The 144,179-nt window shown below is 40.4% G+C and overlaps 1 protein-coding gene across 1 annotated transcript; it reads right to left on the minus strand.

The window, feature by feature from the left end:
* Nucleotides 1-2,216: 2,216 nt before the first annotated feature.
* Nucleotides 2,217-111,490, minus strand: SLC36A4 (solute carrier family 36 member 4). The gene is made up of 11 exons (XM_063329118.1): nt 111,247-111,490; nt 98,083-98,206; nt 97,192-97,282; nt 95,929-96,017; nt 94,530-94,625; nt 93,253-93,337; nt 83,722-83,949; nt 82,409-82,507; nt 66,152-66,321; nt 62,809-62,978; nt 2,217-6,332 (listed from the first exon to the last, which is right to left on the minus strand). The coding sequence occupies exons 1-11, from the start codon at nt 111,368-111,370 to the stop codon at nt 6,025-6,027; spliced, it is 1,584 nt and encodes a 527-aa protein (XP_063185188.1). The 5' UTR covers nt 111,371-111,490; the 3' UTR covers nt 2,217-6,024.
* Between the last annotated feature and the right edge of the window lie 32,689 nt (nt 111,491-144,179).

The following is a 144,179-nucleotide window of genomic DNA, read 5'->3' on the forward strand; positions in this document are numbered from 1 at the left end:
ATTAGCTTAAGAGAAACCTGTGCTTTTCTGGAGTAACACCTGCAGATGGCACAAGGTACTATGTTCAGACAAATTAATGCCCTCCCCCTCCCACCCCATAGTGGTTAAATGACTCTAAGCTCCATTACCTGTGCTGCCCAGGGACTCAGTCTGGCTGCCAAGCAGACACACGCACTGCCCTTTGAGATGCCCCAGTGTATCTTGCCTTGTCTCCTGCTGATCAGGAAGGGCTCAGGTCTCTTGCCATATCTACAAGCCACAGATGGATGTCTAGATGCTCTCAGGCATCTCAAATGGCACCAATACCAACATTGATCCAACTTACTTGAGCCCTCGATCCTTTCTAAAAGTTCATACTGATATTTTCTAAGACCATGACTCAGGTACCTAACCACAGCTGTCTACTGCTGTTTGACATGCCCTTTGGTATCTAAGACATCCATAATTACAGAATAGGTCAATATGACGCAGGATCCACAGGAGGCCCAAGCCTTTCTTGGACAACAGCAAGTGAATGCCATGCAAGATATCCCACAGTGACTGAAGTGACAAGACCTGCTTATGTGTGGGCAACATACCTTATGTCTGAATATTTGCGTTGATACTTAAGTCCAGTTCAACAGCCGTGCACTGTTTTGTCCATATGCATCAAGCCCATTGCGAGATCAGGGACTGGGACTGGAACTGGAGAGAGGTGAAAATCATTAAATGACCTTACTCGTTTCTAGAATCATAGAACGTGTTGGGTTGGAAGGGACCTCTAAAGGTCATCTAGTCCAACCCCCCTGCAGTAAGCGGGGACATCTTCAACTAGATCAGGTTGCTCAGAGCCTCGTCCAGCCTGGCCTGTTCCTGGTTCATTCTGCTTCCTTCACGCGCTACCAAATCTCTCACAGAGGCTTTTCGCAGCTTGGAAATTAATTTCCCTCCCACAAACTACAATTTACAAGTATTCATTTTCAGCTTAATAAATATGAGTGTTTGAAAAAGGAAAACTACATTCTTGCATTCATTTTGTGTTTTACACTCGTGTAATAGCAGTTTTGTCTTGCGGACATCTAAGATACGCAAAATAATCTAAAATGTGAAGCGTTGGCTATAAGGTGCATTTCTGTCTAACCTTTTAGAAATGACTTCTTCTCCACATATTACAGGAGAATAATGGAATTTAGTGTTCCCGATAGCTGGCCACCTAGGGCCATTTTTTAAAAGAAATAAACAGATTTAAGGCACTCATAAAATTCAGGAACTGAAAACTCAGATTAAAAGGATGTGGACTTTCAGAAGAAGTGCTGCTGAAGGTCAACTTGTAAAAGTACGTGCCCCTAACAGATAGATCCAGGGGGGAACTGGGCCACGCGTGTGCTTTTGCTCGTTTTTTAGGGAGATAAGGACTCAAATTCTTCTTGACTTACAGGAGACTGAAATCCATCTTTCCCGTCTAACAGCTCCAGGCTCTCTGCTGGTGTTAGAGGACTTTCAGACCATTCTAGGTTTCTTATTTATAAAACTGTTTTTTTTGGTGGATCACTCTTAAGGACATTTGTATATTGCTGCTGCCTAAATTGTATTTTTGCAGGCCACTCCATAACGGGCTGGGTGTTTCTGGATGCCTCACCGAGCACACCTTCAAAGGGCCTCGTATTAAAATGGGGAATACAAGGACTTTCACAAAATTGGTATCCGAGAATTGGTGAGAACACGAAAGGTTACGCTGCCACTTTTGTTTCCAACTAGTGATTTAAAATTTAGATAGAAAGTACAGAACTTTCATATCAATTTCAATATCAATTTCTTCCATACCTCATTATCCAGCACTCCATACTCAAAGGTAAGGCCAAGTCCATACCAAGTTAGTAAGGGCTTGTCCAATTTGTTGCAGTTTTCCAAATGGGAACTGGAATTTCAGTGGGAACTCCTGGCTGCCTTTGTACATTTAGAAATAAACTCGTTTACTAAACAGATGCAGAAGCCTAACTTTAAGCGGGCCCTCATGAAAAACCTTGTGGTGGAGGTGGGATTCTTCAGGAGTGCCTACGTGACTTTGAAATGAGATTTATCATCAAGGAAAAGTCAGCTCTTGAGCTGTCTGACAGTCTCAAGTCACTCACCTGCCATTCCTTGGATAACTTCAAAGGTAAATTCTGCACTAAGACAGCTATTTCTTCCAGCGATGCAGTAGTGGTGACAGGCAGGAAAACAGTGAGTTCGCAGGATAACATTATGGTAGTCTTTATTGATACACAAGATTTAAGTTACAGAACATTAGGCAAACCCACCCTCTTACTTGCCCGATATTTGAGGATGAACAGTTACAGCCAAGAAAATGATCCAGTTATTTATAGTGCCGCTAATGATTAAATTACATTAGAATTGTTAACAATATTATATTGTAAAATATAAGTGCATGTACAGTATATAAATACAATAGCTTTCTGTCCCTTGTCAGGAACATAAGCCAAACACATACGTTTTTCAGTTTAATTTTGCTTGTGCTAAAGTACATTTCCATCTTAAATACATATTAATGTAAACCATACCTATTAAATCTCTCAGGTTCACTCCCTGCATCTTAACTTGCAATTTATATTACAGTACTTCAAAAGCTGAATGATCACTCTTATTATTCAGAAGAGGTTTCTGTCAGAATTTCCTGTCTTTTAAATCTTTGGCAATGTTTCACAGGAACACTCTTATTACTCAGACTTAGTAGTTTTTCACTACATGACATTTTAGTCTTATCCAAAGCAAGATGCTCTGCTTCCTGGCTCTTTCTATTTGAAAGAGCAGGCCACACAAATGCACTGTATGAGTGTTAAAATAAAGAAAAATCCTACACTGTAGGAGAAAACAGACATTGTGCAAAATACATTAATAAACATCTTAAAGATTCAAAAGATACAACATCGTTAGAGATGGCAACACTGGCCCACTGCACAAACACACTACTTCCTACCTCGTCAGACAGTGGCGGTACATTGGTCTGAAAATCGTCTCCTCGACAGGCTGCCCCCCGTCGGACAGGGCAGTAAGACACGTAAGGGTCCGTATTTGGGCCAGGTTACCCAAAGTTTGATGGCTAAGATGAGATTCCTCAAACCTATCAAGCTTCTAAACAAAGTGCCTGCCTTTCAAAATGATGTGCTGCGTTCACCTGGGTACCAAGGCCACCTATTTAGGTTCTTGGAACCCAACTTCATTGACAGTACCATGTCAGTATTCACCTGCACCGGCCAAAAATCCCCACCAAACTCTGACCTGGTCAAGCCCTTCTGCACCCTGGCAGAAGCACCTTCTCAGAGGCGCTCACTAGGACACAACTGATGCAGAACAGATGATACAAATGGGCTCGACGGCCCTTTGTTCTCCAAACACACATGGGTAGGAAGATGCAAAACTAACATAAAAACCAACTTTCATTTCAATCCTATCGGTCCTACTAAAAGTGTTCCATGTAGAAATATTTAATGTCAAGTAAAACATGCTGCACAGAAATATATTCTATCAGAGTGTAGTGTATGGTTTAGGTAAACAACAGATTTGCTATAGAACAGATGGAAACACTTAAAACCTTTTAAAACAGCTTAAAGACTAAAAAAACCCTTTAAGACAAAAAGCTGAAGTTACCTTTTGCCTCTGCTAACTACCTGTGTTTGCTCCGCTCTGGCACCTTCAGACGCCAGGTTAATTCTATGGTATCACACCCACAGAGACTCGTCCCTTTAAAGTGCCTGCCAAGTATTTAACTTTGTCCACACAAAAATGAAAATAAGAGCGTTGCTCAGAACTATTGCTTGAACAAATACATGCAGTTTGTACTACGTGCTATAACAAATCCCTATCAAAAATGCCCTCATCAACGTGGAGATGAAAGTGCTCAAACACAGTCACCACATGGTAGATGACTGGGGAAATATTCTGAAGAGAAAATATAAATATCGATATATCTAGCGGTATATTACTCTAGCACTGTAATGCCAAATGGTAGATTACCAAATGGTAGATTTCTGAGGAATATACTAAAGGCAAGCAAAATACTACGTATACATCTATCTTAACACAAGATTGTACTTCATATACTTCTATCTTAATTTGTATGAATACAGTAGAGAAGTTTTGGTGTACCATATTTCTTGGGGGAATGTTATAATTGAAAATATTTCTTAGAAAAAGGAGTTTCTTCATAACAGGAATGAGTATGATAAATACAGTCCTGGCATCGTACAAAATATAGAGTGCTTTTAGAAAACAAGACTAAAAATATAGCTTTAGCATTTGGAGTGAAAGTCCTCTGTGAAATGTGAGCCAGAGAGTCATATATGAACCCTGAAAATCAGGATTCCGGCTGGGGACTCAACGCGCTGAACAAAACTCATTTCTACCCAATTACCAACTTAGCATCAACTTGTTCTTTTTTGATTCCAAAATGGACAGAAGAAGCAAAAAAATTCAGTAAAGGGCATGTTAGATCCTATTTAAGGCAGAACATAAGAATGCAAAAATAATTATTATATGTTCCGATAGAAAAATAGATAGGCAGTCTACAGACTTCTAGTAATAGGTTAAAAAAAATACAGTATTTCATACATTTGTATAGTTGAAATCAGGGATAAAGAAATGGCGTAAAAAAAGAGTCAGGACAGCAGTTACCAAAATGTACAAAAATAAGCTACTTCTCATTTGTGGTGTTAAATGTTTTTGCATCATTAAAGAAAGCAATATTGCTCTGATAAACAACATCCTGTAACTTTGGATTCAAAATCCAAAAGGGATATATATTTGCTTTCTAAAAAAATATCTCTTCGCATGTATACCCTACGTCTCACATAAGCTGTACCTCCCTACAAAGCACCAGTAGTTGAAAGCAAGTCCTGAGACAACCCACACCTTCAGACGACCTGCAGGCTGGTGGTGCGCTCCAGGGAGAAAGAGCTTCAAAGCAGATACCCCCAGTGCTCCCCAGCTCACAGTGCTGTGGAATCACAAATTCCTTCACAAATAACCCACAGCTTATACAGAAATTAACATCGGGAATCTTTCAGCTGCTCCGTGGCTCCACTGAGCATCTCAGCTGCCATTTCGCTGGAGCAGGGGTCTGGCCACGCTGAACAGCTCATGGTGCAAGAACTTATAGCGAAGATGGCAAGAACACCCCTAAACGGCTGTCTTTCGGTCTAATAAAAGATCCAGCCTTTACCTCTAAATCTTACACCCTTGTCCACTCTTCAGCCTAAATGTTAAGATAGTTGGCATAAAAAAAAAATGCCTTTATGCTTACTGTCGTGTAACCAACCACCAGCAGTGGTCGGCTATGCTAACCAGGGTGGGCTTGGTCCTCCCAATCGCTTGAAAACTCCCCTTGGAGCCAATGTAAAAAGACTGAACAAGAGTCACAGTCATTCTGCATAACGCACTCCAATTCCAGACATAGTGACTCCCAGGAACCAGAGCCAGGCAACAGCAACTACCCGAAAACTTCTCCACGACAAACATCTAAGTCCCCAGAACGGAAATGAGAAACACAGCTGCTCTTCTCTAAAACTATAGTGTCTCTGGTTCACTGGGGTGCAATTCACCCCGTCAGAGACAGCCAAGAGAAGGTCCGTGCATCACTGAGCTCCCACTCCAACCCTTACAACAGAGCCGGAGTGAAAACGGGAGTGCCTAGACTTGGTGCCTAGATAGTATGAATGGATTGACTTCCACCTTTTCTGAGGAGGAAGGCATCTTGACTTCCTTATAAAAACTCTTCTTTTTTACTTGCAAATAACCTAAAATCATATTTCCTTCCTATATTTATGAATATATTTTAAATCCTGACATCAATTCAGTTGATGAGCAGAAGGTGAGAGCAAAGGTCTTAATTCAGGTAGATGGGAAGGAATGAAGGAAAGAACAAAGTGAGAAAGGGCTGCAGGCTATTTTTCAAAAATTCATTTGGAAATGGAACTTCTCCCACATGTAGGTCTGCCATCCATCTAGGATTTCTTGTTAGGGAACAAAACAGTTCACAGTGCCTGGTTATTACTTTAAACCAACCACCAAGTTCGTAGCATTTAAATCCACAGGGATGCTCTCTGTTGCGTTAGCTAGAACTGTGGACACAGGATAAATGATTTCTTCAACCGTCACATACGTCCCTGTTAAAAAACCAACCACTCCAATGACAGCTATGAAAATGTCTTTAAATATCGTCCATAAACTCAAGTTTTCCTTGTAGAAAGTGAGGATTTCAACTAGAGGGGGCAGAATCAGTGCCAGAGTGCTGCTGCTGACGGCCCCGACGAAAGAAATCACCAGGTCTAGGCGAGGGATCAAAACTGCTACAGCACCTAAAAGACAAGAAGAGCAATAGTGGCTTCAGATTCAACATCCTCATGAAAAATGAAACCGTGACAAAGATATAACCTAGTGGCTCATGCTTTTTAAAAAGTTCTAGCATTCACTATGTTTCCAGCTACAAGTGATGTACGATATATAGATTAATGCACATACTCGTGAGTAAGACACATCTTCATGCTCGTGTGAGATACTCAGTTTCAATTCTGACTTTCTGCACAAGCTGGCAGAAATTCAAGCTAAAGTTTTCTTGTACTTACACGGTAAATAAATTTGGCCTGCAAATCATAGACAAATGAGAAATATGAATATTTTACTTTTTTGGTTGTTGTTGGGTTTTTATAAGACGAAAGAATAAAGTTCAGGAAGAGCAGGGGAAGGGGGTGTTGCATGCTGCCCAGGAGACAGTGGGCAAAAATATATTGCTAATAATTACTTTATATTACTAAAAATCTGGAAGTGACATAAAATTATTCAAAATGAACCAAACCCACTGGCCATCTGGCAGTCTGACAATCATTTAAGTCACTTTTACCTGCAAACTTACCTCTCGAAAAATTTTGGTCTATGCAGTTGCATTCAGCGTGTAAAACGCCACTATAATAGTTGCCCAGTTAACGAAATGAGAACTTAACTCTGCCGAGAGCCAAGTCTGAACACGAGGCCTACTAAGCTTTTTAGCACAGCACGGCCAGTCTTACCTGTTAAAACTGTACCTTTCATAGAAACATCCTGTTGGACCAGAACCACTTCTGGTTTTAACCCCTTTGGCTACAAGCCTGGGCAAGGTACCCCGGTATTAACTCAGATACACCAGTTGTCGTGTAACGCTTTTGGTCCCGTATTAGAAACCAGCTTTCAAAGGCCAACTGAGCACAGGCCTCTATAAGATACCCTGTACGTGGTGGAAATGTCTGTCTTTTTCCCCCTTCCATGAATATATCACCTTCTAGATACCAGACACTAGCGTAAACATCCACAGCGTCTGCCTGCTTGCCATTTTCTATCACATCTCACAGAGACAAAGGAAGCAATCAGGAAGAAAGGGGATGGGGAGAACTGTTGAAAAACACAACAGCAAATCAAAACTACCACAGAAAATCTTTTGGTTTTTCCATACCTCCCTTCTTAACTCTTAAGCCGTACTAAAAACATGTTGGCTTTAGAGGAACTCCTCCACCAACCAAATATTATGTAGAGAATGTTTACGGCAATAAACAAATGGTACAAGCAGGAAGGAAACCCTCTCATAACATGTGAGGATGAAAACCAGAAGGTGTGTATCAGCTTTATACTTTCTCAAGATGAGCTTTCTATTTGCAGAGCATCTTTGCTGTGGGCCAAACGCCAGCAGCTGCCTCCAATTTTGACAACTTCAGATTCTGAAAGGCAACATACTCAAATTCTGTCAGGGTTGATGCTCTCCATTGGGAGTACCCAACTTGGGGAAAACTGCATTGGCAAACACACTCCTAATTCACTTGCAGAACACAACAGTTATTTGCTGCCACCAGGAAATAATTTACTATACATTTTAATGAAACCCCTAACTACAGAGATCACACATAAAAAAGAGGCAAGAAGGCAGGAGCCCATGGAGGGATAAAGGATTCTCCAGCCCGTCCTATTTGAAAGAAGCATATCGTGCACAGATCTGCCAAGAAAAATCATTTAACTAGGCCTTGCTTGTCATATCTATAGTTCATTAATGCTTTGTGATTCTACAGAGATATGAGAGGCGCCATGTGGCCAAAGGAAGCTTGGGCAGAGTGTCCTCCAGGAAACCTTGGGAATACCCTGACACTCAAAAATAGATGAGCCGAGTGTTTTTATCCCACTGTTACAATGGACCTACCCAATGCCAAACAGTATATTCCATGACACATAAAGACTGGAAATGTCACACGTTTACATATTTACTAGGATGAAGATGAATGAAGTGCGGAAGGAATTGTGCAGAAGTTAATACAAGTCACCAAGTACCCACCTCTGTGGCTTCTGTGGCCATAACTCCCCTCGAGCCATAAAAGTAGGCACCGTGAGCACCCAAACAGTAAGACGGGTGCTCAGCCCAGCCTGACTGGCAAGCATGCTTCATACCTCCACAGCAATGCACAGGTCATAAGTAACTGAAAAGTGCAACTGAGGCATATTTGCAGTGACTGGTAAAACTCTCAACTAATGACTATGTTGAACGTGTTCTTCTGAAGCAAGAGAGGGCTGCACATCTATTATCTTGCCAGTTTAATAGAGGTAGTGGAGGTAGTGGGTGTATTCATTAAATATAGACTTGCAACTTCTGTAATAGAACTCTTTCAATTCTACACGTGTTCAGAATTCGGAAGGTGCTCATTAATTTATAGTTCATAGTTTTGTTTGAAATGTTTTGCTGTATTACAAGTAATGTAATACTTTTTTTAATTGGAAAAAATAAAGCCCACGGTTTATAATTGCTGCAGGTCACAGAAAAGCAAAATGCTGCGTGTTGGTTTGCATCTCGTAAAAAATCTGTCTGGCTTATACGAATTTGTATGAATCTGTGGATGAAATTTGGAAATGTGTTTCAAGGTTTTAATTAGTGTCTTATTTATCCACTAACAATCCAAGAGAAATACAACTCGTGTTTATCACCTACCAAAAAATGTCCTCAAGAGTTAAGAAACAGATCTGGTTTCCAGGAGAAGTAAACAAGGGGCATTCCTACAGGCAGAGCGCCTGATTTTCCCAGCCCCACATAGGTTTTAAAGTCAAGAAGAAATTATGAATCTTTATCAACAGTCATGAAACTTTATAGTTTGGAAGCTCTGGGAATCCCAACTAAAAAAAAAAAAAAAAGGTCCTACAGTATCAATATGAGATGTTATTTTTTGGCCAACAGCTAAATTGTCTTCAAGCACTAAAGAAAGAGCAAGAGCCATATGAACAAAGCATCCCACAGATGTAATGAGAGATTAATGAGAGTTTACAACATATTACAAGCAATACATACGTTACCAGATCAGCAGCATGGTCCAAACAAATTGTCCCAACAGCAGATTTTATAAATATACATGGTCAGAAAGACTGAGGGCTTCTTAAGCCTGAGAAATGTTGGCTATTACTAGGGAGTGGTAACTTCACCCAGTTGAAGGGCAAAACAGTCTCAAGCGATATACAATCAGTTTTCTTCAGAGGCAGCGACAGTGATGGAGAGGCCCCTGTTCTGCAGGCAGTCAGCAGACCCCAAACGTGCTCTCTGTTTGTACCACTTTTCCAGGACCACATCAGAAAACTGGAGCATTGACGTACCGAAGATGGGTGTCTGACACACATATGACTTTCCAAAAGCACAAAACAAAATTGTATTTTTAACAGCCTGTGATACAGCAAAGAAAGAGTCCCTTCCGGGAAGAACAAAATGCCTACAATTAAATGTTTGCCAAAGAATTCTGGCTGTAGGCAAAATGGCGCTTCAAAACATCAGCCTGAATCCTCCGTCCTATTCTAATATCCCGGTCTGCACTCTCTGTCCATCTTTCCTTACGGCAACAGTGCTCAGCCAGTCAAACTGGCATCTTCCTCTTCCCTTCACCCTCCTGCATTGCTTCCTGGATCCCCTTCCCTAATGCACCACCTTCACATTTCTTCCAGCTCGCTCCTCCTCTTCTGCAACACTGTCCTCCACGCTGCCCAAGGTTTTTTTTTCTTTTACTTCCTAAGAGAATAGAAAACTATTTGTCTGCTACAGACTACCCCAGAAAGCTCAGCACGTTTGGCTGCGAGGAGTTTACATCTGCAGGCTGGACAACTTAGAAAGTCGGGATATCTCCGTCTTCTCAAGTGGTCACTTGACCAGGGAATCCATGTTGCGTTTTCTGCGCAAATGTATTTCCACACTCTGTACATGAGTTATATCTTCTGCTTTGGCTTGAAGGAAGGCAAAACAGTGTGCACTACCTCTCGGACATCCGCTGGACATTGCAGACTTATTTAGAGAACCACAATAAATCATGAATCTCTCTTTTATAGAACAGTAACATACTACATCACGTTTAAAACAATTCACATTCTAAAAATAAATGACAAAATCTAACAGAACTTAGTATTTCAAGAAAAAGTCTAAATAAATAACAAAAAATGCCTTTTCTGAGTTTCACAGTGGAAACTAAACTGTGTTTTGACATGTACGTACAAAAGAATATGAGACCAAGTAGAAACCCGTTACTAATCTGAAGATAAACTAATGCAAATAATCACTTAAGAGCATTTGCAAATTTACAGAGCTTTGCATACCTGTAGAAATAAATCTATGTATTGGTGGAGGCAGTTTTAGAAAAAAGGATTTTAGAGAAAGACCCCGATATTACATAATTGCAAATTAGAAAATTACTTTTTCTGGCCAACAGCGCCAATTAACATAGGGTTTGAGGTGGTGTTTCTTTTAGCTCTTCTTTGAGACATCAAAAGACTGCAAGATACATACAGAAGATAATTTCTTCAGAAATTTAGATTCAGTCTTCACCAAAAATAATTTTCTTAACCCAATTTCTTAAAAAGCGTGCTTTTAAATACCAGCTCAATCTCAAAACCAAAAACAAACAGAAAAAGGAACAGAGTAGGAAATAAGTCGCAGTTACACTACAAGGTGCCAAATTCCACTTTCACACTGGAAAGAGAGAGAGATAACAGCTTGCAGACAGGACAACCACACACATCGTATGGTTTGGCTTTATTCCCTTTGGAATAGAAAACTCTTTCCATCGTTATCTTCCTGCAACATGCAGTATGCACAGACAGAAAATACTTCTCACACTACAACTCACTGTTTATGATTGCTTTGTCCTGTGTTAGTAGGAAAGACTAGACTCATACAGGAGAAGACGGTTTAAATACCCCTACCCTTCACAGTGAGAGGTAATCAAGGACACTGTCCTGACACACAGCAGAGCTCTAGTAACCTGTTCAGGGAACAGGCAGATCCGTCCCTTCCACATCAGTTTCTCACAGATGTGCGAGTAAATTCACTTTTTACAACACTTTGCATCAGAGATTTCAAGGCTGTTTACAAAAGGTTTTATATTTATATTCTTTTTATTCCTCATGCAGAAAGATGCATGAAGAATGAGATCAGACCAAACAGCAATTTAATGGGGGCATTGAATACGGTTTCCTTACCAAACTACCTTAAATACCTACAGCCAGGGCTAAGGACTGGCACATATCACTGATACGAGAGCCCCTCTCCAGGACAGCATTCTCCCCATGCTCCTCTAATAAAATCTCACCCCTCTAGTTGTCTGAGCTTTATACAACCCCCAAATTCAGGCACTGTAATTCATTCAGACTTCAGTTGCCAGGATCTGCACTCATTCCCAACATGAGCCGGCAACGTGTGCTTGCAGCCCAGAAACCAACCGCACCCTGGGCTGCATCAAAAGAAGCGTGGCCAGCAGGTGGAGGGAGGTGATTCTGCCCCTCTGCTCCACTCTGGTGAGACCCCACCTGGAGTACTACGTCCAGCTCTGGGGCCCTCAGCACAAGAAAGACATGGACCTGTTGGAGTGGGTCCAGAGGAGGGCATGAGGATGATCCGAGGGCTGGAGCACCTCTGCCGTGAGGACAGGCTGAGAGAGTTGGGGTCGTTCAGCCTGGAGAAGAGGAGGCTCCGTGGAGACCTTATAGTGGCCTTCCCGTACATAGCCTATAGGAGAGATGGGGAGGGACTCCACAGTAAATTTATTTGAGCTTTGCTACCGATCCTTTATCATACAAATCTTTTTAGACATACTTCAGTGAAATAACGTAAACAACTGCCACATGCAGTTAGATTCAACAAACGAATGTAAAGCATGCAGCAAAATTCATTAATATTGAGCTCAATGGATGATCTTACACCATTACAGTACTGACATGGTTTCCATGGCCAATCACTCTCCTTCAGACATCTGATTCTATGGACCCACCAGAAATGAGTCTGCAATGAGACTTCTGCCCCCTTTGTCTCAGTCTCTTAAAATAAATTGTGACTCTGAGACAGCTGAAGGGCTCCCAGCAGCACAAGCAGAAATTAATGTTCGTTCATCCAAGGATGAGGCTGTTTTAGCAACAGGGAGCAGAGATGAAAGAAAGAGTTGAGAGCAGAGGCTAAGTCTCGGAGAGCCAGACGCGCTGCTTCCCATGCTGCTGGAAGGCCTTATTCCCCTCCCCTCACCATCATCACGCCACGCTCCCCAAGCTTCCTCTTGGAGGCGCTCTGTAGAACAAGCCGTGCTACAGGGAAGGCGGCAGTGATCCACAGCGACTTTGCCACCTCATGCCAAAAGCAAGACCCAGGCAACAAGAAGTTAAAACCATTTTATATCAAAAACAGTTTGTCTTGCCCTCAACTCTTGGAAATAAAAATTTCATGATATACTTTTTCATTACTACATAAAGTGAGCAAAAACTAATGTAATTAAGATAAAATTGAATGTACTTAGCTTTAACCTTAAGATACTATACTTTGTTCCACAAATACTAAACATGTACATAAGAAGGAGAAACGTTGCTAAAGACACCTCTAGGAATAGTTAAAGTTACTTATCTTTTCTTTATTAAAGATGATTAAGATGACAAAAAAATATATCTGCTACTGCGGAATCCTTTCGTCAGAATAGAATCCATCAGGATGTCAAACATCTTAATAGCTGTACCAGATAATTTATCTTCTCTAATTAACATCTAAGGACTAAAAAAAATTATTAAATAACAGATGAAGTTAGATCTCTCTTTTCCCCCAAGTATTAAATAAATTATAGAACAAGGACATTCTGTTCTGGATAACTGTAATAAAACCTTCTGAGCTAAGCGTCTCTAACCTGTCTGGGGTGTTGTATGTGCTGCAGCTTCCATTAGCAGGAACACATCAATTTCCAAAAATCGCCAAACATTAAGATACGTCAGACCAGCTTGCCTAAGGAGGGAACTCAGGACAGAACTCTAACCTAAAAAGGCAGCACAGAGGAGATGGAAGCAGGGACGTGCTACAAAGGAGAAATTTAGAAACATCACATCGACACGTTTTCATGGTCTCAGGAAAGCCAAAGCTCAACTGAAGCCAAGATGTTCAAGGGATGCCAAGGACAATAACAGGAGCTTTTACAACCCCATTGGTAATAAAAAGGCTGAAGGAGGAGAAGGTGAGCCTGCTGCCGAGGGGGGTGTGGGACTGAGTGACAGCACACACAGGAGAGGCTGAGGTACTCGGTGCTGCCTTGGCCTCAGTCAGTCTCCCAGCCCCTGTGATCGGTGAAAGAGCTCAATGAGAACGACCATCAGTGGATGATGACTGAATCAGGCATTGCTTAGAATCCTAGAATAGCTCACGTTAGAAGGGACCTTAAAGATCATCTAGTTCCAACCCCCTGCCATGGGCAGGGGCACCTCCCACTAGACCAGGCTGCTCAGAGCCCCATCCAGCCTGGCCTTGAACTCGAGAGAACTCAAACCATAACAGTCTACAGGGCATAACGGTTTGCATCCAAGAGTGCTGAAGAGGCCAATGGCCTTCTAACACCACTCTACATTGTCTCTGAAAGGTAATGGAGATCTCTGGTGACTGGGGGAAAGTAAATGTCATGAAGAAAAGTCCAAAGAATAATCAGGGAAATATAGGCAAGTCAGCTTCACCTTGGTCCCTGGAAAAATCATGGAGCAAGTCATCTTGGAGCACATTTCTGGGCACAATAAAGAGGAAAGGAGTCTGAGAACAGAAAATGGATTTATCTAGGGTAAATCATGCCTGACCATCCTGACTGCCTTCTCTGATACAATGACTGAACGTACATATGAGAAGAGCGCAGCAGATGTCATTTAACTCAACTTCAGAAAGGTCTTTGACACCATCTTCCACAATATTCTTGTATCTGGATGGAGGGAAAACAGATGGGTAAAAAACTCATGGGGCAAAAGAGCAGTGGTTAAGGGGTTGTACTTCACCTGGAGGCTGGTAATAATCCTAAAGCTACTAGGGAAAGTAAAAGCTTCCTGTAACTGATAAAACATGGAATGATGACCTAAGAGGACATGAATGACATTCTTTAAACCTAGAAAATTATAATGCACTCACTAAAATACTAATTTCTCACAAAAACGTCCCACGTAGCACAAAGTAACAGTGCTGAAAGTGGTCTGACATCACATTTAAGTCCAATTAAATTTAAGTCATTTATTTTTAATCATGATTCAAACCCGGACTTAAATTGGTATTTTAACAGTGACACTTCACAGGGTTTTTTTTATTTCTTAAACAAAATGGCTTAAAGAGATACGTTCTTGCTTACCGGTAACTTCAGATGACACATCATATTCTCTGAATGAGAGCAGTGATAAGTATCTTACAAACTAAATACTTTAGTCCCCAGAGAAATTTTAGCAACTTTCAAATGGGAAGCCTCAACCTTATTTCACACAATGTTAAAAGTTTTTCATAAAACGCAAACGCTTGGATTCTCATGTACTTTCCAAGTATCTAAATTGGCCTGCTTATTTTGGGCTGTGAAAATGCGGAGGTTTTTGGTTAAGACTGGTAACGTGCCTATCGCGTATGGCACTTACTATATTATTACTGACATGCTAATAAATGACTTGTGAGTTTACCGCAACATATCAAAAGTAAATTAAAAAATAATGCCCATAAAAAGACAACAATCACACTGCAGTGGGCTGACCAATGCATTTCCAAAACAATGGTTTGCAACAGCTGGTGTCCCAGGCTGAGTTAGTTAAAGCCTGCTGTGTTGATTGATGATAAAGGAAAACCAAGCTGCCAAGTGCCTTGGCTTCCCAGAGAGAATCACGTGCAGCAGCTAGTTGAGGTTCAGCTCCTTGCGTTGACAGCCTTAGGCAGATTAAGTGCTGAATTATGGCCTGCAGTCCCAATTCATCAAAAAATACAGTCATCTGCAGATGTTTTTAATCTTAATTTGTCGACATTTCACCTCACAAAGTGAAGTTCAGAGAGAGCTGCTTGCTTCGTCATGCAGGAAAACCCGACTGCCAAACGCACAGCTGGCTACGGCTCAGCACGGGGAAATTCCGGCGCAGCCTGTGTCCGAAGCACCGTCCTCTCCCGGAGTCGAGTCGGCTGGGCTCGCTGCAGGCTGGTCACTCTTACGGCACAGGTCACTCTTGGCCAGATATCTGGAAACACCCACTGTACGCTCGCCATGCCCAAGAGAAGGCGTCACCCTCCTTTTACCAGTCATTCTTAATTTTTTACAAGGCAAGTAAATCAATACCCAATATAAACACCTGACTGCCGATCATAAGCCTGTACTGCTATATAAATATCCTTTAGCCATAATTTTCAAAGAACTATCACCTTTTCGACTTGATGGGGGAGGGAAAACAATAAGCAAATGCTTACAGCATCTACACAGGAATAGCGGGACTCAGGGTCAATGCTCTCCTCAAGGAGTTGAGGTTTAAATCCAACTTTGAGTGTCCCAAACACTGAGTTTTTAGTTTTGGCCTACAAAATTACCTTTCAATTCTTTTTTTTTTTTTTTTTCCCTAAACATAATACTGTCAATTGAATCACCCAAAGAAGTTTGCCAAAATTTAATTTTACTCTTGATTCATAAGATTATTCAAGTTATGTTTTGGGTTTTTTTTTTTTTTTTTTAAAGATCCCTGAATTGCCGATTCACTGAAGTTTTGTCAGAGGAATTCTCAGATTTTTTGCAGCATTTTTAAAACACAGCTCCATTTCAACATTTCTAAAGGAAAGAAAACATTTAAAAACCTGTGCGTGTTGTCAAAATACAAACGATATAGCTATAAAAGTCTCATTATAACTTCTGAGAAAGCAGTTTTCTGAAATGAATGTGTTTTCTACCATTCCCCAGTTTAGCAAACAAAGTTACATTTCAAATCAGCTTTTTACTTAAGAACGAAGCAGTGTCCTGCCCTATAGCAGTCAACATAAACCATCACGCAGTCTTCATGTCAAGAAATTTTCTGTTAAAAACAGGCCTTGTAAGAGCCAGTGATTTGATGGATCTGCACCAGATGTAGTCACAGGATATAAGCTGCTCACAAACAGCAGCGCACCAAACAGGCATTTATATGAGAAGGAAAGACAGCAAATGAAGCATAAAGCATCTGGATGGACTACAGACTGAAAAAATAACATTTTTGCAGTCTATCAGGAGACAAGCAGTGCAGCTGGTCTAAAGAAACGGTCAATGAGAGTGATTTTCAACACTGTAAAAGTACCAGAAGAAGACGATCTCTCAAACTGCTTAGAAATCCCCCATCGCTGTAATGCTTTGGGATTGTAGGTCCTGTCATTTTGTGTCTCCACAAGCAAAGGGAAGGCACCGTATCTTTAGAAATAAAGCTTTTAATCTATGCATAGGAAACCTGTTTTTGGCATGTTTCACTCACACGGTCTGTTTAGTAGCTCTGAGCATGTTACTTCCCCTCCCCACCCTCAGCTTAATTATCTGCAAACGGCAACAATAATAGGGAGTTCCTCTGTCAGGCACTTTGGCAGCCACCGATATAAATATGAAAATAATACACTTTGGTATCATTGCATTAGCTGTTACAGCTTTAGTTCTTATGCTGGAACTCTGATATGAAAGAGCATTACTCTTAACTGTCTACGTGTCTACACGACAAATGGTAAAGAAGGAACCGAGCCGGTGTTATGTGATCAGACACCTCTCTTTGCTATCCTCAAATGCTTTGCGTTCTGTTTTAGGGATGGTTTCCTTCCTGTATCAAAATCTACCCTAATCCTTTGGTAATGCTTTAAGTGGACAGTGAAACGATTGTGCGTAAATAGACTTTAGAAAGCCAAACAGAATCCCGCAGGATAAAAGGCAACGCTAAATACCAAGCACAAGATATTACTGTATTATAATTTTTTAACTAGCAGGCATTGCAACCACCACTGCCAACATCCTTGAAAGTATCAGTTCCAGATAAAGCTACAAAAACCTGCCAAGTCGTGGATATGCTTCCAGTTATAGCTCAGCTGAGATGAGTGTGAAGCATGGTGCCGATGGTGTCTATCCCACAGCTCTTTAGATAATCATTATCCAACTTTCCACAGGAAAAAAAAAACAACTTTTTTTTCCCCCTCAACAGTTACTGTTGAGTTAATGTTAAAACTCAATCTCTCTTTCATTCTCAAAAAGAGTGTCTAAGAAAGGTCAGACTTCAGATAAAAGTCATTAAATAAACTTTAATTTAAATAAGCTATTATGTTTTTACTTAGCAGCATAATTAAACAATAAACAATTAAAGATAACAGGATTTTCTTTTTCAGGATATAAACTGCTGTTAACCCAAAGTTCAATGTCAACATAAAAGGACGTGCGAAAGGAGACACAGAACATAGGCACTGGCTGCAGTTTACCTGTTTATGCGTGGGCTCGTGTAAGATACAGCTTTCAGAGAACATTCTCCCTTGAAATTCGGAAAAAATACTGTGGCTCAGTATTGCAGGAGAAAAGGCTTTAAGAGAAAACCCCATCCCCCTGCAGAGCATAAGCCAAGTCCCTGAGAACCACCATGCTTCTCTTTCCATTCGCGCTTCCTACGTGATGATGATACCATGATTTATTTGGCAAGACACATAAACCTGTTTTTACTGCCAGCAATCATATATTAATCTTTTTCTTCCAGCCAAGTGACCTCTCAAATAAAATGTCCTTTTTGGATGACTGTTAATGCTTTTGTCACTTCCTAATGACAAGTAAATATAATTGTTGCATCGCTACTAAGACTTATTTTACTTCTGATAAGCCTAATATTAGCCAGCTTAACTAGATCAATGAATACAGCCAACAAAAATTCTTCCGAGTATGCAATACCGTCTCTATACTTTGAGACAAATAAATTAAATTTATTGGAATATTATTGTGGAAATTATTACATACACTTGCTGTCTCTGGTCTTTGTATTACTAAAAATAGTGTAAATTAATACAAAAAAGTGAATTACAATATGCCTGAAATTAAACAAAACTCATTTTTTACTGTCAAAAATTTGATGCAATGACTTCATCGCTAGTTCTGGATGAGACTATATTTATATCTAATATTCAAATTTAAAGCACTTTTGTTAAACAAAAACAGTCTTGTGGGATAAGCATAGAAAAAAAACTTATACTGTTTTTTGTTCCCAAAATATCGATCTGGATGTTGGAGCACTGCTTTACTATTAACCTAAATTGAGGGAGCAGTCTACTCCTTGCCAAGAGCTTTGTAAATACTGATTTAAGGTGCGATTATAACCGTGGAGTTAGAATATTGATCTGCCCATTGTCAATCTAAGATCCAATTTAGAAAACAAGTGAATCATTAAGAACATAAAATTGCCACAAGTTTTGTCCATTAGAAGAGATGAAACTGCTGTTCACAGATCAGATGGGAAAGAATTTCCCCACATCAGTTTTCCTCTAAAGAAAATGTCATCAAAGAAATGAGAAAAAGGAATTATGAAAATACCCACAGAAGAATGGTAATATCAAAGTGTAACAGGATGGATTAAGAGATTAAGAAAAAGGAAGAAAAATTATAGCAGATGTGGATTTAAGGAAAAGGGGTTTAGGGTAAGGTAGATTGGTATTGACTGTTTCTTTTTGGGATAAACAGAAACTGATGGTTGGATCAATCTTGAATGTAAACAGCATGTCACAGAAAGTCTTATTTTATAGGTCAGGCATGGCTGAACACTGCAGAGCGCTGTGGAGGGCGGTCAACATGGTCAGAAAACACAGTAAGTCAAAATTTTGCTCTCAGTCCCACCCGCAGATATCCACACCACAGTGGTAATGCTCCCTATTTGAGTAAATGAAACCTCAGTGTGTACCCCATGGACTGAATTACCCGGTATTTTTATTGTGTAATGGTACTGAATGACTAAAATATTTTATTTACTTATTTTATAGAATGTATTTTATGTATTTTACAAAACTTATATAATATTGATTATAAAGGCTGTGGACGTTGTCTACCTAGACTTTTGAAAAGCATTTGTCACTGTCTCCCATAGAATTCTCATGGAAAAACTGGCGGCTCATGGCCTGGATGAGCATACGATCTGCTGGATCAAGCACTGGCTGGATGGACGGTCCCAAAGAGTGGTGGTCAATGGAGTTAAATCCAGCTGGCAGCCGGTCACAAGTGGGGGACCTCAGGGCTCGGTGTTGGGACCATTTCTGTTTAACATCTTTATTGATGACCTTGATAAGGACATAGAGTGCATCATCAGCAAGTTTGCAGATGACACCAAGTTAAGTGGGAGTGTTGATCTGCATGAGGACAGGGAGGCTCTACAGAGAGACTTGGATAGATTGGACCGATGGGCCAATGCTAACGGTATGAGCTTCAACAAGGCCAAGTGCTGGGTCCTGCACTTGGGCCACAACAACCCCATGCATCGCTACAGGCTTGGGGCAGTGTGGCTGGAGAGCTGCCTGGCAGAAAAGGACCTGGGGGTTCTAACTGACAAGCGGCTGAACATGAGCCAGCAGTGTGCCCAGGTGGCCAAAAGGGCCAATGCCATCCTGGCTTGTATTAGAAATAGTGTGACCAGCAGGAGGAGGGAGGTGATTGTCCCCCTGTACTCAGCACTGGTGAGGCCACACCTTGAGTATTGTGTCCAGTTCTGGGCACCTCAATATCAGAGAGACATCGAGGTGCTGGAGCGAGTGCAGAGGAGGGCAACGAAGCTGGTGAAGGTCCTGGAGAATAGATCTTATGAGGAGCGATGGAAGGAGATGGGACTGTTTAGTTGGAGGAAGAGGAGGCTGAGGGGAGACCTCATCCTCTCTACAGCTACTTGAAAGGCCATTGTAGAGAGGTTGGTGCTGGTCTCTTCTCACAGGTAATTAGTGATAGAACAAGAGGGAATGGCTTCAAGCTGCAGCAGGGTAGGTTTAGGCTGGACCTTAGGAAAAAATTCTTCACAGAAAGAGTGGTCAGACACTGGAATAGGCTGCCCAGGGAGGTGGTGGAGTCACCATCCCTGAATGTGTTTAAGACTCGTTTAGATGTGGTGTTAGGGGATATGGTGTAAGGGAGAGCTTTGTAGAGCGGAGATGATGGTTGGACTTGATGATCCCAAGGGTCTTTTCCAACCTAAATGATTCTATGATTCTATTCTATGATTCTATAGTTAATCATAAAAATAATACTGAACTTCAGTTACTGTAGGAAAAGCAAAAAGGTATAGCAAAAAAAAAAAAAAGTAGTACCTAATTGCACTGAATGTGGACAGACTAGGCACTCATTCAAGACCGGGTTGCTCTTCCAGGCTTGATCTCAGTGAGGTCTATGAGATCATCTCCCAAAGACCTTAAAAGATCTATTACAAATGAAATAAAGAACAGGTTTTGTGCTAAGGAATGCCTGGATTTTATCCTTCCCTTTTGTTATCACAAAATATCTTATACACTCTCAAGATAAGCGATTCTTTTGGATGAGACAAAGCACTCAAGAATATAGCGTAAAAAGGAAAGTCCTTCAATGAGGAAGAAGAGTAAAGGACAAGGTTTTATCCATCTCTTCCGTTTCTGGCGTGAGTTTAGCAAGTATATCCACATAAGCAGATCATGGAGCCATTCATAAGCACCCTCCTCTTCAGAGTTATTTGCAATATTTCAGTAAGGTGGGGAAAGGAAATCACATAAAAAGAAAACAAACCAGTAATATGAAAATGTAACACTCCAAGGACGTAATTAATTTAAATATGCTATACACTTTTTTGTCTTAGTTTTGCTCTGACATTTTAAAGCTGTATACCTTTATTACGACAAGCCACCTTTAAAGTCCTAACTCTGCAGCAGGCTGGTGAAGTCATTATAACAAAGTCACAGAGGATTTAGTTCTCATACAGTTCTATCTGTACCTCAAGATTTAAAGTTAACTTAACTTTGCTGCCCATTATACATGGTAAGGGCAGAGGAAACAAAACAAAATAAAATTCTAAAAATTGCTAATTTTGACCGAGGGCAGTTCAGAAGACACAACAAGCTGCTAACAGCCAGCGATTCCTCTCCAATCCGTTATAAAACAAGAAAGGCATTTTGAAAGCCTGTTGCGAGGACCAGCTTATCAAGCCACTAATCATGAATAACACTAAGGCATCATTAATATTTTAGCTTTTATGCTTATTTGAAGCACTAGCAAAAGAAAATGCCTGGAGTGACTAATTCCAGCTAGGAATTAATTTTTTAAGAAACAATTTAAAGCAAAGCAATGTTTCACTTTTACTGAAAAGAAAAAGAAGCACTAGGATGCCAGTATACAAACCAGCAGAAAACTTACACTTTGATGGCCCTGAATATTTTCTTTATTGCCAATTGTTTTCGATACACAGTGAAAAGGCTCTTAAACGTTCTGAAGAAATGCTTTTCCTACCCTTATCCTTTGCAATATTCAACAGGCTTACTTGCAATCTGCCTATCATTTCTAGCATCTTGAAAGAAAACCTCTGCACATGTGGCTCTCTGTACCAAGATCTACCTATGCATGCGGAAAAATGTTTTTCCTCGTCCATAAATTAGGAAACAATTTTGAAAATAAAGGGCTTTTCTAACTAGAAGCCTGCATTCAGGACCTCCTGCTAGTTGCAACCATCTTGCTATAAAAGCAACCCAACCTTAGCAGCAGATGTCCTGCTGGGGCTCATTTCGAGAGACTTACAATCAACTTCTGAAATTTTTTAACTCAGTATACATTAAATATGGTATTTCGCTTTTCAAATTTTAAATGCTCTCTCATGCTAACCTAGTAATACAGATGGGAAAGAGCAGTTTTCACCCATTTTCACAGGCGCTCACACAAGCCTGCGGTCAGAGATGCTGACTGCACTTCCCCTGCCATCCCTGGGAAAGCAGAGTTTGCTCTCTACCAGGCAGTGCTGCTAAAGGAACGCCATCACTTTGACGCCGTGCCACTCTTAAATTTCGATAAAATCTTACCTAAACGCCCCTTGTCAGCTGAGCGATGCCCAGAGTGCCACACACGTCACGCATAGAAGTGTCAATTCCCCGCCGAACTCTTGGGCATGGGCAGAGCCCACAGCAGGGAATTCACTGGACCAGTTTGCCTCTACTAGAGCCACAGCTGATTATCTTGCTGGTCTACCGTTAATTAGGAAAAATAGCTACCACTAGAAAATTAAAACAAAAAGACAACTATTTGTAAACCAAAACTGTACCCAGATACGTGTATTTCCTCCCTGCCCAGTAGCCAGTTTTTTCCATGTGCCACATGTGTGGCCAAGACATTAAAACATGTACACATCATTGCTTGAAACATTTTACTAGTCCGTCAGCTCTACTAGTTAGATCACTTTCTTCTACAAGCTTGTTGTGAGGACAGGATATCCAAAGAGAAATGAAATCCCACAGACAATAGCTGGGTTATGGTTCCCTTTTCACCTTGTTTCCTTGTTTGAGTTAGAAACCCATACTCCAAAGCAGAAGTAGCTTCTGTATGTAAGTTTCAAAGACTGATAATAACAGCTCTTAGCTCTTTGCTCCATGTTTTACATATATTCCTGAAGGGAAAAACACTTTCAATATTATTGTCAATAAATTTTCAGTTTTCTTTCCTCATCGAGTTACTTTGCTCCCCAGTCGTATTCATTCCCTCGCTTAGTAGCGATGCTTGACAGGTCTTATTTACAGCATGTATCTGAAAACAACTTTGAATTGTATCTAAATACCTTTCAAAAGTACATTAAGTAATATCATAACTCCCCCTATTAAGTACTTGATAGACTTCATTGTCAATTAAAGGAATTTATTTGAGCAAATACTGCTCAGGTGGTTTTGTTGAATTTTTTGTACCTACCTTTTCCCAAAGTTAAACATTTTAGTTAAGGAGTTCATTTTTACTGAGCCAGCTCCTCAGCAGGAGAGAACAATGTTCAGCACCTTCCAACTTACTAATTAGACAGCACGTCTCTACTGGCCACCTAAACGTCCTGTCTGCAAAGAGGAAAATTAATTACGGGATTCACTGGCTCTCCCATCCCTCTTTTAAGCCGGAGCCACAGGGAAGACCTCTTGACCAAATGTATCACTCCAGGTTGACTGGATGCCACCGAATATATACATACAACTTTGTAAGAAAGGGAAAACAATTTGTGATAAATCCCGACGGAATGAGGGAGAGGTATGAAAGCTGGGCTCCCCTTTCCTTAAGCCACGTTCGTAAGGGGATACTGCAAGAAATACAGATCGACTCAGCAGCACAACAGTCAGACAGGGTAAAGCTGTACGAGATAAGCCAGCCCTAGGCCCAATTCTTATGGCTAAAAATCCTGGGACTTTACCGAGTAACAACTTCAAACTTCATTTTCTGCGATGTGGAGAAATAGAAATAACTGACTAAATAAATAGAAACACCATAAATGTATGTTTTCTTTAACAAGCGAGCTTCAAAAAAGTAGACTTATTTCATTTAGTGCTCTAAAACAGACAAGTCATCCTATGGGTAACAGACTCCCTTATTCTTTTGTTGTAAACCAGCTTTCACAAAGAGACAGGATTTTCTGTTAAAATCTTTTTTCAGTCATAAAGTTAACGACTTCTCAAGAATTTCTGAGATGTAGGCTGTAACCTACCACTGAAAGGACAATGAAACAATGCACTGAGAATTAGTAACAACGCAAAACAAACGCAAACCTAAAGGAGGGCTTCTGCCATGATAAAAGCAATCACTTCAGATGGTTCCTCAAACGCGAAAAGAAAGAGATTACTAAGAATAAGAGATTGCTACTTAAGTTATATTAGCACAATATCTTCAGAATACAGTTTCTTCATTCTTCTGTTAGCTCTTCCTTTCCATTATTATGGTGATTTTATCCTTATTCATGCTAGTTTAATTTTCTTCAGATATTAGACCTTAAAAATCTTCCTCAAAACCACTCCATTAGAAAACCAAAGTCTTCCGTTTTCACCTTTTATTTCCATACCAAAACCAGTTCAGCACAACTCCCTCCTGAGCTATGTGCTTTAGCTCTGCTAAACACTGCAAAAAAAAAAAACAAAACAAAACACATTTTGCCCCAGAACAGTTTTAACCTTTGCTACAATGTTTAAGATCTTGTCTCTAATTAACGACAACCTGTTGTACAATTGCTAACTTATAACTTTGGTAGATTTAAAACAAACAAACAAACAACAAGCTAAAGAAAAAAAAAAAAAACATTCCAAAATCAGTAACCAACAGATCCTCTACAGCTTTCCCCACTTGGACTTTAGAAAACCTAACACGTTTTCTAGAAAAGCGCAAGTTTTCAACTCTAAGCCCCAGCGCACCTGTAACTAGAACAGAAGCCTCAGACCTGGAATGGTGGCCCTAGTTACAGAACATTACACAGGGACGGAGACGTACCTACAGGTGACATGGTGTTGGAGAGCAGCACACCTGAGAAGTACCTACAGGTGACATGGTGTTGGAGAGCAGCACACCTGAGAAGTACCTACAGGTGACATGGTGTTGGAGAGCAGCACACCTGAGAAGTACCTACAGGTTTGGCTGAGCAAGTAACTTGGAAGCAAGCCCCAGTAATGGCAAAGAGGCTACTACACTCACTGGAGATGCGCACAAAATTGTAAGTCAGGACAGAAAAAACTGTTATTTCCACACACAACATAACTAAGACTAGGAAAGGGGGACATGGGCACAAAAGAGTTCTGTAAACTAATCAAATCTGGTACAAACAAACCCAACAGCAAGAAGCCAAGGCAAGATATATCTGGAAAATACTTCATAGTGCAATATTTCCATATTGTCTTCAGTTTAAGACTGCACACTAGTCTAAGAAAAGGCTGCATTATTCCACCTACAATCCTTTGTTTATATCTACAATGTCAAAGGGAAGTAAATAAATTCCAGGTTTTCTTGCAATCTTGTTACTGAATTTACTAAAGTAAAACAAAACATTTTTTTATTCTAACTTTCCTCTTGAAGGAGTTTAATAAATTACATTTTAAAAATGTCTTTGACAAGTCAGCTTAAGTTTTCAAAAGAAAATACATTTTCAGAAAAAAATTTAAAGGAATGTAATAAAAACACATGGTTTAATTTCCTCCCTAGGTAATATGCAACCAAAAGAAGCAGAGAGGAGAAAGCATCTGAGGAGGAGTTGCAGAGGCAGCAAGATGATGCACCCAGAGAGCCTGTCAAGAGAGCTATATCATGCAGTTCTATTGCAGGTTACACAGAATCATGGCATTATTGCCGCTTTCATAGAATCACAGAGTCGCCTAGGTTGGAAGGGACCTTTCAGATCATCTAGTCCAACCATCAACCCAACACTGACAAAAACCATCACTAAACCATATCTCTAAGCACTATGTCTACCCGGCTTTTAAACACCTCCAGGGATGGTGACTCAACCACTTCCCTGGGCAGCCTCTTCCAATGCTTGACAATCCTTTTGGTGAAGAAATTTTTCCTAATATCCAGTCTAACCCTCCCCTGGCACAACTTGAGGCTGTTTCCTCATGTCCTATTGCTTGTTACATGGGAGAAGAGACAAACCGCCACCCCTCTACCTCCTTTCAGGGAGTTGTAGAGCGCGATAAGGTCTCCCCTCAGCCTCCTTTTCTCCAGGCTGAACAACCCCAGCTCCCTCAGCTGCTCCTCATAAGAGAGATGGAAAGAGGTGAAACAATAGAGAAAGTAGCAATTCTCAAGGAAAGAAGATATCAGAGTGATAACGAATGCAATAATAAGGTAAGACACCGTGATGATTAATATTTGGACATCTATAATATCACTATTGCAGGAGTTCACTGTGCTAAATGCCATATAAAAACACTATCAATTTTATTACAGAATGGTTTGGGTTGGAAGGGACCTTAAAGACTGTCTAGTTCCAACCCCCGTGCTGTGGGCAGGGACACCTCCCACTAGACCAGGTTGCTCAAAGCCTCACCCAGCCTGGCCTTGAACACTTCCAGGGAAGGGGCACTGACAACTTCCCTGGGCAACCTGTGCCAGTGCCTCACCACCTTCACAGTAAAGAATTTTTTCCTGATATCCAATCTAAATCTACCCTCTCTCAACTTCAGGCCATTACCCCTCGTCCTATCGCTTCACTCCCTGATAAAGAGTCCCCCCCCCGCCATCCTTCCTGGAGGCCCCCTTCAGGTACTGGAAGGCTGCTATAAGGTCTCCTCGGAGCCTTCTCTTCTCCAGACTGAACAACCCCAACTCTCTCAGCCTGTCCTCACAGCAGAGGTGCTCCAGCCCTCTCATCATCTTCGTGGCCCTCCGCTGGACCCGCTCCAACAGGTCCATGTCCTTCTTGCAGTGAGGACTCCAGAGCTGGACGCAGTACTCCAGGTGGGGTCTCTTATCTTCTCTTATACTCTGTTTCATTCCAGAAAATCTCTCATGCCTTCAGGTGAATGAGGATCTCACTTCTGATTTCAGCACAGTTTTCTTGTAAATAGGTATCAGCAGAGAAACATGGAAAGACTGCAAGGAGGTAATTTTATTTTTAATGCTATCATAGAATAAAATTTATGCAGAATCATTCTGGTTTTTTTTTTTTTACAAGCTGCTTTACACCTATTACAGAGAAGTCCCTGCCCTGCAGAATTTATAATCAAACAAGAAGCTAAATATAAGATGCAGTAGTTGCACATCAGGACAAAAATAGCTGCCTCCTTCAATGCTAAGCATTTTTATGTTTTATTAGACTTGTATTATAGTGTCAGAAATAAAAAGGTAGTCTACTCTACATTATTGTTCAATTGCCCATAAAATCACACAATAAAAATGAAACCTTTCAGAAATGACGTTGAAAGGGATCCAAAACAATTTCATTTCTCCATTTGAGAAAACAAAAATCAATTTAAAGAAAACCTTTTCCTGTATAATAGTTTAAAATGGTATAAAACAGAAACTTCTGGAATTTAGTGGTGTTGCTGGAGACCCATATTTTTAGAGAATATCTACTTCAGTTAAGTATAGAGGAGCAGCCCGAAATGCCTGACAAGCTGTAATCGACACCGTAGCACTGCTTAGTTGTGTCGTAACCACGCAGTACGTGATGTAGCAGCTGCAGAATGGCGACAATCAAACACTATCCAGATAAGCACACTTTACATCAGACGCGTTGGCACCGTAACTCTTTGTAAAAATAGTACAGGAAAACTTGGAAGTTCTGGCCATTATTCAAGTTTTTCTACCGCGTTAAAGGCAGGAAAAAAAAAAATAACCACTATCAATGTAAAGCCCATTTTCTTCTAAAAGTTAATTAAATATTTAGTTACCAGTTTGAGAATTACCTTAGGGATGAGACACATCCTGTCTCTTCTGCTCCCGTTGACTACACTGAATTTCAACTCAAGTAACTCTACAGCTTGTACCCTAAAAGAAGTTTGCCTACACGCAAACGCTGATGCACATAACGCTGTCACTCATGTCCAAGAGAGATTTGCTTCCGCACATTAAGAAATGACATACAATCCGTTTGTTTTCTCTTCAAGCCCATATTCAGAAGTTCTAAAAGCTTTGTAACTGTTTTCATTAAATGCTTTAACCTATGCCAAATGAATACTAAAAATAACGCAAATAAATTTAAACGCCACAGGCCTTCATAATCACTTATGTATGTTATATTCTAGGGACATTCTGGAACTAAATAAATACTTTATGGCACTGGATATTAAATACTCTAAATTTTAACAAGTAATATGTTACCTCACCGTATTCTTGTACAGACCGGACTGTACAATGGCTGGCCTCATTCAGTTCTGCTAACAAAAAAAAAGCAAAGCATGGGATGAAATCCAAAGCAATAAAGTATGACCTTAGAACACATAGCACTTTGCGTTGATAGCCGTTTGAATGGGTAATTTAAATAAAGACATTCAAATACTATGGACTTTTGAAGAAATCGGACTAAAATTACTAGTTCGCAGTTGGCCCGGATACATACTGAACGGCAGAAAAACTAACTGAGATCAATGCAACATGGTTTCCTCCTACAGATTTGCTGTGGCCAAATTTTCAAACTCAGGTCCTCAAAAATAGTCAATATTAAATCTCCCCAGTGTTGTAGCTCTACATTATGGCATCTAAATAAGCACACAGCTTTCCTCACAGCCTGATCACCTGCAGTCGCGTAAGACAAACTAACGAAATAAATCTTACTGGCACACCGCACAAAAATATCAGCTGCGTAAATCCGAACATCAGAGTGTTTTCATACAGCCAATGCTAAATACCACTGAGGCACCTGATTAAATCATAAATTACTTCCTATAGATGAGCTGAAATTTAAAATGACTTACACGTATTAGCACAAGGCTAATTCAAGACAAGTGTCTGAATGACAGCATTTAAGCTAAGTGTCAGACACGGAGCAGCATGACTTGAAGAACAAAAATAAATGACCCGGGCTTGGGAATACCCTAGGGTAGCAACAGAAAAACATTACAAAAAAAAAAAAAAACACAAACCAAACCTGTCTCATAAGCATCTAAACTTTCTCAAATGTAAATGCTTTTAATATTTGAATTTTTTAGATCTGGACTACTTAAGGAGATCAAATTTTAAAGTGTATTTTCCCAATTCTACAGAGTCGAATCTTCGGCTGCCAAGAAATGGACAGGTACATGAAGGAACTTTAAAATCTCATTCAGCATTAACGAAGTCGACACTTGATTGCCAAAGCAGAGGTGGTGAAAATTGGAACAGAGTTTATTGACATGCAGATCAGAAAGAAAAACAGGTGTTGGGAACAATTTGAAAACTGATCTGATTAGTCTGTACTAGGAGAAAAGAAAATGTAGAAATACAGTTAGATTTCGTGGAAGACGGTGTTTCAAAAATTCAATGACTAAGCACCAGCCAAAATTGGACAGGGAGAGAAAAATAAAGCTTGACAAATCTATTTATTTTGGTTCATAAGCCTTTCCTTAAAATGAAATAATACTGCATCTTACTCAAATAGGCTTTTGGGACTTTGATTTGGTTTAAGGTATCAATCCCCTTCAACGAAAGATATTCCAATAAATGTGAAATACTCTATTAGAAGACAAAAATCCTACCTATGTTAGCTGTACCAGGGACAGATGAAGAGACCCTAAACTGTAGGATTTCAAAGTAAAGCAAGGAGTATGTTCTGCACAGCATCCCATTAGGCATCATACTTCTGCAACGGACCCATGGAAATCCTGACCGTTCATCAAACAAAATTAGGATCCGAAGCCCAGGAATGGCGAACTGTGCTTAGAAACAAACTTGCAGATTGAAAAATGCTATCCATGATGCCACAGTCCTTTTCTTGCATCCTGATTCTCTGCTTTCCTCCACGAAGAAAGCCAGGATTACTGCTAACTACGGAGAGGGACTGCGCTTTTGTGTGTCCAGTTTCCTTTCTCCTTTATTAATCCAGCCATCACAAATGGCTGTCAAGGCATTACATGGTGTTTTAAGGTCAATCAAGACAACCCCGTGGTTATATTCCATTTCTGAGGGCAGGTAAACTCTCTTCTGAACTACAATTAAGTACATTTAAGAACTGCTACCACTAAATCCTGCCCCCCAACACATGTTGTCCCACAGGATTTCCAAGTGATCAGCACCAGGAATGCTGACCCTTCCCAGGCCCACCAGATATTTGCAGTAGGTTTTGCCCTCCATGAGAACCTTGAGAACCCAGTACTAAGGGCAACCAGGGATTCTCTGCTGACGTGTCTACCACATTTTCTAATGTCAATGGAAGCTTCCCGCAGAACTCAATTTAGATCAATGTAATGACAATTAATATGCAAACGATACACATCTGTTCCCTCCAGATGTCACAATTCTGGTTTGTGTTTTTTCTTTCAATAGGAGTGTGCTAGATATGAAGCATACTGAATCTACGCCTGGTCATCCTTTTCTTCTACAAAAGCAACCCAAGAAGCGTCTCTGTTTTCAGAAGCCTTTCTATTGGCAAGGACTAGCTTCAATACGCATCACCCGTTTCTCTTTCCTCCCTTTATTTGCTCCTGTCATCTACCAACTCACAAAACTTCACAGAATCGGTTTTCTTTGCTGCTAGAGAAGTAGGAGAAAGTATGAAAGTTATTTTGGTTTGACTTTTTTTTGTGTGCAGAAAAAAAGACCTGGACATGATTTATTCAATATCACAGGTGTCCTTCTTTATCAGATAAAGTAGCTATGCTTAAGAATCATGATTGATTATCAGTAAGACGTTCCTGGGGAAGATTTTCAGCTTTATTTGTTAGTTTAAACCTGAATTCCAGAAATGCAGCAATGATGTGATAGCTTTAATATATGTAACGTGTTTCTTGCTACATAGTCATTTCTAACTTGAGTGCAATGAAACATCTCACACTCTTTAATGACAAGTGTCTTTTCCAACTTGTGCACGACATAGGTGATGCCAATGAAGACCTTCATGACGCTAAAAGAGAAATCACAATACTACGAAATATTAAAATACCATTCAGGAAATAAGTTATTGAAGTAATGCAGAGCGTCTACTTCTCTCAACAGTTTCACAAAATTGCTGAGAAACTCTCCCCAGAGAAATCTACTCCCCTTGATAATCCATTTCTGCTCCTGCAGCTCACAATACAGCCCTGCTCCAGCACACTACTAGACATCTCACCTCTCTGCTTCCCCTTCTTCTTCGTGTTCTTACAAACTGAGCAATCGGATATAAATCATCACCGTACTTAGATTTGTGTTTCAAGTTTTGTTTTCCTAAGTTTTAAACAATGGGCTGTAAATTATTTTAATTCCTTGGCTGAACAAATTGTTTCCTCTACAGAGAGTTCATATATCACGCTTTTTTTTTTTCTTTCCTCTAGACAAATTTACAGTACATAATCACGTGTATTTTCATTAGACCATTACTGTATTTAATCCTAAGAATCATTTCAGACAGATACGCATGAATGTGGCTACAAAACAAATGGTTTAGTACAATGTGACATTTTAGGACAATTTTGTGGTAACTGAGTAATTAACATCATTATGTATTTCAGTTGACGCTATTTTCTGAGAACATTCTAAACTACAAGACCAATAGTATTTTACAAATGCTTTACCTACCATGAGTGGTGTTTCCTAATGTTTGCAAGGTGCTCTACAGACATGATGCATGCATGTGAAGCACCAGTATCAATTTTCCACGTTGGAAATACCTTTGGAAAATAATTTAACCGCATAATTGCAGAAATAGTTACAGAGAACTCCGTGATCTCACTCCAACACACACCACTTGATAAGTGGCTCATCTTGCAAGATGAACTGTCCTCTTGGGGGGAGGTTTCAGGACCATCTGACAAAACCCAGTAATTTTTAAAAGAATTTAAATGGGAAAGAAAATAGCAGAACTGAATCCTCACGCAATGAAAAGTGGACCACATTAAGATCCGGTCACACTGAGAAACAAGCATAAGACGAAAGGAAAGAAGTTTTCACATGCTTGATAGTACATTCCTGTACCGACTTTAACTCGGCAAAATTTTGAACACTGAATCACCCTCAAGACGCACCTACACATACTATCTGCCTCATCATCAGATATTTCAAAAACACAAAATATACCTCTTATATAGAGAAAACAATCTTTGGAATGTTCTGCATGTATTTTTAAAATGAAGTGTTTGTGTATTGTTCTGTCTGCAGTCATGTATTTCACTTTCCTAATTATTATCTGTTTCTTAGACTTTTTGCTGCAACCACTACTTTGGCTGAGTACGTATGAGACCAAAGCCCTCGAAGCAGAAGTGAGCCCTTCTAGGATTTGAAGTTGCATTCATCCCCTCCAAAGGAAGCTGACAGCACTCCAACAGTTCTAATACACACCAAAACAGCAAATTTTGAAAAGTTTTGACGTCTGCAATTTTGAGTCTTTCCTGAACAATAACAGACAACTCATCAGGAAGCTGTAACTTTTTTCTATGGTAAAAAGATTCCCAGTTCACTCTTGCAACACCATTCCCATTGCCTACGTAAACAAGACCTAACGGATTCAGCTCTAGGACAGATTTTTGCCTAGCTAGGTCTCAAGGACACAGGAACCAGCGGTTAAAGATGAAAAAACGCTATGGGAAGGGGAAAGCCCTACCCTCCTCAACAGGATGGGAGAAACAGAAAGAGCAGCCTAGAGCAGACCAGGCGATGGAGCTGCAGGTCCCGTTGAACGGCACAGGAGGGGAACCACCCGGAAACGACAGGCATTTGTAAAACATGATAGACTTGATTCCAAGAGCTGCAGCCACTCTGTGAGAGCTAAGTCCGTTTATCACCTCTGCTGTTCTGTGATTCTACATTTGCTTTCATGTCTTGGAAGATTATTTTATCATTCACCTGTTTAATGGAACTGCTTATATAGAGGTGCTACACATCTCAGTTTTTCCAGATTTCTCCTTTTTTTCCCCCCTCCTTGTGTGAAACAATGCCTGGGAAAGGGGCATAAAATAACATGCACACTGTATACACACACACACACATATGTGTATATATACATGAACGCTTGGAAGATCAGTATTTTCAAAAGCAAAAAAACCCCATCTGTATCAGCTTAGAATAAAAATCATTTGGCCATATGAAGTACATAGAATTGCACGGACAGATTAGAAGAGTACAAGTAATTTAAATGGCAATATTAAACACAAAGTAAGACAGAATAAAGGTTAACTTCATAAAGTCTAAATCAAAGAGCACAAGAAGTACTTGCATTAACTTGTAATATAAGCGATTACCTTTCTCAGTGTGACATTATAGCTAATGAAGGTTTAATGAGCTGTGTTTTCTATAACCTGATTTTTGTATACTTACTTATAAAATAAACTGAGTTAAAGGAATTTAACTTTGGAGATTGGAATCACAGTGTTCACACCACATTAGAGTACTTCAAAAACGTGTATGGTTGTAACATACGTACAATTCTGAAAGGCAGGCACTGTGAATACAAATAATTATTAAAAACATAAAAATCCATATTTTATACTATCCTAGACACCCTGTGTGTAATTATCTCAATACAGAGATTCTTTGTAAATGACCCAAGAGTGTCCCTTTGTCTCTAGAGCCTGAACCATTCAACCAGCAACAGGGGAAAGGGGGATTAACTGCACTGGACGAACATCAAGCAAAGCCAGAGTATTTGTAGTGAGTCATATGTGTGCTAAACGGCACCAATCCTCTACAACTCCAAAGCACCTAATAATTAGGATATCTCTTGAGAGCACTTGGACAAATAAGTAGGTGGCAAGAACATAAGATGGCAACAAAGGAACGTCTATTTTTCCCGGTGTGTATATGCATCACCGGCTCAGTGGCCGTCCCTTACAGAGCAGACAAGGCACATCGAAGACAGTCTAAGTACCACGTTTTACATCCCCACTAGACAAAAACATACACACTAGCTTTGCTATTTCACAGACGGAAGACGCTATTGATGTGGAAGAGGGAAAACAGCAATCACTGTTTGTCCACATTAAAAAAAAACAACGAAAATGAGATTCAGCATTGATGAAGCCTTAAAACTAACATCTGATTTCCAACAATGGAACGTAGTATTCAGTTCTCCCATGAATATATCGTATCCCAACAGAGTACTGCAATATGAGAACATGGGAGAACATTTTACAAGTCAGGAAATGACAAAATGAAGGTTTCTTATCCAAGCAAAGAGAAGATTCTGTTGCTACAAAAAGGTGGTACAGAACTGTGTTGTGAACAAACAAGAAGTATTTAGTCTTTAAAGATCTCTGATACATTTAAAGTAACTTTTTTCAATGGTTTTGCATGCAATTGGTTAGCATCCATTGCAATATTTTAAAATCTAATTTAATTAAATGTGTAAGCTTTTCAATATGATTTTGCTGTTGCAGAAAAAGTCCACAGGCTTTGTAGACACCTAACAGTGCAGGGTCTCTGGACTTATCAGGACCTGTATTAGCCTGAGACGATTTTAGCCTGTGTTAACCGCGAGAGCAATTCTCTAGCCGTCAAACAGTCAAATTGACTTTTACCTAATTTGTTCTAGCTTAGTTCTGTGAATACAACAAATGTTGACAATGCAGCACGCTCATGTGCCAACCGAGTAACTCTACACCGTGTACAGGAATTTCACATTGTTTATAGCTTTTCTGTAATAATTCATTTGGACTATGAGTGTTAGTATCATTATAACTGGACCAATAACAGCTGCATTGTATGTTAATTATACTCATAAAATATTAACTAGACTTAATTAAAAAATCCTTGCATGTGTGTATAATGTGTTCTCTCCTAGCCCATAGCAAAATTCTGAGTGTAAAAACTAAGGAAATTTATGGGTACATTCTAATTGAGACTCGAGACAACTGCATGTATCATTATGTGCTCGGCTATTGTATCACAATAAAGAAGGTATTACTGATCACAGAACTTCAGTCTTAACCAACCGTTTGTTGGTTTTACAAAGCTAAAACACTGACAGCTTCAGAAGAAACTTCAGATAATTTAATTCAGATCAACAGCATTTTGCTGTTTGCACTAGTCCACTTCCACACCTGTACTTAAAATAGCTGTTAAATATTTTTCTTTCTGACATATCATCTCACGTGCACTATGACTCTTGTATTCATAACTATGAATCGCTTTATCTTCTCTAAAATAAGGTTTCATCTTGTCCCATTCCTTCCCAGGAAACTGCTACAGCTCCCAGACTTCTTCTTATGCCTCCAGATCTATAAAAAACGCACATGAAGGCTCAGTCCCAAACCCTTCGTTGAGCTCATTGGTTTGGGATCAGGCCAATAGCTATGAATATTATTTTTGCTAAACAACCGATTAAAATTTTCATTTCTTTATTTTAAGTTTTTTTTTTTTTTACTATCTATTGATAAGCGTCAGCATTTATGGAACAGAAAAACCCTACAATTACGTTATAGTTTCAGCTTTCTCATGCACAAAGTTCACTGGAACGAGACGGAAACTGAAAGATAATTGCAATTCGATCTGTAAGACATAATTACTATCTGATTATACCGTGTTTCAGTATAAATACAGGGTAATTAAAGAAAGCTTAATTCAGACATTGCTGCTGCCAGCACTGTGCAGTGGAGCCCGATTTTGACCGTTTCTTCTGCCTTCACTTCTGTACTGCAAAGGCATTTTCTTTAAAAGAACTCTGTATTTTATACTGAAATATACTTTTCTTTTTTTTTTCCCCAAACAATTGATCTTGTTATCATTTTTTAAAAATATTCACACGTGTCCTGGATTGTAGTAACACCCAACCACTTACAAACTTCAGGAGAGAGCAAAGTCCTGCACTAAAAAGCCGGAGATGCAGACAGCGCTGTTGAGGACCATGAGGTTGGGACTCAAACGAGACTTGTGCCCTGGTCCAGGTGCTCCTCATGGTTTTTGGGTTTTTTTTACAGGTTGGGAGTCACTAACTAGCAGTATATGGAGGGGTATTAGTATAACACTACTACAGCACTTGGCATTTCAGAATAAAAATTGAAAGTCACCATACGTACCCTATGAACAACCTGGAATGGGTGGGACTTACTGGCTCTGATAGCACAAGGCCTGAAAGAAACGTGCAAAATCACAGAAAGTTTGAAGGGGAGGGGGAGGGGGGGAAGGTTCCTTGGACTAATCTCTGCATTATACACTTTGGAAAGGAATTCTAGTACATGAAATCTAATCACATTCCTGCAGTTGAAAAATCAATTCAAATGCCTATAAGGAAAAGCATTGCTTAGTTTTGAATCTTCTGCTGCCTCTTAGAAGCATAAGAAGCTATTGCCTGTATCTGTAAAACAAGTTATTTGAAAAGAGTGACTGATTACAGAAGTTTAACCATTGCTTTATACTACTGTAGAATTTTTATTTCCCCCTTAGGAAAGCTCAGACCCTGACGCCTACATTTTTCAATGAGATATCCAATCACAAAATCTAAGGTCCAAATTTGTACCCAAAAGCATAAGCAGAACATTAAAGTAGAAGGTGCAATTTGTCTCTTAATCTCCAAATACACATAACAGATAATGCAAAAAAGCACCAAAAAACTGGTTTTGTTCAGAAAACAAAAATTTTGCAGATGTAAAGTAAGAAGCTACATCCATCCAAGACAATCAGTTCATGCATCGACCAGCTTAGCACACAAAATAGTAACAGTCATATTAAACTGCTTTAGTCTCTTTGTGTGAAGACCAGTTGATTATGAGGGAAAAGGCGTCGCTGGGATCAGAATGAAACATTTCCAGCACCATCAGCATTCCCCAAGTCCTGGAGGCAGCAGGTCTCCAGGAAAAGAATGAAGGTACCATCTTTCTCCTGCCATTCAACTGCTTGGCCCCGCTTCCCTGCATGGAACCTCTCCTCGTAAAATGTTCCTTCCCTGCCTGAGCTCCATAAATTCCCAAATCCCCGATGGACTGCTTTATGCTTTCTTCTTTTTTTTCCTTCTTCTTCTTCATCTCTCTTCTTCTCACCAAAAGTCAGAGGTCAGGCATGACCTCTACATGACCTACTCTGCAGCTCTCCGCAGCAGTGCTGCAGTCAATACCACCAGCTGCTATTAGAGAGCAAATAAAATTACCAGCATTTTTTCAAAAACTTGCTCCTTTGCATTATAGCTTGCTCCATTACTGCTTTATACTAATTACCAACGTTGTGATCAAAACCGAAGTGTAATCTTCTGAAAAGGCTACGGAAATAGGAAATACTCTATTACCCAGTTTCATTATTTAAAAAAGCTATTGCGTGGTAAGAAACTCAATTCTAAATTATGAGCTGTGGTAAACTACTTCATCATATGTTCTAGATCAATTTAAGGTCAAGCTAATCTACATTTTAATCAACACATTGGTTTTTCACTTTAAGCAACTCCCAAGATTCTGGGGCAACCTTAGAGTTCCAAAAGTAGCTCGCTAGACAATGAAATTATCAACTTCAAAAAGTTCACATTCATCTATAAACAAAAGATTATACACTCAAAACAATTCCTTTGCTCCAAAATTTAAACACTACCCCCTGCACAAAAATACCCCAGTGGAAGACTAAATCAACTCAAAAGGACATCTATCAACACAGAGAATAGCAAAAGAGAGTTAAGTTTAGCTTTGTGAGCTTACAGGCACTAAAGTTGGAAAAAAAGAAATGTTTAGCTACAGAAGCTGAAAATTATGTTCATTTTTATAAATTCTTGTACTCTCAAAATATTTCTGCAAGTAAAACACCTAAAAATATTAAAACAGTCTCTCTCCTTCAAAATTACTTTTATCCATGCTTTTTTATTCTCACACTGTTTTGGTGGCATTTTTTTAGACAATATTGAATTTATATATTAGGAAACTGAAATTAGATATGTGAAACCGGTTACGTGAAACTCCAATTTTCCATGGTTCCATGCAAAGGAAAGCAATGAAAGAAGATTTGAAACTATTGTGCAGTGCAGGACTTTCAAACAAACGAACTTTGTGACCAGAAAATGAGAGGCAAAGGAAACCAATTGGTAATGAAAGACATCTTGAAAGGACATAGAAACACTATTTCTTTCAAGACATCTCAATACATACAACTAACCAGTAGAAATATTTAATAGCCCAGGCAACACTGGAGACCACAGTGCAAGCGTGTCCAAGGAGAGGACAGCAAAAGTATAACAGCTTTTTTAAAAGAGTAGGTGTTTTCATGTGGAAAAAGAACAGTAATAGGAAAATTCTTCCTTATCTTTTCATTTCCTGTAGTGCAGGGAATTGCATCAAAATACAGATGAGACTTTGCTAACGTTAAGTATCCCCATGCGGGAGTTACTCATTCGCAGTCAAAGAACAGTTGAGTGATTCTTGAAGCAATTACTGACACCTCACGTGTATTGTCCAACTCTCTAAAACACCTTATCCTTCTTTGGTTCTATTGTCAGCCACCGGTTTCTATAAAGCCTCTTCAAGGTCCTCGAATTTCAGAGCTACTTGAAGCGTGTACACAAGAAACACGGTATCAGGACTTTCAACGACTCCTGCTTCAACCAAGGAATCACCGCTAACAAAGGGATATATTTTTCTCGTGAGCCTGTCCGCCCGTCAGGAGAGATTTCTGGCATCAGGACTGTGCTATTTGCAGATTTTTTTTTAAAGTAAATTTTACAATTTCACTTTAACCCCACGCACCACCTTTGCAGAAGCTCTGTCACTGGCGTGCAGCTGAACCGCGCTCTGAACTGCGAGGACTGAAGTAGCAGAACATCCCCCTTCTCAAGCCGTTTGCCTCAAAGTACTTTTTGCAACATCTAGACGTACAATAGCTGGGAATGTCACAACAAACTGCCTCTGCTAGCGGAACACAGAGAAATGCCCGCCTTTGGCGAACAACTGTTGGGGAATTAACTGTTGTGTTTCCTTTGCCTGTTCTTGTTGGTTTTCTATTGAGATGAAAGGTCTTTATTGGCAGGGATACATATGTTCTTCTCTGTGCATAAAATATATAGTCCATTCATACATAAATTACTGTTTATAACAGCACGTGCTTTCGCCTTCATCACACTTTCCAGCTTAACATAGCCACCAGCTCTGGCTGCATCTTTCAAAAGGTACAACCCCCTAGTTACTAATATACAATATCAACTTATTTGTGCCACTATTCTACTCTGCTTACACATTTTTCTTTAAGATACCTATCTTTTCCACTACCCATAGTCCAGTATCCATTTATGTTGTACCATTTTTAAGTGCAATGAATTTGTGAAAGGAGAGAGGTATCATAAACTGCCTTGGGTTGAAGAAAGGAAGAGCTACGGGTATTCCTTTAGATGACAACGATGAAACTGCAATTACATGTTAATTTTTTTCATTACTCCAAACATGCGTCAGGTGCCTTTGCTTCCTATTATCTAACTCCAAGGGTTTTTTTTCTTTTAGACATATATAAAAATACATGTGCCATCTAAATTCCTCAGTATAGTATAAAAATATTGGTATCTCAGCAAGCAGTTTTGGTGAAATTTATTACTATAAACATTATAGATATTTTAAGCAGGTTAAGGAAAAGTGGTCTGAAGGTAGGAGAAAGACATTTACTAGAAGAGAAATGCAGACGCCTTCATATTTTTGTGCATGAAATGCTGCTATGCAAGCACACCACCAATTAGGGGAAAAGGTTAACTATAATTTTAGGTATTAGGGGTGCTTTTGATACCAGCTGTTATTTTTGGTGATTAATAGTCTTAGTCGCTACACCATGTTTCGTGGGCTGCATGAGAAACACACAGACGTATCTCTGAATACATGCAACAAACCAAACTACTACATAATTTATTTTGCAATTTTTTTTCTCTCTGATATTATAAGACAAAATTATTTTCATTCTCAGCTTGTGGGACAACTTTATAGCTGTACATAAAACCAGCAGGCAGCCCTATGGCAATGCTAACCCTTTTCAAAATATCCTGTTTCAGAATAGCAAACAGTAATGATATCCTAAATAGAAACTCTTTCGCCTTTTTTCTCTGAAGCATCAAAAGAGATTCAGCATGTTTAGTGTTTGCTAACACAACACACAGAAAATCAGCCTTAGATGAACTATGCAGAATAGAAAAACCATACCGGTTTTTCTAGGATCTTCCATTTGTGAAGTATAGCTATTCCAAGTGACAGAGATGAAGAAATACGTTATTAAAAAGTTAGCCATAACTTCCCTCTGTTCCCTTTTATTTAAGAAACGACCTTAAGTGCCAAGTAGGTACATTATCACGCCTGCCTGCCTAAGGACAGAATTTGTTATTACGTTCCATATCCTGGCAAGTAAAACAGGCAATGCTCAGCATTGTGAATTCATCTCAACTTGCTCCACGAATGCTACGAGACTCACGGCTTTTAGATTCAAAATTGTGGCACCAAGAACCACAGGACGCAGGATCCTTTTGAGAAAACCTGTCATGCCTTTTTTTTTTTTTTTTTAATTATACGCAGTCCTTTGTTAGAAAGAACTTGAAGGCTGATCATCTTTAGTGAGTGGAAAATGCCACCCTGCACTTTGGTACCCAAATCAGTAATAAGGTATTCTTGCTTTATTTTGCTCTCAAGGACTTTGTTCATATTTAATCACAGCAATTACTTCTATTGTGCTTACCCTGTAATTTTATGTTATATAGAATGACAGTTATTTGAGCTAGAGCAATTGCTCACAATAATTTGTGTGTTTATTTTTATTGTTATTCTTGTCATTCCAGCTCTCACGGCAAGAGCAGAGCATCAAAGTTATGCATATACAGACCATTTAATATCTAAGCTGTTCTTTTCCTTGGGGTTCAACCACCTACTAAAGAAAAAAAAATAAAAAACCACCCCGCTATGCAAGGAACAAAAAAAGTAAATTAAAATAATAAGTTATCTTCTTATCCCTCTGATAATGCCAATAAAAATGGTAATAGCAACATGACAAAATAGCTACTGTATTACTTATTTTTGCATTGAACTACTGGATATTTTTTTGGTGAAGGAGCAGCTTTTGAAGACAGATACATTTACCAGCATGTATTAATAAGAAACTGAATCCCACAGAGCTGAACCTGGGCTGAAGTCAGCGAACAGCTGCTGTTCTCTCTCTCACACCAGCACATCCTTGTCAAAATACAGAGGTCAGGGCTGCACGGGTACTTAAAGCTGCGGAAAGCCAAGTTTTATATAGCAGCAAAACGATGCTCTGTGTCTTGTTCTCTGACAAATTCATTGGCCTTTTTGCAGCCAGCGGATACTGAGCTGGTGGTTTCAGAAACCTCTTGACAGTGTCCCCAAGATCCCTTCCCAAGTTTTGATGGGTACTTCTAAGCCCAGCGCTACCGTAAGCACAATTTAAATGACTTTCCCCTTGATGCGTTACCTAACAATTTATCTAAAATTAATTTCACCTGCTAGCTACCTGCAAGCTTCTAATCTTTGCAAGCTCCTTCAACAGTTCCTCGCCATTGGCATGGCATTCTACTATCCACAAGCTCTGACTATCATCTCCATCCTTATTAGACCCGCCCCCCCCCCCTTTTTTTTTTTTTTTTTTTTTTTTTTTTTAAGTACACTGAAATTAGATCGACAGCCTGCTGGTCCTATGGAGCAAGGGCTGCTTCTAATACTAGTTCACCCACAGGTTTGCATTTTAGTACTAAGCTCACTCTCAGGTGAGTAAAGTTAATGGAGAAAAACAGGAATATAGAAAGAAGCTGGTTCATCTCGTGTCGTGGACGAAATCTACACAAATATCAAAAAATAGAATTTAATTCTTCTCACCTAAATCTGCGTGCCTCCAGACAAGCTAGTTGTATAGATTCCATTATATTAGGTAAAGATCTAGACAACATCATAAATTGAATTTCGGGTACAATTCACCTAACTAAATATGAAATTCTCCTTCAGAAGGCAAGACACTACCCCCTTACACTCCACAGACCACATGGATTAACACTTACTTCACGGTAGTGGGAGCTGACACAATTAATGTAGATACAGACACATGTAGATATACACAAGACAAATTGCATTCCCAGATACATAATCTTCCAACAGCTAGAACTGGTTGAGAAGACTTTTGTGCTTTATCACTGAATTTATTATTTATGACAACTGTAGTTGTCAGTTCATTATGACTGAATTAAAGATATTGATACTTAAACCAATGTATGATCTCTGTCACTACAAGCGTGAGGGTACATGTAAATCTAATGAGGCTCGTGAGGATCTAAAGAGACCATTACACATCATTAAGCTTCCTCTTAATTCATAAGAGAACAAGTGTTGCACCTATGCATAAGTCGATAGAGATGCTGCCCGTGACAACGACGTCCCAAACAGAACACAAGAAAAGGACTTGAATGGGAAGGAGGGAGATTGTAGAAATGCAGAGCACTTGCAGGTAACAGCCGATGGTAATAGAATCTGCGCTGAAGCCACATGAAGAGCTGTATTACATCCCGTAAGGCCAAGTATTCTGAGAAATAATATTCTAAATTGAGCACTTATAACGAACAACGTGGTTGACCTTTGTTTTTCCATCTTAACCTTTCACTTTACCTATAGAAATTAAGAAAACAAGTTTGTGTTTATAATGCATTTAAAAACTAGTGGAAAGAACAAAGACTGTGGAAATTACTTAATTTCCAGACTACATTTGAAGGGTAAGTGGATAATGATTTGCAGTTTGTTAATTAAGCACCATCCATTATGCCCTAAATGAGGAAAACATAGATGTGCATACATTTCACATTCAGAGCAACAAAATGGAATTTTAGCTTGAGAGAAGATGAAGTGTCATTTAGAAAAGTGATCCCGTGACCGTGAAACTACATGACAAAGACCACACCTGGAATACAGTGTCCAGTTTTAGGCCGCCTTGGCACAAGACAGACGTTTATATAAACTGGAGCAAGATCTGCAGAAGACCATCAAGGTGGCTGGGGGGCTGGAGTGGCTGCCCTGAGAGGAGAGGCCGGGGGAAGCCAGGCTTGACCATACTGCAGATGAGAAGACCGAGAGGGAACCTAATGGCAGTCTTCCACTACCAAAAACAGAGGTTACTCTGAAGACCAAGCCCAGCTCCTCACTGCGGTCAAGTGTGGAGACAAGCGAAAATGGTTACAAAACAGGGAATTTTCTGACTTGAGACAAGGCCAAAAAAACCAAACGAACTTTGGGGCAGTTAAGAATGGGCACAGGTTGTCTGTAAAGGCTGTGGAATCTCCATCCTTGGAGGCTTTCAAGACCCAACTGGACAAAGCCCCAGGACAATTCAAACACAATGAACCTGATCTGAGTAGCGGGTTGGACTGGATAAACTCCTGAGGCCACTTGCTTCCTAAACCAGGCAATAGAATTTTATGTAAGAGTACCCAGTCAAAATTGTCCACATAACACTCCATTAGTGGCAATCTCATTTATAGCAAAACCACAGGTCGCAACTACACGATTAACTAGATATTCATCGCTTGTGAAGGATTTCCTGTTCATGCTCTGTACCTGCATTTGTGTCTTTACCTGATTCTTCTATCATACCAACTATAAAAAGGGCTGCAGGAAAAAGAATATTGTTAAGGAGCCTTTTTAAAAATTCTTCTTACCTTGTAAGTGCAAAGAAGATGAAGGGTAGAAAACTGCAGAAGTGGCTGACCAAATAAATACTGAGGCTTTGCAGAACTCTGGTTCACCTTCTACTGGAAGAAGAATGCTGCCCATTTTGGAGAGCCTCCCTCTTAGAAAAAGGAAAACAAATCTCCTGGGGAAATGGTCTAGAAACACAGCACCTAAGAAACTGCAAAACTAATAGGAAGGTGAAGTAGTAAATGAGCAGAAAAAGAAAATTAAAGGAAAATTAAGACAAGGCTGTTTTGATGGGCGACACACCATCTGCTACAATAAATCTAGAAAGTATTGTGAGAATCTGGTCAGGCTGTAATATTTAAAAAAAAATTAAAAATCTGCAGAGGCTAGGAAGAACAAGACTTGCTAAAAGGAAGGAAAAAAAAGAAACAGTACTCATGTTATCAGTCACATTACCTGCTTTTACATCCCCAACAATATGTAAGCAAATCATCATGAATGTTTCTGATTAAAGATCTGACAGATAAGTACGACTAGTGCATCAAAAATTCCGTGATTCCGTAATAAAGAATGATTACCTTTTTAAAAAACAAATCACTGTAGAGAAGAACTGCTTTAGTATGGGATACCCTAACCCAAACAGTGTGTGTCACAGGCATCATCATGCCAGTACTAATACATCCCAGAATCTCTAGAATTAAGTTTAAACATTTCCTAACTGGAAACTGCTGCATCTAAAAAGTTTTAGGTCCCATGTTGACCAAGAAAAATAATAAAATTGATCCCTGAACTACTCCTTAGTGACAGGTCAGTGATTGTACCTTCATTGCCAACTACTGAACAGCTTTCCAAAGAAAGTCAATTCCTAAACTTCAGTCATCTAACACTTTATCCTGAAACTGGGGAGGAGAGGAACAAATAAAACTTTACTGTCAGAGCTGTCAATCATTGTGGGAAATGGAAAACTACAGAAAGTAATCCTGACACGTGGGGAATGGGACACAGGATCTAGCCCTAGGACTCCTAGTCTAGAAGGAAAGACTTTGCTTTACCGACTTGGGAACCATGGCAGCTACCTGGGTGATCATGAGGCCAATATTACAACCAAGAGGGATAACATGGTCATAAACATGAAAGAATATAAGTAAAAATAGGTAAGTTATTGCTCTGTACTGAAAATTGTTTCTGTTCTGGCAGATATGAAAAAGACTGTATTTCAAAAAGAGTATTCTTTTATACTCTGCATAAAAAAAAATAAAAATATTATCTTAAACAAGAAGGATTGGAAAACACCTCCTACACTCAGTTTATTTAGTTTACCAAAGCGTACACCAACCATAAATTAATTACAGCCTGCTTCCATTGACATGTGGAACAAAAAATGTGGTAAGAAAGGGTCCTTAAACCTTGCAGACAAAAGATAAACAAGCACAGTAACTAGAAGTTGAAACTTGATAAATGCCACACCGAAAAGGGAAAATTTTTAAAAACACATGTAAAACGGCATGGGTAATAAGCCACTGGAGTCATCTATATAACTGAGACTGATACGCCCGACACTTCAAGCACTTTTCTCCACTTTGAAGCAGACACAACCGGAGTTACACAGGATGGCGGCTCCTTCTGGCAATTAAAAAAAAAAAAGCTATAAAGAGAAACAGCCATTTCTAAGCACTGACTCATGGGAAGGTGCCCAGTAAGACCCAAAACACAATGGGTTCTGGTCCCTTTTCTTCTACTGAACAAATGTTAACGTTAGCAAGCAATTCACAGTTTCTCACAATACCACATTGGACTGTTGTACCCTCAGGAGGCCGGTTCATTTATCACTACTCCACAGTTTATTTGGCACAAAGCTGAATAAGAATTAGATCTAAGATATCCAGCTCAACAGAGCCACAAAAATGAATTATTTTAGTTTTCAGTGATGATACTTTAACCTTTTTTTAAGCTTAGCTAGCTGCCTTTCAATTTCCTTCCAGCTCATTAAATATTATTTTGGATTGAATTTGTTTAAAAAAAATATAAAAAATTACTTCACTGTACAGACAGGTCTTTAATTTAAGCCAGATATCTAAAATGATTAGTCTGTTTTCTCAAGAGTGACAAATCCAGAATATGCGCTTCTGCAATCAAAACTCATTCAGGTCTGAGCTGCATATTAACTCTACCGGACGCTTCCACAAAATATATAACTTCTAGATGACAACCTTGAAACAGGATCAAAATTTTAAATCAAATTCCATATACATTTAGAATGTACCCTTTTATGTTTAACTAACAGTAAAATCTTTTAGCCTAATCTATACGTATAAGCACCAAGTCTTAAAATTAAACTCTTACCATATTCTCAGCGGTGCACTTTGCAGCAAGTATTCGCAATTATTTTGCCTCCACATTCCAGTAAGAAATATAGTCTGTAACTATCAAATAGGGATAATTAAAGGAAACATAAACCGCGTATTTGCAGCTCTCTTAGCCAAACCACTTAGACTTCAGATCTAGAATATATTCTGTGAAGTTGATTACTTGTCACATAATAATAATGGCTCATTCCATGCATTTATATTAATAATCTTCTGGCTCTTTGTTTAATACTACAGATGAATTATGTCAGACAATTAAAGCATAAAATAAAGGGAAAGGCATAGAAATAAAGAAGAAAAAATAAAATAAAGGCAGGAAAGTTACAAAACAAAGGGTTTCTGGTTACTGGATAAACAGTGGATAAACACAGAACAAGAGCTTGAGTGGCTTTTCCAACAGATAACAAAAATAGAGGCAGAGATCTGAAAGGCCAAGGAGTCTGCAGGTAGCAAGATCGTGGGCAGGTACCAGGAGGGTGAAAAAGCAGTTGTTCACAGACACAGAAGAACAGAAATGTGGCATCTGATGTTAATCCAGCAAAGACAGAGGGATCTAGCAAAGGCTGCAAAGGAAGAAGCGTGTCAAGAAGACAGGAATTCTGCTAACCTAGAGCATGGGAGGCAACACTTGGAGCCAGGGAAGCTGGCCATGAGAGATGGCAGTGTGAGACTACGATACAAGAAAACTGGATTTATTCCTAGCAAAGGGGGCAGGCAGACATTTTTGCGATATCAAGAATCATGTGAATAGTAAACACGGGACTGAAAGTTGCCAATGGGAGAACAAAAATCTGAATACCTACTACGCACATATAGTACAGTATATACCTGCTAGTTAAGCTACTGCAGAGCATGACTTTCGCACTGTGTCTGGTTATATTATAATTATTATAATATGCATGTTTTGGTTTGTTGGGTTTTTTGGTTTGGTTTTTTTTTTTTTTTTTTTTTTTGTTTGGTTGTTTTGGTTTTTTTTTAATATCATAGGATAACTGTTAAAAACAGGTCTAGTAACTCCCAGCTGCATAAGATGCACTCCTACTAGAAGGACTGTCAGCAGATTGTGAAGATGGAAGAGTAACGAAAAAGGTAACGACTAGCTCTGTAGATGTAGCCAGCGCTCCTCCATCTGCCACGCTCACAAAAGTGTCTAAAAGGCAAAAAGATGCACAGAGATCCCACTCTTCCCTGTTCTCAGAAACGGCAGCCTCAAGGAAGTGGCCTAGATGCAATATTTCTCTGTTATTGAGGCACAAGCTAAATCTGTTCGGGTACCACGATTCAGAATACGGTATAATCGATCACATAAATAAGAGTTATCCAGAGAACAAACTGGCCCCATCCCCCCCCTCTCTCACACCCTCCTTCCCCCGTAGTGGGCATGAGTCAGATTCTGAAGCCAAATTTACCACGCTAGGGCCTTTGGATACAACGAGTTATTCAACCCTATGAAACATTTCCCACTTTTAAGATGGAAGACTTCTTTTTGTTCAACCGTAAGTTTCTCATTCATTTACTTGATATTGGAATTCATTTCACAAATATTTGCATAAAAGGCAGTATTAGGACTTTGTTGTTGAGTTCGGAAGTGGCTGAAAAGTTTGAAATTAGGCTAACTTTGAGCACAAGGGTGGACTGGGAGACTTTCAAGGGTCCCTTCCAATCTTAAATCCTTCTATTATTTTATAATTTAAAAAGCTACTTATGGAGGTGTACATTGATGAAACAATTGTATACACCTAATTCCTTTGGAAATCTGACTCTGACCAAACTAGTCCTCAGTAGTGGAAATTATGTTTCAAACTTATCACTCAATCTTTGTAGCTAAATCATGTTATTTGATTAGACATACTTCCTTGAAAACCTTTAATTAATTTTTAAACTGTTTCACAGAGCGAAGGCAATAAGCTAAAATACAAATAACTCATTAGAGCTGGTGCAAGTGATTCTACAGGAAGAAATTGCTTAGCATTTTTTCTGTCCTGGATTCTACTTTACAAATACAAAACAAGCTTGGCATTTGGCATATCCTTCTATTTTTGCCTTATTTTTATAAGGTACTAATACGCCTGAACGTAATACCTTGTACTTTAAGTAGAATGCCACTGGCAAGAAGTCTCTTTGTTATCTTGGCATATCATTCACATTGACAAGATCACAAACTCTGAGCTTAAGAAAAAAGAAGGAACTGAAATGATACATTAAGAAGAACTCGAAATGTTGACTCTTAACACTGCAAAAGCTGTTTAGCCTCTCAAAACTGGAACACAAGTATTTACAGACCTAGATATAAAACTTTCTTTTACATATCATAAATGTAATGTTACTGCAAATATCTTGACTGCTTGTCAAGTACTACAAAAGTCCGAAACCAAACTAAGTAAAAAAATAAAAAAATAATAATCCATCAACCAGTTTTTAAGAACATTCTTCCAAGAATGTTTCCTCTGCTGTCCGCAGAACAGACAAACATCCTTCTTTCTGGCATGTCAAAAAGTACTAGACTGATACATAGGAAATGCGTAGTTTCTAAAAGGCCACTACACAATCAACAAAATTCTTAAAAGATATTTAGAAATTAAATGTCTCCACATTTTTTCTAACATTCGGGTAGATACTACCAACAAATATTTCACGTAAACATAATATAACTTCATATATTTTCAGAGCATAGCATTGTCATCATAAAGATTTTTTTATCCAGAAAGCGACTATTTATACAAGCACATAAATTATCTGTTAAGTGTACTGCAGTGGTCCAGTAATGCACATGCACATCACGCTGCTGAAAGGACAGTAAACATCTGGAATAATTCAAGAAAAAAAAAAAAGGTATACTACACTAATTCAACTCTCATTTCAAACAGGTATTTGATTGTATGCAGTAGGTAACATTCATTTGGTATGGAACTTTCACCTGTAAGGAATTATTTTTCTTTAAAAGTTATATATCCATACTGAATCAGATGGAAGAGGTTCTTCAAATTCAGCTCCCTCATATATCTATACTTTCCTTGTACTTGAAAGATCGTAATTTATTAATTACCTGGCCAGTGTCTGCTGAGTATGGAACAGACTACAGGAAAGCAAGACAGAGCTACCGCACAAATCACAAATTTCAGATCTGCGTAATGAATTTGTGTACTCCACTCAACTTTGCTTAGACCAATTACATCATTGTTTCCATAGCAATAAGCTTCAAAGGAAATAAAACAGAGTATAAAAGTACTGACAAGCAATTAAAAGTAAAATAACTGCGTGACACGCACCGCTCGAGATAATAAGAGGTCTTACTCAACAGTCGTACCAGTGGGCTTGGGAGCCCTGGATAATTGATTCTGAATGTCAAAGGTCTCACAATGTCCAAGAGCTACACCCAAAACCGTAATCGGTGCAATTCTTCTAAATGCTTCATACCATACATTTATATAACATGCATTATAAGGTATCTCAGTACTTGCGAGACAACAGAGGGCAACTCTGTCATGAAACGTAAGTTAATTTTTGACTCAAACTGTAGAAATCTCAGTTTGCCATCTTGCATTGACTGTCTTTATGAGCCATGCTCTGTATAAACAACTACACAGCCATGCTACTCTTCTTCATTGAAATAATTTTGTTTCTGTAACTTTTATACATATATATAAAACTTTATAGAACTGGTCTGAAAATAAAAAAAAATATTTGCTAAGAGAATTTTAAAATTGCCTTCTTCCTAAAGAACACAGAAATAGAATTAAACAATATGTACTTTTTTAGTCTTATATCCCAAAGTGCTGCTTCCTCCCTTTTTTCTTTCTGTGGTACACAGTAACAGAACTCATCCCCTACGGTTAGCAATGCCATTATCTGCAGTTACAGAACACACTAGATACCAACTGAAGCACGAAAAACACCTCATGATATTCAGCTGGAGGACAAAGCTTCTGAAGATTTAAAAAACAAACAAAACAAAAAAAAAAAACACCCACATCAAAAGAACAATTTTGGTCTTACTGTGACTCCTTATTGGCCAGAGTGGAGAACAAACATGAAACCCCATCCGTCTGGGAAGGTGAGTAAACATATACAGGTTTTTTTTCCTCAGCTAGTCAGGACGGTGGAGGACAGAAGTCATCACACATCGATGCTGCTCTAATCTGAAAATTCATCTACATCTTTCTTTGCTAGAAAACTGTATTCAATATTAAACTGCAGCTTTTAGCACAACACAGACATAGTTCTGATGTCCTTTTCATTTAAGCACTCTTACTAGAGTAAGTCTCAAACATTGCCCCAAAAAATCAGCCACAACGGTACACAAATTAAGGCACCTCAACCTTAATGCAGAATCGAAGCTTCCAGTATATCTACCAAACAGCACGAAGACAAGACGAGGCAAACTATTAACACTAAGGAACAGCTCCGGTCAGATGTTTGCAGAAGAACATCCTTTGGCACCCCCTCATGCTTTGGGCACCCAATCCACAGCTGGCCTCTGCTCAGTCATCTTGTCAAAAAGGCCCTCTGATACCAGGAGGTAAGACGTTCAGCTGAAAGGCTGCGCAATATATAAAACATCAAAAGGAGTCTGGCACAATTTTCAAGCTTATAATTAAATGGGGACTGCCTGATACTGTATGGTTATCAGTTACATGTGCTTTGTTTAACCACAGAAACGCCTTGCTAATGAGTTACCAGTTTATAAGACAGGAATGTGGCTGAAGATACTTTTTACTGAAGGAAGAACTATAATCTAGATAACCTTACCAGAAAAGCCCACATGAAATAAAAACGTAGTTTAACTTCAAAAGTACCAGACAAAGAATTTGTATTTTGCTGTGTTGCAGAACAGCTTTGATCAATGAGCAATTACCGCAAGTCAAAACACAATACAACCCATCACTTGCTGAACTGAAAAACAGACGAAACAGTTAAACACAGAACATGGGGGTTTGTGCTGATTAGTGAATCCAATCTGCTCTTTTCTGCTTTTCTGATGGAATGCCAGAGCCAGCATGAGAAAAACTATGGGATTACATACCAGGGTCGGATTAAAAAAACAAAACAAAACACACACAAAAAAAAAAACCACAGAAAGAAGAGTAAGATATCCTACATTTGTAAGCAGTAAACTGTTAACTTGACTCATGTATCATAAGGCATATTGTAAAGATATTCCTTTTCCTCCCTCCATCTCCTAAACTGTAGAACTCGGCTCTTCTTCTTGTGCCAGGACAAAAGTCTGGGGGCCACAGTGCAAGTCAGGTCTAGGGAAAGTTACAGGTTAAAAAAAAAAAAAAAAAAAAAAAAAAAAAGAGAAATAAATAACCCCCTCTAAAAAAAGAAGGGGGGGGAAGAAGTTTACAGGAGCAACAAGAAGTGACAAACTAATAAATCCTAAACATGACTTTGAAAACATAAGGGTTAAAAAGTGAATGGGACCTCTCTTGTGCTACAGCTCCCTCAGACTTCCTGCAACCGTAAATCAATGCCGCTCATTATCACTACACCTACACTGTGGGACCTCATCAAGCGAAAGCTTACAGATAAATATTTAACAATATTCAACTCAGATCAATGAAGTAAGCATAGCATGGCACCCTATTACTTTTGGTATTCCCATTAAGACAACATACCTTTTCAATTCTGCGCTGTTGCATATCAAGAGGGAGGAAGGAAGACATATGCCAATCTCCTTTAAATAATGGGGAGATTCTTTAGGTGGTTTTCCATCTGCCTTTTCCTTTACTTCCCCCATAGGAATTTTTTGGATCTTATGGAAATTTCAAGTCTATGAACCACTGGACAGATGTAAAATGCGTAAGGAGTACATACAAAAATAGCTGCTCCACTCAACAAGCATGACAGACAATCACTGGCTCGCGTACGACATTTAAGAAGCCACCCCATAAATAACCTTCTCTTCTAAGCCAGTTCATGCATAGAAATATAATGGGACAAAATAACGGAGAGATACAAAGCCATGAACATATTACAAACAAAAATCACTTTCCACTAGCTAGAGAATACATATTTTTTTGTTATTTGGACAAAGGCTTTTCATATCACCATTTCATTATATTTTCCATATCACCATTTCATTATATTTTCCATCTCTATGCTTACAAATATAACATGGAACAAAAGACAGAAGTAGGCTTGATTAGTTATTAAATTGTTAGGGAAGACAGGACTGAATTGCAGGCAACTGAGCATGACATTCAGCATCACTTCTCAGTCTTTCTGATAAAGATTCACCAAAACAAATGCTAGATATGCCACCTATAGTCCTTCAATAGCCCAAAGGAGGAAAATAGCACTTCTTTGGACCAGTTTAGATATTTACAAATATGTAAAATAGATCACAGAATCATGGAATGTGTTGGGTTGGAAGGGACCTCTAAAGGTCGTCTAGTCCAACCCCGCCGCAGTAAGCAGGGACATCTTCAACTAGATCAGGTTGCTCAGAGCCTCATCCAGCCTGGCCTTGAATGTCTCCAGGGATGGGGCATCCACAGCTTCTCTGGGCAACCTGGGCCAGTGTCTCATCACCCTCATTGTGAAGTTCTTCCTAATGCCTAATCTAAACCTACCCTGCTCTACTTTAAAACCATTGCCCCTTGTCCTGTCGCTACATGCCTGTGGAATAAATACTAAATTGGCTAAAGAATACAGAAGTACAGCATTGTTCACACATTAAGGAAAAGTATAAAATCAAGAGGCTTCTGAGGTAGAAAATAGCCGCAGCTGGCATGAAGGACACAACATCTGTGGTTCCCTGATAAGCTACATGAGGTACGGGACGGGATGCAATTATTCTGTGGCTTTACCTTATGATGTATAGCGGATACAGGAATGGGATGATACCATGAAACAGATAAGCTGCCAATTAGCTGCCCGCTAGATGCTCAGAGCCAACATTTTGTCAAATTTTGATGAAATGCTGTCCTTTGTGCGAACTTTGCTCATTATAATGTCATTATAATACCAAAACACACCTCCATCCCGAAGGCTACCCGCCTCCAAGGTGCGACCACTCCTTCTTGAGTCTGCGCCCTGAATTTCTCGTAAACTATACCTTTAATTGTGAAGCGAGAGAAATTTACACCAATCATGATAAAAGTATGTATGACTAAAGTCACTCAAACTCCACCTTGAAGATAACAAATAGTATAAAAATAGCCCAAGAGAGGGGGGATACCCAGGGAAGACACCATCATAAAGAATTACATCACTGACTTCTGGGATCAGTCGACGGGCTGAGCCTCTCTTCCCCCCCATAGGGACGCCTTTGGGTAAGACTTAGATTATACCAAGTGCTTCCTCGGGAAACTTAGAAATTTCTCTAGAGACTCTCTTTTCTTACATTTAAAGCCAGGCTGTATCGTTTATAACTTTGTCGCGCGTTTTGTATATGTAACAATACTTTCATTTGCACGTGCTTTGCAGACAGTGTATTTATCACCGGCAATCCTAAGAACCTATATATCTGTTGTTTAAATAAACTGCACTTTTTTAAGTAGCTAGCCGTTTTGGTTTCTCACTGAACGCGACCAAAGACTCGAGAGAGGCCGTGCTAGTTCAGGAGCACGACTAGACTGAAGGTGCAGTCCACTATTAGTGTATCCAAATCGTAATAGTTCAATACATATTAAACGCGATTGGACTGATAGTGCTGAATTGGCCATCACTCAGAATTTAAACCCAGCCGCACCTGGCCTCCCACCTCGGTGAGGAGTGTTAGAACGCAAGGGGGTTTATCTTCTGCTAAAACCGCTTTGCCCCTTTTCACGCAACAATGCCTTTGCAAACAGCCCCTCCCCAGCTTTCTTATAGGCCCCCTTTAGGTACTGGAAGGCTGCTACAAGGTGTCCCCAGAGCCTTCTCTTCTCCAGGCTGAACAACCCCAACTCTCTCAAGTCTGTCTTCCTAGGAGAGGTGCTCCAGCCCTTGGATCATCTTCGTGGCCCTCCTCTGGACCCGCTCAGACCTGATCAGATTAATTGTGCCCTTCCAAGTATCTGTTTCTTTCCCTTGCTTACAAGGAGTGCAGCTAGGATGACCACTGGAGGTGCAAGAGGTCCAGAGAAGAGACTTCTGCACGTTGAACTAGATGACTCTTAAGCCACATAGCACTTTGCATCTTACGCCATGCATCACACAAGACCTTCAGAGCACGCACTGCCACGTGGGTTTATGCTGTGCATGGCATTATGGATCTTCAACTTGCACTTCACAATAAGTGTGCTGTAGCATAAGTAACTAAAAATATTTAAAATTAATAAGCATAGCCTTGTAATTTTTATTCACTGTGTTTGCTGAAGGCATGAGCTCGAAAGGAATCGCTGAACTGTTCAAACAGAATGTAATTCTCGTCTTTCTTTGCTCTAATAACACTTAAACTACAAAAACATATATTTAATCTTAGTTTTGAGAATACTTTTCACCAATTACAGAATGCTCTGGTTAATGTATTTAAAGAAGTTATGTCTTATGCATGAATCCACATTTGACACCCAGATATACATATGTAATACCCAGATATGTAATATTATATATTATAATACCTAGTTTCTGTATTACATGTTGGCATCTCAATTTGCTGCACTATTTCTATTACCTTACTCCATTTTCATTGCAGGCCTTGACAATCCCATAGCAAATACACATATCTGGCTTTGGAATCCTTCTAAATACTAAGCGTTTATACCCAGGAAGATCAGCTGGGTTCTTCAAGGAACACCGAATGTCGCAGCCTAGAACTAAACCCGTCTCTCCTGAATAGCAGCAGGATAATTGAGCACATCTGTTACTCCTGCTCATCAAGCCTAGAAGGGCATCAAGAAATCTGCTGTGCTAGAATTTCCTTTAGGGGAAAAAGTAAGTTAAAATTCCTATCTTTTTTCCAAAGGTTGAAGTTATAAATTTAGAAAACACCACATTCATTAATATTTTTTTTTTTACGGCTAATCTGTCCCTGAAAATTGGTAAGATTGATATTCAGGAGATACTGGATAAGGAATAAGCAAAAAGATAGTGCCGTGCTATTGGGTCGGAAAACTCCATGTGGAATTTTATAGGTTAAAATTATATTGATATTGAAACCTGTCAGGTGGAAACTGGTATAAACCGCAGAGAATAAAGTTCATCTCATTTAAAATTACACATTTTCAAGATAAACTTGCACACGGTGCCACCCAACTCTGCCTTAAATGCAATGCACAGACCAGGCTGCTAATTGACTCCTCATCCCAGCGCTGCCATTACTACCCATCCGTCACCAGCTGTCCCAAGGAACCCAGCCAGTATCAGAGCCTGGCACAAAAGTCCGTAAAGCATTAGAGAAAAGGTAGCCTTATAATAAGAAATAAGAAAAATAAACATCAAAATTCATATTTTAAAAAGTGTGAAAAGCAAGCTAGAATAGATTAGATTTTTTTTTAATTTCGCAAAGGAACCTGTAAAAGGAACCACAAATTTAAAAAAAAAAAAAAAAAAGGCTCTGCTATAATCCAATTTTCAATTACAATACCATAATGCTTTTCCACAATAATTCCTGCAGAGTTGTAAAATACATATTTAATGCAAATACTAAACTGTGAGAAGTAATAAGGTCTGTTCACTAGGAAATAATTACTGCCCCGGAATAGGATCAGCTATTGCAGAGTACATAAACGAACTGCTAAACTATTTGTTCTTAAATGTTCTGGGGGTTTTTTTTAATACTAAAACAAATCTCTCTCAAAAAAAAAAAAGCAAATTTTATGACAAAGACATTGCTGTTATTTGAAACTATTTTTAAATTTTCTTATTTCCTATCTTTCAAAATTTTCTGGTTTTCACCTCATTCACAAAGCCCATACTTTTCTTCCTGTCCCATACCTACAGAAATTTTGGAAAACAGCTGCACTTCAAAAATTGAACTTATTCACAGAATCCTAATTAACACCTGAATGGAAGGAGATCCAACCTACACAACAGCAATACAAAAAAAGACCAAAAAAAAAAATAAAATAAAGCAGGACATGTTTTAACTTCTCAGGAATTTACTTTACAACCTGAACTTTCTGTATAAGGTTTTAAAAATATAACAATTTGCAAGTAATGTCTTGTTTGGGTGCATATCAGAGCCACTGTTAAAGAAGATCTGATGTCAGCTGAAACAATGAACCAAAAGCAAGAGCTAAACCAGCTGATTTCATAAGGCTTTACGGAATACTAACATTAGACCGTTCCGCTGGACCCTACAGTTATTTCTGGCAAATTGCTTATTTTGGAAAGAAAATCCCCAACCTGTTATCTCATACAACTTATTTCACAAGAAACACTTTGAGCACCATTCAAATAATCCATAACAACCATTAATCATAATCCATAGATTGGTATCCATATGTTAAAGTCAGGTAAAAAAAAAAGTTTAATACCTGTACTGTGAGAAAAAGATTAGTTATTATATATACGTAACACGTATGCCAACAGCAATGCATAAGATGTGCCATAATTCATAATGGCACATCAGAAGAAAGAAATAAATCATAAACAGGAAATAACCCTGATATTAAGAGACCCATTCTTCTTGCAAAGATACTCGAACAGGCTGGAAGAACCTGGATTTCACCTATCTATTTCTCATGCCTAAGTATCTGCCTAAAAACCACACAATAATGCTTGTTCTCGTCTCTCAACTGAAAAGCACAGCACAGGATCTTCCACTAGGAAGTAAGAATTATGCTCATCAGCACCCATATCCAAGAAAAAAAAAAAATATACAAACGCACACTGAAAAAAAAATAAAAATCAAATGAATTAATTAAATATGACCTTTTAGTCCTTTGACAATTCATAAACAATTATTTGGTGTATAAGCCAAATACGAGGGGCCTGTTACAGACCACACAGATATTCTAAATCCCATCCGGAATTTTTTTAGATCCTAAATTAGCTATTCAATTTATCTGTCATTAATATTACCTTTAAAAAGAACAAAAATTCTCTGTCTCATGACTGAGAAAACCACTTCTAGATAAACGATTATCACTTAATCCTAAAAGCAAAAAAATCCTTAATCCTAAAAGCACGTGCTTAATCCTAAAAGCACGTATTAAGATCTATACAGATCTTAAAATTCCCTCATGTTACCTCTGCTGCAGCTACACTAAGCAAGCATTTTATTGGCACAATGCCACTAAACAGAGTAAGATCTCTCGTAAACATCATGTTATCTTGTGTCTAATTGTTCAGCATCAAGACCTGTTCTTTCCTAAAACCAGGTACAGTTAAAATGGGGAAATATTTAGACAAGCGTAACTGGTAAATTCAACTGAATAACCCATTGATTCACCTGGTAAAATTACTCACTAAGCTCAGGCTAATTTTTTTTTTAATGGAAAGCAGCTCGCTAACAGCTCAGTTCACACTTAGCTGGATCAGCCATTCAATTAAATTTGTTTAATTTCAAGCTAACAATCAAGACAGCTGGTAATTCAACCGATATCTCTGCATCCACGTTCAAACGCAATATTTCTTAATTGTCATTTTAACAGGAGCACTGTGGCTGCAGGAATGCAGCCCTAAATTAAGCTATTAAAAAAATAAAATAAAATCTGTATTTTTTGTGTGGAGGAAAGATACTGTTAAGTCTCAGCTCCAGTTTTCTCCATTATATTTCCTGATGCTCTTCAGCAGCTTCTACCAATTTACCAAAAAAAATTCTTTTACTACTATCTTGAAACTAATAAATCAAAAGCAACTTATTCTTTAAAAACTAAAGTACTGCTTAAATTGTTCTTTTCTATTTTATTCCTTTACTTCTTCATGGATCTGCTGCCACCATTCAGATGAAAACTATTTTCTCAATGCTACTTTTTTTTTTTTTTTTTTTTTTTTTTTTTTTGTAGTTCTTCCAACACCTCCAGCAAGCACAATTTAACTTTAGTGCCCTTCTGGCAGCAGACATGAGTAAGCCTTTGCTAGGGAGTAAGCAAGAAATTTACATTTATATTCTACTAGAAACTTAGATTCTTGCCCCGTCCTAAATTTTTTAGCCACAATTTTCACTGAGAGGCATCCATAGAAGTGTACAGATCTGATGCTATTGAGCATCAATATGACTAATGCTTGGTTCAATGCATCAGTTGAAGCCGATGATCTCCACGTCTCCTCTCAATCTCCGTGTGCTCAGCACATTTTGAAGTTAACACCAGAGAATTAACTGTTTAGGCTCAACAAAACCTCTCCCAACTCCCCCCTTCCAGAATTACGGTGATCTCAGCACCAGGTAAGCAGGGAAGAGCGAAAAACTCTCATGACATAATGGCAACTTATTTCAAGCAATGCACAAAACGGGACTTATTTGGGTAGGCTTTTTTTCTTGTTCTCCCAGACAAACTGGTCTTTTAAAAGATAAAAGTAAAACTTATACTATTCTATGTAAAGATATTGACAAAGCTTTTAACAATTCAGCCAGGATGGTCCAGTTCCTTCAGAAGCAAACTTAAAAGCTTCACTCTCAAACGGTTGATGCCAACGTGCGGCAGCCACAACCCCATCACGTAACAGGCTCAGCTACGGGCCACACCACGGGCACGGTGCCCAACCGTTACCCAAGCAGCCAACACACATCCAAACTATTTGCGTGACGTGTTTTAAAGATACAAAATCAGGCTAAATACTTTTAACTTTATAACAATTCCACCCTGACAAATATTGGAAGATACTGAAGTTATCTGTCATTCAAATACCACAAACACCAACCAAAATCTGTGAGAAAAATAAATGAAAAACTTCAAATACGAACGCACGTGCAACAGTAACAGAACCTACCGAAGCTACAAGGATGCGGTTGTACTGTCTGAGCACCATCAGAGAGAATTTCTGTCTTCTTATGTCTTACAAGGAGTGTCTCTAAATAGAACAATAAGCCGACCCGACCCACCAAAGGACACAGCTGGCGCGCCATCGGGCGGAGGCTGCAAGGCAGGCAGCTGCAGGAGACCCTTAGGCACGTGCCTGCAGGACTGCTGTAGTGATGGGCTTCATCCATAAGGCACGGCACCTCCACGTCTGCTCTCAGCGCTTTCCAAACCCTACGGTGGCTCTCCTCCCATTCCTTCTGTTTGTATGTATCCCTAGTTTCTAACTTCCCCCCCCCCGCCCCCCAGTGATGCTTAGCCCAGCTTTCAATCACAGCTCCCGCCTGCCTTCAACCAAAGCCAGCAAGAAATCCAAGCAACGACGAACTGACGCACATCTCTTGCAGATGAAATGGAAATGTGTTCAATATCACATGAAGCAGAAACTGCCCTTCTCCCTCCTTTTTCTTAAAGTTCGGAAGTATCTGACTTACAGTTTTACCCATGCAATACTAAGATGCTATTTTAACACTAAACTACATTGGAAGAAGGGAGAAAAGCAGTAGGAACAGGGTCTGTCAAGTAATTTCCGCGCACTGTTTCCTTGTTTGGAAGGTATAAACAAGGGGCTATAAACAAAGGAAAAGCACACTTTTGCCAGTCCAGCATTCTCCCAGCAAAAATACACCTTAGTATTTGCTTTTATCATGAATAATACCGTGCCAGAGTCTTGAAAAAACTGCTAAGAACAGATGTGAAATTTCAGACAGCTACTGTGAACATTGTTCTTAAATCTATTTGTAACTTACTTTCCAATATAGTCAAAAACAATCTTTTGAAAGGCTTTAACTACCAATTCTGTCTAGAAGAAGGGTCTAGGTGATCTCACTGCTCCTTGGGAATGGCTCAGGGAGCACAGACTGACCTATTCCCAGGGTGGCAACCAGCCAGCCCAGCCACGCGCTTCCCAACGGCTGGGGATGCTCCTCTCCTGCCCCAGGCTTGAAGGCTCGGCTCGGAATAGTGACATTAGGGGTCAAGTCCCTTTTCCATACCGTGTTTCAGATAAGGTCTCTTGTGTGAAACAACAGCAGAGGAAGCACAACCACGCAAATCTAAAAACACATAATATACTTGTGATCATCCTCCCGCAATGCGAAGTGCCCAAAACCGAGCAAGTAAATAATGAAAAACCAGAAGGAAGGCACAGGTTTTTTTGGATGCGTGTTACATCTCCAGTCATTTATCAAGTTCTTACTTAAAGCAAACCTTACCAGGCAAAAGAACAACAACAAAAACCGTCCAGGGTATGCTTTTTCGCAGCAAAGTTTCTGATATACTGCAACAATAAACCAATGACTTCATTGATTTTTATTTGAGAAATGCGAAAGCCCCCCAAATCAGTAATAACTTTTTTTCCCAGTCTTCTCTTAATAAGCTAATGTGTTATTAGTAACACAGCTGAAGTTTCTTTTTTTAGAGAATTATTTTCAAGCAGGCAGAGTCCCTTTAAGCAGTGCCTGACCTCTGAACGGTCCAGACATTACAACATATTCTGTCACTGATACCAGAACCATTTCTTTTTTAAAACTCAATTTAAAAGGTTTGGGGCTTTTTCATTCTAATAAAGGAACACTCTTCTGAATCATTTTAGGAACCATGGTCTGCACCTTGTGAAAGCAAAGGACTATCAATTCTGGTTTCTAACCGATGCCTCAGTGAAAAATGACAAACAGAAGATGAGTGTAAGGATGGGAGCTTACGTACACAATTGCTGGTGAAAAAGTGTTATAGATACTGCACGCATAGAATTTGTAGGGACTACTTGAAAAAACCCGCCAATGACAACTAGGATAATAAACACAACATATCACACAACAGCCCGGCAAATATCAAACATTTAACAGCAAACTTTTAGTTTTACTTTTCTGTGCTGTGGAGCAAACAATTCAATACCCTCAAACATCCCAGTAACACCTGTAACACCTCAGCAGGTCCATTTTAGAGATCCGCATCACAGATCAGTTTCAATGGCACACGCCAGGTTCAATTTTACTATACAATTTTCTTTAAAAAAGAAATAAAGATATAGCATTCACTTTATATTGAATCATTTTAAAGTATTTATTATGCCTTCAGAAAAGAAAGGCCATTAGCTGCTGTTTTATAATGAGAGAAAAAAAAAATCTGAAAAAAAGTACAATGCCCAACTGCATGAAAACAAGAAGAATAAGAGAGAATACATGTCAACATACCCCTGGGAAAAAGCCACCTACCACAATTCATGGTGGACTACATTCCTCCTATCCCAGTTCCCCCAGCTGGAGTCAATTATACCCAACCGGCAACCGTTACATTCTCAAGTCCTGCTCACAAGGTACCCCACCTCTGATTTGCTCCCATTTCCTTTTACCTTTTGCAGACTCCCAGATTTTAAAGTAAATCCTCTTTCTTTTTCTACTTGCTTTTCTTTGAGATTGCTCCCCAGTTTTGCCTTCCCAGACTACCCAGTAAGTACAAAGCTCAATAATAAAATTGAAAAAAAAACCAAAAAAACCCGAACAGAAACAAACACTTAGGGCTGAATGTCACAGAGTCACGTTTATAATTTCCCATAGTCAAACAGGCACATGTGCTTTCAAACCTATTCACCACAGGCTCTTCTCATCAGGCACATCACTGAAAGCATCTTTTTTGTCTATAAACTCTGGAAACCTTCAGCTGTAAACATCAGTTTGGATCTACAAGAATTTTAGCTTTTCAAGGAATCAAGATACCATTTCCAGGGCAGGTTATAATGGGCACACGAAGGGCAACAGAGAATGAGTGGAAGTTGAGGGCCTCATGACACCAAGATACGTTAAGACTGAAGAGTTTACTGGAGTCATAGGGAGACACTAAAAAGCGTTCTGGAGCTTGAAGCCTTTTGATCTAGATGTTTCTCAGGTATTACAAGAGCTATTCATCTATCCCCAATCTTAAAATCTTAACAGCACCATGAACACTAGAATCTAAAATCTAAAGAAGAATTAGAAAACTAAAATCTTACGCACCACGAAGACTAGAAGCAGAACACAGGCTATATGGTGCTTCAGGAGATCAGCACTTCATTATTCAAGAAAGTTTTTCACATTTTTTTTGTTATTATTTCACATAGCAGATGTATTTTCAGAGCAGCAAGTTTCTAGATCAATAGCATTTCCCCGCGCTTACTGCGGTAATTAAATTGCGCCAACATTAAACTATTTCTCTCAACAACAGGCTTGGCCTTAAGAAGGTCTCAGCAGATGTTCAAGTTCTCTTTGACAACAGACAATTCTTAACTGCCATCTAGTATATTGGCCACTGGTCAGTACTCGCCAAGTCAGCAGAGCCAACAAAAACTCAACTCTACTTTTTCATCAATATTTTCCCCCTAAAAAACAAGGTTCGGGATTTTTTTGTTTGTTTGGCAGTTTTCATTCTTTTTAAGGCAAACAGCTTGTTTCACAGCTCGTACAAATGGCGGAGTCAAGAAGGCTGCTCTGTATTAGAAACAATTTTTTATAACATCTTTGAGAAAAGCTTCTTACGTTATTCAGCACTTTAGATGGGAGCTGTAAAGACAAACCTAAACTTCCTCCTCAGGTCATTATCTTCAGGAATTGGTTCCTAGATGAGTAGGAATAGGAGTAAGCAGCAGTGAGGGCAGATATACAAAACTACTTTGGAGCATTATCACCTAAAAAAAGTGGCCCCCCACGAACACTCTGACTCAGGCATCCGTGTTTGCCAATGCGATTGTATGGCCACAGAGCAGCACACCGTAGGCTTAATCCTCCGACTGACAAAACAGAAAAAAGGATTTCTCCCCGAGCAACATGTACTGTAGATCACACAGAGAAACGCTGACATGAAACAGCAACGTGTGGGTATCACTTAAAAACTTTTATTCTAAAGAAATTATTTTCAAGTTGGCAGCTTTAGTGTGTTATTGGCAAAAGATATGGTTGTCAAATAATTGGTCACACCTACAAAAAAAAAGCGTGGTTAAAATACAAATACAACATTAGATTCACTTGTTCATGAAAGTCAAAACATACTGAGTCACTGAAACAAAATTTCAGGTTTGCTAGCCTCCAGAAAAATAAGTAACACAACACGTATTTAAATAAGCAGGTCCCAACAACGCGTAACAGCACGCTTTTTTTACGGATGTTCTGCACATACTTACAGGTCGAGCAGACTAAAAGTGCTCTCGCCACAAGCTCACAGAGTAACTTCCACTTCTGCTCCACTTTGGAGATGACAGCTGGAATGAGGATCTCTGCAGGGACGTAGTACTGAATCGAATAGGTCACAAAAATCCCAAAGGAGTACAGAATTTTTACAGACTGATACAACCTGTTGAAAACATTTATACACGTTCACGTGAGTTGCAAACTCTTTATGAAAAAAAAACCAGCTTGCTAATGGCGCTAAGGCTATATATATAAAAAGTACTTCCCCCCCCAGCCCTCAGCAAACAAGAAGGTAACATTATCTGTTGCAAGTTCTAACTGCCTAAGAAATTGCAGATAAGCATACTACCAAAATACGGACAAAAAAAAAAAAATAATAAATTTCGGTGTCATGCATTCATAAATGAATAAACTTAAAGAGTTGAGGCGCCATCCCTGGAGGTATTTAAAAGCCGGGTAGACATAGTGCTTAGAGATGTGGTTGAGTGATGGTTGTCGTCAGAGTTAGGCTGATGGTTGGACTTGATGATCTGAAAGGTCCCTTCCAACCTAGACAATTCTGTAATTCTATGATTTTAAGAACAGGTTAAACAACAGGCAGTTATTTGGAAAAAGAAAATCCCAAATTCACATCAAATATAATCTGTACATTGATAAACATTTCGCAGTGGCAGTAAACATTGGCCATTTTAAAGACCGTTAAGGCAAACAGAGCCCCTCCTTGGCTTTGGCCAGGAGGCACCTCGTGATCACAAATAAGTCAGGTAAATTGTGCCTGCATGTTCTCTCCGCTATTTAATGCAATAAAATAGAATTCCTTGATTCTAGCAAGAAGTTGTTGTTAAAGATCAGTAAAAAAAAAAAAAAAAAAAAAAAAAAAAAAAGAGATGAAAACTACTCTTTTCATAGTCAATTTTCAACATTTTAATGTATCATGCTGACCGATGATTTGTGCTCCAAAACATGTTCTAAACTAGAGCCGCAACAAGTCTCTTCTCCAAAAGCTCCGATCTAGCAGAATGCTTTTAGAATACGAGCAGTCCTCTATTTAAAGTAAACCTAGAGACTTAACTGGTCTGGGACCTGTATACGCCTTCTGGTCAATTCACCTGAGAGAACATCAAATAAAACTGAGAAAGCAGCAGAATTTTAATTTTCTTTACCAGGAAAGGCTTATTTTTAAGACAGGGATTGTCCATCTGGAATTAAACACAGAAGACGAGTCTCACTGCTCAGCTCCATTCCAGGCTCTTACGGCATGACCGCTTTCTTATAAAAACTTGTCCCCTCCTTGCGTTTCTCTAGTTCAATCCGGTCACCTACTGGCTTTTTATGGGAGGACCAAATAACAGAATATTATCCTACGGTTGAGTGGCAATTTGTTCTGCTAGCAGAGTGAATTGCACACATTTGCCCACGGGTCCTGGACCAGGCAGACCCACAGACCACACAGTTTGTGTGGTGCTCTGGGGTATTACCCAAGGTGAGACGAAAAGAAAGGACTTTGTTACCTCTACATACGTGCCCTGAGCAGCTCTGAGGTTACTAAACTCATGATGCCAGTTCTCCACCTTACAGAATACCTCTTTCCATCTCTTTTATTAACTTTCCTTGCACTAGGTCTATAAAGCCAGCAGGATAAATATCATATAATCATCACATCTGCACTGTAGCCAAGAGCTATTTGAAAAGTCTTATCTGAACAGCCCTACTTGACAGCAGGGCTGCAGAATATTACAGCAGGACAAAGCTGATCCTGTTGCTTACACGAATGCAGTACGAAGCAATGGAGTGAGCAACTTTACCTTGTATTTCACATTCCTCTCCTTCCTCCTCCTTTAAGAACACTTCTCTTAAGGCACAAAGAAACACAGATCTACCATTTAAAACAACCTTTTCACTCACCTGATCGCATCAACAATGAGCAATACCGTGCAATATTACAAATAGAAGTATTTTTCTTTTCAGATGCATCATATAGACAGAACGGATACAGTAATGTTTGAAGACTTCCAGTTGTTTTTGCTTTTTTTTTTACTCTATGTCTAATGAAAGGACACAATTAAATATATATAATGAGCAATATGCCTCAAAAACCAGAACCGTAGGAGAAAATCCCACGAAACAGGCAAGAAATTGAGGCCCAAATCTCAGTTTTTATAATAGCAGTACAAAAACAAAACAAGCAAAAAAGCAACAACAGACACATGAAAATTCCAGCAACCGAAAAAACCATCATCCTTCAAGATGCATTTTATTACCATTTCATGTATTTATCATTGGAATCAGTCAGGCAGTTAAACAAAACTTTTAAAGAGTATTAAAAACACATAGCTCATACTGACTGCAAGGAATGAAAATGGAAAAAAAGAGTAACACTTGAAAATTAAGAACGCTCTTTAAATGTGTTCTGCTCTTTTTCAAAGAGGAAAAGAAAAAAAAGGGGGACAGCATTCAGTTCAGCAAAGCAGTTTTTGTTTAACAGAATTTGAGATTTCACTACTTCAATATGCTACCACAACAGAGACCGAACAAGGAGATGTAAGCACGTAACATGCAAGACATTACTTGACCAGAATGAAAACGTGAAAATACTTCTCAGCTTTTAGACTTGTGCACTGCTGATATACCAAATTTTAGGCCTATCAGACGTAAAGGTACTAAAATATTAGGAGCTATATTTAAATTAATAGTTACAGTATATATCCATCCATAGATACATACAGAACTAACAATGCACCAGTTGAAATAGTCTTCAGCGCTTTTTCAGCATATGACATGTGGAGCCTTTATAGCATTAAAAAAAAAAAAAGCTGAATAAAAATTATATCGCTGAAACACTGGCAAGCATAAGTTTCATTTTCCTGATAAGAAGCCATTATCTGTAGACTTGCATCTGAGCTATAAATCCATTCCGCTTTGATGTCTTCTATTCCAGTTGTTTGCTTGCTAAACAAAGCGATGCCACTAAAAAAAGGCCACTATATTACCGGGATACCCAAGGTAATAGTAGCTGTTTTCAGAACTGCAATATATCTGGTTGCAAAATGCATTTTACGTCCTTCCATACACCTGGGACTAGCTTCTGCCAGAGATGGAACACTTTACTACAAAGATCATTGATCTGTTTCAATACAAAATTCCTTTTAATATGCAAGAAATTGCTGGCTGGCATCATAGCTCAACTGTAGAAGGCACAGAGACAGTACGTACAATATACTTTTAAAAGAGTTTAAGCACATATGACTTACAAGCATGACAGCACTAAGGCATGGAACAACCTTTACAATGTTTTTGCCATCTAGATTATTGGGTTTAAGTCACACATGGGCTTACCATATATCTTGTGGCAGGTTTAAAGTGATGCTGCCTTTGATTTCATCCCCAAAGCGCAGATACCCCAGAGTGGCTAGTGAGATGTACAAGGTCGTGACTATTCCCATGCCAATGTTCAGCGCCTGCGGGAAACGCGTGGTGTCCTTCATTCTGTTTTCCAATGGCAGTACCTGGAAATAGGGGGAGAACCAATTACATTTTACATCCTGACAGGAAAACTACTTTTCCCTCCCATTTCAAGGCCAATTTCCAGAATTTAGGTGATTTTATTAATAAGTAAGATTATTCTACAATAATGTTTTACAGCCTGGAAGATCACAATGTTTTATGCACCCGATAGAAAAGGTCAATTACTGAAAAGCATCTATCTTGGTTGAAAAAAACCATCAGTGTGGAAATACGAAGCAATATTTATAGGGTAGAAAAACTGACAAGAGAAACTTACGGTGCCCAGATGAAAATACACAGGCAACACGAGTAACGTGAATTTTTGGTAACAGAATTGTCCAAAATCCAATGGTAATTCTTGTATTTTTATTAGGTATATCTGCATTGTCAGTCTGCGTCACAGACAAACCTACCATCCGCATGGCTGACACACAAGCTCATGCCCAGCCGCAGGTCTCCCCAGGCAGAGGGAAGCTTGAGTCCATGACTACCGTAACTCGGACCTGCGCTCTTTTTCATTCTGCGGACAGAGATAGGGCCAGGCACACCAAGCACCGCTTTTCCTAAACGCAGTGTAGGCGCTTTGAGCCTGAACTACAGCCAAGCGACCTGGCTGGGCTTGCCATCGCTTCAGAGTGAAGATGCGGGCATTACAACCATTACTGCATGCAGTTTGCTGGAGAGACTGCCTTTTACATACGGGTACTATACAGTGTACAGAAAAATATACTTAGTATGTTCCAACTTAACTTTTCAGCCACCAACACACAAAATTTACATGCAAGGCAAGAAATCCAAGTAACAAGCTCACGTGCTGCTCTTCCCACCTTGAACTTCATCATCATGACACACCTGAAGGTATGTGGACGCTCCTAGACAAGCACACTTTCCCCATGCCTTTAGAAGAACTGTACACTCATCTCAGATGCTCAATAAGGGATATAGTTCAAGATTAAACCACCTAATTTTGTATGCCTGCATACAATTAAAACGACTAAGCTTCTGGAAGATCGGTAACGAAGAGCTAGTCAATATAGTGAGTGGAATAAAGACCACAGTTCAGCTTATTGTTCACTAGTCACGCAGGCTGTATTTGATTAGCAGTGTATCACTGTAATTAAACAAGCTTGTAGTCCCTGACATTTGACTTATGTCAAATCTAATACAGACAAAACAGTTTCAGTACAACAGAGTTGCCCTGTAAAAGCTACTGTCCATCACACAAAAGCGCTTGTTAAATGACTGAATATTTATTGTTTCCAATGTAACCAATGTAAGTTATGGAAAAAGCATATTTCATCCACTAATTAACAAATAAATTGGTATATTTGAATTGTTGCCGTATTATTTTCTATAGGGCAATCATTCCTTTCCTCTGATCACTCACTGATAGTCACTTCCTGACCTATCGTTGAGTATCATCATTGCCAATCCATCCCACATTGTTATATTTGTCCTACACTAGAAATCCTGAAAAAGTCATTTTATACTTGGGAACAAAGAGATCTCTAAAAAGAAGCATATTTGGAGGCATTTCAAAATTTTTCTTCATCTTCAATTAAAATACATTCTACGTCTTAACTGAGGATCTTCTTTATACAGTTCAGAGCCCCCGCTGCTGATGTTTTAGCTCCAGAAAGCAACCTGAGCTTGCACTGAAATTTAATCTGGTGGAAAATGCAAAGTTTAAAATAGGAAGAGTTTCAAAACTTAAATCAATTTTTAAATGACAGTGCTGAGCAGCAGAAAAAACACAACAGGAGGCATGTGGCTAGAAGTACTACTTTACTGCCACGCTGACAAAATAAGCCCATTCCTTTAAATGACTTAAGCTTCTGTGTCCATACAGGAGCTATCAAGTCATCTTTTTACGTTTCACATCAAAAACTGGCAGGTAGGACAGACGACACTTCAGATTCTTTTGTCCTCAGTTGCAATTAGGTTGTTTTAACATATGTCCTTACCAAGAGCTTTGAAGGATGCAAATGGCAGGCAATTTTTCCCTTCATCTCAGTTTGACTCTCATTCTTGACTTCCTACAAACTTGCTCTCATTCTTCGACATCTCGTTCTTGACTTCCTACAAACAGACACCATTTGGGCCTGGACCAGTAATAAAAACACCCATTCAGTGCGTATCTGTTAATTCTCCGGTGATTATACATGGAATATATTTTCTGCATAAGTTCTGCCATGTTCTACAGCTTCTGGGAATCTTAACAAGCACAAATTGTTACAGTAAGATCTTATTCCAAGCTACATTATCTCTGCAGAGCTTCAATGGCAATTGCTTGCCCAGCTTACAGGTATCAGGAGTCTCTTAGTAAGCTCACTGGCCCAGAGATTTGATTTCCAGAGTCTCCTGCATTCATTTTGTACATTCCTGGCAGAAGGAGGGCAATGAACTAGAGACACATGCCACCACCCATGGGGAAAAAAAAAAAAAAAAAAAAAAAAAAATCCCACGTTTTACCACCACGACACCTGGCAGGAAAGGGATCCTAGAGCCTACCTGCCCCTCTGAAGGATGGCAAAAGCAATCTGTAGGAGACTATTAATGCGGGAAAACATTTCTTGTGGCTTCATAATCACAAGGAGCTCAAGTCAAAGACTATGGAACGGTTCATTATGATGCCTTCTTTCAGACATTAAAAAAAAAAAAAAAAAGGCCCCCCAGGCATAAAAATGCAGAAGAGAAAGAAACTTCCTACTTTTTGGCTACATCTTTGCAATTGAAATAGCAAAACATTACATATGTATGACAAACACTGGCTACAGCCATTCTGAGAGACAGACTTTAAAAGAAAAGAGATGTTTATATGACTGCACCAGATTTGAATAAATAACCGTTATCAGTAATGATATTTTGCACATACATAATGTTTTACATTAAATGCAGAACGGCTTCCAGTCCCTGTCCAGAAAGCAGAACGGGAGGAAGGAGCACGCAGCACCCGGCATTTGGGAGATAAACGAACGGCAGTCAGGAGCCAAAAGACAGTACAGGAGATTTCCTGCTGAGCAGGAAACGTTGTGAGGCAGTGAAAGGACTCAGGTCCAGCTTCCCAAGGACTTGACACCCAGAGAGGATGCGATTCTTCCTCGCTGCCGCACTTGAGAAACTGCACCTGGATGACAGAATAATAGAATGAGTTGGAAGGGACCTTTAAAGGTCATCTAATCCAACGCCCCTGCAACGAGCAGGGACATCTTCAACTACATCAGGTTGCTCAGAGCCCCGTCCAACCCGACCTTGAATGTGTCCAGGGATGAGGCATCTACCACCTCTCTGGGCAACCTGGGCCAGTGATTCACCGTCCTTATTGTAAAAAATACGGATATCATGCCCAGTTTTGGTCATCCAGTACAAGAGAGATACAGACATACGGGGGAAGTCCAGCTGAGGGAGATGAAGGTGGCTAGCAGGCTGGAGCACATGAGAGGCTGAGAGCAGGGTTAACCCAGCCTGAAGAGAAGGCTAGGGCAGGAATCTCCTTGAAGCCTTCAGCTAACCAAAGGAAGAAAGGGCTCGCAGAGGAAATGGAGCCAACTTCTAAGAGGTGCAACTGTCAAAGAATGAGAAGCAACAGTCTCTAGTTGCAACAAGGAGAATTTTCAGTTGGACATGAAGAAAAATAATTTTACCAAGAGACCAGCTAATTGCTGGGACAGGGTACCAAGAGAGATTGTAGAACCTCCATTCGCAGACACTTTCATAGTTCAGTTGGATAGGGTCCCAAGGAAACTAATCTAACTGAAGGCAGACCTTCTTTTGAGCAGCAGTTCGGACTTGACCACCTCCAGAGGTCTTTTCAACTTAATTTTTCTGCAGTTCTGTGGCGGCGCATTGTTACGTCCAGAGAGACGCTATGATTTCTGATAGATCATATGTGAAAAAAATTGAAATAGTGATTATTATGAGAATTCAATCTAGATATCAATACATGAACTGAAGTACTGTGAAATCCATAGAACAGAGAGCAAGTACCATTTACAATTCTTCACAGGCAACCTACAACTATTGTTCTGTTCTATTCTTAGCAGTTGTTTATATTTTATTTTTCAGTTTTTAATCTTGTAACATTTTAACAAGGTTATTTTTACAGGCAGACAAGATTATCATACAACCAGGTGTCTGAAACTTAGTTCATAAAGGAAAACAAAGTATCAGTGATCCACGCTGTGTTCATTGTTCTTGAGTCCAGAGGAAGCATTCAAATAATACTTTTTTTAAAGTTTGTACCTGTGTTGCAATTTTCTATCGTTTGCATTTAAGCCCAGTCAGCCTGAAAACCCATGTTTCTCCAAGAAAACAAAGACTTAACTAAAAAAACCAAAAATAGAAAGCAATTTAAAAACATTATAGAACAATTCTCTTTAAGCATACTAACTCTTGCTTGTTAACTATCCATTAAATCAAGTTTACTCATTAAACTCAATGGTGTCACTTCACACACACTGATGAGAAGGTCAAAGGAAAACATACTAGATATAGGGGGGTGTTCCCGCATCATCAACCTCACTTTAACATTACAACCTTCATTTAGACAGAATTTAAGGGAAATATATGCAAAAAGAAATACAGGACAATAGTACCGTTAGCCAAACACATCAACAGACCCAGATCTTGCAGCATGACGCCCACCCTGAGCTAACGAGCAGCTCTATTGATGTAAGCTGAGAACCCTGATGAGTTACCAACCAATACAGGCTTTTAGTCAGTGTTGGTTTTTACAGCCATGAGAAATTATATTTAAAAATGCTCCTTTCTCCCTGCTTATCCTCGAGTTAGTATCAGGACTAGATCCACCTCCAGACTGAACAGACGAGGATGCTAATGCAGCCTGTCCCGTGTGACTCCGGCTGGGCGAGCACATCCCGTCCCAGCCTCGGCGACGAGCCTTCCCAGGTTCAGGCACTCTCCCCGAGCAGCAGCAGGCGTTCCCAGCCAGTTGTTGCCACTGCAGGAGATGCCTCCCACGGCAGAACTGATCCCCAAAGAAATTATGCCAAAGAACTTGAGCCAGGTTTTATACTGCATTCAGTATCACCTATTCTAGACAAGCTGAAAAGTTCTGTACCCCCCAGGATTAACACGAAGCCAAGTAACAACTAATTACATGTATATTACACAAATGCCCTGCTGTTAAACTCCATCAGGATCCAAAATATCCGTGAAGTGTTCGTAAGGAGACAGAGGCTGACGGGAAGTACGAATTGAGCCAGTGCTTGTTTGACGTTGTGTCACTGTTGGGCAGCCGCTGGATAGATTTCCACTCTGAATTTCTTTCCAGTGCCTGTATAGTCCTCATTGCAACGACTTCAGAAAACATAGCATTTTGACTGAACGCAAAAGAGAGAAGGTTTTTTTTCACAAGTGCTTTTTAGTTTTGGTTTTATTGCTTTCTTTTTGGAACACTGAAGCTGAACATGCTTTCTTGTCCTTTTTTCTGAAGCCAGAAATTAATTTCACTCTTCAATTCTTTTAAACGTTTTTCTTAAAAAGCTAACACCTTACCTAGATGATTGAATAGCTCTGACAAAAAAAACCCCACATCTCTGATTCTCTCTCTGTCTAATACCTGCATCATAACACCTTTTCTCAAAAGGGATGTTGCATCAATTTAGTAGCTCGCACTAAGGCTTCAATGTTGCTCTCCGCTTGGTCAAAAAGCCATTTCTGCTGTAATAGTACCTGGTCCAATACCTCCCACACTCTTCAGACCTACAATCTACCGCCACATCCATACCCACTGCACAACCCAGTGATGGGAAATACTACGGTCAGGAAAAGCATTGGGGAATAATCTCCCGCAGGCAAGGTCACCGGGGGCAGAATGCTGGAGGCGAGAGAACCATGAGATCCATACGATGAGTTAAGTTTCACGGTTTTGAAGATTATTTTTTTCTCCGCTCCCTTCATGCTCTTTCTCCCCCAGTTCACACTAGCCCCCAACCTTAGCCCTAAACACATACAAAATCAGATATTTTAGACAAAACTGACCCATTTCATAATCTCTTATTTTCCACCATTTGTCTCCCTCCTCAACCGAACAAATTCTCCACCTTTTTCTCAGTCACCTGCTTCAATTTTGAGACACTGGCACATGTTGCTACTATTATTTTCCTTGAAGATTAATAGTCAATTCCTTCACTAACTATCAATCTTTGATTTCTTAATTTACAAAACAAGCATAATCCATCTCCCCTTCATCCACAAAATAAACCCCAAAGTGTCCATAATTTACTGGCAAAGAAGCATAAACGAATCTTTGAAATAAAGCTGGCTAATCTAAAATCATCCGTTACGCAAAGTATCTTCCCTTTCATTTCAAGGTGCATGCAGTAGGTATAAACATCCCCCAGTAAAACCACTGTCTCCTCATTCCTTGCCTTGAATATCCGGCTACACTCAGTCTTTCTACAACTAAGCTGCAGGGAACCGCCTAATTCTAATCAGAAGTTTCTACTGTACATTTTATATGACTCGACCAAAAAAACCACAAGAGAATCCAGCCTGCAGATAATCAGATAAACTATGATTTAATTGTCATGGCTACTAAAAACTAATCTTGTAATGGATAACTTAATAGGAGACATGCATAATGTTCAAATACATGGTCATCTTTCCCTTTTTCAGGAAATACCACAAAAATGGCAAGAATGAAACAATCCTCTGTCCCTTACACTCTTAAAATAAGTATTCCCGGCAGAAAAGACAGCTATACAGATGTTTTTATTAGCTTATGGTACAGACAACTCAACAATTTTGGAAAAATCAAACCCAATATATTTATCAACGTTTACTCAGGAAAAAACAGCCATCTATAATCAAGTCCCGCTGCAACAAAATAAAGCTCTGTTCATTCAAAGCAAAAAAGCTGAGGAAGCTGATATCGAAGGTATCCCGGGCTCCTTTGGTTTAGTGAGGATTTGATCTTCTGTCTTTGGGGGTTAGGTGGTAATTTTGCTCCCCACCTGTAGCCTTCAGACTATACGATACCATATTTTAACGTGTCCTCTATAACTTATTCTACTCTCAAAATTTCTACAAGATAACTGATAAAAGAAAATATGAGTTAGAAACACGAGTGTTGCTGGAGAGTATATTTCACTGCAATAAAACATAAAGGTATACTGTATGACCAAGTATTTCTGTACTCTTTCTGGTCCATGAGTTAAAAATTAAGTTTCCCAAAGCTGCAATAATACTTAAACATTTATGCCAGCCAATGATCAAAACTACATCAAATTTAAATCACCTTTAAATAAACAATAGTGATCACAAAGTTCTCACTCATCCGTACCTGCTTCTTGTGGGCAGCAGCCATACAACATGGGAACGTTAATCTATAGCAATGAAAATGGTTTGGAAAAAAGGTCTTTCCAAAAGTCTTTTTGACTTTTATCCAAAATACTCCTCCACCCATATGTTGTTTTAGCTTCTAAAGTGAAATGGGACAAAGTACACACATATTACAGGGTCTTGCAGCCCTGACTTAACATTGATTTAACAGCCCCCCCATTACGGGGCTGAGCAAACTCCATCATTGCAAAAGTGAAAAAGTAAATTATTACAACGTTATCCATTGAGGATCAACGAGTATCATAGGAAATAAACAGGATTATGGATACTACAAAGTTTTACGAATCTAAACACAGAAAAATCTCTATCTCTAAAAACCAACAGGTCCCCAGCACAGAAAGCCCAGTAATATAAAGGAGTTTGAGATTCACTTCTTCCATTTTAACACAACCATCGTCAAAAGAAATAACCATCCTATTAAAAAAAAAAAAAAAAAAAAAAAAAAAAAAAATCAATCTGTCCTAAATAGGAGAAGGAAGGGAAGACACTGATGATTGTATTTGCTTTTTTTAAAAAAACAGAAAGTTTCATACGCTTCCCTTTGACATGACAGCACGGCACCTTGACAGCTCAACTACTCATCGCTGTTTCTGTAAAGCACTCAAAAGCTCAAATACAAGACAAGTTGAAGAATACACAACATATCGCCTTCCCATAATCTTCGTCCTTCAAACGCCTTCCCTGTTATGACACTTTTCCGCCTCTCCTATTTCCTTTAGGATTTTCTTTTTCTGCTGCACTTGACAAATCAATATGATTTTTAAGCCACAATGTTTACTGGAGAGCCGCTACTGATGCTTGTGGAAGTGTTCAACAGTGGATGATTGGGGCTCTTGCAAATCCAGGAGAACATATATTCATATTTTTATTTTTTTTTTATTTAGGAACACCATTCTGCAGTGAGCATTCAAGATTACTGATTTTTAAAAGTCCTTTGACAAAATCATAGCTCTACTAATATCTAGTGTTTTGAACCAATGCCTTCATGTTCCTATTTGTGCAAACGCATATGGATCTTGGGGTCCTAAAGGAAAAAAAAAAAAATCCCAACATTTGACTGTTGCAAGCATCAGGCATCGGACGCTGCCAGCCAAAGGTTATACTTGTGAGTCTTCTGTTTGTGTTAGTAAGATATGCCATAAATATAGGAAGTATTAAGGTTAGAATACGCACAAGAAACTGGTTGGAGGCAAACAAGTGGTTCTCTGGGGTAAAAGGAAGTTTCTCCACACTCAGGATGTGTAGGATATGGGTAAGGAATATTTAACTTGATAAAAGTAATACCAAGTTGCCTGAAATTTTACCAACATTGAGCTGAATATGGCAGATGATAGAGTTTCTGATTAAAAAAAAAAATTTAAAAGGTTCTACCTGCTACATCTAAAAATATTCTTGGTTTCTACACATTTGGCCCATAATCGTTTTTCCTCCTTTCTTACACTGATCATCTCCAGAAGACATCCAAATCAAGCAATCTTGCACAGTAGCTATGACATGCCTCTTGCTGACACAACATTTATAGTCCCCATCGCCCACGTACATTTAGGAGCAGGTCATCTCCCCAATCAGCAAATTGAGTCACCCACGCCCCAGTGTCCAAAGGCAATAATAGCCTCTGAGAATTCCCACCTTTTACATTTTGATGATAAAAGCCTTTGCATCACCTCAAAAGAGCAGCAATGAAATTTATGCACCCCAGTCAAGAATGCCCCAAACAGAATTAGAAGATGTGAAATGTCTGTTTCTGACAAATCCCGTCTGGTCTTGAAGACAACAGAAGAGTGCCTTTGGGTTTCATTATTTATTTTTTTTTTTAAAGGATAGTACTAATCTGGCAAAATAATTTTTGACGATGAGAGGCTTTTATCTCAAACCCACAGACCTAACGAGCTCATCTCATCACTTTCAAAATCCAAATAACGACATTTTAAAATTATAATGCACTTAGTTCTCTCTTTTTTTAAAATCTCTTGGTATTGGTTAGCTGCTGCCTAATATGATTCCTGAGCCTGTTGTCTTTTGGTATACAAACCACCCCACTTTCTACTATGAAGCTGTGATATTCAAGTTCAAAAGCAATTTGAATAGAGGTCTTCGAGTAATAGGGTAAAATATCAGAAGCCTCATTTTCTAAACCTGAAATTAATGCTGCAAAGTAACATTTTTGCTAGACTAATCAGTCTGCAGCACTCAACACAAAAAAAGAAAAAAAACAACATACCCAAGTGTACAAACCGTACTTAACTTAGCATGTTTTTATGTAACAGAGAAGAAAAATTATCTTTCTTCTTTAGATGTTATGAATCTATTTCATCTCCTTCCCCCTGAAGCTTACACTAAAATATCACTTCCATGTTTGGATTTGGTTTTTATACCTCGAACAAGAAAGCCAACCAGACTTTCAAAGCAAAATATTCATTAAGTGTAACTGCTATTGCAGAATCACAGAATGGCCAGGGTTGGAAGGGACCTGTGGAGATGATCCAGTCCAACCCCCTGCCAGAGCAGGGTCACCCAGAGCAGGTGGCACAGGAACGCGTCCAGGAGGGTTTGGAATGTCTCCAGAGATGGAGACTCCACCACCTCTCTGGGCAGCCTGTGCCAGGGCTCTGCCACCCTCAAAGTAAAGAAGTTCCTTCTCATGTTTAGGTGGAACTTCCTATGCTCAAGTTTGTGCCCGTTACCTCTTGTTCTGTTGCCGGGCACCACTGAAAAGATCCTGGCCCCATCCTCCTGACACCCACCCTTTATGCAAAGCTATTGCCTGCACATGGTAATGCTACGGACATATCCAAGCCTGAAGGCTTTGGTTTTACACTTTTCTGAAAAGTATGTTCAAGAGCTTTAACTACATTTTGGGCACACTCAGGAGCACAGTCTGAAGTTACTTTCTAATTCGATAACAAAAATGTCACATGCATTATAAAAACCAGACCTACTCACCTTTGGAATATGAAATAGGCTCTCAAACAGGGTTCTTACAAAGTAACGTTACACATTCTGTGATAGATATAATTAGTCCATGATATCACCTGTAGCTCCTATATTCAAGAAGTAGTGTTGGTACTCTCTTCTCTTCTGTGGCCTGAACACCAGCCCCGTGATTTGCCAGGGAGCATCATCTGGCACAGGGAACCCAGGGCCAGAGAGAAGCTAAAGCCCAGAGCGAAAGAAGGAGCTGCCAATTCTCCCATCCCTAGCAGAGCCATGTACCTAAAAAGGTCCACAGAGAGCCGAATATAGTTTCTCCAGCTCCTAATCAACATATTTTTGCCTTCTGAACAGAAATCCTCACTTAAATCCTCAAAACCAAATGGCTAAAGTGGTCTGTTGTATCCACTTAGGAATACTGCATTTCTGTATCCATGCCACTAGTCAATACGATTTTCACAAGGGCACCTTGATGGTCTTGAAATCTTAACTTACAAGCGCTGAAAAGCCCAAACGACTCTCAACACAATGAATAACCACCAGACTGACAGTACTGAGCCTTCAGTTCCTGTTTGTTAACTGAATATTAAGGGCTCATCGGGTACCCCTGCTGCCAACCCCCCCTCCCGTTAGCACGCAGCCATCGTTACCGCCAGGCTGCCAAGACGGTCACAGTCAGCAGCAGGTACCTTATACCAAGCAGCAGTGACCCCGCTTCCACAGACAACTCAGACGAGGAGCAGAGAAAGGAATAGCACAAGCAACAGATTGCAGCACTGTTTAATCCTGTTACAAGCATCGCTCAGAGCTGAGTGTGCATTAACGTTAATCAGCCCTTTGATGGCACCAGGCTTATTCCTGCTGCAGTAGCTGGAGCAACAACCGAACAACTTGCCTGGCCTTAGCAAAACGACAAAATTGTTCAAATCTGACATCAAATAAGAGTTTAAACTGAACCCGCAGAGAGATACGAACAGCTCAATTCATCACATTAATATCATCAATTCGTCATATTAATAATTTTAGTTTTAATGAAAACATCTCAAAATTTTTATATAACACTGGCCAATGAAACGTTTAACTAGTTCTTAGCATTACAGGAGTACTAGTTTCTAGGTACTGACTTGGTTTATTTGAGATTCGGTGTTTCAATTATAAATAGGCGACCCTTCCTTCTTAGAGTCATTACAGACACAATTCGGTAAAATTAAGGTTCTTAAAGTCTATTTATCTAGGTATCGACTATAGCCAAAGCAACAATACTCCAAATTACTTCTATACTGGTGATTTTCTTATTACACAGGGACAGCTAGTGACTCCTAAAAAAACCAGATTTTAACCAAAACCCACGTCCCTACACTCACAATCTAAGAGAGAAATACGCTCTCTCAAGATCAAGAAGAAAATCGTACTAGGAATCTGCTGAATCACCGCACCTCCCTGACTCACGTTCCCCACAGCAAACATGACTTTAGATTCCTCTGTTTAATTAATATCACTAGTTTTAATGGAGTAACTATAGAACTATGTCATACTCCAAGTGGTGACATGTGCTAAACTAAAAGAGGAAAAAAAAAACCATAAATATATATATATCTTTTAGGAGCAGTGGCATGAAAAAAAATAACAAATCAGTGCTAGAGTATTTCCCCTATTTCTATTATTTGGTTCAAAGAAACCAAACTTTTTCCATATTGAGCATGGTATTATGAACAGCCAATTATTTTCTTTCTACATTAGGCACTCCCCTGTTAATGAAAACAAAGTCAATTACATCTCTTTGAAAACAAAATCCTCCTGACTGCTATGGCTAAGGTGGACTATTTTATACTGTGCCCTACAGATCATTTATTCCTCTACTCAAATTGTTGAACATTAAATATTCCTAGCAGGAAAGTCCATTTTTCACAGAACAATGGTGGCAGAGAAACCACACCAAAGGCATTTTTCATCTCTTGTCGGGTTAAGATGACTTAACAACCTCAAACCACTCAATTTCATTTGCTGTCCCTGTTCATAACATTCAATAATCTGGCAGCTCTCAGATAAGTACAGTGTGAATTACCATAAAGCATGTTTGGAATCAAGGAAAAGGAAAAGTGAGGCCTCATAACTGTTTACGGCCAACTTATTGCATAAAATGAATCAACCATAAACTAAGACCTTAAGGCTTCTGCTTATAATGCAACGTTCAGATAGCTTCACAGTAATAAGTGTTATTTGCAAGGTATTTCAGAATAAAATCTAAAAATCAAGTCTCTAAGAACAAGATCAAGATTAGGTAAATCCATTTTGAGTGCCTTCAACCAGAGAGCAGACTAAGGACCTAAAATCTAATTACAACAGTGCGGTTTTTTTTCCTTACCAGAACAATACAGCCACATGGATATAGGAACGACAGTAATTAAAGCACAGGGTAACGAGTTATCACACATCAGCTATACAACAGCCATTGACTATGCAAGTATTCTTAATTCCTTTGTAACATGAATTAAAACACATCCGCTTACATCTCAACGAAAGGATTTTAAACTAACGTGTTTCACTTCACAGTTGCAGGAGGTCACAAACACACGTAGAGATATATCACAGTTCAGCCTATGATGGTAACTTACTGAGCTGGAATAACTAGTTATCAATTAAATCAATCCGCAAGAACCGTATGAAGTATTAGCCATGTAAAGTGGAAATGTCTGCCCCGCTTTGCTTCGCTCATCTTTTTTGTTTCGTGTTTCAACAACTTTATTTAGTGCTGATTATTCAAACCCATAAAATCATTTTTTTTCTTCAAATCTTCCCTATGGTGGACGCGACTGCAGCATAAGAATGCACAGCAAACACTCTGCGTGGTCAACACATCCCCCAGCAGCAGAGACATACTAACATCATTCTGCACATAAGGAAGAAACATTAAGCTCTAGATTTTCACTTTTACATTAATTTTAATTTGTAAAGGTAGCAACGTTATTTTAATGGTCTTGTGTAACGGCCACACAGAAAGCATATCAAACCGTAACGAACATAAACATTTCATTGGTTTGTAAACACCAGTAACAAATTGAAAAAACTAAGTATACTCTTCAAAGCAAATTATGATCAAGTAAGAAATCGAGACAGCCTCTACAGACATATACGCAATACCTGTGTAATACTAATATCTAATAATATCAAGCAATATTTTTATGTTTTAAAGGTACAATTCCAACGAACCCTACATTATATGCTCTTGAATAAAAGAAGGAAAAAAGTTTGGAGTTCCTGGAGGTGTCATTAGTAACAACCAGGGATTCAGTCAAGCTCAATGCTCTCTGAAGGTCTTTAAAGGTTCACATCAGAAGTCAGTGTAACTACTGCTGATGTAAATTTAAGGAGCTGCCTAATGTGGGATCTAACAGGCCAGTAAATAATTAACATTAAACAATTCCCTACCTATAATGCAATAAGCGACCGATACCAAATGGTAAGCCTTTCCTGAGGCTCCCAGGACTCTCACTTGGGATTTCCTGGCTACAAATACACACCCACGTGCTGCGAGCAACAAATTTAATACAACTGGGGTATGTATCAGACCTACTGTACATGACTTGCATTGACACGCATGCAGTAAGTGCGTCTGTCCCAGACCGACTACAATTTAAGAGCAACAAGCTCAGTACAGCCCAATCTGTCTGATTCACTGACCGTGGTGGGGTTTTTTGCCCAAGACCTGAAGGCATCAGACAATCCCAGACAAATGGCTGATTTCCTATGACAGAACTCCCAGATGACAAAGGAAAGATGTCCAGATACACTCCGATATATGGCAGCTAAACCTCTGCATTGGTCAGTTCACAGTTTGAGAAACAGCTGAGAACAGTTTGAGAAACAAAGATCGGTGGCTGCTAGATCCACATATCCTGTGTGTGAAAACACACTTTTATAACATAAAAGGAGCTAAAGCTTTTGTTATTCGGCTCTTCTGGCAGTAATAATACAGCAGCAGGTTGAAATATTCTGGTTTCATTCAGAGATGAAAATTCCAGGGTGGGGGGGGGCGGGGGGAAGAGATTTGAAATCCCTCCTGTGCTATGTGAACGACAGACAATCATTTCAGATTAACTGCAAGCTGGTTTGGGGTTGGTTTGATTGGGATTTGGAGGATGGGGTTTTTTTAGTGTGTTAGGTTTTTTTAGTTTTAAGTATACAGTACCACTTGCTGAAGCATGTACTTACATTAGTAACAAATAAAGTGCGTATAGTAATTTCCCAGTAGTTTAAAGACATTATGACCTACCATTCCCAGAAGCCTCTTCAGCTATTTTTGTAAAAATGTGCCATGTAGAGCAGAAGTGCTGACTATCTTGTGAGCTCTACTAGTGTGAGATGCAACCAGAAAACCCTTAGAAACAGTAATAACTGAGTAAGAGATTAAGAGAGATCCACTTTTAAAAACTAAATCTTTGGAGTGATAAATCTATTTAATTGAGATCTTTCAGGGAACAATGAGGAACTGAGGTTCAATGTCAGGAGGCCCTGAATCAAAAAAATATTCTGAAATTTCTATCCTTTTTCTTATCCTCTCCATCTCTATCAAATCGCATATATAGACAAGTTTGAAGCAGGAAGAATAATACATTTCTAATAAATCCCTTTATCCTCTATGACCTCAAAGGAAAAGAAGGATCCTGAATACGTTTCCATTTTTACACACTCATCACCTAAAACTAAGCTGATGAATCATTATAATTATACTATCATCATATTATTAGCTGAGTATTATATTATGATGATACCAGTTATTATTATGCTATTGTCTCAATCTATTTGGAACTAAAGGCATTCCTGTGATTTGTGAAGGTGCTAAGTGTCCAAGCAGCAACTGGTACTCACCAACCTCCCCTTTGATGGGGATATTGTGTCCTCAACTTTTGCCTCATTTGACAAGATAAATACACCCTTTTCACATCAACATGGGAGATTTGTGCGGTCCTAGTTTGCGGTAAAACAGAACCAACTTTCTGTTCAGTAATTTTATTTCTTATCTAGGGCTCTTCTAACTCTCTGAAATTAACAGCACGTGGTGTCTAAAGCGGCTTGTTCAGAGCGATAAGGCACTTTGTGCCAAAGAACGGTATGCAGAGAAACTCTCGATTATGCTTATTGCTATAACAGCCAAGGTCAGCTAATTTTGTTATTTGCCCTGTTAGAGGGTCAGAAGCGGAGGGGCATAGAGGGGTCCCACCTGCGGGGAGGCGCGGACAGGACAGGCGACCAAAAACTGACCACCAGGGGTATTCCATCCCATCTGCCCCATGCTCAGTATAAAAGCTGAGGGATCAAAGGGTCAACTCTCTCTTCCTTCAATGGCTGACGTCCAAGGAGGACCCTGTCAGCTCATCTGCCTTTGATCCCAATCTGTGTGTGCCTGACTCCAACTCTGCAACCCAGTTCCCACCCATCACTGAGTCCAGATTGGGCCTTCCCCAGCGCCTGCCGGTGACATCATCCTGGGAGCTTAATACAGTTTTGTACATACTGTATCTATTTCATTATTTTCCTTTTTATTCTGTTCTTAATATTTCATTAAAGTATTTTAGTTTCTTCTAAACTTGTAAATCTCTCTTTATCTCTCCCCCTCCTCACCATGCACAAGAGGCTGGGGGGGAGCATCTGTCACCGGCCGTTGGCCATTTTGGCCAAAACCATGACACATGCTTTTACAAAAACAACTCAATAACGACAGGAGTAAAATACCTGTATCCCATTGTCTAGCACAGATTCGGGTATTTTGAAGAGTCAGTGAGAAGCACTTACCACACCAATTCCTTCAAAAGCAAATATTGCAGTCCCAAAAAACAGCGGGTATTTCTTCCAGCCGACCATGGGAGGCAGTTTTCGAGGATCTACTATATCCTGAAGAAAAGCAAAACAGTGCTACGTAAATGAAGCGCATTAACTGTTCCTACAATTTTGACTGATGTGTTATGCTACAGGAAAGAAAACTCAGTACATGTTGACAGCGGTGTATACATGGCTATTTACAATCCCTGATTTTCCTCCCAGACTTAGTCCTTTACACACATTTATAGCCACTTTCCCACCCACACACAGACACTTACATTTATTCTAGATTCGTATCACTGACACTGGAAGTCTTCACATGTAAAAGTATCACACTGGTGTATGTGAGTGAGCATCAATTAAAACAAAAGGGAAAGCTCACGCTTCAAACTTAATCCGCAAACTTATGCACTGCACAGATATAACGTATAACCATAAGGGGCAGTAAAAGAAAATCTTTTTACTACAAGCTGAGTACCTGCAGAAAATTAATTTTTCTCTATCTATCTCCCCCATTCTCTTCTGTGTAACTTCTCCTGCCTCCTCGCCCAGCCAATCCCTCTCGCTGGCTTTTCTGCCTCCCTCCACATCCTCCGCTTCCCACTCCTTCCACGCACTCATGTGAAAGCTTTCTCAAGCAGTGGCACTCACCACTGATCTACACCACGTGTGCAACAGTGTCTATCACTTAGCACTTTTCAAAAATCATAAGAAAGAAAAACATAAAGGTTTCTAGATGTGATTTTTTTTTCAGCCATCATTTGTTCCATTATGAAATGCATCCAAATATGAAAAATAGCAGCAACCCAGAAAACGCAGCAACTATTCAACTTCTCAGGAGATGGGAGTCTGAAATATGTATTCTTGAAGGGTAAGTCTTAAATTTTTCCTGATTGTACTGGAGAAACACTGGAAATGAACACTGTTGAAACTGTTCTTCCCTTGCAACAAAAAGATTGAACACAGATTAAAACCTTGCAAAACCCATAAAAATTCACATATTCTTCCACTGAAGGACTCCAAGTTGTTAAAATACCTATTTTTATTACCTTAAGTGCAGCAATATTATCCTTTCTTTCAAAAGTAGTGTAAAAGTCTGTTTACAGCATGTCTCAAGTATTAAGGCACCTCCCTATATGAAGATGCATCAATAAAATACAAGATAATTCTGCCTTTCGGAAATTGTCAGTCAGTATGTATATTTATCAGAGACCAACTGCCACATGCAACAAATACAACTTGCCACACTGAAAAAAAAAAAGATAATAAACTTTTTTTACACTTACTCTAACAATATACTGGTAAATGATCACCAGGCTGACAGCCATGGACAGATTGGCAAGCAAAGAAAGAAAGGACAGGCTCTTAAGGTCACGAATAAAGACCAGGAGGATCAGGAATGGCAGGAAACACAGCATGTATATTCGTAAATCGGTGCTCCTTTTCTCAGAGGAACTGCTGGCGGCACTGACATTTATGGGAGCAGTCTTGTTTTCCAAGAATCCTTCATGGACCTATAGGAAAAAAGAAAAAAAAAAATTAAGAAAATGTGTTAAACAGTGGCAGTGCTGAGTCTCTGGTTGTTTATGGGGGAATTTGTCCCTCTGCTTCACCTGCTGAGCGCCAGGCGTTTCAGGCCCCCGGGACTCAGTGCGGAGGGGAAGGCGAGGCACCTCCAGCAAGTGTTTCATCCTTAAGACAAATGATGAAATCGGGACCTCAAACACCTGAAAGCGTTTTTATCCCACCACAAAGGGGAAAACCACACGAGCAGTTTAGATCAGATTCCTTTCAGAAAGGGAGAGTTTGGTAAAACGAATGCAAGCAAGATGGATCTAGGCCTAAATATTAGCATTTGAATTTTCATCAGGAGAGTACGGGGATTAGATGACCAACTCCTATTGTACCGGAGCTCAGTGCCTAATAACCTTAGGCCTTTTCCATCCACATCACAGCAGCATTCATACAAAATAATGCTACAGTATGAACCTACCTGTCTTTATCTTAATTCAAGTTATTCTATTTTTGATTAATTTCACTCTTTTATTAATCAATGTTAACTCAACTTAAAAAAAACATGAAGTCTGAGAGAGCTGAGAGTCCTGTATCCATTAAATTGATATAAATTCATGCCTATAGATAAACAGTAGCACATGATGCGAAAGCGTATTAGGTTTTTTGTATATAACATTATAATAATTGCGTATGGTGCAATTCAGAAGATTGTGTTTCGGATTATTCGTAACTCTCATTGCATCTTTTGGAGAAATGTTAGTGTGTCCATAACTGCAAAAATTTGTTTTGTGGAACCATATTCTGCACTATGTGCAGACCACAATCAAAACACCGAGAGCTGTTGGTTATTCTGCTTTTTGGAAAATGGTAACGGTTCAAATCCATTTGTTTTAAACCTTATCATGCATTTTTCCTAGGAGTGTATCCTTTCATTTTCCCTCCCATTGCATTTGCCATCTTACAAATCAGCATATGACTGTGCGTAATCAGTTCATGCTGCAGAACGCCTGCAGCCCGATGAGCATGAGAGGATACTTAGGCAGTAAAAAAAAAAAAAAAAAAAAAAAAATTAGTTCCTCGTAGCACAGACTTGAACAAAAATGGGAAATCAATATGTAACAAAACAACTGAAGACAATACTCTTGACTCCTAAGTACTGTCAGACAACCACCTACTACAGCCACAGTCTTACACTTAACATAGAACTGAACTCGGAGGAAGACCGTACAACCCCACAATCCCAGCAAGCGTACAAGTGCATACTCAGCCCTCACAGACCCAGCCCCGATCACTTCGGCAGCCTTCCCCTGAACTCATTCCAGTTTGTCAATGACTCCAGTATTGAGGATATCCAAAACACGACAGAGTATTCTAGATGTGGTCTAACAAATGCAAAGTAAAGGATGATAAACGCTGCCCTCGATCTACCAGCAATTCTCCTATTCGTATAACCCAGGATGCTGTTGGTTTCCTTTACTGTCAGGGTGCACTGCTGGCTCGTGATCATGACCACCACCCTCTGAGCTTTACCATACAACCAGCTTTTTTTTCTCCCCAGCTACTTGTCTGTCTCTCCATCCATCCAACCAGACCATAACAGCCTTACTTGGACACAAGGATATTGCCAGTGACAGCATGAAAACCTTTGCCGAAGTCAAGCTGACATCTAGTACCTTCTTACTATGTAAGAACTCAGACTTTTTTTCTTATAGAAGGCAACCGAGTTGGTCAGTCCCTTGGTAAATCCATGCTGGTGGTTCCAGTCACCTTATTCTCTCTTGTGTGCCCAGAAACGTGCTCCAAGAAGACTCCTTTCAAAGGGACTGAAGAGAGGCTGACTGGATTGTAATTCTCTAAATTATTATTCTGGCCTTCTACGAAGATAAGTACATTTGCCTTTCCTTGGTTATCAGGACCTCCCCCGACTCTGTATGGTCTTTCAAAGATTTCAGGTTTCTCCCAGCACTCTCATCTGGTCCCACACTCACTTCTTTCTCTGTCTTCAGAGAACAAGAGCGACAGACTTTGACAATATAGAGCAGGGTAATTCCTACTCTCTACCCATCTTTGTTTGGTGTGGTCACAGCTGTCATTGTATGAAGGTATTTTATAACTCTGCTCATAAAAATGAAGCAAACCTTATTTATTTGTGATAATCTTCACCCTAGTGAGATTTGACCAACCCCAGAGGATTATTCCGCTATAGGTCTTCAGATAAATAAAAAAAGAAAATCAGAGCCCTACATGGAACAGCCCTGTTTCCCAAAGCCGATCCTATGGAGGATTACGGCTTGTATAGAGAAAAAAAAAAAACCAAAAACACATGAAATGGTTACTTCAGTTCCACTTATCCCCTAATAACTGCTGAAAGTGCACACACTTATCCCAGGCAAAGTCTTTTAGAGACCACCTTGCCGTCAGATGAAGAGGTTACTGTGAACTGTAACACTGCAAAGGACAGAAATATTGTGTGGGTGAGGAGGAGGTTTCTGAAATTTACTCTCCACTAGCTGTTAGTTGCGTGCAGCAAGATGTGCAGCCCATGACTTCAAAATTAATATTTAAATTTATTTTAAAAAAAAGAAACTTCAGAAAGTTTCAGTTCAACTGCTGACGGCCAAGCTGGTTTCATTAAGTCCGTTATACACAGGTTTTCACATTACTAAAATACTTTGGGAGCGAATTTTATGTATACACACACATGCATATACCATGTAACTGATATTATGGACACGGTAATACTGATATAAAAGCACAGAAGAAAAGTTTTATTCCCTTTTGTAGGTGTATATATACCTTTAAATCAACTTCATATCGATAAAGCAGCTTTAACAGCATCAGTCAGGGCAGTACCACTTACGGGTTTAGGGAAGGCCACAGCAAATACCCACATCGCAGAGGGGGATTTTGAGACGTGACAGAATAGTGACTCTGCACACTGACACAGAAGGACACCACATAAGATCCAGCAAATATTAATCTTGTGGGAGAGCTAAACAAAAAGGCAAGAGAGACTGATGGGTGGAAGAAAGCTGAGTCGGAAAGTAAAACGCAAAAATTATTCGAAGTAAGGATCATTATTCTCCCTCTTAGAGTGGAGCACCTGGCTGTGGGAAATTTGACAGTAAAAAGCAGCAGAGGAAAGCTCTAATGAAGAAGAGATTATACTGATTTGTTCAGGTACAGGCTAACATTACTATCACTATGAAAATGTTTTACTAGATTACTTAAAAAAAAAATCAGTAACACTTAAAACTGTTCTAACAAGTAACAAAATACAAAGCAGCAGGATGACTTTTTTTTCTTAAAAAAAAAACCAAAAAAACCGCACCAAACACACAACTCTTTCTCATATGCTGTTTAACCCAATGCAAGTTTACTGCTGATTGTGTTAGGACAGACTATGACTCACTATCTGTCCAATGTAGTCTTCTAAATATTAAAATTAATATAATCTCAGATTCCAATTCTGGACAACAATCACTTTCAATCTCCTGCTGCTCCCTGCTAGTGCACCACTGCATATGGTAGTCATGCTGCGCCAGGAACAGCAGACGTTATACCTAACTTTTTCCTAAACAAAGCAACATCATCTGAAATATCATCAGAATATCGGCAAATTTAGACAAATCTTGTATGTCACAGAGCCCAGTGAATCACAGAATCATAGAATTGCCTAGGTTGGAAGGGACCTTTCAGATTATCTAGTCCAACCACCAACCTAACACTGACAAAAACCATCACTAAACCATATCGCTAAGCACCACATCTACATGTCTTTTAAATATGTCCAGGGATGGTGACTAAACCGCTTCCCTGGGCAGACTGTTCCAATGTTTGATAACCCTTTCAGTGAAGAAGTTTTTCCTAATATCCAGTCTAAACTTCCCTGGTGCAACTTGAGGCTGTTTCCTCTTGTCCTATCACTTGTTACCTGGGAGAAGAGACTGACCCCCACCTCGCTACCTCCTTTCAGGCAGTTGTAGAGAGCGATAAGGTCTCCCCTCAGCCTCCTTTTCTCCAGGCTAAACAGATGGAGAATAGCTTTTCTCCAGCTCCCTCAGCTGCTCCTCATAAAACTTATTCTCCAGACCCTTCACCAGCTTTGTTGCCCTTCTCTGGACCGGCTCCAGCACCTCAATGTCTTTTTTGTGGTGAAGGGCCCAAAACTGGACACAGAATTTGAGGTGGGGTCTCACCAGTGCCAAGTACATGGGGATGATCACTTCCCTAGTCCTACACACCACGCTAATTAGAATATTGATCAACTTCCAATTCAAACACACATTATCTGCATTTTGGTCCACAAACACTTCCCTAAATCACATGATGAAATACCATTATGGTTTTAGAAAGGCAGTACACAGCCACCGAAGTCGCTAGGCACAGCGACTATGAAGGCTGGTGATGTCCCCAGTCACAAGGTAACTTCATCAGAAGTCACTTCAGTTATTCAAGCATTAACTTACATGATGGTGTGATGCATGAAACAGCTTTCTTTTTGGGAGCGCCTCGCCAAATGTCTCATTTACATAGTCCAAGCACAGCATCCACCAACTTCAGCTGTATCCATGAAAATCAACCACTTGTGCAAATCTGATTAACAGATTCCCAATGTCAGGTACACAGAAAATGACTAATACACAGTTAGTGACTTCAGAAACCTCAGTTCAACTGATGAACACAGTTCTTATAAGAACTATCTCAGAAGCAAGAAAAATAATTCTGTTTCCTTAGTCTCTTCAACTGAGACCACTGTTATCCAAACAGCCTGTATCTCAAAACCCACTCCTTCGATCATACAGTCTATGAACTTTTCATCACTTAGTGGGACGAAAACAGTAGTTTCTGACCTCATTGGTTCCTTCTAATTCCTTCCTTATTCAACTCGGAGCAACAACCAGTAAAATAGACAAGGTCAGATCTGGCACAAAACCAGCATGTCATCAGGCAGATAAAGACTATATTGTAATCATGTAATTTGGCATGAAAAGGCCACAGAAAAGTTTCACCGTTCATTTAGTTCTGGTATTTCATTATTACTCAGTACTCAACGTTGTAACATTTTTAACACTTCAAGTTTTATGTTTAAGTACAATTTCCTAAGCTTTGGGGTTGTTTTTTTTCCTTTTTATCCAAAAAAAAAAAATCCCCAAAATTCCATTATGTAGCATCCCACTGATGGGTCACCTTGAAAGTGCTAAAGATCTAATAAAGTGCTCCCACACAGCTAGAACAGGTTTCCATTTTTTAGCTTTATCAGCAAACAATGAGAAAAGGACACTTTTCCAGAGAACTCAGCAAACATTCACAAGCAAGTTGATAAATACAAGACTCTTCATTTAAGGTCGTCTGTTGCTCAACCCAGAAAAGCAAAGTAACTATGGCATGAAAGCGGACCACGCTCTTTTGGGCGCAGATTCTTCCTTCTATCCCAGTGTGTTCCTGCTCCAGTCACGCTGCGCTCAACATCCAGCTGTTTTTTCCAGTTTCCCTGTTCTTCTCCAATTCCAAACACCTTCACCTGTAATCCTCTTATTTGCATACTGCCAGTCTTAACCAGAACTTCACCACCTACCTGAGGTTTTTTGGTGCCCCAGGAAAATACTTCATAGGAAAAGCTTCATTTGAAATTTGATATAACTGGAAATAGGGTCTTGTAGCACAAAGTGGCTGGAAAACACTAATGTAATGCAGCCAACATTGTTATAATTCCACAGGCACCAGAAGCTATACTGCATATCCATTAATGAGAAGGGTGTATCAAACATTTCACAGAATTCAAAAGATGAAATAAATATTTAGACTCACACACACCACTGTGTGTCTAAACATTCACCTCAAAGTAAACTGGACTGATGAATATTCCATTCATGTGCCAGAAGCATTTTAAAATGCTTTTTCACATCTTAGTTCTCTGAAATAGTAAATAAAGGGAACCAAGAGACTACTAAATTTGCGTTGCTACTAGTTTTAACTAAGAAAGAAAGATCAAAGAAAGATCTCAGCAGAAGCTCCCACTGGTTGCAGTAGGCTTAATTTGCACACCCCAACATCAGAAGAGCACAGAGCATAAACCAGAGGTGTTGGTCAAGGAGTGGTATAGTAACATTATTATTATGGTTTTCCTTCATCTTCGTTCCCGTTACCTCATCCTTCCACTACTCCAAACAATTAGATTTAAAGCAGTAACAATTCATGTCCTTTGGTGCCCTCTACGGGACAGATTCCTGCAACAGAAATCACAGAAAGAAAACCACAGCCATCTCCCTCCTGAAAGAGCGAGCCCAGGGCAATCTGAACCAACTACACTTGGAAGTGAGACTTCTGAATTGCTGATGACTTTACTTCATTCGCAGGGTACATGTCATGGGTCTCTGCAGCCACTGCTTTTGCAGAAGTTGCTTTTCCATAAGACCTTTCTACTTTTCTTCAAGAAAGCAGCAACAGCATTCCTGAAGATTTTGATTTTTTTCAAAATCTACAAAAGCCAAAGTCAGCAAGTGTTCAGTCTTGCCTTTTCCTTAAGGTCAAAACACATATATAACAACCAGTTAGTCTGATATGTATTTGACAGGAAAGGTTTCAATTAAAACTTACGTTACAAAGGATGCAATAAAAATCCCCACTTCAGAAGGCCAGCGAAAGGACATCAGATGTAAAATAGGAGTTTCGGGGATTAAGACAGATTGTGACAGTGGGACGGCAGTTTTTAAGGCTGGGTGTTGGGTTTTTTTTCTCTTTCAAGATGCAAATTACAGAGTATCCAGCTTCCAAATACACAAATTTGCCTCAGTGATACACAAATTTGCCTCAGTGGTGCCCAGTGACAGGACAAGAGGTAACGGGCACAAACTTGACCATAGGAAATTCCATCTCAACATGAGGAGGAACTTCTTCACTTTGATGGTGACAGAGCCCTGGCACAGGCTGCCCAGAGACGTGATGGAGTCTCTGTCTCTGCAGACATTCCAAACCCGCCTGGACGCGTTCCTGTGCAACCTGCTCTGGGTGACCCTGCTCTGGCAGGGGGTTGGACTAGATGATCTCCAGAGGTCCCTTCCAACCCCTACCATTCTGTGATCTTCACAAGATCGTCATCTGTAGAACTTGGAATACTTTTTAAGCATAATATAAATACTCACTTACAGGGGGAAGAAAAAAAACATACTACCTTCTATGTACTAACTGCCCCACGGGACACTTTTCTTCCTCATTAAAGTAAGTTAAGCTACGCCAAGACACCTTTATTCTACCTTTTGAGGAGAATAAGAGTCCATATGGATGATTAACGTTCAGTAACCTGCCATACCTTATTCCTCACCAACCTCTCTAATTACAGAAGCACACATTTAGATACAGGCTCGGATTCATCCTCATTAGCTTTATGTCAAGTAATGAATCATAATCTTACGAGCAGAAAACACAGCAGAGTACACTGGCATCTTAATAAGCGCGTGGAGGAGAGAACACCACAAGCTCAAAGAACCTGTGGCTCCTCTCTGAGCAGCCACCCTGTGCAGGCTGATCACCCATGGATCACCTCCTGGGACAAACAAACTGCTGAGTGCACAAAGAGGAAGGACCAGGGGACATCAGGGATCCCCTCAACAGAAGAGTCTCCACCAATGAGAAAAAGAAGAGCTTAGAAGGGCTGGAGAACGAGACAGAAACATGAATGAAAGCAGGAGTAGCTGGCATGAAAGGGATAGATGTGGGTTTGTTTGCTTTTGTCAGTGACGGATGGTTGTGAGGGAGAAAAGCGATAGTCAGGTTTTATTGAAAGGTTTGGGGGTTACTTGGGAGAAGCTATAGGCATTTATGGTTGTGAGGATTCATTTGCAATTTTTAATTGACTTATTCATAAATACAGCATGACGAAGTATTTGATTTTTAGACATCCTTACATAAATCAACTCAAACGAATCACAGTATTTTTCTAATAATTAACATCCAATCTATTTAAAAATCTACAGCGTATTGAAATGTGTTTGCGCATGTTTAAAACTACATATTATATGTGCAATAGTATTTACAGTAAGCCACATGAAATACATGAGCAGTGCTATTTAATATTTTCATTAATAACACAGACATAATAAGCAGGGTTTAAACATCTATTCCAGATGGAAAGTGAAAGAATATTGAAGAACAGGATTAAAATTCAGCCTTGAGAACTGTTAAAAAAAAAAAAATAAAATCAATCCAGTAAGGAAAAATAAAGGATGCTATAGGTAAACAGAAATTACCTCTACAGAAAGAAGAGCCAGAAGAATCGCCTAGAATGCAGCTCTGCAGTAAAGGATTGAGAGATCACAATGGATCACAAGTCAGTCATGAGTCAATAATGACACAGTCCTGCAAAACGACCATTAAACTGAAGTGTCAAGTGTGGAATACGATCTGTAAGACCTGTGAAATAACCTTTCAGCTCTATTGGTCACAAGCAAAACTTCAACTAGAGCAGCATAACCAACTTCAGGGTTAAAACTTGGGGAAAAAAAGAGAGATGTAACCAACTGCAGAGCACTCACAGAAAAGCAAGAAGATTTATTAGAGTCTGTCATATCTCCTCTCTATCAGATAGAGGGGAGACACGATAACAATATTCAAAAACATAAAAGGTATCCACAAATAGAGAAGAATAAATTACTTGTAGCTAGAGTGTGAAATAAAGGACTTGCAACATTAAGAAATGTTAAGTTTCTACAAAGAAAAAGGTGTCTAACAGATAAGAAACCACTGGAACTGACTACTGAGACGGCTGTGGAAATTTCAATGCTAGGCATTTTTAAGAACAAAAATCAGGACTGGTTTAGATACAATAGACTTTGTGGCAGATGAGACTATTCTAGAAAAGGGAAGAGACTAAGCAAGAAACTAAGAAAGCTAAGAAAGATTCCAGTGACATGAAAAGGGAAAAACATGCCCAGAAGGTCAGGGAAAAAAAAGAGTCAGCAGAAGGCCCAGGAAAAAAAAAAAAAAAAAAAAAAATAATTCAGGGACAACTGGCTCCTGGACCAGTTTCAGCCTTATTTTCTATCATTGTCACAATTCACTTTTAAATTCAACAAACAAATCAGAGGACAATGTAGCCACAAATATTTGCACAAAATCTGAATTTAGTTCACCTCGCACATCACTCCTTTTCACCAAAAGCTCTTTTGTGGAAACCGTGGTAGAACTCATTCTGTGCATCTCTCAACTTCACATTTTACAAGTAGTTCTGTTGGACTTAGGAAATAAAGTGAGGGAAAAAAAATTTTTACCCATAACTGTTTCCATACAGTAACACTACTCACTTGTTTCACATTTTCTGCCAAGAACACAACATAAACGCTACAAAATCCCAGCTGTGTTATCACTAGGAAAAAGTCGACAATATACCTGAGGAATAAAAAACAAACATTACAGTTAGGATCCAAACAATTAACCCTTTTCTACCTAATATGCAATTGCTGCTCCTTTTTACAGTAGTCAAAACGCTAGATTCAAATGCCACATCAATCTCACGAGCACTGCAGTGCACGTTCCTCTTATGGCAAAACAGGGTGGGTTTGTATGTGTCTGTTTTTTTAAGGTAGGCGTCAAAATTTCTCAAAAAAAAGAAGGTACTCATATTTTAAAGCAGCATAAAATGAAATTCAAAGACTTAACAATGTGTTACAAATATAAACAACAGACATACATACTCAATGCACACACAAATTCTGACGGCATCCGTTAACCTCTAACACAGCAGTTTTCCACCAGGACCAGAGATGAAATGACTCACACAGTCTAAGTTATCTAAGTTTCAGCAATTCAAGATAATAAACATTTTCACATCTTACTAAGTGCGTCTGTATCAACGTATCCAAATACGCATTCAGACACTGTATCTCATTGCAAAAACACTCTAAACTATGGTTCAGATTGTTTTGAAAAAATGTTATAAGCCGTGGTGGCCTGAAGACATGCTGTAATGAAACTCTTTGCTCATCAGGCACACAGCAGAGATCTGCCTCACGGAATGGATCTGCTGCAGCACAGTGTCTCCGGAAATCAAATTGTCGTTTCCGGCTTGTAACTCTTTGGTGCATTACAGAATTATCATTATATTTCACTACAAACCAATTTTCCCTCTAATTGAGCTCTAGTCCATTCCTATGAAGTCATCACAAAAGACCTGAAAAGACTAGCTCACCTTTTTCCTATTTGAAACAACGCAGTAGCCAAAACACGATGCAAGATGCTGCATCCTTGAAAGTAACAGGACCAAAAAGAATTCTTTCTCAAGTGTGTAACCACTTTAAATTAACATTGAATAACATTTCTGAGTTTCACTGCTGTGTAGTCATACAACAAACAAACCAAAACAGCTATACAGCAACCAATGGCAAAGAAAAAATAATGGTATTTTTTTTTTAAAAGAGGGCTAAAGCATTTAAAAGAGCACACAGCGCATATTTCAAGCACACAGAACACATTCTTAAAGCAGGTAACATCTGACTAAAACGGAAAGCTCCTAAGCATTCCAAGTATAGTCATTAGTTTTTTAATAATGAATTTATTAAATTAAATTCTAATGCAAACTTACCGTCCCCAAGAAGCTCGTTTCTGAAGAGCAGTCAGAGGCCCCACTTCCATGGCGTAACTAACTGTATCGCTATACCCCAGCGAGGATTTTTTCATCCTGAAATCGGAGAGCGAAGAAAGAATGGAGTTACCAGAAACTATGAGGGGCTACGTCCCTACCCTGAAAATGCTGGTGACCTCGCAGGGTTATAGTAAGTAATCACCTGTGGCACCGTTCTGCCGCTGCTGAATTTTAGAGGTATCGTTTGGGCTTCCTTTTCCCCGGGAAGGGCTTTTCAGCACCCTACAAGCATGTGAGCCACAAAGCTGCTTCCCCCTAATTCAGTAGTACTAAATCAGTCTCTTACAGAACAAGTTTCTTGACAAATGAATCCAAAATTAGATTCTTATATCATCAGCTTAAGCAATTCATCTCAAATCTAAAAGTCACTGAGAACTTCAACAGGATTCAGCAGATTTTCCTGGACAAGCAATCACAATTGTTTCAGTGATCTGAGTCTCACGTACATCTTCAAAGGCCATTCAAAACCACAGAGAAAAAAAGCGAAGAATTCAGGACTGACAGGATCCCTTCACAGCACAGTATCACATTAAACTTGTAAGATAGTTTTTACAGCTACAGGGACACAAACAGCTTTGTGTTTCTATTCATTTCAAAAACTTCATTGCACTTTTTAAATACAAGACCCTCTCACTGCTTTTCTAACACCTGATAATAATATAAAAATGTTTAATAAAGTCATTATTAATCCAAATACTCTATCAGTCAAATTTGAACAACTGCTTTCCCCCCAGCATTGTAGATCTTGCTTGCAGGAATATCTCATGTTTATCTGCTCACTAGCATCATTTTAACACATTCTTTCAGCCCTGTAACTTTGCAGAATCAAGTTGTCACAATCCAAAGAGAGCTCACGTATAGTCATTAAAGACATCAATAGCAATTCATAGTTTATCTTTTATTCCTATAAAGTACTTATAAACTGGCTGTTTATGAATTGGACACTTTTCAAAGCTATGGAGATTCAGAAGCTATGAAGATAGCAAAGGACTAAAGGACTGAAGCTAATCAATTAAATCCGCAATGAGAAAGATCTGATTATTTGCCAGCTAAGACAGGGAACAGGATGCCAGGCAACACAAGTTACACCAATGTAATTTTGTGTCCAAGCAGAGAAGAAATATTTTTACAACGTCTTAAAGCAGTGCTGCACAAAGCACAGCTATCATTCAGAGCTGCACAGCAAGAATGTGAGTGTTGTTTCATTGAAGTAGGAGATTCTGATCTGAAGAAACCGCTACAGCATCAGGACATTCTGTAGGCCAAAAATTAGAAATAGAAAAGAAGAAGAAAATAATACTCAAAAATTCAGCAACAGAATTAGTAGTTTCACATTTACCTCTGACATAGACAGTGGCTGCAACGTACCAAGATGTGCATACAGTGAACAGATACAACTCCTATGAACACCAGGCTGATCGGTCCAACCTGGTGGGGGGGGGGGGGGTGGGGGCGGAGAAAAAAAAGGGAGGACACAGGAGACAAACATAATTTTTCATGAAAATATGCTGGGGGAAAACCTTTACATGCAAAAACTTCACATTGTAGCAAATAAAATAAGAATTTAAAATGTTATGCAACTGTTTTTCCCCTCTCAGAGGGGAATTTGCAACTGATGTTTTACGGCATTCCTTACTTTTAGCTCATTACGTGACAGAAGGCTACTCAGGGACGATCAAGCCATAAAAACCAAGCGGGTATGAACAACTTTATTCCTCTAACAGCTGCATTAAGATATTTGCCAAAAAAATTTGTCAAGAGAGAAGACTGCTTATACTGCAGAATTCAAAACAATGGTTTCAACCACTTTACAGTGGCAATGACAATAAAAGTTTCTTTCCCTTACATTAGTAGACTTGATGACCTGCAGTACTAAAAAAGGAAAAATGCCCAAACCACACAACTTCTACTTTTACAAGTTATAGATAATTTTCAAATTAAATAATTTCAGAGTAGAAGTCTGACCAAATGTTTTCACAGAAGGCACTGGCTTTTCACGTGTAACTTTCGTTCTTAAACTGAACACGCTGTAATACAGAATTACAGGATTACTTAGTCATAAGGTGAAAATTTCACTTGATTAAATTTACCCTGCCTTAGGAAATGCATTCCTCGTTACCGGTATAAACAAGTTGTGCTATACCCTGTTTCTGCAGAAACACAAGATCAATTTAACAAGCTGATGTTGCATCCTAGGACACGCGATCTGTCCCTAGAGCAGTTCGGACAAAGATAAGACAATCCCATAATAACAATTCCCATGAGACATCATAGGAGGCCCAGTGAGTCAAAACCTTTCTTTTTTATGACAAAGCTTTTGTTTTCACCAGAAAAACACCTCGGCTAAGCAAAAATACAACACATGCTATAAGGTCTTCAGGGTGGCGTAGTAATTTAAATAAAAAATAAATAAAAAAACCCAACTCAATCTTCAGTACTAACTTCACCAGACTAAAGAGGAAAAATAGAACACAACTCTGTTGAAGTCGGTAGTGACAAAAAAAAAAAAAGTATCGAGATTTCAGTTTTTCAGGCTCAGACACATATCTATAGATCTTTCTAGACAATTTTTCTAATCCATGAAAAATAACTGAATTCTTACCACAATGCCAGCATTTTTTATCGCAAGTGGAAGACCAAGAAGCCCAGTTCCAATGTTTCCCTTGAGGAGGTGCGTAAGTGTTTGTATAAACCTGAGGATAAACATATAAAAAGTCACATTGGAATTACACTGAGATGGGGGAGGCAGGAGGGAGAGGGGGAGGAAAAAAAAAAAAAAAAAAGAAAAACCAAAACCACACCCTCTGTCATTTATTAATAAAGGGATAAATTGTGAGCTTCAGCTACTTTAGGGTAGTGCAGCTACTTTAAAGAATATCCAGCACATTCAAATAATGTTCTTATTCATCTCTACATGTGAGCTCCCTCGACCAGAACATACAAGTCTGATCTTCAGTTCCTTCCGCCAGCTTCTGAAAGGTTATTTTCTGTGCAATTTCATTGCCGTTTTGCCTCAGAGTCAAAATTATCAAGTTTCATCAGCGCTATTTTAGAATCAATAACGCTCAAAACAGTTACCAGCTGCAAATCACAAGTCTGACAGCCAAAGCTTTATCAAAAGGAAAAAACACCTTTACAAGTTCTTCTAGTTAAAACTTTAAACAAACTTCCCAAAGTCTTCTGAAGTTTCTTTACAAAAAAAATAAGTCAATCAAGACCTCCTTTAAATAGTGCTTAGATGTTCAGTAACCCAAGCACTTTACAAATGGGCACCCCTGGAATATTTTACAGCCAGTACACTGTTAGCTTCCAAAGAACAGAGAACTTACTCAAAACGGGCTACTTTTTGGCAGAACTATGCAAAGTCCTGATGTATAACCACAAAACTGCACTGCGGGTGCAGAAAAGCCCTTACAAGTTCAGTAAACTCCTCATGAGAAACAAGTCCGAGGCAACAAATTTTAACAAGCTGCTAATTAAGAGCAATACATACGTAATGCCTTCTTCATTATCAAGCTGGTAATGCTTCTCAACCGGCAGGAAATTATTTTCACGCTCTTCATCTGAGAGGCCATCCGAATTTTGTTCTTCAATTAAAGGCTTCATTACTTCCATGTCTGTCCAACAGAGTTAACACTACCTTAGCGTTAGAAACGATCTCATAGTTTAGAAGTAAAACATGACTCAAACTTCCCGTGCTTTTTACATGTCTTACTAACGACAAAGCTGATTTAGGAAGATAGATATGTACAGCACAAGTTTGCTCAAGAAATTCTCTCCCTTTAAAGTGGCACACCATCTCATTATTATCATGGCCAAACCCTCCAGTTTTTCATCATAAAACCCAACTTTTTAATCACCAAAATGTTGATGTTTAGATCATTTTGCAAGCTAATCCAACACAGAGTAAAACAGAGAAGTCCTCTGTTGTTACAAAAAGATCCAATTCATCTTACCCACCATTAGCTACTGCAAAACCAAGCATTTAGTCTACTCTTATCGGTGGTGGACAAGGATTGGTGGACAATATGATTCTATGATTCTAAGGGCACCCCCCCAGTCACCCCATCCTCAAATGGATGGGTAAGACATGTACCACGTGAGATCTCTCCAGTCACTGGCGAGAGAGCCAAGATGATGGACTTCGGCTGCACGCTTTGAAAGCTGCAATTTCATGAGCCTTTTAAAAGCCGCATAAACTACCACCACTGTCGACGAACGCAATTCCACCATCCAGCTAAATAACAGTGCCAAGAAACAGCAAGCAGCCAGCGGTGAACAAAATTGCCTTTCAGGCAAAACTAACAGCTCACGCCAGTTTAATGTTGATTAAATTACAAACAATTTTAAACTACTACAGTTAAGCAAAACAAATCATACCAAGACCAACAAGATTATTTATCTTACAGCACGTTTTATGAATGGATACTGTAGTAGGCAAGTGTATGTCTCAACTTCCATCATTTTCACCGAAAAAAAAAAAGAAATCCCCTGTGATTTTAGCATTTTCTATTTTAAAAAAAAATTACTGAGTCATTTTTGAGTGTGCAAGAGCACACCCTGCTGAACTGTTACATTATTTACGGAACCCAAAACAGTGAAGAATACCGCAAAAGACATTAGCTACATCAAAAAAATTATTCACTATTCAGGAAGAAAAAAAACATTTCATCGTTTGTGTGAACATTAGATACCTTAACCACACTAAGCTTATTTATTTTGTGAGAAAAATATAGATGCTAACTGAATACCTGTGAAACCTGTAACACCGGTGAGATTGTAGATGCATTTTAAAGAAGGTATGGACAACCGACATCTTTAAAGTACACAGTGGTTTAGGAACCTGCCAAATACGAGTTTTGTTTGGGGGAGTTATTATGGTCAATCTGATAAAAATTACTACTCAATTTGAAAACAAGATACACACACAAAACCAGACAGGAAATACAGAACATACTGAAAATCAGGCATCGTAATGGGTTTGCATGGCAAGGTTTGGCAGTGGGGGCAGCTATAGGGGTGGCTGTAGAAGGTTGTGAGAAGATGCCACAAGCTTCCCCCATGTCCAATGAAGCCAGTTCCAGCTGGCACCAAGATGGACCCGCCACAGGCTAAGGCTGAGCCCATCAGCGACGGTGGTAGCACCTCCAGGATAACATAGTTAAGAAGGAGGAAAAATCCTGCTGTATAACTACTGCCAGGGGAGAAGAGAGAATATGTGACAACAGCTCTGCAGACACCAACGCCAGTGAAGGAGGGGGAGGAGGTGCTCCGGGTGCCAGAGCAGAGATTCCCCTGCAGCCCATGGTGAACACCGCGGTGAGGTGGGCTGTTCCTCTGCAGCCCAAGGAGGTCCACAGTGGAGCAGAGATCCACTTGCAGCCCGTGGAGGACCTCACACCAGAGCAGGTGGATGACCGAAGGAGGCTGTGACCCATGGAGAGCCTGCCCTGGAGCAGGCTCCTGGGAAGATCTGTGGACCCATAGAGAGAGGAGCCCACGCTGGAGCTGGTTTGCTGGCAGGACTCGTGACCCTGTGGGAGACCCACACTGGAGCAGTCTGCTCTGAAGGACTGCACCCCACAGAAAGGACCCACACTAGAACAGTTTGGGAAGAACTGCAGCCCATGGGAAGGGCCTGCATTGGAGAAGAACATGGAGAACTGCCTCCCGTGGAAGGGACCCCATGCTGGAGCAGGGGAAGAGTGTGAGGGGGAAGGAGCAGCAAAGACGACGTGTGATGAACTGACCACAGCCCCCATTCCCCTGCATTGCTCAGGGGGAGGAGGTAGAGAACTCAGGAGTGAACTTGAGCCCTGGAAGAAGGGAGGGGTGGGGGAAGGTGCTTTTTTAGATTTGTTCTTACTTCTCCTGCTGGAGAATTGGCAATAAATTAAATTTATTTCCCCAAGTCAAGTCTGTTTGACAGTAATTGGTGAGTGATTTCTCCCCCTCCTTATTGCGACCCACGAGCCTTTCATTATATTTCCTCCCCTGTGCAGCTGAGGAGGGCAGTAACAGGGCAGCTCTGGTGGGCACCTGGCGTCCAGCCAGCATCAACCCACCGCAGCCATTCAACAAATCATTAAGGTTTTTATGAAACCTCAAAGATGTCTAACCCATCAGCAGGACCCTGAAGCCAATCCTAAGCAAGAGGAACTTAAAAGAAAAACTGTAGAACAAGTGTAATCTTATCTTATAAAGCAGAAGGCAGCCTATGCAGGTAGTTAAAATTAAAAGCATATGGGTCAAACTCTCCTGACAACAGCAAAGGAACACCTGAATTTTGTGTCATTGAAAGCCAGTAATGAAAGTGCTTGACAGTCAGACTGGCAAAATGCACTGAATTTTTCTGGGTTCTGCTCTGGCAGGAAAATAAAATAGCAGCTATTTAGAAACTAATGCATAGCACCTATGTAAATTCTAGGTTGTATCATTAAAAAAAAAAAAAGTTTCTTCCCTGTGTACACTAGAGAGGTACACAATTCAGTTCTTATTTTCCACTCTACCACTTAAAATAAATAGAACAAAAATGGTTACCATACTCTTACTAGACTCTTCACCAAGATGACCTGGAAATGCATACGTTCACCCTCACGGAGCGAACTTTAATCTGGAACTCGCCTTCCTTGCTTTCAGGATCTTCAGCTTCATCATCCATTGTCACTGCAGCCAAGGCTGCCATCCATCTTCTTCCATATTCATGAGTAGCAGAAACAGAAACGCATTTTCCCTATTTGGCTCATTAAGCACTTGCATGAAAGAAGTCATCCTACAAGCGCTCCAGAAAAATCCTCAACTCCTTGGACCCTGTCGCGTTGCCTCCCTAGGAAGTATTAGATGGTAAGAGTCCCCCATGAGAGCTGTGACCTGTGAACAGAAGGCTTCTTCCAGTTGTTTAAAGAAGGCTTCATCCACCTCTTCTTCCTGGCCTGGTGGTCTGCAGCAGACACTCACCTTTCCATCCCCATGGTTGGCCTTATCTTGAGCCATAAGATCATTTGTCCCACACAGCAGTTGAGTGAATATGACAAAAAGCAAAGCATTTTTGGATGTAAGAATTAGTGGAATAGAAGGAAGATTATATGCAGGTCAGACGATACATTCTGTCCTGATTTATTTAAATTCACTGTATTTGCCACGGAAGACCAAGAAGAACAGGACGACAGATAACCCATGGAATGGATTATATGCTGTCTTTCCAGACTGAACCATCAAAGCGAAGCCAGACTCTTCACCTGTGAGACTGAATGCCTGACCACTACCCCTTTTCTTCATCTTTTTCTCGTTTGACTTGTATCTTGATCTTCGTTCAGGAGCAATATGATGGCAGTAACGAAAACATAAGCATTCTCAAAGGGACAGGAAGAAAGCTCCCACGGAAAGATTTACACCAGTGATCCACTCCAAAAAGCCAGCCCTCCCTCAGTTCATTAGCCTGTTCCTGCCTCTCCATCCTTTACGCTATGTCCTTGTTTATTTAAATTCTTAAGTCCCTTCATGCATCACCACTTCCAATATATCAATTCTTGGGGGCAAAAAAACCCCTTGCCCTCTGAAGTACCAGTAACCACTGTGCTTTTCAGGGACACCTCCTGGAGAAACCGCAGGACACTTGGGTGGTAGACTACTACCCTGCCTGCTACTGGTAATGGTTAACTTGAGTTTTAAGGAGATGCATTTTTAAGAATTATCTTTCACATAGAATTTTCACCATAACATTTACTCCTCGAGATTGCAACCAATCATGTGACCCACTATACTGACTCAAAAGAATCATAACCAGCTTCTCCACCAAAAGAGGTTATATGCAAAGTTTTCTAGTCCATACCTGTAGACGATATACACTTTTAAAGGTTTACGATGTAAAGATCATCTACTGCAACCCCCCCAGCCATTGGCAGGGACATCCTTCACTAGACCAGGCTGCTCAAAGCCCCATCCAACCTGGCCTTGAATACTTCCAGGGATGGGGCATCCACAGCTTCTCTGGGAAACCTGTGCCAGTGTCTCACCACCCTCATCAAAAAAAATACATTCTTCCTTATGTCCAATCTAAATCTACCCTCTTTCAGTTTAAAACCCTTGTCCCTTCTCCTGTCACTACATGCCCTGGTAAAAAGTCTATCTCCATCTTTCTTATAAGCCCCCCTTTAAGTACTGAAAGGCCGCAATAAGGTCTCCCCAGAGCCTTCTCTTCTCCAGGCTGAACAACACCAACTCTCTCAGCCTGTCCTCAGAAGAGAGGTGGTCCAGCCCTCAGATCATCTTCATGGCCCTCCTCTGGACTCAATCTAACAGGTCCATGTTCTTCCTTCTGGGGGCCCTAGAGCTGGCCCCAGTACTCCAGGTGGGGTCTCACGAATGCTGAGTAGAGGAAGATCACATACAGTGGCAATTTTATACCATTTCCTAAGCTAGCAGCAGTATCATAACAGTCCTTTTCTAAAATTTGCCGGAGGAAAGATTTTGCATTTCCAATCACATACTGCTGGAACACAGTGAGTACAAGTTCCCCTTCATAAGCAAAAACTATTGCTATGCATGAGTCACACCCAGTAACCTTTACCGGCCTTGAATTTTTGCAATGGAATATTTTGTCCTCATGCTATTTCTTGAGCTTTCACTTACATGATTTCTGATATAAATGATCTTCAAGCATGGACAACTTTTACAATATTTTCTTCTTTTTCCGTTTCTTCATTCTCTGCTGGATCCACTAAATTATCTCCATATCAAAATAACACATAGATACTTCAGGTTTGATTGTTTTCACCTTCGTGTGCTTGCCCCATGACATTACATTTCTTCTCAGCCTCGTAACTGTTCGTTTTTTCTGTACACAGTACAAACGTCTATAAAATCTTCTGTGTAACTTCTCCTTATGCCTTTTGGTATATGCTGTTCTGTACCTGAACCTTTCTCCAGACAGTCTCCCATCTCAAGATTCATTGGCAAGATTCAGGAAGACCCACAAAACCGCCAAAAATGACACTGGAGTTCTCTGAACACACACACACCCCCAACCTCACAACTGAGAAAAACAACTGTGAGCATGTGCTCTTGGCATATTTTCTTATTCCAACTTGAGACCACTTCAAGCCTAGCTGTGCTCCTTCATCACTGCAAGGTCTTCCACACTACGCAATCACCTTACCCCAAAAGGAAGGCAACAGTGAATTTAATACAGCCCTCACTATTTTAACTTAAGCCACTTGGGTAAAGTACCTGACCATCCTTTCAGCGAAAAAACAGTGTCTAAATACGTTTATCATAGTGGTTTGAATATTTATTTCCAAGTCTTGGGGAGGTATAAACTACATATTTTTTAGTGTCTATTTCCCCACACCATTCTGCTATTTCCTCAAGTGTCACTTATGCAATAGAACACCCCAATTTCATACTCAATTACCTTCCCACCTGAAAGCCGCGAGCTATCACTGATACCGACAGAAAAGCAATACATCATTAAAAAATACTTACTGCGAAAAACCACACTGAAGTTTTATTTTCAAAGTGTCTTGATGTACAAGGCAACGCCATTTCATACAAAACTTGAGTCCAAACAGACGGAGCCTCCTATTTGAAAGGAGCAGCGGCTCTTCTGCAGTCACTACATGCAAGAACTGAAAGTCTTCTGCACACCTACCACTTTCTGCCACATACATATCATGATTACCTACATTCTGCCTTGAGTACACGTCTCGTTAACCTGCCCATCACCGTTGGTCTACAGGTTGAAATGAATTAAGACTTGATGGTCAATAAAAGTTAATAGGATGGCAGGATTTCAGCCATTTCTTTAAATGTGCTTCTTTCAAACACAGCTAAGCAGAAGCAGCCAGACAATATTCATGCGCCAAGCTGGTAAGTGTCAAAACAATGTTTTTACAGGGAATTTCCTTATGTGAAGAATGCAGCACCAGCTGTTCCAGCGAGAAGGAAGATTTCACCTTACCCAAATGTTGAAAATGGGTCTATTTGACCACAGAGAAAGAAGGCAATTTTCCCCAAATGTCCCACTAAAAAACTTTTTAAAGTTGCATTCAATTAAAACAAACATCTTGTATACGTTTCTTTTTACAGATACAGTCTTTGCCAACCTTCACTGCACAGTATTTGCATTGTGTAACTGGTTTTATTGCTATTAGTTTACCACACTGCGGTACTTCTAAAACGCTGACCAAATTGACAGTCCTTAAAGGAAGAAAGTTCATCTAATGCATCTCAAAAATACAGCCAGGCCTTCCAAAGCTCCAAGACTACTGCCATCAGCTTTTCTCTGAGGTGGTAGCTGGTCACAACAGCAGCAAAATTGCGCACAGAATTGCAAACCAGAGCACAGTAGGAGACTTAATTAATTATCTTCTATGACTGGCTTTTTTTACCAGATCAAAGGCATTTATTTTAACCCAGTTATTAGGCAGACATTCACTTGTCTGAGTACATGCCTGGAAACAAAGAAATTCTTTTTTAAAAAACAAGATTCACAGCAACAAATTTGAACTTAATATAGACAACAATAAAGAAAAACATTACTATTGTTAAATATACTACCCCATACAACACAAATGGAAGTTACACATCCTTTATGTGTATAGGTCATAGTAGATCATTGAGAAGTTTTGTTTACTGCTACAGACTAAATCTCTTGCCTCTAAAATATATTTGCAGGTCAGCAGAACAAACAGTAGAAATCCAAGACGACTTCCGAAGAAACTAAATCCAGAGTGAAAGAATCTGATTTTAGACCAAGCACCCAGTAGAACACTGTGCCTGTAAGACTCCACAGAACAATAACCCTTTAAAACCTACATCCATTTATTTACATTTTTTGTCTTGTGGGACCAGAATACAACAGTACCTTGAAATCTCTTCAAGTGTCCTTTAGCATACCAGTACTGGGCAACAGATACGGAGGGAACTGGAGTAGATTAGGTTCACTATTTACCCATGTTCTCAGAAATAGCTGAAATTAGACCTCAAAATATCTGCTTCCTAACTGTACACTCAGGCTGGCAGTTCGCTGATCTATTCTAACATGATAGCTCATTTGAGAACAAATTCTCTATAAGAGTTTTAAAACACAGGTAATAGCAATCAGAACCAACTCATATTGTGATATCATAGAATGGTTTGGATTGGAAGGGACCGTAAAGATCATCTAGTTCCACCAACCCCCCTGCCATGGGCAGGGACACCTCCCGCAAGACCGGGTTGCTCAAAGCCCCATCCAGCCTGGCCTTGAACACTTCCAGGGATGGGGCATCCACAGCTTCTCTGGGCAACCTGTGCCAGTGTCTCACCACCCTCATAGAAAAAAAAAAAATATTCTTCCTAATGTCCAATCTAAATCTACCCTCTTTCAGATTAAAACCCTTGTCCCTTCTCCTATCACTGCACTCCCTCATACAGAGTCCCCCCCAGTCCTTCCTGTAGGCTCCCTTTAAGTACTGGAAGGCCATTATAAGGTCTCCACGGAGCCTCCTCTTCTCTAGGCTGAACAACCCCAACTCTCTCAGCCTGTCTTCACAGGAGAGGTGCTCCAGCCCTCCTGATCATTTCCAAGCCCTCCTACTGACTCACTCCAACAGTTCCGTGTCCTTCTTGTGTTGGGGGCCCCAGAGTTGGACACAGTACTCCAGGTGGGGTCCCACGAGAGCAGAGTAGAGAGGCAGAATCACCTCCCTCAACCTGCTGGCCATGCTTCTTTTGATGCAGCCCAGGATGCGGTTGGTTTTCTCTTTGATGCTGGCTCATGATGAGCTTCATATCAACCTGCACCCCCAAGTCCTTCTCCTTAGGGCTGCTCTCAACCCATTCTCTGCTGAGCCTGTATTTGTGCTTGGGATTGCCGTGACCTAGCTGCAGGACCTTGTACTTGGCCTGGTTGAACTTCATAAGGTTTGCACAGGCCCTCCTCTCAAGCCTGTCCAGGTCCCTCTGGATGGCATCCCTTCCCTCTAGTATGTCAACTGTGCCACACAGCTTGGTGTTGTCAGCAAACTTGCTGAGGGTGCACTCAATCCCACTGTCCATGTCACCAACAAAGATGGCAAACAGCAATGTTCCCAGTATCAATCCCTGAGGAACATCACTCATCACTGGTCCCCACTTGGACATCGAGCCATTGACCGCAACTCTCTGAGTGCGGCCACCCAGCCAATTCTTCATCCACTGAGTGGTTCATCCACCAAATCTACGTCTCTCAAATTTAGAGACGAGGATGTCATGCGGGACAGTGCCAAATGTCTTACACAAGTCCAGGTAGATGACATCAGTTGCTCTTCCCTTATCCACCAATGCTGTAACCCCGTCATAGAATGCCACCAAATTTGTCAGACATGACTTGCCCTCGGTGAAGTCATGTTGGCTGTCACCAATCTCCTCCTTATTTCCCATGTGTCTTAGCATAGTTTCCAGCAGGATCTGCTCCATGATCTTGCTGAGCACAGAGGTGAGACTGACTGGTCTGTAGTTCCCCAGGTCTTCCTTTTTGATTCTTTTCCAGTTAGTTGGAACTTCACTGGACTACCATGACTTCTTAAATACGATAAATATGATGGATAGTGTCTTAGCAACTTTATCCGCCAGTTTCCCCACGACCCACAGATGCATCTGATCAGGTCCCATAGATTTGTGAACCTTCAGGTTCCTTAGATGGTCTCAAACCTGGTCTTCTCCTACAGCGAGCTGTTCATCATTCTCACAGTCTTACCTACAAGTTCCACTGAAACGCTGCATTATATAAAATAGTCCAACAATGCTATTTGGTCACTATTGCAGTGACACTACAAGCATGACTACATGCTCTCAACTTGCCTGTTTTCCCATCATTCCTCCTTTATCCCATGACTGGTGTATAGCTTTGGTCTGAAACATGTGAAACTGTTAACAGTAATGGTACTGGGACATGATACAAAGTTCAGACCATGCAACTCTCTAAGCGTGGGATTTTGTTTGATAGTAGATCTCTACTGTTGGAATACTGTGGCTTTGTCCCTACTGCACAGTCCATACTCACACTGACATCCAGATTTGTGTAACATCCAAATTTAATGGATCCAAACTTGTGGTCTAGAGCAAGGCACCAGGCAAAAAAGCTTGAGCTTTCTCTGCCCCATAAAGCAGTTATGTACTCAGAAAGTAGAAGAGCAAGTCTTTGCATACGTGGACCTAGCCTGAAATTAACTATGCTGGCAAGTGCATTTCAACTTCTCACCAAATTACTGCTGCAACGTTAAACGGATTCCTTAACCCACTGGAGAGATAAATCACTGATTCATTACAGCTACACACCACACTATAATCATGCATAAATGTCAGCACTGTATTTTCAAAGGCCTCTGAAGAATTTCAATCACCAGTCAACCACTAGTTACATAGCGAGATTAAATCTGTAGCGTTTAAATTGTTATGACCAGTATTTCCAGTTTTGTATCTTCAAGTGTATTTTTCTGTATCTTAGAATTTGCTGGTGTCTTGTCAACATCTATGGACATACCGCCAAAGAAACCTTTGAACTGTTATTAAACGTACTTAATTCTAAAGCTTTTCTAGCACACTCAAGTAATCTTTTGGTTCAAAAGCTCTGCAAAGAAATGAATTGTTACCGAGAACTTTAGTTAATTTTTCTATACTGCTCAAGCAATTAACAATTCCAAAACTAACTGAACCTCTTAGCACCACAAGGGATAAAACTAATCTCCATCGTTTTTATTTTATGGGTGAAAGAGAGGCAAAAGGATGAAGCAGTTTGCCAGGGCTGCACAGCAAGTTAAAAGCAAAGGAGATACTAAACACAAAGCCAAATGCAATCTCCCATTGTTCCTTCAGAGGTCACCTCCCAGACAAACTCCTATCTAAAACCCCTTTTCCAAATCCAATTTAGCAATATGATCTGTTTTTTCAACTGGAGGGCTTTGAAGTCAGTGTAACTGAGTAGAACTGGATTTGTCATATTGAAACACAGCACAAGATTCGCAGTCCTGTGAAATGTGTTTATTAAACAGAGGGTGACCCAGTGCTTCTGTAATATGGATACAGATTCAATTTAATAAGCAGCAGTTTTGAGTGCTATATAAGAGAGAAAAATCAGAACCACATAATCTTTACACTAGCCTAAAATGTGGGTTTATGCTAATATTTTCTCATAGGCTATAAAATGCTGTATTCAGGATGCAGAGGGAGCGCCCAGAGCCTCTCTCACCTAACCAAGCCCGTGGCTGCTCCTACGGGACAAGATTAGTGATCGAGTCTCTGAATAGCAGAGCTTTTCAATTCAGCGTTCTGAACCAGGGCTCTCAAGAAAAAATTAGTTACAAAGAAAACATTGTCACTGATTATTTTCAGAATCTGCAGCTGGTTCAGTAAGCAGCTCATCACGTAACCCTCAGTTACTCCCTCAACCACAGAAAGAAATACCTGTTACTCCACTCCCCAAACTTCGGCCTATAAATAACCTTCTCACCATTTCTTCAGAAGGCAATAAACTGTAAAATAGAGCATTGTCCACCAAACACACGTGGACCTGGCAGGATCTGCCACGTTACTCAGTCACGCGCTTCCACAACCGCCAAAGAAATTACAGATCACCGCAAAGTGACTATGAATGGTAGTGATATAAGCGTGCTTGTCCAAACTGACAAACTTCTGTAACTTTATCTAGTTCAAGGGGGAGCTAACAGGTAATGTCATTCAACCATACACAAGTCTTTTTATCTTCCTTTTTATCTTCCCTTTTTATCTTCCTCTACCACAATTCCTACTGAACGCAAGAGACGTAGAACAAACCAACCCCCTCAGCCTAAAATATATTTTCCAGAATGAAAATTAAAAAGGAAAACGCGCTTGGTTTAAAAGTTCCTATTAAATACTAAAAATTACATTTTCCGGAACAGTTAAAAAAGTTTGTTTTTCAAGAAACACAGAACTGTAGGAGTTGGAAGGGACTTTAGGAGATCATCTAGTCCAATGCCCCTGCCAAAGCCGGTTCACTCAGAGCAGGTTGCACAAGAAAGTGTCCGGATGGCTTTTCAGCATGTCCAGAGAAGGACACTCCACAACCTCTCTGGGCTTCAAAGATATGCTTAGTGCAGTTATTTGAATCACCATTTTTCTTTGGAAAAATATATCTTTGTGTCATTTATTTCTCTCCATTACAGAATGTAACTTAATAAAGTAGATTTATTCTGTTTTATGGTAAGACTTTATTAATCCTGAGAATGGTTATTTCTAAACAAATGTTGAAAGTCAATAATGCCACTCAGTAAGCAGGAAAAACTGTTTGCTTTTGCATCGTAACTGTCAAATCCAGAAGGCTAATAAAAGACACTTGAGTCATTAAACCAAAGCAGACACAGGTCTCCATAGTTTATTACACACTTTCAGAGGAGCACTTTTACCCCAACCCACAATGGCCGATTTATTTAGAAAGATATTAAATAATCCACTGTCCTGTCTAGACCAAGCTACACATTCCTACACAATTAACGCTCTTTCAAGTGATGACACGTCAGTAGGATTTACAATTTTAAGTATTCAATAGGACCAAACCATTTAAAGCACTTCTGAAACCTTATGAAGTGTTTATGTGCATTTTTAAACAGTTAATCCCATAAAAAAAATCTGGTTTTAAGGGTTCTGACAAACAAACTCTGGCAAATCTGTGCACCTGAACCACAAAACCCTAAAATTTCTTTCTGCCACCTTCATTCCAGAGTGGCAATCTCTCATTGCAAGATGAATCAGCCTCTGGGACAATAAAATCCGAAGCATATCTGCTTCTCATCATTACCACTGGACAGGACCACTTCTTCAGATTACAGTGCAACACGGCTTTGAAATGAGACTTTCATTCTGCCCAGTCCAGCCCAGCATCAGCTATACTTCATAACTAAACCTGCTAGGAGCTATCTCTCGTCCATCTGTGGAGAGACAGACGAAGAGATGAACGCATATGTGCTCTCACACGCTCAGATTTAAAGGCCTGAAGAGTAATCTGCAATAAATACAGATAATACACCAATACACATACCCCCACACACCCCAAAAAAAAAAAAAAAACCCAAAACACGACCTTTCACCATAAAGCATAGTCTAAGGATGCAAAGAGAAAGTATTTCCTAAACTTCTACGCACGACCGTGACCTCCCAACGAAGCCCAACCCAGCCAGGTGAGACTGACGCCCTCAGAGAACGGCCCCCGCCATGAGGCCCCGCTGTGGGGAGCCCCGGGCCAGGCCTCCCCCTTTGAGGAGACCCCGGCGGGAAGAGAGTCCCCGCCATCCCGGTCCCGCTTCCCTCAGCCCCTCCCGTCCCCAGGTGCCACCGGGCCGGCTCCGGGGCGCTCAGCCCCCGCCACCCGCCTCCCCGTTCCGGTACGCTGGGGAGGCCCGGGCCCCCGCCTGCCACGGAGGGGGCGGCGAAAGTGAGCCCACCCCTCCCCCGGGTGGGATGGTTCAACCCGCCCGCCCCGCTGCGCCGAGCGCTGCGGCGCATCCCCCCCGGGCCGAACCATTCCGCCCGGAGGGGAGGGGGGTGGGAGGCGGCCGGCCGCTCCTCACACTCACGCCGCCCCCCTGCCCCGCTCTCCACCCCGCGGCGAGCCGCCATCTCGCTGCCCCGCGGCAGCTCCGGCCGCACCGACACGCCTCACCCAGCTCCTCCCTGCCGCTGCCGTCCATCTCCCCGCCGGCTCTCCGCTCGCCCTTCCGCCGATGTGGAGCCGGCCGGCGCGGCGGGACGAGGCGCTGCGCATGCGCGCCGCGGGAGCGAACCATCGACACCCGCCGGAAGGACAAGACCTGCGTGGGCCCGGGCGGGTGTCGGCCCTCCAGGCGGGGCCTGCAGCGGGCGGCCGCGCCCAGCTCCTTGACGCCTGTTGATTTATGTTCTTCAGTGCCCGGGCACAGCAGCCACCCTGTTAAGCACCAGCCCGTTAAAATGCATGAGCCTCTATACGCGAGCAGGGCTTGCTTCTGCATGTGCTGGGCCTCGTGGTGGGTCTCCATTGCTGGAGGTGGCCCCTCGGGCTTCGCTCTCCACAGAGGTTCTTCCCTCAGCCTCCTGGGCACCTCGGCCTGGCCGTACGGGAGCAGGGCTTGCCTCTGCGTGTGCTGGGCCTCGTGGTGGGTCTCCATTGCTGGAGGTGGCCCCTCGGGCCTCGCTCTCCACAGAGGTTCTTCCCTCAGCCTCCTGGGCACCTCGGCCTGGCCGCACGGCTGCAGCCATGCTCAGCTCCCCTGCGATGTGACCGGGGAGCTCCAGCTTCCCCTCACGTTCAACGCTGGGAGAGAGCGGCAGGGTGTGAGGCGAAGCACGCAGCTGGTCCCTCACCATGTGCAACAGCTTATACAGTTATGAAACACTGGGTAATTTGCGTTTGCTTTCCAGTGCTGGAAAACTAACTTGCATCCTTTTTTTTTTTTTTCTTTCTTTCTTCAGAGTCTTTTAGGACCAGCTGCTCTTCGATGGGCATGGGCTGCCTCATGGGAATTAGCATTGCTCCATGGGCCTGCTGCAGCCCCTGCTCTGAGGGCTCCAAAAGCCCTGCCAACATTTGCCGCCCTCTGCAAAGCTGGGGAGCCTGGCTTTGGACTGGACACTGCAAGCATAGAGCCGTAATTAATAGGCAAACATTGAAAACAAGGGTGGGAGTCAAGGGTTCAGCAGAGCTTGGCAGCTTGGCAGTGATTTGTCATTTGGCCTCCTGAAAGTCAGTCAGCTTCAACAAGTTCAAACTGTTTTCCCTATGTGAAACAAGAAATGATTCGTAAAGGGCATTTGTGAGAATAATAGTTAATGATGGACCAACCATTGGAACAAGACAAAGTTACAAATATGAAGTGTTATCTGTAACTAATCACTTCATGTCAAATTACTCCCTGAAACTGATGTTCCACCTTTTGTGGATTCCACAGGAACACTAAGTCTTCTCCGTGCACTCTCGTAGATAAGAATACTATTTCTTAACAGCTTCAGCAATAAGCAAAATAAACGTCAGGGAAATGCAGATAGTGAAACAATGCAAAGCACCGTGGATTTAGAATCACAGAATCACAGAATCTTCAGAGTTGGAAGGGACCTCTAGAGATCATCTAGTCCAACTCCCCTGCTAGAGCAGGATTGCCCACAGCACATCCCTCAGGGCTGCATCCAGGCGGGTCTTGAAAGTCTCCAGAGAAGGGGACTCCACAACCTCCCTGGGCAGCCTGTTCCAGTGCTCTGTCACCCTCACCGTAAAGAAGTTTTTCCGTGTATTTGAACGGAACTTCCTATGTTCTAGCTTGTGCCCATTGCCCCTCGTCCTGTCACTGGGAACCATTGAAAAGAGTCTGGCACCATCCTCCTTCAACCCACCCTTTAGAAATCTTCTACTTATAAGGAAATTATTTTATCCATATTAAAACAAAGCAGTATTTCCTGTAATTACCTTTTTTTTTTTCCTTTGGAAATCAAATGTATCAAGGTGCTAAAATAGATTTCAACCATACTCTGTAATGAAAGCTATAATCAGAGATCCAGGTCACCCTGAAGTGATTTTTAGATTCCTCACTCTAAACCTTTCCTCTAAAATTAAGCATTTCAGACTTGTACAATAAAAGCATCTGTAAGTCCATGAACTTGTATTTTCATGGTTTGAAGACCCTAATGTAGGGCTGTTTGGGGGGGAAGGGAGGGAGAAGGGAAGGGATGTTGTCCTATCTTAAAGAATGATGTAATGCTCCGAAGGATTTTCAACTGAAGTTATACTGTCTAACCTAAAAGCATCACCCTTCAATAGAATCTTCTACCAGCAAGCTTAGTCTATTGTGAGTTTTAAACACTTGGAGACTGATCTTCCACTAACCTAGCACCCACCCTTTAACACATCTTTCATCCTAGTTGCTCCCAGAATAAGCTGTCGGTATTTTTTCATCAAAACTTTCAAAGTTCTGCCTGTATCTATGGCTGATTCAACTTAAGTTATAAAGTTTCCAGCTCTTGGTTTCCTAAAACAGAACATCTTTTTTGAAATGAGAATGTATGATAAAATAATTTGTCTTTTTTTCTATACAGGAGAAATGCAAGAATCTTCTGAAGCCTCTGAGAAGCTTCAGTCATCTTCAGGCACACATCATTAATGCATTTATTTACAGTGAATAAATTCTAACGGGGAAGACAGTAGTTTTCAATTGTCAAATTTATGTCTCTTACTAGGTGCCATGCTTCTCCAAACTTTTATTAAAAAATGGGCCATGTAAGTGAGCTATTACTTGGCTTCCTCAAATTCATTTTGGAAAAGGGTTCTCAGTAGGCAATCTTTGCCAGCAGGTTATCGATTTCAGGAACTGTCTCACTAATTACAATGTTTCCGTCAAGCCTTTACACAGTCTATGTCTATTTTCTTTGTATTCCTGGATATTCTGTATTCTCCATTGTTTCTAACAGTGCCAAAGTTTGTTCAGAAAAGCATATCAGATCATTAATGTATATTCAAAATTTGTATTCAGTTAAGAGTGTTCATTATTTCTACTTTGTCATTGCATCTCAGGACTTGGCTCACAGTAAATCCCACATAGATGTCGGAAAGACTTTAAGGACACAATACATCTTTATTTCACATCCCACCCAATGGAAAACAATTTGTTTCTACTACTTGACACTATTTGCGTCAAAGTTCCTTCTTCGGGGAAGGGGCTTCTTGTGTGTTTAGAGAGATTTTTCTAATATGCTCCAAAAATTACATCAAGTATCTGAGTAACCAGTGGTGATCAATGAATATTCAGAAAACACAGGATACCATAATGTGATGGATATTCATGATTTTGTAATATGTGCCTTATTCCTCACTGATAAGAATAGAAGTATTTGCTGTAATGCAAACATCTGGTTAAATTCTTGTCATCCATCCATCAATGCAAAATTACTTCATGATGTGATAATTGCAGTCACCAAATGCTTATTTACCCTAGGCATCATATTCTGAATAGCATATACAGCTTGCCTTTTAGAAATCATGGACTCGATTCCTGTTGGTTTTGTTGGTTCAGAACAAGGCCAGATGGAGTACAATCCCCAGCTTCTTATATTTTTATTTTTTTATTAAAAGCTAACCCAGAAATCTTTAAAGGCCATTTTCAGAATTTTTTTTTTGTCTACTAAATGTTCCTCATTAGAATTCCTGCTCTGCTATGTCTATCTAAACCTGAGTTTAATCTCTGGCTAAATTTCCACACTTCTTTAGGGAAAAAAAATACAAGAGCAGAGTAAATGTACAGAAATACTGTTTCGATATACAATCCCTCCAGACAGACGTCAGCTAGCTTTAGTTTTGGGACTGCTCAAGTCTTGACATTCTTCCCATTTCCTCATGGAATCTTTTTTTACTATCCTTTATATTTGGCTTCCAGACCACGTGGTGGCAGTGAGTCCCATACTTTAATTATGCATTGTGCAAAAAAGTGTGCCTTTTGAGCCTGCTGCCTGATATTCATCTGATAATCCCTAGTTTTGTAATGTGAAAATAGTTATTGCATTTCCCTTCTCCAAGTCATTCTTGGTTTTACAGATCACTGTTGTACTCTCTCTCCTCTCTCTTTTCCAGGTTGAAGAGTCCTAGTCTGCTTAATCTCTCCTCATAGAGAAGTCATTCCATGATTTTGACCATTCCTGTCCTCTGTGTTTTCTAGATCTCCTACGTTCATTTGCCTATGAGGACACCAGAACTGCAGACATACAAGGACACTAAAATCCCTTCTGCCTACATCTGACTGGTTTTCACTTCTGCTTTTTGTAACGGTTTGTATTGTAACTTTTACTCAGGTACTAAGTTACAAGGTGATTACTTTGCATGATGTTTTAATGACCCATTGGTAGACCTTAATTGTGTTGCCATCTGTCGGTCTGTAGACTATAATCCTGTCTGATTGGCAATGATTGGCGGTCCTCCAAGGTTTATATTGCTGGTTTATATCTAAGAGCACATTTTGAAATCACCTTGAATATGAGTAGAGCATCTGCATTTCATTAGATCCTGGATAGCGTATTGTGTATCAAAAAGCCATAGCTCCTGTCATTTCATCACTGACATGAAAACGTATATATCTCTCTACTTCTTTCCAATTCCTTGGTCACAAGCGTGAGCTTCCTTTCACACAAATTCCTTGTGATCAGTGTTCTGGTTTTGTAATGTTCTGGTAACGTGTTCTGTTTTGTAATGGCCCATTTCCAAAGATTCCTATTTTTGCTTTTTCTTGGTACAGATACCAAACACGGAATATCCTACACTGTCGTTAAAAGGTCAGCATCTTAATGGTCGGCATCTTAAAAAAAAGTAGTTGATAGACTAGGAGACTTAAGTTTTTGGAAGGAGTTAGTTTGATGTATATTGATCAGGGGCTGTTTTGTAACACCTTCTTGTTATGAAGTTTCGTGCTATACATGGAACAGCCGGCCTTTCTTTGCCATGACAAGTCCTTTGGAAGGAGGTCCAGAGGTTGATTTTCCATTCCATTTCATAGAATCACAGAATGGTGGAGGTTGGAAGGGACCTCTAGAGGTCATCTGGTCCAACATTCCTGCTCAAGCAGGGCCACGTGGACCTGTCCAGACAGCTTTTGAATATTTCCATGGAGGGAGACTCCACAAGCTTTCTGGACAACCTGTGCCAGTGTTCAGTCCCCCTCACAGGAATAAAGAATTTCCTGATGTTCAGAGGGAACCCCCTGTGTTTCAGGTTGTGGCCATCGCCTCCTCTGGTCCTGGCACTGAACACCACTGAAAAGAGTCTGGCTCCGTGCTCTTTGCACCCTTCATTCCAGTATTGATAGATATTGATGAGATCCCCCCAAGCCTTCTCTTCTGCAGGCTGAATAGATCCAGCTCTTTCAGCCTTTTCTCATAGAGGAGATGCTCCAGTCCCTTCATTCTCCTTGTGGCCCTTCGCTGGACTGTCTCCAGTATGTCTATGTCTCTCTTGTACTGAGGAGCCCTGAACTGAACACAGTACTCCAGGTGTGGCCACACCAGTGCTGAGCAGAGGGGAAGGCCTGATCACCTCCGTTGACATGGTGCCAATACTTTGCCTAATGCAGCCCAGGGTACCATTGGCCTTTGCAGCAAGGACATGTTGCTGGCTCGCGTTCAACTTGGTGTCCACCAGGGCCCCCAGGTCCTTTTCTGCGAAGCTGCTTTCCAGGTGGGTGGCCATATATTGGTGCCTGGGGTTGTTCATGAGGTGTGTGGCTGAAGATGACGGTCATGTCATCTATTACATTGATCAAGAACAGCTCATAAAAGGACCATTGTGTTCAGCAGCTATGCTTCAAATGCTGAAACTGCTGTTCACAAGTTTGATTGCTACAGCTGTGATGAACAGAGAAATGTCAGATGATCCACACTGGAATCTGTAAAACATCGCTGTTGAGTAACTAAATGTTAAAAGCCTGGTGTGTGTTGACTCTCTTTAAGCTTTGATGAAGAATAAATATGATTACAGAAGATGCTGCAGCTGTCAAAAGTGCTGTTGGTCGTTCATACTCCAAATAGAAATTATCAGCACAGTTCAAATATCAGAAACATTTGAGAAAGACACCAGGATTTTTCTCAGCATGAATCATTATCATGTGGCTAAAGGAAAATATTTTTTTGTCACTTAATGAAAATAAAAGATCTATATTTGCATATGGGTTTGTATATACTGGGACTTATCAGTCAAGCATTGCCAGCATAAAGGTTCACTTTTGTTGTTTAATTTGATGGGCCACCAGTGTCTACTTCTTCTCAGTGCAGTTCAAAGTCAACGCACAGCATCCCTTCAGTAAGTGGGTCACTGGGGAAAATATCACAAATGTTCAGATACTTGTGAATCTTTGTCAGCTCTTTTGTTATTTATCTTAAATATTCAAATAAAAACAGATGCAGCGCATGACAAACTTACTGGGTTGCACTGAAGGAGATCATATGGTAATTTTGGGCAACGTCTCTGATTTACAATGCTTTTCTACATTTTCTTGCTAGCTTCACCAGAGTCACTATCTGAAAAACAGTACTTGAATTCTGAGGGTGTCCTAGAAATGCAACTCTCCATTTACTGTAAGCATCTGCATGGACCTACCTTTATGCTTGTGAAACGTATCTAAAGTTCTGCACGTGGCCAGAGACACTTTGGGTCTTGACATTTGTGTCCAGCTTACTGTCAGTTGTACCTTGTACTAGAATATTCAGTAATAAAAGAAGACCGGGGAGGTCTTACTTTGTGGCCCAGTTCTGGACCTCTAACCAGATTTCTCCAAGACTATGTCCAGGCACAGGCAGGGGACAGCCCTCTTCAAGTCAGGTCCCAAAAAGCACTGTGGACAAGAACGCACGAAGTCTGGTTTCCCCCATTCCTCTGTTCCAGCAGGCTTTGCACCTTCAGAAGCCCACGTGTCCTCATGCAGTGTTTCCAGGGCATTTAGTAGAACTGAAAATAAATAACAGAAGGGAAAAGAATTGCAGTGGTGTAAGACAAATCCCTCCCTTTTTAAAAGGAAGTTCTACCATTCATAGTTTTCACAGCTAGATATAATACATCCGCCCAAGTCTCTTTGGATGCCCCTGGCTGTGATATCACAGAAATACGTGGCCCACCAGCAGAACCCTAAGGTGGTCGTCAGCCACCCTCCCACTCCTACGATTCCCGTCAGCTTTGGGAGCTAGTGCAGCCTATGGCGTAAAGCATTACTCCCAGAGTCTGCTCTAATTTAACAAAACCTCCAGAGCAACTGAAAATCCACATCGCAGCAGGCACTGCGGGGATTCCTTCCATGCATCCTGGGGGGGTTCTCCCTCCACCAGCTGCAAGGCTTTCACGGCCCTTGTGTTCCTGTGAAGTCGTGTTCAAAGAGCAGTGTGAAGGGGAGGAAGATTATCTGCCTTATTGAGCTTCCTGGAGTAAAAGTAGTTGTAGGACACCGTAAAACCATAGCCAGTAAGTGATTAAAAGATGATACTGAAAATATTTTTAAAGCTGCAGGAAATGTTAACTGCAGGAATTAAGAAACAGCTGCATAGATCGTTTCCATTTAATTCTGAGGAAGAACTAAATCCAATAAAACAACAAAAAAAGAGCACTTCCTGGAAGGAGACAGAAAGCACCACGTGGGAGGAAATCTATGATCATCAGACAACTGAGCACTGGAGTAAGTACGTCTGTAGGATTTTCCCAGGATCAGTTTATTATTCTGAAATTTGCAATTGCTCTGTATGTACTAGTACCTGCAGTGGCACTGATTTGTTCGGTGAACATGGTAATCCCGCTCTTTTTCATCTGCTCTTAGCTTTATTTAATGTTCTATGGAAACTAAAAAGTGTACCATTTGGCATTTATCTTAGAAATTCATGTCAGCCACTCGTATTCAGGAAGCATTTAGAAGCTGTCCTTCCATCCACGGACGCCACCCTATTAAACAGGGTAAAAATCAATCACGTGCCCTGTCTTTATAGCCAGACCCAATGTGAGTAATTCAGAAAATAACTGATGGCTTGTTTCTGCCTGCATAATACATCCAAAATGCGAGCAAGCAATAGTCCTTCTGCACCGCTGCGCTACAGCTGTTGTACTTGAGAACAGCCACCATTTCTGCCCCCTGCCTGCAGACTCTTGCCCGTCGGGGCTGCAAAAGGACGGGTTCAGGTTCTGCTCCTTTTTCGACCTGCTCTGCTTTACACGTTGGAGATAGTGCTGAGCCCACCGCGGTGGGTTGACCCTGGCTGGATGCCAGGCGCCCACCAAAGCTGCTCCATCACTCCCCTCCTCAGCTGGAACAGGGGAGAGAAAATACAATGAAAGGCTCATGGGTCAAGATAAGGAAAGGCTGAGGTCACTCATCAATAGCCATCACTGGCAAAACAGACTTGAATTGGGGAAATTAATTTAATTTATTGACAATTAAACAGAGCAGAATACTGAGAAGTAAGAACCAATTTAAAAAACACCTTCCCCCCACCCCTGCTTCCTGGGCTCAACTTCACTCCTGACTTCTCTACCTCCCCCTCCTGCATCCTCCTTCCCCTGCACTGGGCAATGGGGGTTGTGGTCAGTCCATAACACTTCCTCTCTGCCACTCCTTCCTCTTCACTCTTCCCCTGATCCAGCCTGGGGTCCCACTCACGGGAGACAGTCCTCTACAAGCTCCTCCAAAGCGGGTCCTTCCCACAGGCTGCAGTTCTTCACGAACTGCTCCAACGTGGGTCCTTTCCACAAAATTAGCTTTATCCCAGCCCAGCCAGTACAGCCTCCCAGGTATGAAAGAAATGGTATCCAGAATAGGATGGTTTACATGGCAAGGCTTTGGTAGCAGGGGTGCTGCAGGGGTGGCTTCTGTGAGAAGACACCAGAAGCTCCCCCGTGTCCAATAGAGTCAATGCCAGCTGGCTCCAAGACAGACAGATATCCACCTGCAGCCCAAGGAGGACCCCATGCTGGAGCAGGTGGATGCGTCCAAAGGAGGCCATGACCCTGTGGGAAGCCCACATTGGAGCAGGCTCCTGGCAGGACCAGTGGCCCCATGGAGAGACGATCCCATTGCTGGAGCAGGTTTTCTGGCAGGACTTGTGACCCCACGGGGGACCCACGCTGGAGCAGTCTGTTCCTGAAGGAGGGGGGGTGATAGAGCAGCTTGGTGGGCATCTCGTGGACAGCCAAGGTCAACCACCCCAGTGGAGGAGGGAAGGGAGGAAGGGAGAGCAGTAGAAAATTCCCATGGTTTTCATTTTATAGGCGGAATGTCAGTGCCACAAATGAGCAGCCGTCAGTTCAGCTTTTGGTGTTAATACCATGAAATGGTGTCTTCCATTCACAGAGAAGTACTGCTACACTGTAATTAAAAAGAAATCTTACTACATTCTGACAAAAACATTTCTCCCTAAAGATCTAATTCTTTGTGGACTGCAGTGTTTGCTTTTGAATTGTCAGTTGCATAAAACTGTATCCCAAACCCTATGAATAAAGCGTTTAGTGGAACAAAAGGATGCACTAACAACTGTTGTCTTCTTCTGGAGCACTTACCTTGAATGGCATTTAGTTGGTCAGTACAGTGAACGCCTCCTCTTCTATGCAGGGGTTCATTCTGTTCTTTACCTCACAAAGAAATTTTCAAAATAAGCATGTCCACCTTTTCCAAGTGCTGTATTTTTAGACTGAGGTAAATAATAATAATTCATATTCATTTGATGCTGAGTATTATGCTTAGCTCTGGACTTCTGACAATAGAACGGAACGCTGATTGATGCACTACCAGTACCCATTTACAGTTACAGTCCTGTATGTAACAGAAAAGAAATGACACTATTATCTTCAACCCTTTTTTCTTTTTACTAACCCTTTTCATTGTTCCTTCCTCTTCTTTTCTCAGCTTAGCCTCTGAGCAAAGCTTGATGTCAGAATCAAAATAACAAAGTATTTAACAGTCATACAAAGGCCAGACCACAAAGTGGGACTGCGGCGAGAAAGAGCTGCTTTGTGGTAGAAGCCATCGCTGCTTCCCGTAAAGTCTCTGCCTCTGTTGGTTTGTTTTAAAGGATTACACGCAGTCTGGAAATTAAAAATACATATCTTTGGGAATCCATCCATTTACATCACCAATTTATGTTCTAACTAGGAAATTTTTTGTGGAGAGTTTTAAATCTGCTATTGATGAGCAAGAGGCAATCATGGCTTTAAAATTTGAAAGGTGATAGCCTGGTGCACGTGTGCCAGTCCTGGTTTGTGGGTGGGCTCCGTGCCCTGTTATACAGCCGTTGGGACTCTATACCAGAAATTTTTTTGGATGGTGGGTACAATCACTGTTCTGTGATTATCTATATTAAATTCTAATCAAAAAGCTGGCATGGTTCTGAGCTGAGCTTGCACTTTCCCAGGCACAGCTTGCACATAGACCATTCCCAAGAAGGAGATTGGATGTGGTTATCCCATTTTGGAGGGTGATGGACTTTAACTATATGGGCTGTGTTCTCTTAGTTCTGTTAGTTTTTCTTACCTCGTGCCTAGAAAAAGCAGACTCTGCCCTGTTTTGATTACTAGTGTAAACTTTGTTCACTGGTAAAGATGCACTGAAGAGGGTGTCAGCAAGCAGATGGTTCCTGAAGGAGCCAAGAAGTTGCAGAGTCTCCTTTGTCCATAGCTGGAACAAGAGCAAAGGCAAGGTGGAGAGAGGAAGGAGATGCTTGCTGTGAAAGATACATCCTTCCTGAGTAAAGAAATGTTGTGATTCATACCAGGAGCTACAGGTTAACCATCTGGTGTAGCCAATGGACACAGAAATGGAAGTCAGAATCTCCTGAGTCCAATTCTCCCCGCCACTCCCAGTAAAAGTGTCTGCAATGCCTTTTTTCCGTCATAGCTTGCCCCGTAGCACCAGACCAGCAATAACCACTCGTGAACATAGGACATAGGAATTTTTACCTTGGCCTGTTCAGACAAATGAAGATGGTATGAAAATAAAAATATCGGCTGCCAGCATTTATCAGCTGCTGGTTCTGGTAGCACAGCAGTGGGAGGCTTTAAGGAAAGTATGGATGGGATTCCTGCTCAGTTCATCCAATCTGGGTCAACTTCCCCTGTGCACACTACAGCACTATAATTACTAGCAGCTCAATGGCATTTCACAAATGAAAGCGCTATGTGAATTGTTGCCCTGTTGAGCCCAACACTTCTGCTCTTAAAGGATAACCCAGGCCAAGGAAGCAGCCTGAGGCTCCTTGAAAAAAGGCTGTTGCTTCTCGGGGAAGAAAGGGGAGAGAACCAAATGAGCCAGGTCCGTTTATATATTTGTGTTCTAGGTATGCCGTAGTTTGTCACATTTTAGCCAGAAGTGAGATTTTGCTAATAAAAGGCTGTTAATACAGGAGCGGAGAAGCAGAAGCAGAGGAGGAAACTAAACATTGCTGGGATAAGAAATTATCCTGGACGAATCCTCCCTTCACTGTATAATAAAATTAGTTTAAGAACCAGAGGGAGAGAGGAAAGTCTATCTTCAGGTCTAGTCAAAGAGTACAGGGGCTTTAAATGCCATTTAGTCCTGCATGAAGATTTTAAAACTCTGTACTGAGGATGCAGAAGGTTTTTCAACATGGGTTAATGCTCCTGCATTAGCAGCACAGTGCATCATGTAACAAAGGTGGCTCCTCACCCCTCCTAGATATCACAGGTACTGCAGAGGACCGCAGCTCCTTCGGGACATCTCCATATACCATTAATCACGCTCTCCAGCATTATTTAGAGGTTGGAGCTCCAGGGACAGACCAGTCAGTTATTTATTTTGGAGAACGCAAACACACTTGTTTGAATTCGGGAGATACCGAACAGCAGTGAACAGCCGGGTTGCAGTGTTTAACCCTAGTGTTAGCAAAGGACTGCACCTTGGCAATTAAAATATCTGAAGTGGAGAAGGGACGAGGCTGTACATGTCAGGGGACTGAACTTTGGGAGCCCAGGTTTGTTTCTGGTCTGCCAGAATATGCTCCTGCTTCTCCAAAGTACAATCCACCTCCTCCATGTCGCATATTTAAAGCATAATTTCAGCAACGGGTATGCAAGATCTATTAATTACCAATCTTTTCAGTTTGACTAGATTGAGTACCTTCTCAGACAGGGAGAATGGCTTCAAAAAGGCTTGTCTCTTTGATAAATAATCCATTTTATGGTAGTTTTGATGGACCAGATTGGTACAGAAGGTAAGACTCAGCCCAAGGCTAATATTCTATTAAATGATATGAAGCTCTGAGTCAAGATTTGAGTTTTGGGCCTGCTTCATCTCATGGTAAATATTATTAAAACTTCTTAAAGGAAAAATAGTGAAAATATTGCTGAAGTTTTAATTTTAACAACACAAATGAATGCCTTTCTCTTTTTGTAAAAGAGACGGCAGTTAGTGGAAACTTTCCACATTTGACTGTCATTTAGATAGTCCTTTGCAGGGAGAAAACGAAAGACAATTTCATTGAGATGGTATGAAGCTGTTAATGTTGCTGTCCCGTTTTCTTGAGGACAACGCAAGACAGATTGTCAAAAGGAGAAAGAAGCAAGCAGCAAGGATGGAAAATGCAGTGCCAGGGAGCAGGAGGAGGAGGTGCTGGGTGAGGGCAGGCAAGGCAGAAGCTGCGGGTGACGGCGAGGGACAGGGCAGTGCCCTCCCTGACACAGCGCCATCCCACAGCACCCGGCCAGAAGAGCAGAGCAGGGCCAGCAAGTCAGCAAAGCAAGACAGTAGGTCTGGGCCAGCAAAAACCAAGGGCAAGGGCTTGAGCCTGAGCCTGAGCCGAGGGGCAGAGGTCCCCAATGAGGCCACCTCAAAGCCAGCCTTGAGCATAGGCAGCCAGACTCCAACAAGGATCTTGATGTATAGCTTCAGGTTTTGGTGTTCTTATTTGTACCTTTTTTACAGCAATATACATATGTTAATATGATTCAATTAGCTCCATGCCCATGCAAACTCCACCAGCAGAGTTACTGAACACGATTTCTTGGCTGAAGAGAAAACAACAGATAGAAAAAGGTAAGGTAAGGATAAAAGATAGAAAAAAGGTAAGAGGGAGGAAAAAAAGGCAAAAGAAACTCTCGTCATAATGTCAAGATGTTGCCAAAGCTGGCAAAGATGGAATATAAGGAAGAAATTTTTTACCATGAGGGTGGAGAAACACTGGCACAGGTTGCCCAGAGAGGTGGTAGATGCCCCATCCCTGGAAACATCCAGGTCAGGTTGGACAGGGCTCTGAGCCACCTGATCTAGTTGAAGATGTCCAGATGTCCCTGCTCATTGCAGGGGGGTTGGATTAGACGACCTCTACAGGTCCCTTCCAACCCAAACTACCCTGTGATTCTATGAGGGATCCTCTGGTTCCCTCTGTCTGTCTCAATAAAGTTGCCGTAACAGAGGTGTCAAATTATACTTCTTTCTGTCTGTGTCACTATATTTAAAACATCAGCAAAGGATTTTGGGTTAAACCACCTTTTTTCTTACTATTTTATTCATCTGTTACTCTTAATTCCTTACATGACCAGCTTAGACCACTGGTTACCCAAGCCACACTCCTTTTGGCTGAGATCAGTATGTCTTTTTTGTTTGAAGTTTTACTTTTTTTTAATCTTTTTACTTTGGTCAGTTTTGACAAATAGTTTTAGGCAACAAGCTGGACAAAATTTCTGTTACCCTGGCTAAAATAAAATATAAGAATCCACAAAAAGCTGTGAAGAATTCAGACTTTTTCTTATTAAAAAGTGTGTCCATAAATTGCTCAAAGACATTTCTGTGTTGTACACTATTAAGAGAGCACAGTCTCCGTAGTATTACTCTCTGCTGGGGAAGAAGGGAAATCCCATTATATAGCACTTAAATAGGGGAAAAAAAAAAAAAAGAAAAAAAAAGAAAAAAAAGAGATGGCGAGGAAGAATTGATATACAGAGGAAAAAAGCAGATTGCCTAAAGCTACACAGAAAGTCTGTGACATTGTAAGGTCTCAAACTCCACCCTCTTAACACATAGGCTAATATCACTCCTGCCCCATAAAAGCCTTTGGCAGCTGTATTTTTAATAGACCTCATGTAGATGAGATAATGTGAAAGATGTTCCTTCCCATCAGCGCTGCAGATGAAAGCGGAGAATTCCGTACGGCAAAGCCATTTAGAGGCACAGAATTAACACAGTTACTTTTAAAATAGCCAGCCCCTTCAACAATTCATCGCCACCACTACCGATTCATAAATAAAAACGTTTCCAGTTCAGTGAATAACCTGCTCGGGTGCACTTACAGAAGTGGTCCCAGAGGTATTAGTGTGCAGCTCCAGCGTGGCATGTCACAGCTGGCGGTGGCAGCGGGTGAGAGCTCCCCAAGTGCGTCCCGTGGCACTGGTGCTCCCAGTTCCTCACCAGCTCTTGCCTCCCATCTAGTGGCTACATCCATGCAACAAGTATTTTATTCTGATTTTTTAAAATGAAGGTACTGAACAAGTAAGGACCTTGTCTGTAGTAGAGTAACGTAAGGCGGTAGCTCTCCTTCTCAGAATTTTCTAAATAACTTTGCCATGTATCGCTAAACTTAGTTACTCAAATATTGGTTCCTTCAAAAGTCTTCACGGCAGCTTCAGAGTTAGATTAAAAAAATGAATCTGAATGTGGAGTCCTTCGGTTATGTCCATGGTTTTGAGCCCTGTAAGGAAGCCAGTGTTTACAAACCTTTCACTGCCACCATTAAAACAGAAAGCTGACTTTTCATCTCAAAGGGCAAGGTTAAAATCTTGTGTGGAAAACTCCCTCCAGAACAGTGGCCTCTAAGGAAAAAACAAAGAGATTGAAAGAACAACAATACAGTTCCAAAAGTGAGCGCATTACATCCTGCAACAGCCACAGAACTGTAGAACAGCCCAGGCTGGAAGGGACCTCCAAAGATCATCTGATGCAACCTTTCGTGGGAAGGGGAGCCCAGGGGAGATTCTCTAGTGCCCTGTCCCGTCGCGTCTTGAAAACCTCCAGTAAACAATGAACTCCTTCCCTCCGGCTCCCAGCAGAGCTCCCCCTGTTTCGCACAAGCCGTCTCTCGAACCTGTAGCTACAGCGTCTGAAGGAAGAACCGCGCCGGCTGAAGTCAGACTTGAGAGTGGATCACACCTCCAGAGCTGCGGCAAGGACACAGTGGGAAGGATGCCAAACGGCCAAGCCTGGCTCCTCGCTGCTCCCGAAAAGCACCCTCACGTTCACAGGCAGGGCTGCAGCTAGAAATAGCACCCGGCATCAGGGAGAAAGTGCTGGATGTGGGAAAGGGAGGGCAAAGCAGAGACGCTGTTAGGGGATAACAGGGTCGGGGGGGTCTGGGTAACTGGGGAGGTTGTTCTGGCTGCCTTGGTTCAGCTGGGTTCTTATCCGTTTGGGATAATTACCCAAATGAATATAACTTTGATTGGACATCTATAAATATTAATCGTTCACCCTGTTGAGGAGTATAGCGGGCAGAATACAAAGAGGGAGTTGCAGAACGCAAAGAGGGAGTTACCCCACGTGAGAACACCCTGACATGTATAGCTAATCAATAGGTATTTCTAGTTCTTAAACAGTTTATTTGATTATTATTTGGTTTATTTGGTTATTATTTGGTTCATTCTAATAAAGGGCCTATCTATTTCTGAATTATATCCAGCATCTAAGCATGGCTCAGAATTTATTTCGTCTGAGATACTTTGTATTACCAGCATGTACTCCTATTAGCAATAACAGTAAATTAAACAATGCCAGGGCACAGTCTTAGACACTGGCAAGTGATTGTTTATACTGTTTAATTGTTAGGGTAGAGCCTGGGGTATTTTTATGCTCAAAGTTTCCTAAATAACTCCCAGGCATAATTTAGGACTTGGCACAGGCCGTGCACCATTCTCAAATGGTTGCTCTCTTTTGGAGGGGAAAAAGAGTTTGAAAGTTGGCCCCCGTGCCCAAGAAGGCATTTAACATGGGACTACAGGCATTGCCTTTGGCTACGTCCATCTGCTGGGAAATAGAAGAGGCAGACTGAAAGTTTAAATAATGTCCCCCTACGTACATAAGCTCTAGAGTTTGGTGAGCTTCTGTAAACAGCTTCTCCACCGCGGAGGTTGCAGAAATCAGCAATTTATATTTTTTTTGCCAAAGCAAGCAGCTTGCAGAGTCCAAAAGCGCTACCAGCGTTTGGAGCAGTTGTGTGTAAAAATCCTCCTCTCTCCTGAGAATATAAGGAAATAGTAAAATTTCGGTGTAGAATTAATGTCTTATTTGTCTTGATATTCTTTAAATAAAGGACAAGAGGTCCACTGGTGGTGTATATTCTTCAGTAAAGTTCTGGATCTTTCTGGAGTAGTGCCATAGGGAAACATTTCTTTTATAAAGCCAACAGTTTAGTTCAATTTAGTTAATTTAGTTCCAAAGACATCTAAGTAATAACTCTGAGAATGTGTCCAACATTTTTAACCAGTCCTGGTTAGGTTGTATACCTAATAAAGACCATACATAGCGAAAAACATGGGGTTTTGCCTAGAGAATTACAGGAGTGACTAGTGTATCATAGGAGTGTAAAGAATTAATATTGGATGATTACAAGTGAACACACAAAAAGCTGGAAATTTTTAGAGTCCTCTAACTACATGCCCTTAAATGCCCCGAGTACCCTGATTTAAAAAGTACTATCTGAAGTACAATCAGCCTGAAAAGAAACAAAAGTACTGGAAAGGAAGTACTGAAAATTATTTCTAAAACTCCCTAAGTTACCTAGTTAAATTTTATTCCAAAATCAGCCATTATATTTTTTTCCACTTTGCAAATCTCGCTTGATCTATTTTCTGCTTTGAAAGTTACATGGCAGCTTTGCAAATGGATAAAACTGACTATTAGTCTCTTTTACAACCCGTGTTCTCTTTTACATCTGACATGATCCAAAGGAGCGTCCCCGTAAGCAGTCTGATCCAAAGTCCCTCAAACACAATGGGAACCTTCCTGCAACTTCAGTGAGTTTAGTGTCAGGCCCTAAATAGTGACAGATCCAATAAAGTACTAATACGAACGTATCACTTCGTTAATGAAGAATCTTAAACTTACTTGAGCCCAACCATTTTTCTAAATAGGTCTATGAGTAAATATATGTAGAACTAATATTGTGAGCCAGTTAATTTAGCAGTAATTTCCTGCATTGCAACTAATGAGATCCCATTAGAATAAATATTATCATAGCTGATCCAAGGCAGAAGCGCAATCAAGCACGTTTGGGAAAATAACATACTATCATCATAAATGCCAGCCAGATTTGTTTAATAAATGATACTCCAGGCAGAGTCCCCAAACAAAATATCCTTAGAGCCCAAAGAACCTTGAATCCAGTTTACACCAATGAACGATGTATGCTCAAATCTGTAACCTCTGTGGTAGACAAAGGCCAGATCTAGGTCTCAGGACAAGATGTTGTTGAGAAAAAAATGTAAAAGCGTGTTAAGCCATGGTATACTTTCCTTTTCCCACTGAAATCAGCTGTTCTTCCAGAAACAGAGTTCCTCTAGACGCTGTGCTTCAGTGATGGCCATGGTGCGACTGGTGCTGTGCTTGAGATGGAGTTTGAAGCATTACTGGCAGCGAAGCCCCAGCTTATCTCTGGCAGGAGTTTTGTATTGAGATTGACTTGAAAATAAAGAAGATCCTTGCAGGTTTCAGCAAATGAGAGTCTTTAGGATGACCCCTACCCAACGATGGCATGCAGCTATCAAGCTTGTTTTCGCATGTCAAGTCCATTGAGTTTATATCCAAACCCATACCACTTGTTACGTGTTGAAGCCTGTTTAAATGGTACATGATTTTCTAGTGGTGATAATGGTTTTGTGCTGATGTGTATTGTAATGTAAATACAGATAAGCGATGCTATTTCTACTGAGAAGGAGAAGGAAATATATCCCTATGTTATACTCTATTAACCTTTCTAGCTACCTCTAAGCAATTAGCTCCAAAGACTTTTTAACTCCTTTTATCTCTATAAAGGTATTCTTTCTTTTGTCTTTGTCTTGGCTGCATTTTTGATTAATTCTCATTACATTCTTGGGAATCACTGGTGGTGTTGACACAGGAGACTACTATTTTTCTGGGATAAATAGTGAGATGCTCATAGGTCCATTGAGGGTAGTTTGGGAAGAAGATACACTTTCATGGGTTTAGATTCCACGTTGAATAAGTAAGCAAAAAAAAATCCCAACAAACCACCATCAGACATTAAAGCTGGAGATCAGCAGACTGACAAGAAAGCAGAAATTTTTGAAAACTCTAGAAGCTGAGACTTGGTGGCATTTCAAGTGATCCAGAGTTTGGGTAATATAGTGAAATATATTCATGATAGAAGCATGGTTTCCAGAACTGATTTTTATGTGAACCCAGTGTCATTAACTGCTGTTTCTGCTCAGAACCTGCGCATCAGCTATTTTTCATATTCGTGTAGCATGAAGTAGGAGACCAGATCTCTGTTCCTGAGCACTGGTCCAACATCTTCGTAGCCTGAAGCCAAGCTCTGGAAATCAAGTTTAAGTGAGCTCAAGATTTCTACATAGATACCAGATGTGTTAAAGCACAAGCCTGTATAAGCAAGTCAGGGAGAAGGAAAAGCCGTAAAACACCATTCTGTTTTCTGCTGCAAAAAAAATTATTAAATCCTCTGTAGAGCTGAGCCAGCTGTCTTTGCTGTCTTTGCTGAGATTTAGACTTTATCCATAAAAGATACACAACGTCCACAAAGGACTTTGTGTCAAAATACAGCTCTCATCTGTGCTGCTTGCCATTACATTGTGCCCAACATCGGGCTGATAAGCAGTGTGTGAAGAAGTGTACATGGCCTTCTTGGTGCCTTCCTTCTGCTTGAAAAAGCTTCCTTCAGTTATACACATATTCTGCAAAGAACATCCATGTGGAGGAACTGTACACCTTGTGTCTTGAGCTGCTCCTTCTCAAACTTGGGACAATCAGACCAGTAGATATGAGTAGGCAAGTAACCGCCCTAATTAGCTGTATCCCGTCTAAAATATTCTCTCCCATCATACAGAAAGATCCCTTTGCAACATCCATGCATATCCATCCAGGCCATTTTAAGCAATCCTGAAAAAAAAAAAAAAAACCAAAATTTTCAGGCCTTGCCTGATCTTGGAATTAGTTTCCTTTCAGCAATTCCAATCAGTAACAGATATAAATGTGCCAGTAGTTATAGGCATTCTTGGGCTTGCAAGACTTGGTTGGTTTAGCATTTAATAATCAATAAAAGTGTCTTTATCTATTCCAGTTCATTGCTGGTGATAAAATTTGAGGGCACTTCTAAGCAGAGAGAAAAAAGCCTATCTATTCCTAGGTAGAGAGCACATGCCTAAAGACTGCTTAGATACAGCAGGACAGGGTAGTAACAGCACGTGTTTTAATGTACGCCAATAGCACTTCCAAAGCATGTGCTTGGATACTTTTCTGGAAGAAAATTAGTTAGGGGTTCCAATGGCATTTGAGTGAGTGACGTTTCCTTAAATAAACGTGTTTGCATTTATTTAAAGATAGAGGTTTATTTTGTGGTTACTAATTGCTTGTATTATTGGTCAATCATGGCTAGGCCGATTTCTTCAATGATATCCTAATGGTTTAATCCCTACAGGATGAAGCCATAACCAAACAACAAACAGGGCTGTTTGGTCTTAGCTGCGACGGCAGCTTGGTGATGTTCTGCTCCTTGAGGGGTTCATGGTTAAGGAACAGTCCTAATGAAATGCTGCAACGACTCCCATTATAGGAGTTAAACAGTACAAATTAGAGCAAAATGGCAAACGTCTCATGTGGAGGAAAACAGCTGCTCACAGCATTGCTCTGCGGTGCCATTCGGGGACAGCAGGAAGGGGATGGCTAGGGGCCCAATTCTGTCGTCAGTCGGCCCGTGTGATTGCAAGGGCATCATAAGCGCCAAGGGAGCTTTATCCTGAAGTACTAATGTGATGCAGGTGGTGAACCCTCGCAAAACTGTTCCCAAGTCAGTAAAAGATGTTCCTTCGTTTTCCCGATTCTTTTTTTTTTTACAGACTAGAGGACAGAGGACTCAGCAGGACATTTGGGCTGCCTGCAATCACGGGATGGATTTCTCATTTAATGTCGTTTGCAAACTCAGCAAGTTCAGTCATAAACCAGTGAGATTTCCTCTCCTGCCGATTCCTCCTGGAGGATTGCCCCGCTCTGCTCAGTGGGAAGAGTCAATGAAATTGAAACTCTACATCTGAGGATGTATTTCTTTGACGAGCATGTTACTGAAAGCAGCGCACAGGCACACCAGCATTGCCGCTCCTGCAACTCAGAACTCGGGGAACAGCAGGCGGGTACGGAAGACGCAGCGACAGCCCCCAGGCAATTCACCGGTGCCTGAAAGGCTGAGTCCCACAACACTCTGTTGAGATATTTTGATAGGTTTTTTTTTTTTTAAGATAAAGAATGTCAGACCTTGGCAGGTTGTGTGGCTTGCTCCAGCTCATACAGTAGCGTTTCATTACACTGTTGGGAAAGGAGAGAGAAAAAAATTGAGATGTGACTATTAGACAACACTTTTTCGGGTAATGCTTTCTCTTCTTACCAAAAAATTGCTTTACAAAACTTCAGCTACCAAGAAAATCTTACTCTGTGTGGGAGGGCATGGAAGCGTTGCACAATAATTTAAGGAACTTCACTTAAAAGGGATCCTCAGCTTTTCTGAGGAGCTGACCCCATACATCAAATAACTCATTGAAAGGAGCTGATCCCTTAAATCAACGACATCAGCTGAAACAGATAAAGCAACATTATTCATAGCAATATATATAACAACACCTCTTCAATTCCAAACTTAGTGTGCTGAAAAAATGCCTTTTTTCTATTAAGAAAAAATGTTTTTCTAAAAACAAACGAACAAAAGAATGTTAAAGAATCTACTTTTAATTCAAAATACCTCCCTCACAAATATGAAGACAGCGCATTTAGCACACAGTATGGGAAGAATTATTCCTGACTGATTTCCAGGAATGTTTTATTCTGTTTTAATTCCAGTAGCTTTGCACATTTTTTTCTCACGTACTCACAGTAATGTTTGTATCTTTATCTGTGCCTTTCACATCCACGGGTCTAATGGGCAAGAATTTATACAGACTCTTCCCTCTCTTCAAATTCTGCCTGCAAAGTGTTGCTCATCGGCTTATATTTGGAATATCAAAACTGTCAATCTAGTATTTATGGCTAGAAAGAAATCGCCGAGTATTGTCTCCCATCTCCCATCTCCTGTCTCCCATCTAATCTTTAAACAAAGGTTTAGTTTATCCTAACTTTGTTCCTTTTGTATTGTCACTGGAACAGATCATTAAAAAAAATGGTTAAAGAATTTTAATGGAAAGCCTCCCCTTCTTAAATATACAACATCTAAACACCTATAGAATTATAGGATCATAGCATTGTAGAATCATTCTGTTTGAAAGAAACCTTTAAGATTGTCAAGTCCAACCGTTAACCTAACACTGACAAAACCACCACTGAACCATGTCCCTAAAGGCCACATCTACAAGTCTTTTAAATACCTCCAGGGATGGTGACTCAACCACTTCCCTGGGCAGCCTGTTCTAATGCTTGGCAACCCTTTTGGTGAAGAAATTTTTCCCAATTCCATCCTAAACCTCCCCTGGCACAACTTGAGGCTGTTTCCTCTTGTCTTGTCGCCTGTTACTTGGGAGAAGAGCCTGACCCCCTCCTCTCTACACCCTCCTTTCAGGCAGTTGTAGAGAGTGATAAGGTCTCCCCTCAGCCTCCTTTTCTCCAGGCTGAACACCCCCAGCTCCCTCAGCTGCTCCTCATAAGACTTGTGCTCCAGACCCTTCACCTTCATTGCTCTTCTCTGAACACACTCCAGTTTCTCAGTTTGCGCAGCTCTTCCAGAGTCACATTTACTCCTTATGGTCCGATTCTGTTCCCAGCCAGTGCTCTGGCCACCCTTGCCCTGAGGGTGTCCCTGGCTGATCCCCTCCTACAGCACAGGGAGGGAAGGGAGAGGGATGCCAGGAATGTCTTGCGGATGGACGGGGTTTGCTGCAGCAGGCAGAGCACTCCCTGTGGCAAAGACTTTTCACTGAATGCTCTCCCAGTGGAAGGCCAGTCACTGGGAGAAGATGTTTAAATTATTAGGGTCAGTTATTTCTGTGATTTCAGTTGATTTACAGTTTTAAGGTCCTCAAATCAAAAGTCAGCTTCACTAAAAATAATTGTCCTCAGTTGACTGAGAAAAGCAACTGAGGAAAGGGGCTTTGAGCAACCTGATCTAGTGAAAGATGTCCCTGCCCGTGGCAGGAGGGTTGGACTAGGTGATCTTTAAAGACCCCTTCCAACATAAACCATTCTATGATTTAAGTCATGTTATACCTTCTGGTTCAAAACAGTTTTTTTCATCAGTTATCATTAAAATTTGAGTTTGCAGACAGTATGTCCCATGAGAGATTTTGTATGGTACATAAGATATGTGTGTGTGTGTTTGTGCATGTCTGCGCACCTGGTTACATCTTGGTCTCTCCAATCTAAGGCCATCACAGATGTCTCCAGTATCTCTCCCCTGTGATGGAAGAGGTAGCTCCCATGCTGCCTTTCTCCACAGAGCTCATCCTAGAAGGGACCTTCTTCTGCCTTTCCAACCTGCTGTGAAGAAAAGAACTTCTTCAGGAACTGTAAGCATGGTAAATCTGATGCAGGAAAGTGCTTCTGGAGAAATATTTCCCCAGTGGGTCTACCACATACTTCCTAGAGGTGGAAGATAAAATGTTCAGTTCTACTCTCAACAGCGATAACCATCATTCCAAATTAAATGGGAAGAATAAATGCTGGGTTTATGACAGATTATGTTATTTAACGCTCAGTGAACTGGTCTTCCACCAACAGAAGATCTGCATTAGATATGTCACGATAACCCAGTCTCTCACCTCTGTACTGTGACTTAGCCTGGAGCTGAAGGGGGCAAGTCAGAGTCCTGATGACGGAGGAGTCAAGCTGTGGCGTGCTGTGCTAGTCAGTCCTCAGTGTTGCTTGAAAACTCCTTATAAGTTAGAAGTAGTCCAAATACTCCTTAAAAGTTAGATGAGAGGCTATTTGGACAGAAATTATTTTTCAAATACGATTTTCCAGACGGGATGCAAGTTCCCATCTAGCTTTTACATTTTAGTTCTGTTTGGTTCTTGCCTCCTTTCTGGAAAGCAATGCATTTATTACAAGGCTGGCCACATAATCTTTTTCTTCTCTGTGCCCAGGAAGAAGGCAGTTTTCACTGACTAAATTTTAATTTCTGTTTGTTTGCACAAAATATTTCCCCTCATTTGATAAGACATATTATTTGCTGCACAGGCCTAAACGGGAAACAATTTTAATTAAGTTCCCCTGGGGACAGAGGAATGAAGCATTAGGATCACTAATTGTGTTTCTAAATATATCTCAGAGTAGCCTAACAGGATGTAAAGAATTCTGATACCTATGAGAAAAAAATGGACAAGAATAAAATCTTATTGACAAAAGCCAACACATGGCTGATACAGATGAATGATGGAAATCTGCCAATAATGTCAATGTCATTCTCTTCCCAGCTATTCTTGGGGGCAACGCTCAAATTATTTCTCTAATTGACCCACTTCAGAAAAAAAATAATCTTTTCCTGCCAGCTATTTATTGACCGTATTTAGAGTGGGATATGAAGAAATTATATTGACATAGGTTAGCCTGTAGGGTTTAATTAACACAGCTGAGAAGTCTGATGCCCAGAAGGCACGGTTCCTTTCATATGGCGTGAGCTGGAAAAGCCAAAGCTGAGAGGAGAGCCCAAGTGCTGATGATGAATTCTGCAGAGAGGAGCTGCTGGACACCTCCTGGAGTTAATCTGTAGGGTTAGCACATGCTCCTTGCCCGAATGTACTACGTGGCCCACAGCCTTGTGGAGTAAAGCATCGTGTTAGGATCGAAGGGAAAATAACCAGGCAGGGAGTGTTTGAGAATCTGTCTTTCGTCTTCTACAGAGGACAAGGGAGGGACTTCATTGCACATCATATATACACATGCACATGGGAATCATCCATCCTCATCCTTCCCACTGCTTTGTTATCCAATCCCTGACTATAGTCCAAGTAGCTCACCCAAGCCAATGGCTTGATTGCCAGCCAAGGACATGTGAACAGGTATCCCTGGGAGGTAGAGATGTGTGTGATGGGTTGTACTGCTCCTTTCTGAGCAAACAAAGAATCCTGGTGGGCAGATCCTTCATTTGCAAGAGTTTTGCAGGAGATGTTAAATAAAGTGCTTTCAGGTAAAGCACCAGAAGTGATTTCATGTAGTAAAAAGAACAGCTGTTCCTTCCCTTCCAGAGATGCTTTCTTAACCTTAAATACTCTTTTTTCGCTTTCTTTGTCCTCACTTTAGGAGAGTACAAGACAGATGTAGCAGGGTACCCTTTCCCCAGAGGCGAGTTGCAATAACTGAAATAACACTGACAGTCAGGTGAAATTTCTTAAGTGCTTTCTTTGGCTTCCACTGGTTCAGTCTCAAAAATGTAGTTTAATGCCATGAGAGGTACCTGAGCCAGTTCCGAACAAGCCAGCTGAGGTATCAAAGGCTGTTTAACAGCCCTGTTTGGGCCTGCAGCAGGCAAAGCAAGCAGAGCAGACAGAGAAAAAGGCTGGAAAAGCCTGGCCAGCAACCAGCACCCCTCGTAAGCTCTCCATAAAGTGTCTCTATGCACGAGTTAAATTGATTGTTGAGGGTTTAATTTGTGTATGTGCAGACTGGAGTGCTACTGTGTGGGAAGCTTTGGGGGTATAAATCCTCTTTCTGAAGGAGTAATTTGCCACGAAAAGGCAAATTGCTGGTCTGAAGAGAGGCCAAGCAGCAACCTGGTTTTTAAACCAGGATGCTTACAGTTTATGCAAGGTGGCAAGAAAAGGCTTTAAAAGAAACAAGGTGATGGCGGCTGAGGTGGCAGAACTAAAGTCCCTTCGCTCAACGCTGACATCAGTTATTTTGTTCAGATCCTTTGAACGCCAGAGCTGCTTTTAGCGTGTAGCTCCCTGCACCATAGATGATTGCTGGGACTCACGTTACTCTGCTTACCTGTAGCTGTGAAATGTCAGGGAGTTGTTCCACCCCCCCGCTGGCCGTGCCGTTGCTTCCCACAGCCCCCTCCACTCACTGCTGGCTCACAGTCCTCTCCTCATCACCAACGCGGTGCCAGAGACCGCAAAATAGCACTGCAAACATTTCTGCAAGTGGATAAATAACACCCAAATTTATGTAATGAGCTCGAAAGAGATGCGAGAGATCATCATGAGCAAAGGATGGATTACATTGAGGAAAAGCACCAATCTGCCTATCCTGGTCGGTCAGCTTTAGGTTTGTTAGAAGGACAAAAATTGCATTTGTTTGAGAAAATCTAGGAATAGTCCCGCCTTACCTAAGGTTAACCGTGCCACACGTATACCAAAAAGGAACAAAAATACCTAATGTTTCTAAAACAGTTAGTATTTGTGTAATTATTCCCCATATTATGTTGAAACCCCATCTATAACAATGAAAGGCACAAATAACATTCCCTCAGTGATAAACGTGAATAGAATAGAATAGAATAGAATAGAATAGAATAGAATAGAATAGAATAGAATAGAATAGAATAGAATAGAATATTTCAGTTGGAAGGGACCTACAATGATCATCTAGTCCAACCGCCTGACCACTTCAGGGCTGACCAAAAATTAAAGCATGTTATTAAGGGCATTGGCCAAATGCCTCCTAAACACTGACCGGCCTCAGGCATCCACCACCTCTCTAGGAAAACAGATAATTTTTATCAGGTATTCAAAAATTCTCAGAGCACAGCAAATTTAATTTTGAATCAGAGACTGCTGAGTTATTTTAGATGTTCTTTTTGCTTATCTGAATACTTTTGTCAAATTTTCTGTTTCAATGCATGGTCAATTGGAAGTCTATTTTCCAGTGAATTGATTGAAAATTATTTGTATGTAATTTAGCCTCATAAAAGCAAAATCAAAAGCATCCAATTACGGTAACACAAAATCATCCAGTTGTAAGATGGTCCTGGCCTTCTCCTAACTTGTTCTTACAGACTTTGAGTGAACGCAATTTGCCAGCCCAGTATATTCCAGTGCTTCACCATCCTGACCGCCGGAATGTTTCTTTCAGTCTTCAGTCTGAATCTTCCGTGCTCAAATGCAAGTTTATTGCTTCTTATTATTTACACTATGTATAAAAACATATTTTTATATATGGCATATACATATATAGTATGTATTTCTATGTATATAGCACATGTTATATATATGCTGTGTACTGTACTATATGTTATATACTGTGTTGTACATAATATATATCTACTACGTACTACTTATATATATACTTATATATGCAAATAGCAAGATGATATACACTTACATATCATCTTGCTATTTGCAACTATCATGGCAATAAACAGGTATGAGGCATCTAAGAGCAGCTGAAAATCCAAATAGCGATTTGTGTTTTCAGGCATGTAAGAATCCTTTAAAATGCGCATTGAGATTTAGGCTTCTGAGCACGTAAAGCCTGTTGGAACCTGGAATTATTACAGGTTATACAGTAGTGAAGCTCCGCATAACACAAAAAGCGAAGGAAGTTTTGCTGTGGTTTATTTTTTTTATTGGGGCTAGGGTAGATGGATCTACTGCTGCTGCTTCGGCAGGATGTCGTCCAGGAGTGGACAGCCGTGAGCAGATATCAATAATTCGACAGTGACTAATGAGGGGACATTTCTCACTCAGAGACTGAATTTTTGGCAGGTTATTTGAAGTCTTGAAGTATTTGGGCCAGGCAGACAACAAAGAGCATTTCTAAATTAAGGTGACACTATCCATCAAAGTTTTAAAAATTGAAATACTTTAGTACAGTTGCAAGATTTTCTTCTTTATATCTTCTTTTTCTTTAAAATTGTTAGCCTGTTTATTCTTCTAACTACCCTGGCAAATAGATTGGTTTTTATGTTTCCTTTTCCCTTAAAAATCTTCTGATAGTAGTTCTGAAACGGGATTGTCTTGCAGATTTGTGATGAAAGGCGTTGCCCGTCTGATTAACTGTGGCATTGGCAACCCGAAAGGAAATAGATGAAGTAATATTTTTCTGTGCAAATTTGCCCGGACCAGGCAAAACTTACTGGACTAAGTAATTAGTAGGAGATAAATGCAACAAAGATAGCTGCAATATTTCCAGATGAAAATGTGTTCAGTTAGTACTAAGAATAATAGTAATGAGACTCATCTGATATATAGTGACTGTGTCTTTTTAATTATCACAGTTCTCTTTCCCTCATTTATTATCCTAACGAAACTGTTGAAGGAACTTCATTTAAAACTGGAACCAATACAATTAGAAATATCAATTTCAATCTAAACTAAACTCACCCAATTAGTTAATATTAATTAATGGCAATTTTTAAATCAGTTTCCATTCGAATATGTGGGACCTGACTCTCACAGGATCAATAACCATTTTCTGGTTTTTGGTAACCAGTGTCTGGAATAAGAAAAGGTAGAGGAAGTAAATAGATACCGACATGATTTGAGAACTGGAGGTTTGGAATTCCCATAAAACATGTATTTGGATGTCAGAGTAGTCACTCTGGGTACATACACCCAACCGGTGTTTTCAGAGCTTTATACTTGTATGTCATCTTATGCAAGACCAGACTTTCAAAATAACTTAGCTTCCATTTAGGCCCAAAATACATGGTCAGATATTTTTTGGGTGCATTTCAAGTGCTGAGGTTTTTTTGAAACCTTCTTCTCATGCCTTTCTTGGAGCTTGAAGGTTTCAAAGACGTGGTTCTGATTACGGGGCTAGATCTGGTCTGCCAAAAACATTTTGAAAAATCCCAGGTAGCTCTCTGCAAGGCATCACCCAAGTGTGACCTGGGGAGGGCTCATCCCTGGGACAGCTCCAAAAACACAGTACGGATGGAGACCTCCATCTCAGGTTTTGCCTTCATCCTCCAGTGCTGTTCCAGAAAGACCAAACACCTCCCAAGTGCCCTCATGCCACGTGTTAGGCTTGGCAACATGTACCTGCAGTTTCATGCTATGAAGACAACACACCAGTAGGCTCAGAATCAGCTCTTACAACATTACAGACACCCCAAAATGCAAATACGCAGAAGAGTAACCACGTTGCAGGGCTGCAGGGGCACCAAACGGCATCCAGGGGAGACCCGAGCCCAGTTGCAAGGCAGTGTGGATGCAGATGGGCAACTTACCGTCAGCCATGTGGACCTGGCCTGGGGGTCAAGGATCACACTCATTTAGTCATGTAGACGTGACCTGACCATGCAGTCTGGATGGTAATGAGAGGCAGGTCTCAGGACTTCAGCTTTATTCACAGCCGGAGGATGCATTTGAGGTGTACTCTCTAGTTAGTACCAAAACTTGGAAAAAAAACTGCAGGAGAAACACCTGTAACAATTGAACCACAAAGCATGATAAAACTGTTAAGTTAAGGTTGCATCTTCAGTTCTGGAGTTTTCTGCAATTTAACTAGTTTTATTTTCAAACTTACTCCTCGTTTAGATGGTGGAGCTCTCTAGAGCAAAGAGAATTGTCTTAGTTATGTTTGGAGAGTGACAGTCTTACCGGGCTGTAAGCCCAGAAGTAATGCTACATGATATAAATAAAACATTTATAGTAGCACCCTTTATTTTTACTGATTTAATGTATCATTCATGAATAAAAGTTGCAGCAGAAAGCTAGCTAGCAGTCACCTCTCATCTTGCTTTCGGTGGAGTTTAAAGGGTGAGATTCTGTGCCAATGCTACATTCATTCTGCTGAAGGAACTGGACCTGTACTAATTTACACCAGCTGCTGCTTTGGCCCATTTGTAAAAGTACGGCAATTTGTTAGACACATCCATGGTCGATGGTACAGTTCTTTGATGAGCTAGTCCAGCTGGTACTGTTTCTTCCTTGTAACTTCTTATTTTTAGATCAATACAGTAAGTACCATTAAGTGTTCTTTAATTTTAGGCTTTTATGCCCCATTATATTACTTTTAAATTGTCAGCCAGATGATATAACAGGTAATATGATGGACACATCTGGCACCAATTAAGACTAAAAAGCTAATAATGGTCTAAAAATACAGATGATTGGAATTACCTGAGAATAATTGTATCAGAGCATCTTTAGACGTGTGTAGGTCTTTTAATCTAGCGGCAAATGATCTTATCCTGTGGCGCTCTTGCTCTCCACAAGTGCAGCTCGAGGTCAGGATATTCCAGTTTTTAAAGTGTCAGAGACTGGCAGAGGGACCCTTGCTCTCTAACTAAAAGATTCCTTCTCAGCTGTGCTTGTTGCACATTGATTAGAGACACCTTATATCACTCCTGCACGTAAAAAAAATAAAAATCTAGAACTTGGAGAAGGTAGAAAAGGTAGAAAGGAGAATGAGAGATGCACACTGAGACTTTCATCTTTTACATCTAGCAGACTAATAAAGTTTAATTCCTAACAGAAGATGCAGACAATGAGGATAGGACAAATATCTACGGAGGAAGCCAAGTTTAACTGTGCTACAAAAAGTTTGTGCCAGTGTAAATGACTTCAGGTAAACAACTCACTCACAAAGACATGCGAGATCTAGATATTCTTGGAAATACATTCTTTATATTTGATGTTTGGTTTCCAAACATGTATCTGTTTAATTCATCAGCATTTTGATTTTTTCCCCATACTCTCTTCTCCAGTTTTATTAACTCATGGGAAAGTGGGGAAATAGAAGATTTTTGGTGTGTTGGCCAAAGGTTTCAGTGGAATAAAGCTGCCCAGGAAGTTTTCATCATTTTTTCTGCCTTTTTTTTTTTTTTTCTTTTCTGTAACTTGATGTTCTCTGTACTTGGGAGAGTTTCTTTTCCCTCTTGCCAAGCTCTTTTGGGTTTTCTCAATTTAAGAAGTGCAAAAAATAAAACTGAAAACTACTAAGATCGTTCATTCTATACATCTAATGCCAGAAGAGGAGAAAGAAAATAGTATCCAAACTATGAAAACGTCTAACATTTTTTTTTAAAGTTGAAAGAACAAGAGTTTGTTTCATTTTAAAGATCAATAGTAGTGTGAATGAGGAGAGATAAAGCATCCTCAGTGGAAGGAATCCAGCTGAGAAATGAATTTCCATCAGAAATTAGGCTGATACAGAGATTCTTTGCAGTAATTTTTTTTTTTTTCTCTGACCAGAATAATTCCTATAATTTCTCTTCCTCCTGTTACTCTGTACAGGACTTTGCATGAGCAGAAAATATTTAAACTACCCAGAAATTATTCAAAGTGTCGGGCGTAAAAACCCTACAATAGCTGAATAAAAGAAATGTAGTCTCCAAAACTTCCTAACTGTAACTTAGACGTTTCTCATATCTCTGTCACTATAAAGCAACTTCAAAAACTTTTCACCCCTATAAGCTGGAATTGGTAGATAATTAATAGCTCCCACATAACTATAAGTAAGTGATAAAATAAGTGCATAAGCAACTTAGGCTATTCCTAAAAAGAAAGGAAAATTACTTCTTTCAATAACAGAAGTCTACAGTAAGACATTTCTCTGTGTGTGTGTATATGTGTATGAAGAAGACTCTAGTCTGACAAGAAAATTACATACTTCGCAAAGAAAGACTTAAAAATATAGGGCTTGCCTTGCTGGGTGGTTCTGAACGGCTGATTGTCACGTGTAATGTTTTGAAAGGTTTGAAATATGTAATTTTGTAGGACAGTGGGGCCTAAATCTTGCCCATCTCTGAGAAAACAGCCTAACAAAGCCCTGGGTTAAGAACTAGCAGTTGCCATTATTCAGAATAACCCTCCATTTGCCTTTGCAGTGGTCGTTCCCTGAGCTACTAGGGATACAGAGCCTGGATTTTGCTATGCGTTAGGCAGCGGTGTTTCTGTTCTGTCTTTACCACCCATTTACAGGTCACACTGAGCAACTGAGGAGGTAGAAAGTCTCTTCGCATTTTATTCTAGAGCTGTTCTAGCAGCAAAGCTCAGAAAAAGCAAAGCTCAGAAAAAGCAAAGCTCCGTGTCTGGCCGATAGTTTAAGATTGCATCTTTTCATATGCCATTTGTAAGTCACCAAGAGCACTTCCTTCAATCCTTTCTAATCAAGTGACTAAACCGCACAAAACACTAGAGGTAGATTAAGAATTTTCATGCCGCTTTATCCAGATGTTAGGTGTTGTGTGGAGCAGCCAAGCACCAGGGCATATCGTGGTTTGTGGGGGCGGTTGCAATGAGTGGTAGGAGCAGCTCTGCTGACTCACCCACAAGTACCTGGAGAGCCTTTATTTCTGCGTGTGGCACAAGGAGACGAGAGAAGATGCTTGAAGTTGTGCCAAAGCACCGTCATTCCCTGCTCCCACTGGGCTTGACACTTCTCCGTGGGCAAGGCTGTGTCGTTCCGCAGGGAATACCTAGGACACCTCCTGCCAAACTAGAAGCAGAGAGAAAGTGAAATGCAGGTGGCCCGGTCCTCATCGCAGGTCTCGAAATAAGCTATTCTTTAGTATCTGAAACTCATTTCCCAGGTAAAATGTCCCAATTGTAGCATTTGGCCTTATTTGCTTCAGAAAACAAGGTGGAAAAATCTATCTCCAAAGGATGACTTATTGTTAGAAAGGGCTCTCTGTGAGCAGAATTTGTCCTGTCTCCAGCAGAGGAACACACATCCATCTCGTGGAGTCATGAAAAATTCTCGTCGAGAGTCCTTGCCTTTTCGTTGTCACAGGTAAACTCAGCTTGGCAGGTTTTGCTCTCCCAGTGTCATTTCAGCTTTAGCGTTAGGTGAAGTAGGCAGCAGGGAAAGAAAGGTGGGAATGACGCTGGAGAAATCACAGGGAGCTGTCATCCAAACCCCTGTACACAGCTCCACGCACCCCAGGCCAACCAAGAAGGATAAAATCAGCTGAAACGGGTGCTTTGAAGGGTCGTTATTTCAGTCAGAGGAAGAGAAAAACTATTTCGGGAGGAAGGCTCCAAGCTGGGCTTGCTCGGTCTAACAAAACATGAGTTAAGACACAGCTGGCTTAGAAGATAAACAGCGAGCAGAAGAGATACTTCAGGTAAAGAAAGAACATGTAGCTATAACTGGTTATGAATAAGTTTTAGTCTTCAGATTGGAAGAATGTTTTTAAACTCTTACTGAAGTGGGGAAAAAGCTTCAAAGAGGATTAATAAGGGAAGGGAAGAAAAACTAGTTTTAAGTTTTGCCAGTAACAAAAAGGGTAACGTATGACGGCTTTCTGTACCATGAGAACCTGGACTCACTGATCCAGAAAAGCCTTTCACAGTTCCTGAACGTCTTTATTTCTCTTCTGAATTTAAAAAAAAAACCCTCTCCAAATCTCGATAGATTTTCGCAAGGATCAAAAACATAAAGAACCATAGGGGGTTCAAAAGACCTGAGCATTTAACGTGGAAAAAAAACCCTGGGGTTTTGTTTGTTTTTTAATATTAGCTTTCTTTAGCTAATAATCTAACCTAAATGCCTCTGCCGATCCCTTTCCAATTCATGCCACAATTTCAAACCTTTGTGAGTAAGAGTAATTGAAACCTGTCCATGCTACTGGCTGTTACCCTATAAAAAATATCAAAGACCAAACAGAGGCCTAAATGAAGATTTAGGTCTAATTAAATTAAACATTACAATGTTATATAAAGAGAAATAATTATGTTTCAAAGTGACTATACTAAGTGACAAAGGGAAGTTTTATATATCACTCTTTTGATTTGAATAGTAATCGAATGATACCTATGAAAATGCTAAATGCCTTAATGCATAATTAAACATACAAAAATAGGTTGATATTAAACATACAAAAAGAAGCAATAAATATTCAGGTGAAACCAACACTTCAATATAGCCAGCAGCATTAAATAATTATTTATGCACAACAAATTAATCTGGCAATAGAGAAAAGGAGAAAAAAAAATGCCTTTTTTCCAGTCGTTACCCTTTGGAACATGCCACCCACTTTCCTTTAGATCTGATCTTGTCT

This window comes from Chroicocephalus ridibundus, chromosome 1, assembly GCF_963924245.1.
Source record: "Chroicocephalus ridibundus chromosome 1, bChrRid1.1, whole genome shotgun sequence".
Taxonomy (NCBI): domain Eukaryota; kingdom Metazoa; phylum Chordata; class Aves; order Charadriiformes; family Laridae; genus Chroicocephalus; species Chroicocephalus ridibundus.

What these genes read in the sequence shown, in the direction of transcription:
- SLC36A4 (XM_063329118.1), bottom strand. Translation starts at nt 111,370, where the DNA reads ATGGTTCGCTCCCGCGGCGCGCATGCGCAGCGCCTCGTCCCGCCGCGC. An exon ending in TAAAAAATGCTGGCATTGTG is followed by an intron (nt 96,018 to 97,191) that starts GTAAGAATTCAG and finishes CCCCCCCACCAG; the next exon opens with GTTGGACCGATCAGCCTGGT. An exon ending in AGCCACTGTCTATGTCAGAG is followed by an intron (nt 94,626 to 95,928) that starts GTAAATGTGAAA and finishes CTCCGATTTCAG; the next exon opens with GATGAAAAAATCCTCGCTGG.